At 44.9% G+C, this 123948-nt stretch overlaps 1 protein-coding gene across 3 annotated transcripts; it reads right to left on the reverse strand.

Annotated features, from left to right (window-relative positions):
* Positions 1–2676: 2676 nt before the first annotated feature.
* Positions 2677–106482, reverse strand: LOC147114789 (copine-3-like). Of its 3 annotated transcripts, none has more exons than XM_085992730.1 (17): positions 106104–106481; positions 82955–83061; positions 72294–72430; positions 63336–63515; positions 62122–62196; positions 60807–60878; positions 60585–60668; positions 58445–58534; positions 57386–57484; positions 46488–46574; positions 41433–41492; positions 38583–38716; positions 33411–33465; positions 33263–33314; positions 20630–20763; positions 17776–18012; positions 2677–9125 (listed from the first exon to the last, which is right to left on the reverse strand). In XM_085992730.1, the coding sequence occupies exons 3-17, from the start codon at positions 72420–72422 to the stop codon at positions 9018–9020; spliced, it is 1596 nt and encodes a 531-aa protein (XP_085848856.1). In that variant the 5' UTR covers positions 72423–72430; positions 82955–83061; positions 106104–106481; the 3' UTR covers positions 2677–9017. The 3 variants fall into 3 exon arrangements, with proteins under 3 accessions (XP_085848856.1, XP_085848857.1, XP_085848858.1); XM_085992731.1 differs by lacking the exon at positions 106104–106481 and adding an exon at positions 105833–105968; XM_085992732.1 differs by lacking the exon at positions 82955–83061 and having other exon boundaries at positions 106104–106482.
* Between the last annotated feature and the right edge of the window lie 17466 nt (positions 106483–123948).

Below are 123948 nucleotides of genomic sequence, written 5' to 3' on the forward strand. Positions count from 1 at the left end.
AGTGCCATACATGCTAAGCTCACAGAATCACAGAAACCCCACAGTGCAGATAGAGGCCATTTCGGCCCATAGAGGCCATTTCGGCCCATCGAGCCTGCACCGACACATATCCCACCCAATCCCCGTAACCCCCACACCAACACATATCCCACCCTATCCCTGTAACCCCATGTATTTAATCCCCCTAACACTAAGGGTCAATTTATCATAGCCAATCAACCTAACCCGCACATCTTTGGACTGTGGGAGGAAACCAGAGCACCCGGAGAAAACCCACGCAAACACGGGGAGAATGTGCAAACTCCACAGACAGTCGCCCGAGGTCGGATTCGAACCCGGGTCTCTGGCGCTGTGAGGCAACAGTGCTAACCACTATGCCACCGTGCTGCCCTCACTGGGGGATAAATTGGGTTGGTTTACATCTCCCTTTAGCGCCCCAGGCTAACAGGGTGTAAAGCACCTAACGCCTGGGCGTGGCGCCGCTAACGCCTCCTGCGAACTTTAGCAGGTTGGCGGTGGTGGTAGCCGGTAGCGCTCCATGGCACTGCTCCTTCGGCGAAAGTCATTGCCGTGCGCAACGCCCCGCTCGCAAACTTCAGTCGCATTCCCTGACCTACCACCGGACGATATGTCCGACAGGGTCAGGGTGGTGCTTTTGCAGCCGGAGCGGCGCTAATTAAAGGGCAGGTGCCGGGCGGCCATTTTTTGGGGCCAGCTGCCAGCACCTGCCCCCTCCCGCTTCTTCATGTAGGGTGCCAGCCGCGATCGGTCAGCCCGGCACTCAGAGTACCGGGCTGTTTTCCTGGCACCCAGCACCCCGTTTCCCGATGCGCTAGGTGCCTCCACTTTTAACAGGGGAGGGAGGCCTCGAATATCGCGATTCTATGTGCCGGCGCTCGTGGCGTTGTTGCACGTAGCACCTCAATATTGAATGTTAACGCCCCAGGAAGGAGGGGGAGCACTTCCAGTAGCACCCCGCACCCTGCTTGTGGCACTACCACTCAATTTATGGCACGGGGTGTCTACTTTTAGCGCCCTGGCGAAGTTAGCACCCCAAAGGGGGCGTGACCCAATTTTTCCTCCACTGGAAGTAAATGTGGGTTCACCTATCCTGCCCGACCTGGTAGGATCATTAAAATACTTCTGAATTGCCGGATGGTTCTCAGAGTGTTCACATTGTGCAGCTGACGCTGTGGTTCATCCTGAACACAGCCTTCTCCTGTGCCCCATAAAGGCTGCCCTTTAAGCTGCTGCAAGAGCATTTGATTTTCCTCCCCATCTCCTATACACAATTGAAAAGCTCACCATCACAGTATGTGCAATGCATGTAAGCTGGGGCAGTTCAGGACGAGCGCTTGTCTCACCTTTAGTTAGTTGACCTTGCTTGTATTTGAGGGTCAGCCACATTAATACAATGGATATTAATGAGGTTGACCCTGGAATATAAGAAGATTCAGCAAATTAAAAAGGTCAGACAAGTGCTCTGCACTGGCTTCCATGTGCTCAGAAAGTCTAGGCTAATATGTTTATAGGGGAAGTGTATTCTGATGAATTACCCTACAATAGCTGAAAACTATAAAGGAAGATATCTGCATGCTTGCTAGTGCCTTTCACTCACTCCTTGGTACCATGCTTTATGTATTTCAACTGAATGTCTATCAGTGGTTCACCTGAATCAAGCACCTGATTTAGGGATAAAATCTATAGGTGAAGTAACATCCTTAAGTGGAAGGAGTTAAGAGTAAGTTGCAAACAAATTCAACAACACAATCATGTTGACTCAACAGTGTAGGCATGGCAGTGTTCTATTGAGACATACAGATTATGCAGTCACAAGTGCCTTCAGGAAAGGAGAGGACAAAATGGGGATATAGGGTGAGGAAATCCCCTTCTTCGTTGGGCAATATCCTTTATTAAGAGCCTGACATTCTCAATCTTCCACTGAACCTTTGTTTAAACAAATTAACACTGAAATGTGACTTTCTACCTCGCTCTCCTCCTTTAGGTCACTCCTTAAAATCTACCTCTTTGACCAAGCTTTTGGTCACCTGTCCTAATACTTTGTTATGTGGCTCGGTGTTAACGTTTGTCTGATAATGCTCCTGTGAAGCGCCTCAAGAAGTTTTTACTAAATTAAAAGGTGCTATATAAATGCACGTTGTTGTTACTGTATCCTCAACGGTAGAGGCAAGAGTCCATACAAGCCTGTAATGCAGTTACAGAAGGCAACATTAACGTGTCTGAAAAGCTACAGAAACTTTTCTTTCCTACCTCCTTGCACGAATTGCCATGGTGATAGACACAAGGGTTGACTAGCAACTTCCAGGGCAACCTTCTAGAAAAGCATTGGTATAAAGGATAGAGTTTAATATAAACTAGCCTATGTTTTACCAATGACATTCCAGATGTCGCACCTCAAGGGTGAAGTTTTGAGCATCACAGCTGTATATATGCAAACATGTCACACTTACACCTGATTGGCACATTTCATATTTATAAAACAGAAACAAATCATATTTGAAAAGGAACATAGCAATGAAAGTTGCAAGAAGTGATTTTGTCTATAATTAATGCCACAGGAAATCAAAGATTAATAAATATAGTTACAAAATTACAACACAAATTAAGTGGTGTCTTGTTTAAATTAATTAATTGAAGAGTAACTGGATACTGTAGTTTTAAGGGCTGGATAGGTTTATTGAAGAGATCTTGTTAAATTGTTTAACAGCGCTTTTTTTTGTTGCTTTTTCATGAGTTTTAATTTTGAGATCAAGTAGACATGAATACAGAATAACAGTACAAATGACTATAATACAAGATTCTTTCTATAAAACAATGCATGATAATATTATACTTTACCAGGGTGTTTTACATGATGGAGCAGTGTTAGATGATGAGGATAAACACAGACACCGCTTACCAATAGTACTTATTAAATGGGGGAATCTAACCGAAATATGCACGAGCAGTCATAATAAAAAAGAAAAATAATGAATCTTGAAATAAAAATTGAAAATGCTGGAAATGCACTGTAGCTTCTAGAAAGGAAAAAGATAATGGCCCCCCAACAGGTAGGAAAGGGTAGGACGAAGGGTTACAATCTTGTTAATCGAAACCCTGCCACCAACCCGGCACGTTCCCGGCTGCCATAATATTGACGGCAGCAATTCAGGCCATCAACGAGGCTCCTGCTAAAAGCAGGCGGGGGTGTACTTAAGCTGCAAAAGTCACGGCCCAATGACATCACCGACAACACAAGGCATGGGGAGGGGAGTCTCGCACTAGAATCATGGCCAAAAGAGGCCAAGGTAAGTTTTTAAAATGTCTCTCTCTTTGAACTCCTTGTGGGTCAGGAGAAACAGGAGTGCTACCCCCAGGCCCCACAAGGAGTCCTTAGGCCTCCCCATCCCTTCTGTGGCCAAATTTCCATTCCCGCCTGCTGGCAAGGTATTAAATCTAGTTGGGCATCATGCGGGACTCCGGGAAGTTTAATTTAACCGACCTCTCCAGGTGGGCCACAATTCACAAGCCCTGTAAAAATCAAGGCCAATGTATCAGACGTGACCCTTTATCTATTCTGAAGACAGATCTCACCCAGATGGTAACTGTCCTGCATACATTTCCAACATCATCTGTTTTTAGACTTGATTATATTCAGTGGTTATCCAGCACATTTTTTTTATTTATAAGAGACACAAAATTTTAAAAGTGGAAAAAAATTACAAATGTCGATCAATATGGCCAAAGTTAAATCTTCTACATCACCAGTTTTAAAAACTGCATCATATACAGTACATAGAATATCATGGGTTGGATAATGTAGTCCACAGTATAATTACTTTTAGCTTTACTTCCAATTTTATTCTTCAATTATTCCAAAATATAAATGATTAGTACAATACACTTACTTGGTGCCATAATGATGATACAGGACATGTAAATCATTCTCAATTTCATAATTAAGCAATTATACTATATATGCTGTATACTTTGGTGCCAGATACAGGCATATAATCCAAAAGTTGAATTATCATTCATAACAGTATAAAAACTGGAGAAGGCATTGGAGGCTAACAAAAAATTGCTTCTTTAAGCATTACTAAAAAAAAGTTATCAAAGGCAAATAAACAAATTTACACTGATAACAATTGGTAAATGATTATGATACTGTAGGAGTCTCTGCACTCCTAACAAAGAATCTATAACTTACTGGAAGTTAGCAAACTGAATTTATTGTCTAAGAACTTTACAAAACAAGAAACTACAGGGGAAGCTCAAAACAGGTCTTTTCTCTTTCAATCCGCACGAGGACTGGCTGGTCCCGCCCTCTACCTCGGACGTCATGATGTCATCACGTTTCCCGCCGAAGGGGACGTCACATGACCCGCGTGATGACGTCATCGCGTCAGATCACGATGTTGTCGATCTAGCTCTGTTTAACTAGAGCCAACTTGAAAGGTAATAACATTGGTTACAGACAATTAATGCTAGAGGTAATAACATTGGTTACAGACAATTATGTAAGTCACTTAGTGGTTTTGCCACATACGCCCCCCCAGAATTGTCTTTAACGAAAAGAGTCAATCGCTGAGGAGGTCGGACAAGTCTGTTGGACCGACTCCAAAATTCCCGGAGGGGAAAACGCTGAGCAGGCGGTGAACTGGTAGGCGGTACGGTGGTGTCAGGTGTGGTAGTGGCCGGCCGCAGCGCGGAGGCTGCGCCAGCTCGATCGGTCGTTCGAGGTCCAGGTGCGCAGGCTTGAGGCGATCAACAGAGATGTGATCCGGTTTGCCCCCGACGTCAATCACAAAACTCTTGTCCCCTGCCTGCAAAACCTTGAAGGGTCCGGCATACGGCGGTGCGAGCGGGGTACGATGGCCGTCCTGGCGCACAAACACGAACTTGGCTTTCGACAACTCCCCTGGGACGTTGGACGAAAGCAAACCGTGCCGTGAGGTCGGAACTGGGCGGAAACAGCGGGCCGCATCCCGGAGGGTCTCTTTTTGTGTGGCCGCGGACCATGGTCGCGTAGGTAACGGCAGGAATTCACCTGGGACTCGAAGTGGTTGCCCGTAAACAATCTCCGCCGCCGCCGACTGGAGATCTTCCTTCGGCGCCGTGCGGAGTCCTAACATCACCCACGGTAGTTTGTCGACCCAGGATGCATCCAGCAGGCTGGCCCTGAGCAACGCCTTCAAGGAGCGGTGGAACCGCTCGCACAAGCCGTTCGCCTGTGGGTGATAGGCCGTAGTGCGGTGGAGTTTAACGCCCAACACGGAAATCACCTCGTTCCACAGTTTGGACGAAATTTGCGGCCCCCGATCCAACGAAATGTCCGCAGGGACACCAAAACGGGCTACCCAGGACGAAACGAAAGCTCGAGCAACGTCCGCAGATGTGGTGGACGTCAGGGGAACTGCCTCCGGCCACCTCGTGGTGCGATCCACCATCGTCAAAAGGTACGTAAAGCCCTGGGAAGGTGGGAGTGGTCCCACTAAGTCGATGTGAATATGATCAAATCGCCATTCCGGGACCTCGAAGGTGGCGAGCGGGGCTCTGACATGGTGCTGCACCTTGGACCGTTGGCAAACAACACAAGTGTTCGCCCAGTCCCTGACGTCCTTGCGTATTCCCCTCCATACGAATTTGGAGACCAACAGTTTTTGCGATGCCCGCACCCCAGGGTGCGATAGGCCGTGTAAGGCATTGAAAATCGTACGGCGCCATTTAGACGGGACGATCGGACGGGATGCACCCAGCGAAACGTCGCAGAGCAGAGTGGTACCTGTGGAATGGAAAGGCACATCCCTCGGCTGGAGGCTGTTTGGAACCGAACGAAAACCCTGGGTCTCCGGGTCGTCCGCTTGGTCAACCGCCATCTGTGCGTAGTCAATGCCCAATTGGACGGCGGCGCGGAATAGGCAATCGGCGACGACGTTGTCCTTACTGGCAACATGTCGGATGTCGGTGGTGAACTCAGATATGTGCGTCAGCTGCCGTTGCTGCCGAGCCGACCATGGTTCTGCAGACTTGGCCATTGCGAACAGCAATGGCTTGTGGTCGACAAACGCGATGAAGCGTCGTCCTTCGAGGAGGAAACGGAAATGGCGGATGGCCAAAAACAAAGCCAACAGCCCTCGATCGAAAGTACTGTACCGGCGTTCATGCCGTTGTAGCTGGCGGCTAAAAAAGGCCAGGGGTTGCCACGCGCCATCGTCCCACTGCTCCTGGACGGCCCCCACTGCGTAGTCTGACGCGTCCGTCGTGAGAGCGATGGTGGCTCCCGGCAGGGGGTGTGCTAACATGGTCGCATTGGCGAGTGCGGCTTTCGTCTCCTCGAAAGCACGATCCATGTCCTGTGACCATACCACAGGGTCCTTTCCCGTCGAGCCTCTGAGGGCCTCCTATAGAGGACGCATGAGCTGTGCAGCCCTGGGGATGAAACGATGATAGAAGTTAACCATCCCCAGGAACTCCTGTAAAGCTTTCACGGATTTTGGTTTCGGGAACGCCGCAATTGCTTCCACCTTGACCCGAAGTGGCGCTGCCCCCGTGGGGGTTATGCGGTGGCCCAGGAAATCCAGTTGCGATAGGCCGAAACGGCATTTGTCCGAGTTAACGATGAGGCCGTGCTGCTGAAGCCGTCTGAAAAGGACCCGAAGGTGCTCGAGGTGTTCCTCCTTGGAGGTGCTGGCAACCAGAATATCGTCCAAATAAACAAACAGAAAGTCAAGGTCCCGCAGGACTGAATCCATGAGGCGCTGAAACGCCTGTGCCGCATTCTTAAGCCCAAAGGGCATTCGCAGGAATACAAAGAGTCCAAAGGGGGTAATTACCGCTGTCTTTTCGACATCCTGAGGGTGCACCGGCACCTGATGGTAACCACGGACAAGGTCGATTTTGGAGAAGATGGATGTCCCCGCCAAATGTGCCGAGAAGTCCTGTATATGGGGAATGGGGTAGCGGTCGGGCGTCGTTATGGTGGCGATAATCCCCACAGGGCCGCCATCCCCCGCCGGGCTTGGGGACGATGTGGAGCGGGGAGGACCAGGGGCTACTGGACCGACGGATGATCCCCATTTTTTCCATCACGGCGAACTCCGCCTTTGCTGCCGCTAGCTTACTGGGCTCTAAACGTCGCGTCCTGGCGTAAACGGGCGAGCCGGTAGTCAAAATATGGTGCTCCACCCTATGCTTGACGGTCGGAGCCGAAAAGTTGGGCTTCGTCAGCTCGGGGAAATCCTCGAGGAGCCGGGCGAAATCGTTGGGCTGCGGCTGCGCACATGAAATCGTGTGAGACGCAGCTGTGCTGCGCATCCCCGAAATATCGTCGAGCGTGGCGGCGCGAACGAGGCGTCGATTTTTCACGTCCACCAACAGGCCGTTAGCGCCTAAAAAGTCAGCACCCAACAGGGCCTGTGAGATTTGAGCAGTGATGAAATTCCAGCCGAAAAACTGTCCACCGAAACATACTCGGACGAGGCGCTTCCCGCAAGTGCGGATCGAACCCCCGTTGGCCGCTTGCATAGGGGGACCATGGCTGCCGGAGCGAAGGTCTATGACCGAGGCGGGCAGTATGCTGCATTGCGCCCCCGTGTCGCATAGAAAACGACGGCCGGAGATGGAGTCGGTTACGTAGGTGAGATTCCCGGAAGCACCGATCGCCATCGCGGCAGTGGGGGAAGTACCGGGACCGGCGTGCATGACTCGCGGCAGTCTGGTAATGAAAGTGCACGGCGAGCGGCAGCAGCGGGCCTTCGGGCTGAAACGAGCGTGGTAGTAGCAGAAACTGGTCGCCCAAGGCGCCTTTGTCGGAGCCGGGGCCGGGCTCTTCGTGGCGGGGCATTGCGCAAGGGCGCAGTATTGTTGCCGGACGGCGTAAATCTTATCCGCCTCTTCGGCGAGCGCGACGCAGTCTGCGGTTTCTGCTCGGGCGAGGGACACCTGTACTTGCTCAGGAAGTTGAGTAAGGAACAGTTCGCGAAACAGAAAGCACTGGGGCTCGGACCCCAGGAGAGTCAGCATATGACTCATCATTTCCGAGGGTTTGGAGTCTCCTAACCCTGGTAGAGCCAGTAAACGGCGAGCGCGCTCCGCTTTGGTGAGACCAAATACCTGCAGCAATCGTGTCTTGATGGCTTATCAGCAGTCGGAGGACTCTCCAGCAGGCTGATGATTCTCGACGCTGTCGAGCGCTCGAGGGCGGAGACCACGTGGAGATATCTGGTCTGATCCTGAACGATGTTGCGGAGCTCAAATTACGCCTCGGCTTGCACAAACCAAGAGGCTGCCTGTTGTTCCCAGAATTGGGGGAGCTTCAAGGCCACTGCGTTGGCCTCCATCACTGGCCTGTGTTCGGCGTTCACCGCGAAAAACGATCGCGAGGAATCGGGGTCATCAATGTAGGAGTCTCTGCACTCCTACCAAAGAATCTATAACTTACTGGAAGTTAAACTGAATTTATTGTCTAAGAACTTTACAAAACAAGAAACTACAGGGGAAGCTCAAAACACGTCTTTTCTCTTTCAATCCACACGAGGACTGGCTGGTCCCGCCCTCTACCTCTGACGTCATCACGTTTCCCGCCGAAGGGGACGTCACGTGACCCACGTGATGACGTCATCGCGTCAGATCGCGATGTTGTCGATCTAGCTCTGTTTAACCAGAGCCAACTTGAAAGGTAATAACATTGGTTACAGACAATTAATGCTAGAGGTAATAACATTGGTTACAGACAATTATGTAAGTCACTTAGTGGTTTTGCCACAATACAATTTGATCTCACTGAATTTTATTGGATTACTTCAACTACTTGTTAAAAAAGAGTAATTGTCTTAAATTCACATACAAAATATTTATAATGCAACAAACTATTTTAAATAATTTTAAAACTATGGAAAATTACAGATGTAATATATAATACATTGTTAATACATGCATTTCTAAAATTTAGAACAAAAATTATAGATTTATTTGGCATAGTGTATTACAAACATTTGGCTATGAATTTAGAGTACTTAAGGATTTGGCTCATTAGGAGGACGGAGTTTGCGTGTGTTGAAGTAGCACACCACCTGCTGAGGTAATTCAGCCAGTACACTTTGTGCAAGTGCTTCTTTTGTTGCCTGCAGAGATACAAATGTTAATCTAGTTTAACATAGACAAGTCAATTTAAGCTGAAATCTGACTTAATTCTATTTTTGAAATTTGTTTAAATGAAAATCCCATGTGCAACAAAAATACACAGTACATCAAATGCATACAAATTAGGCATTCAAATAGTCTATACAACATTTATAATTATTGAGGGATAAAATTTCCAAATTATTAGACACGGAGGATAGAATTTTTCATTCCTTGAAAAATCTAGTTGCGGATTTCTGTCAATACCTCAACAGCACTTCCTGCAAATTTTCATCGACAAAAAATGTAAAACCAGAAAGAAATGACTCGCTACAAAAGGATACAAATGTGACAGGCAAACTAATGCATAGTCAGAATAACTTTTGTTGTATAATTGTTTTGTCAGAAGCAGAAGCTAAAATGGGCACAATTAACAGGACTGTACTAAGGTTGGAGGAGACCACCACCTACTGGTCAGACCACTGAATCGTGATGGAACGAATCGTGGCGTTTATTTCCATAACACAGAGCAATGTAAATACTCCAACTCTGATATGTGCCACTTTACAGTTTGGTTATAATGCATGAATATGACAAGATACCAGTAAACCAGGAAGAGGGGTGCATAGAATGAAGAGTCAGTGAGTAACTCCCCTAGAGCTAATTGGACATTATGAAGCATTTATTTCAGAATATCCTCTGATACAGGAGTGTGCAAGAGGACTGGAGAATTGCAAATGTAACATCCTTGTTCAAAAAAGGGTGCAAGGATAAACCCAGCAACTATAGGCCAGTCAGTTTAACCTCCGTAGTGGGGAAGCTTTTAGAAATGATAATCCGGGACAAAATTAACAGTCACTTGGACAAGTATGGATTAATTAAGGAAAGCTAGTATGGATTTGTTAAAGGCAAATCGTGTTTAACTAACTTGATCGCGTTTTTTGATGAGGTAATAGAGGGGGTTGATGAGGACAATGCGGTTGACGTGGTGTACACACTTCCAAAAGGCATTTGATAAAGTGCCACATAATGGCCCAGTAATTCCGGGCCCAACGCATGAGTACGGACGAGGTACTCACGCGTGTGCCCGGAAGAATTGCCGGTTTTCAGCACGCACAGCGCATGCGCTGAAAACCGGCATTTCCTGTCCTCTGACCCAAGGGGTTAAGAGGCTGAACGCGTGTGCGGTATCGGGCAGCGCGTGCGACTTGGATTTCCTCTATTTTTAGAGAGTTGCGCGTGTGTAAAGGCCTCCGGTATTTACGCATTGAAAAACCACACGTAAGTACTTTGTTTTTCAGGTAAGTGGTCTATTAATACAATTGAGAATTTTTTTTTTTCCCCCACAGGTTTGTTATTTTTAAAGAATTTACAGTAAGCTAAGTTTAGTTTTAGCCCCGATTTTTTATATAATTTTTTTTTTCAAATTTTAAAATTATTGTTTAAAATAGTTTTTCAGAGCTCTTTATGGTTCATTTAAGTAGTGCAATGTTTTTTTAAATTTTCTTTCAGGTTTAAGTAGTGTTTTGGGGCCAGGAGTTTTCATGAGTTTGACAGCTCTTACCGTCAAACTCATGAATTAACTTTTGCAACCTCCCATTGGTTGCCCTGTGCTCACGTGATCCCAGCCGGCTCATCACACTAAGTACGCCGCTGGGTCACGCACGCACAGCGCAGCAGGACCACAAGCGGGCCAGCGAGAGGAAATGCAATGCAGGCCAGAATTAAAACGTCAGCGCGCCGGGTAAGTGAACATCGGGGGCTTGCATGCGCGGCAAGCTCCCGATCCTAATTTCAGGGCCAATAAGTTTGCCAGCAAAGTTGAATATGGAATAAAAGGGACAGTGGCAGCATGGCTAAGTGACAGGAAACAGTAGTGGTGAACGGCTGTTTTTCGGACTGGAGGATCTTATACAGTGGTGTTCCCCAGGGGTCAGTACTAAGACCACTGCTTTTCATGATATATATTAATGACTTGGATTGGGTGTACAGGGCACAATTTCAAAATTTGCAGATGACACAAAACTTGGAAGTATAGTGAACAGTGAGGAGGAGAGTGATAGACAGGCTGGTGAAATGGGCAGACACATGGCAGATGAAATTTAACACAGAAAAGTGCGAAATTATACATTTTGGTAGGAAGAATGAGGAGAGGCAATATAAACTAAATGGCACAATTCTAAAAGGGGTGCATGAACAGAGAGACCTGGGGTTATATGTGCACAAATCGTCGACTATGTCAGGGCAGGTTGAGAAAGCAGTTAAAAAAGCATACGGGATCCTGGGCTTCATAAATAGAAGCATAGAGTACAAAAGCAAGGAAGTTATGATGAACCTTTATAAAACACTGGTTCGGCCTCAACTGCAGTATTGTGTCCAATTCTGGGCACTGCACTTTAGGAAGGATGTGAAGGCCTTAGAGAGGGTGCAGAAAAGATTTATGGGAATGGGTTCCAGGGATGAGGGACTTCAGTTACATGAATAGACTAGAGAAGCTGGGGGTTTTCTCCTTGGAGGAGATCTGATAGAGGTGATCAAAATCATGATGGGTCTAGACAGTAGATAGAGAGAAACTGTTCCCATTGGCGGAAGGGTCGAGAACCAGAGGGAACAGATTTAAGGTGATTGGCAAAAGATCCAAAGTCAACATGAGAAAAAAAACAATGCAGCAATGATTCATTCTATGATTAAGTGGTTAGGATCTGGAATGCACTGCCTGAAAGGGTGGTGGAGGCAGACTCAATCGTGGCTTTCAAAAGGGAATTTGATAAGTACCTGAAAAAATTTTTGCAGGGCTACGGGGAAAGGGCGGGAGAGTGGGACTAGCTGAAGTGCTCTTGCAGAGAGCCGGCACAGGCTCGATGGGCTGAATGGCCTCCTTCTGTGCTGTAACCATTCTATGATTAAGAGGTTATCGAACAATGTTGTGGATTCTACAGAAATTATGAAATGGATTTACTTAGATTTTTTGCAGGATAGTGTGACTTTTGAAATGAAGGTGGCTGGAAAAGGGCAGAATATTCAATAAAGGGGATCAAGGGTCTTTCCAGGTATGATGTCTAGGGTGTCAGATGTCTATACTCAACTTTGAATCACACCATTTTAATTTAACTACCATGAGATTATGGATATAAAAAATGTGCATATTGAGTATGTTAAATTGGCTTGCTCAATGTAGTGAGATGTTAGATAACCAAGCACCCAAAAATTATAATTTTTCAGAGTATGTATGAATGAATGAAGACTGCACGAACATAGGGCCACTGTCACTCAAACCTCTTCACATTTCACTTTTGTATTTTATTCAGTAGCCTCAAAGTAGCTAACAATAATGCCTTTCCTCGCCTCAGAGTCAGAAGGTTGTGGGTTCAAGTTCCACTCCAGAGACTTGAGCACGAAAATCTAAGCTGACACTCCAGTGCAGTACTGAGGGAGTGCTGCACTGTCAGCAGTGCCGTCCTTCGGAAGACAGGTTAAACCGAGGCCCCGTCTGCTCTTTCAGGTGGACATAAAAGATCCCATGGCATTATTTCAAAGAAAAGCAGGGGAGTTATCCCCAGTGTCCTGGCCAATATTTATCCCTCAATCAATGTAACAAAAACAGATTATCACATTGCTGTTTGAGAGAGCTTGGTGTGCGCAATTAGGTGTCGTGTTTCCTACATTACAACGGTGACTACACTTCAAAAGTGCTTCATTGGCTGTAAAGCACTTTGGGATGTCCAGAGGTCGTGAAAGGCATTATGTAAATGCAAGTCTTTCTTTCTTCAGCCTAGGAAATGAGTTTAATTTTCAGAGCCTTCTCGAAAGCCGACAAATGGGCCCAATTAGCGGAAACTCAGCATGCTGATTAATTCTATGAGGGTGTGGCCAGCTTTCAGCGCAATGTTTCTTAAACCAACTCAAAAGATCGCAGAAATTCAATTTGCCCTGGATGTAACTTGGGCTTGAAATTCCTTGATCTTTTACGCTGGTTTGGCTGATTTCAGGTGAATTGCATAAGTAAAACCCAGTCAAATTTAAAAATATTTTTCTTAATTTTCCTTCCTGTCTTTTTTCTCTCTTAATCCAATCTTTCATTCCCACTCTCTCTTTCTGTACCTAATTTGACATTGAATTCATTCACTCGAATTTACACTTCCTTCTCAGCTCTTTACAAAGTATTTACAGCACAGAAACAGACCATTCGACTGAACAGCTCCAGCCCAGTGTTTATGCTCCACACGAGCCTCCTCCCACCTCACTTCATCTAACCCTAACATCGTATCCTTCTATTCCATTCTCCCTCATGTGCTTATCTAGCTTCCCCTTAAATGCATCTATCCTATTCGCCTTAACTACTCCTTGTGGTAACAAGTTCAACATTCTAACCACTTTCTGGGTAAAGTTTCTCCTGAATTTCCTATTGGATTTATTAGTGACTATTTTATATTTATAGACCCTAGTTCTGGTCTCGCCCACAAGTGGAAACATTTTCTCTACATCTACCCTATCAAACCCTTTCATTAAGTCCTCGATCAGGTCACCCTTCAGTCTTCTCTTTTGTACAGAATGTGCCCCAAGCCTGCTCAATCTTTCAATTCCAGTATCATTCTAGTAAATCTTTTTTGCACCTCCTCCCGTGCCTCTATATCCTTTTTATAACATGGAGACCAGAACTGTTCACAGTACTCCAAGTGTGATCTAACCAAGGTTCTTTACAATTTAACAAAACGTAAGTTTACAAGTTTGACATAAGTTCTTGTGCTGTTAATTTCACAATCCTTCAATCCGATTGGTTAAGGAGATACAGAGTTCCTTGCCCTGATCACTCAGGTCCCAGATGCCTGGTTTCCCTCGCTGTGACGTGATCAGCTCGCACTTTCAGCAACTTGCCACAGAAAAAATGTAAAAACCTAAATGTGCCAGCAGATGCTGTTAGATGCCCTGCTACAACAATATTTGGCCAATTGTCTTTGGTCCCCGCCACAATCTCTATTCCCTAACCAGTGTCTGAGGCGGAACAAGATTGTTTGAAAACTTGGCATCCTATTTGACCCGGAGCTGAACTTCCAACCCCATGTCCTCTCCATCACCAAGACTGCCTTCTTCCATCCCCATAACATCACCACCACTGCCTCAGCTCACCTGCTGCTGAAACAATCATCTATGCCTCTAGACTCGACTATTCCAATACTCACCTGGCCGGCCTCCCACCTTGCACCCACTGTAAACTTGAGCCCATCCAAACTTTTGCTGCCCATGTACTAACTCGCACCAAGTCCCGTTCACCCATCACTCGTGCTCGCTGACCTACATTGACTCCGGGTCCGGCAACGCCTCAATTTTAAAATTCTCATCCTTGTTTTCAAATCCTACTATGGCCACGCCACTCTCCATCTCTGTAACCTCCTCCAGCCCTACAACCCTCCGAACTCTCTGCGCTCCACCAATTCTGGCCTCTTGCACCTCCAATTTCCATTGCTCCACCATTAGCAGCCATCCCTTCAGCTGCCTAGGCCCCAAGCTCTGGAAATCCCTTCCTAAACCTCTCCACCTCACTGTCCTCCTTTAAGATGCTCCTTAAAACCCAACTCTCCTGTACTAATATTTCTTTAGGTGGCTTGGTGTCAAATTCTGTTTGATAACGCTCCTGTGAGGCGCCTTGGGATGTTTTACTACATTAAAGATATTGGGGCAGTAATTCCTCCCCAAACGCGTGAGTACGGAAGGGGTACTCACGCGTCTGGCCGGAGGAAATGCCGGTTTTCAGCATGCACAGCGCATGCGCTGAAAACCGGCATTTCCTCTCCTCTAACCCAAGAGGTGAAGAGGCTAGCGCGTGCGTCTTGGATTTCCTCTCTTTTGGGGGATTTGCGCATGTGTAAAGGCCTCCGGTCTTTACGCTTGTAAAAAGCACACGTAAGTATTTATTTTTACAGGTAAGTGGTGTTTTAGTGCAATTTAGACATTTTTTTTCCCCCCACAGGTTTATTATTTTAAAGAATCTACAATAAGGTAAGTTTAGTTTTAGACCCTTTTTATTAAAAATTTATTTTTTTCAAAAAAAAAATTGTTTAAACTATTTTTTTTAAACTTATTTATACTTAATTTAATGATTGGGATGTTTTTAAAATTTTTATTTAAAGTTTAAATAGTGTTTTGGGCCCCCGTAGTTTTCATGAGTTTGACAGCTCTTACTGTCAAACTCATGAATGAGTTTCCCCTCCCCTGATTGGCTGCACAGTGCTCACCTGATCCCAGCCGGCACATCGCACTAACTACGCCGCTGGATCAGGTTAGCACAGCGCGCCGACATCTGAACCGGGCCAGTGACAGGAAATGCAAGCAGGCCCGGGCTTCAGATGTCGGCGCGCAGGGCGAGTGCAGATCGGGGGCTTGCACCCGCGGCAAGCCCCCGATCTAATTTCAGGGCCGTTATATAAATGCAAGTTGTTGTTGTTGCACTTGTGTAAAACTAGAGAATGTCTCCGAATTATGTAAGTGGCCCCAGTATAAATCCATTCTAATTGCAGTTGTTTTCAGATGTTTAACTAAATATGCTCAGCTCCAATAATCTGGGGGTACATCACTGGAATGCTCCTTGCAGCTGTTTCATGCAGCATCACCATTTAATGAACAGGATATTATGATGCTGCACTGCTCCATCACTTGCACATAGACTCCATTTCTTGTATTCCACTGGTTTTTGCCCACTTATTTTGGCCCACAGCACCTTTGTACAGGCTTTGGTACTTTGGTTGGGACCCCTAATCCCAGCCAAGAGTTTGCAGAGCATAATGGTTTAGTGCTGGCCTTGGCAGATTCGGCAGGGATGGCTGTTTCTATTTTAGAAAAGTGAAAAGCTTTCAGTGCACCGGTCTCTGAGCTCGAGTGCTGGGGCTGTAAAATTTATCCCTATATGTAATTTGTTTATACTCTACTATTAGTATTAGTTGAATCTGTGCTTCATAGAGACAAAAACAGAGGGCTAGTAGTACAAGAGAGTTCGGGGCATGTGACCAAATGCATGGTTCAAAGATGTAGGTTTTGGTGGTGCTTTTGAAGGTTGGAAAGATAAATCAAGACAGAAGAGTTTAGGGAGAGTGTGCAAATGTGGGGCAAAGATCACTAAAGATTCTGCCACCAAAGGTGGAGCAGAAATATGGTGATGTAAAGGATGTCACAGTCAAAAGAGCAGATAGCATAGTGGCTGGAGAAGCTTGCAGAGATAGGGATGGGGGAAGGCCATGGAGGGATTTGTAGATGAGAATTTTAAATTCAATACATTGGAGGATGGGGAACCAATAGAAGTTGGCGAGTACAGGGGTAGTAAGAGTACAGGACTTGGTTAAGGACATGGTCCCTGTGCTGGGATTTTAGTTTATGTAGGGTGGGGCTTTGGAGGCCAGGAAGAATACAGAGGTCGAGCCTAGAAATGAACATGTGGGTTAGGGTTTCAGGAGTAGGAGAGAAATAAGGGGGGAGACAGGAGACATGCATGCAGGTACAGCAAGCAATAAGGAAGGCAAATGGCATGTTGGCCTTTATTGCAAGGGGGTTGGAGTATAAGAGTAAGGAAGTCTTACTACAATTCTACAGGGCTTTGGCGAGACCACACCTGGAGTACCGCTCACAGTTTTGGTCTCCTTATCGGAGAAAAGGTGGTGCAACGAAGGTTCACTGGATTGATCCCTGGGATGAGAGGGTTGTCCTATGATGAGAGATTGTGTAGAATGGGCCTATGCTCTCTGGAGTTTAGAAAAATGAAAGGTGATCTCATTGAAACATGTAAGATTCTGAGGGGGCTTGACAGGGTAGATGCTGAGAGAATGTTTCCCCTGGCTGGAGAGTCTAGAACCAGGGGGCATAGTCTCAGGATAAGGGGTCAGCTATTTAAAGCTGAGATGAGGAGGAATTTCTTCACTCAGAGGGTTGTGAATTTTGGAATTCTCTACCCCAAAGGGCTGTGGATGCTGAATCATTGAGTATATTCAAGGCTGAGATAAATAGATTTTTGGACTCATGGGGAATCAAGGGATATGGGGATCGGGCGGGAAAATGGAGTGGAGGTTGAAGATCAGCAGGCCTACTCCTGCTCCTAATTCTTATGTTCTTGCATGCAGGATTTTGTTGATAGATAGGATATGGGGTTTGAACTTCAACTTGAGAATACCAAGTTATGCATCAAATTCAGCTTGAGTAAGCAGCCGAGGCTTGGGTGCAGAGTTTTGAACAAGAGCCAAACAAAATGCCTTCAACCCTGGCAATATGCAATTGGACAAAATTCCGGCTCATCCATAATTTGATGTCAGACAAGCAGTCAGACAGCTCAGTGCTGGTCATGGTGTCAAGTGTGTTGGAGGAGGGGCAGAGCTGGGTATCAATCAGTATACACATGGAAACTGACCCCATGCTAACCAGAGATGTCACTGAGGGCAGCATGCAGATAAACAATAGGACTGGGCAGGATAGAAGCTATTGTAGTAAATGTTAGGACAGGTAGGATTGGAACCATGCCAAAAATCCTAATAATGTATTCTCCTGAAAATACTGTGCATAAAACTGTACAATTAAATCAGTTTTCAGAGTAATGATTTTCAGAACACAATTTACAATAAAATCTTGAAACACTGATGCCATCACGTAACACTGTGACCATGCAAAACTTACGTTATGAAATTTTCTAAAAGGTACAAACTGGACAATATCTCGGATTGCTATTTCCCCAGTGGGTGATCTCAGAACACATTCATCACCATCCAGAAATTCCATGGCACTGAAATCTGCTCCGCCAACACCAACAATGATGATGGACATCGGCAACTTAGCAGCATTCACAATGGCCTGTCTTGTGTCATCTAAATCTGTTATCACGCCATCTGTGATGATCAGCAGGATGAAATATTGCTGTTAAAGGAAAAAAATCACCTTTGATGCAATTCAATAGGCTGCAAATGCATTTTATATCAAGCACAGTAAATACATAATTATTTAATGGATGCATAGTTTGTTTGAGCTATACATTAAAGCTGCAGCCACAGTACAGATGTAGTAACACTGCAAGATGATTTTGCTTCACATTGCTGCTAACACCCACCAGGAGTTTAAATCGTGGCTGAAATCTTAAGATTGAGGATGAAGGAATGATGCAGATACTAAATGGGTGCAGCAGGAGAGTGGGAAACCTTCGTAGAAATTCTACCGCACTATGTCCAATTTTGGGTACACTACTTTAGGAATTACGTCAAGGCCATGGAGAGGATACATGAGATTTACTAAAATTATGTCAAGGATGAGAGGCTTTAGTTAGGAGGACAGAGTCGGGAAATTGGAACTTAAAAAAAGATAAATATTTGATAAAGAAAATATTAAAAAGGTATGGGGAAAAGCAGAAGAATAGGACTAAGTGGATAGCTCTTTCAGAGCCAACACAAGCATGATGGGCTGAATGGCCTTTCGTGCTATAAATTCTGTGAATTTATGATGATTACAATAATAAAATAATTAATTTCTAAGACGTACTTTAAACAGTTCCAAAGCAATAAAAGTCAAAGGAGGGGACATTCACCTCTGTAATCCCAACCAAAATCAGGTGACATCGCAGCAGAGAATGTTGTAAAATTCAGGTGGAGAGACCAACACTTCACAGTGCTGACTGGGATTGTCCTCCCCAGCCCCCACTGGGACTGCTGCTGCTCCTCCCCTGCCCACTGTATGCAAATGACCCGAGTCCTCAACAGATTTCCATCCCAGTAACTGCTGCTTCCTGGGGCTGCCATGTGGAAGGTGGCAATAAGCCACAGAAGCAACAAAGGCCCCCTTGTAGAGGCCTCCTCTCCTTTCAGTTGGCCCCTATTACCTGCCAAGGCTTCAATCTTGGCCCAGGCCTTCAGTGGTTGCCTTCATTCTGATCTTGAGAGCGCTTCTGCCCCTTTAAGGAGTAAAGAAGTCTTACTCCAATTATATGGGGCCTTGGTGAGACCACACCTGGAGTACTGTGTACAATTTTGGTCTCCTTACCTAAGGAAGGATATACTTGCCATAGCGGGAGTACAACGAAGATTTACAAGATTGATTCCTGGGATGGCGGGACTGTCGTATGAGAAGAGATGGAGTAAACTAGGCCTGTATTCTCTTGAATTCAGAAGAATGAGAGATCTCATTGAAGCATACAAAATTAGTACAGGGCTTGATAGGGTGGATGCTGGGAGAATGTTTCCCTTGACTGGGGAGTCTAGAACCAGGGGCCACAGCCTCAGGATAAAGGGTAGGCCATTCAGGACTGAGACGAGAAGAAATTTCTTCAGAGGGTGGTGAATCTTTGGAATTCTCTACCCCAGAGGGCTGTGGAGGCTCAGTCATTGGGTATATTCAAAAACAGAAGTCGATAGATTACAGACTAGTAAGGACATCAAGGGATATGGCGATAGGGCCGGTGAATGGAGTTGAGGCAGAAGATCAGCCATGATCTCATTGAATGACGGAGCAGGCTCGAAGGGCCGAATGGTCTACTCCTGCTCTTATGTTATGTTCATTGCCGGAAGTTCCTCACTTGCATTAACGGGCTCCTTATTGCTATCTAGGAGCCTGTCATGTATATGCAATGAGCCCCAATCCAGGAAAATGGGTCAAGGTTGAGGCAGGCATAAATCTGCCCTCCTGGAACTCTGCCTCAAAGAGGAGACTCCACCTCCAGATGGCTTACCACCTTAATAATCCTCAAGTAATTTTGGACTATCTGTCCATGAAGAAGTGTTTTACATGAGAGATGAACCCCACATCCCTTCCACCAGCCTCCAGCTCATGTCGCAGTACAGTGAGAGCAGAATTAGCCAGCAACGACTCCATGTGATTATCTTTCTCCCCTTTAATGCAAGCTGGCACAAAAGCAAGATAAAAGTATTGTTCACAATTTTTCAAGGCTAACTCACTGTGAAACACTTTTTACACAAACAAAAAGCATCCAGTTTGAACCATTATCTGGGATGCCTTGTCTCAACAAAGGTCCTGTTTATCACATGTTCAGGTGAAAATCTCCAACTCTGATATCCAAGAGGCCACCTTGTTTCTTCAAGCGAAAACTACTTATAGATTCCCTCTTAACCTTCTGTGCTCTAGTGAATACTAGTTTTCCAAGTTTCTCATTGCAACGATGGCATCATGCCATTCAATCTATAATGCACCTTTTCCATGGCTAAAATACTCGAAACTGCACACAGTAAGATTTCGCTTCTTCAAGCATTTATCAGAATCCCCCTTAAAATGTATATATGCTGAATGCATGGAGTTAGTTTGTTTGTACTATTTTATTCAGTGTGCACAAACATATTAGCACAAATTATATTGTTTTAAAAAGAATGAAACATTTCATTTTTGTAACAGATGTAGCTTCCGGAGGTAAACCTCATCAGAAATATAGGGGGGGGGGGGGGGGAGGAGAAAACTAATGATGCCTTTTTAGTTTTTGATTTTTTCTCTGCACTCTATGGAGGGGAGTCTCATATGCGCATGTAGAAATACTCACTGAAGCTGTTGGCTGCTGCGCTGCTGCAGCTGCAAATCTTGCCACATGGTTTATTATGGGAGAGAAGTTTGTGGGCCCATGTAGCTTGACTTGAGGCAGACAGTTTTGGTAGGCATCAGCTATCCCTTGTACTCCTAAGAAACACAATCATAATGAAAAAATCAAGTTTCATGCAAGAGAACTTATTGCCATCCTCACCACAATTTGTGGTCCTGCAAGTTTCACAATGATTTTACCCATTTTGCAGAACTCCTGTAAGATAACAATGTACTCAAAATGCGTTCCCATTGTTATGTTTCATAAAACACCTTGTACAGACATTTGGATAACAATAGAAGAAAAAGAAGAACCTGCATTTATATCGCGCCCTTCACAACCTCAGGACGTCCCAAAGCGCTTTACAGCGCAGTATTTTTGAAGTGTAGTTACTGTTGTAATGTAGCAAACTGGGCAGCCAGCTTGCGCACAGCAAGCTCCTACAAACAGCAATGTGATGATGATCATTTGATTTTTTTTTTTTTTTTTTAAATTAAAAGTGATGTTGGTTGAGGGATAAACATTGGCCAGGACACTGGGGAGAACTCCCCTGCTCTTCTTCAAAATAGTGCTGTGGGATCTTTTACAGCCACCTGAGGGGGCAGACGGGGCCTCGGATTAATGGCACTCTGACAGTGCAGCGCTCCCTCAGTACTGCACTGACGTGTCAGCCTAAATTTTGTGCTCAAGTCTCTGGAGCGGCACTTAAACGCTCTCGCCCACCCACAAGCAGTAACCAGTTTATTTTCCAGTAAAAAACTGTGAAATGGATTTTCAGGCAATTTTTTATTTGTAAATACATAGTGGGCTAAATTCGATAAGGCCCGAAAACTGACTTGGAGATAGTGATGTGTGATCTGCCTGCACCTGTTGAAAGTATTGCAGGCAGCACACACAATTTGTGCTGCTTGCTAATTAACCGGATTAAAATGCTGAGCCCAGTGCTGAACACGCAGCTGATTGCTCAGCGCTCAGTGGGGGGCCCAATTTCGTGGGAAGTGTGATCTCTGTTTAAAGGTAGCCTGTGGTTTTAAACGCAGTCTGCGCTTCTTAAAGGGGAGGTGCTTTCTGAAATGTGCACCTCATTGTAATTGTTGTAATGGAAAGTGGAAGGTAGCTATGGTTCAACAGGGCACCTAGGTTCTGAGACACAGCACTGGAGGCCTTCGTGCAGGAGGTCAAGAGGAGGAGCCAGGTCCTCTACCTGCAGGGAGCCAAGAGGCCTTCTAGACTGACGGTAAGGCGGCAGTGAGGGAAGATTGCTGAAGCAGTCAGTGCCACCAGTCTTTCCACCTGAACTGGGTCCAGTGCCGAAAGAAGTTTAATGATCTCACACAAGTAGTCATGGTCAGTGAATGCATCTTCAAATGCCATATCCTACCATCCACACCACAAGCTTCTCACACTGCTCAATGCACCACACCCCCATCACTCACCTATCAACAATCTCTAGCAATCATGACTCATACCTCACAATCATAGCCTCACCTCACCCTCACACACTTGCTACTGTTGCAAGCCTCCCACTCACATCTCAGACCTTGCACACACTGGCAGCTATTCAACCATGACAGGCACATCACTCAAACACACAGCACCACACTCACTGACACACTTCCCTTTCTCTTGCAGGCCAAGGTGGCGCATAACCAGCACCAGCAGCAGCTAACAGGTGGGGGGCAGGCACAGCTGCATAACCTGACCGAGCTGGAGAAGTCAGTGCTAGACATCATTGGAGGGGCAGTCACTGAGGCTGTGGCGATCGACAAGGCTGAAAGCATTGATGATGACGGTATGCTCATACCTAATTCTCCTTCTCACATCCCACTTCGCCCTCATCCCACAATCTCTTCTCACTTACAAGCTGCTGATGGTGTAAGCATGCACATCTTGTTTTCAACCGCTCTCCTCACCACAACCCTACCCTTGTGCCTTTCTCCTTTCAGATACCCAAGAACTCCAACCAGCCCATCCAGTGCAGGAAGAACAAGAGGAGGAGTGTGATGGAGAAGAGACACTCATTCGATCTGACACTCGCAGGCACCAGCTCAGAAAATGGCACAGCGCTTACTTTAGAGGGTAGTAGAGAGGGGGGATCTGCAAGTGGTGAGTCAGCTGGCACGAGTGGCCTGCAACCAGGGCAGGGGATAAGGGTAGTGCAGATGCCAGCTCCCTGAAGGGCAAGGTCACATACGAGTTCTGCTGCAGAGGACTCATATGAGGGCTTCGATCGTGCAGCCTTCAGAAGAAGGGTGATGGGCGTGCACACAGAAATGCTTGGTACATTGGCAGGCCTGCCAGAGAGTCTGCTGTCACTGTCAAGAAGCATGGAGGAGTCCGGCTCCAACTTTGCACAGGGCTTTGCACAGAGCTTGGAGCGTAAGATTTCCAGGATGGAAGTGATGGGCAACTCCATTGGTGCACTAATGGACCCAACCACGATGCAAGGTCCGATGGGCAATGTCTCAGCTTCCATTGCACCACAAGCAGAAGCAACCCAATGTCTGAGTGCTGCAGTGGAAGCTCAGACTTCTGTCATTCAAGCTCAGACTGCTGCCATCGTGGCTGCATTTACTAGTAGGGAAAGGGGCTTGCAGACAATGTTCCCTTTAAGCTGTGCGGTCACGCAGCTCTCTGGACCTTCCGTGCAGTTGGCTTTTCAATGGTAATAACCGCACATGTGCGGCATTTTGAATGAGCTGCGCAGGTCCTTAAAGGGGCATGCGCCCAAAAGAATTAACAGGAACATTGCTTGCAGGATCTCACAGCAGTCCAGCAATCTGTCTGCCAACAGATTACTAGGATTGCTGAGGCGCCGCCCTGGGGGAGTGCCAATGGCTCTGTGGAGCACGAACGTGTTGTCCTCTCTCAGGATGACAGCATTTGCATTACTGCTACTCCACCAGTGCCCTTGCTGTTGCCCGTCAGCCAGCCAGCCCAGACTGCTGCCGTCGATGCAGAGATGGTACAGTCTACAGCCGGGCCTTCTAGGCCCAGAGCTGCTCGAGGTCATCCTGCAAGACCATCTGCAGTCTCGCCCATTGTAAGGCAGCAGCCTTCCACCAGCCATGCTGCAGCTACTGAGGTAGCACTTCGTAGGAGCACCAGGATAGGCAAAAGCACACAAAAGACAGGCATTAAGGGTGACTAGTTGACTTTGTTATGTAGTTTTGGAATGAATCATTTATAAATTATGTTTGGAATGTTTGTTTCGTGGTGGCTTTCATTTCAGCATTTGGCCAAGAGGACACTGATATTCTGTGACACAGGGATGGTAAGGTGAGGTAGTGCTGAGCAACAGGGATCTGGGGTTTCATTCAGGGTCTGAGGAGGAAGGGAGCAGGCAGCCTGCAAATCCACATTCACAGACGGCTCGTCCGGAATGTAGATTTGTAGGCTGCCTCCTCCCTTCATCCCCCTCCTCCTGAGGTGGTCGTGGAACCCGTGGTGAAAGGGCTGCACCCTCATGATGGCCAAGTTGTGGAGGATGCAGCAGACCACCATGAATTGGGACAGCTGCTCTGCCGAGTACTGGAGGGCTCGTCCCGAGCAGTCAAGGCAGTGGAACCGTTGCTTCAGCACTCCGATGGTCTGCTCGATGATGTTCCTCGTGGCAGCAAGGCTGTCATTATACGAGTGCTGGCAATGAGTGGTGGGTAGTCATCAGCTATGTGTAGAGCGGTTAGCCCTCGTCATCTAGCAGCCACCCATGGGTTAGACGCGGTGGCTGGAAGATTGCTGGCACAGTAGACTGGCGCAGGATGAAGGCATAAAAACTGCTGCCAGGATACCGGGCATTCACCATCATGCTGTGTTGGGCGTGGTCGCACACCAACTGCACATGAAGTGAGTGGTATCCTCTGCGGTTACGGAACATCTCACCATTGATGTGCGGCACCCGCAAAGCCACGTGTGTGCAGTTGATGGCACCCTGCACCATGGGGATGTCCAATATCCTGCCAAACCCACATGCACAGTCCTCCTGCTCCTCTCTGTTTGGAGAGAAGAAATTAAGTTCCCTCTCCTAGAGTACAGATCCTCTGTGGCCTCCCGAATGCGACCAACAGCGAACTGAGAGATGTTTGCTACGTTGCCTGTTCCAGCCTGGAAGGATCCTCAAAAATTGAGGGCGAAGGTCACCTTGAGGGCCACTGGCAGAGCCGTCGTCGCCCTGTCCGGAGGCTGCAGGTCTGGTTCCAAGAGGTGGCAGAATTTTGTAACCACCACCTTGGTGAAGCGGAGCCGCCGAACACGCTGCTCCTGGCTTAGGTGCAAGTAGAAGGGCTCCCTGAAGACCCTAGGTGGATGGTTGCCCTGGCCCTGAACTCGCATCTTTCTCCAGTTTCTCTCCGATCTCCCCTCTTGCCCTCGCCACGCTCATCCTGTCCATGAAACCCACTTCCTGCTCCCTTGACCCTATCCCCACTAAACTGCTGACCACCCAACTTTCTTTTCTGGCTCCCATGTTAGCCGACATGGTTAACAGTTCGCTATCCTCGGGTACCGTCCCACTCTCCTTCAAATCTGCAGTCATCACCCCTCTCCGCAAAAAAAAACAACCCCTCCATCCTTGCAAACTACCGCCCCATCTCCAACCTCCCTTTCCTCTCCAAAGTCCTTGAACATGTTGTCGCCTCCCAAATCCGTGCCCATCTTTCCCGGAACTCCATGTTTGAATCCCTCCAATCCGGTTTCTGCCCTTGCCACAGTACCGAAATGGCTCTTGTGGTAAACCACTGTTTGTATTCCACTGTGTACATGCCTGTACATGTCTCGGCTGACTCCTCCCACGAGTCCAGGTATAAAGGTGACTGCTCCACAGTCCCTCTGTATTCTGGACCGGTCGACCACTCGAGGCACACCTTCATTCTCTTGTTAATAAAAGCCTGTTAGTTACTCGCTTAATCTCAGTCTTTTGAGTTATTGATAGTGCATCAATTTTATTAACAAGATTTTTATAATGGAGAAGATCCTCACACCAGCATGCCTGGACTTAGATCATTGGGAGGCGGACTCATCCACCAAGTTTACTCACTGGCTTAGGTGTTTTGAAAAATTCCTGATCGCCTCCGCTGAAACGGTCAAATCGGACGAGGACAAACTGGATGTCCTGACCTCCAAAGTGAACCACCGAGTGTACTCGGTCATCCAGGACGCGACCTCATACGCGGATGCTATCAAGCTCCTCAAGGACCAGTACACGCGCCCAGTGAATGAGGTGTACGCTAGGCACCTCCTGGGGAGTCGTAAACAACAACCTGGGGAATCGACCGAGGAATACCTTCAGGCACTGTCTGTGCTTGGCCGGGCCTGTGGTTGTAAGGATGTAAAGGCCGCCGTGTACAGAGGAACTTATCCGGGACGCTTTTGTAGCGGGCCACAGGTCCAATTACACCCGACAGCGACTGTTGGAGCAGAGTGACCTCGATCTCAACAAGGCCTCTGAACTTGCACTATCATTGGACGCAGCCTACCGGGGCATGGACGCCTACTCCTCTGCACCGTGGACGCCGCGGGGAACGACAGCCTGGGACACGGTAGGACCATCTCATAGCGCCGTGCCACCACAGCCACATCCCAGCAACGGCCCAACTACCGCAGCAGTGTCCCAAGGCCAGACAGCAGTGCCCCAAGGCCAGAAATGCTACTTCTGTGGCCAGGCCAAACACCCCAGAGCGCGCTGCCCGGCGAAAAATGCGATCTGCTCGGGCTGCGGGAAGAAAGGACACTACGCCAGCGTCTGCAAGGCCAAAGCCACCCCAAACCCCAGCAGCGCCGCGTGTGGGCCGCCATCTTGGGCCTCCCCAGCCATGTGCGAACCACCGGAACAGCAGCCATTTTGGGCGCCTCCAGCCACATGGGGATCATGGACGCCGCCATCTTGGACGACAGCCGGGACGCAGCAGGCCCCCAACACCGCCTCATCGGATACCCGCAGCGACACACCGACCCCTACGCTGGCCTCCGTTACGCTGGACCAAGCGAGACCGCACCAGCTGGCCCGGTCCACAATGGACATTAAGGTAAATGGTCACGAAACAATCTGCCTTTTTGACTCTGGGAGCACGGAGAGCTTCATCCACCCCGACACGGTGCGGCGTTGCTCTCTCCCAGTCCTGCCTGCGCACCAGTGGATTTCTATGGCCTCCGAGTCCCAGTCGGCGGACATTGGCGGCTACTGCGTGGGGACACTCGTAGTAGACGGGACTGTGTACGATAATTTTAAACTTCTGGTCCTGCCCCACCTCTGCGCTGCCGTTCTACTGGGGTTAGATTTTCAGTGCCACCTTAAAAGTGTTACGATGGCGTACGGTGGACCCCTCCCCCCACTCACAGTCCGCAGCCAGCAGCTTCCAAATTGCCCGCCGCGCACCAGGTGCAACCTCTCCACACTCAGAGTCACCCCCCCTATTTGCTAACCTCACCCCCGACTAAGCCCATCGCCACAAAGAGCAGGCGATACAGTACCGGGGACAGGGTTTTCATTAAAACCGAAGTGGAGCGGCTCCTGAAGGAGGGGATTATTGAGGGCAGCACCAGCCCCTGGCGAGCCCAGGTTGTGGTCGTTAAGACCGGCGAGAAGCAGCACCTGGTCATCGACTACAGCCAGACAATAAATCGCTACACCCTGCTGGACGCTTACCCACTCCCCCGTATAGCTGATATGGTCAACCAGATCGCGCAGTACCGCGTCTTCTCGACCATTGACCTGAAATCAGCGTACCACCAGCTCCCTATCCGCCCTGAGGACCGCCAGTATACTGCCTTTGAGGCAAACGGCCGCCTCTATCACTTCCTTAGGGTTCCCTTTGGCGTCACCAATGGGGTCTCCGTCTTCCAAAGGGAGATGGACCGGGTGGTCGATCAAAATGCGTTGCAGGCCACTTTCCCATATCTGGACAATGTGACCATCTGCGGCCATGACTTGCAGGACCATGACGCAAACCTCGAAAAATTCCTCTGCACCGCCCAACTCCTGAACCTGACGTATAACAAGGAGAAGTGCATATTCCGCACAACCCGCCTCGCCATCCTTGGCTGTGTTGTGGAACACGGAGTCATCGGTCCCGACCCCGACCGGATGCGTCCCCTTATGGAACTCCCACTGCCCCAAAGAGGTGCCTAGGGTTTTTCTCCTATTACGCCCAGTGGGTCCCCTACTATGCGGACAAGGCCCGTCCGCTGATCAAGTCCACCTCTTTTCCCTTGATGGCAGAGGCCCGCTTAGCCTTCCACCGTATCAAAGAAGACATTGCCAAAGCCACCATGCACGCAGTGGACGAATCCATCCCCTTCCAGGTGGAAAGCGACGCGTCCGACTTTGCCCTGGCCGCTACCCTTAATCAGGCGGGGAGACCCGTGGCCTTCTTTTCACGAACCCTCCAGGGCCCGGAGACCAGACACTCCGCTGTTGAGAAGGAGGCCCAGGCTGTTGTGGAGGCTGTGCGTCATTGGAGGCACTACCTGGCCGGAAAACGATTTACCCTGCTCACTGACCGGCGTTCAGTTGCTTTTATGTTTAACAACAAGCAGAGGGGCAAAATCAAAAACGACAAGATCTTGAGGTGGAGAATCGAACTTTCCACCTACAATTACGAGATCTTGTACCGGCCCGGGAAGCTCAATGAACCCCCGGATGCTCTATCGCGTGGCACCTGCGCCAGCGCGCAGATCGATAGACTGCGGGCCCTCCACAATGACCTCTGCCACCCGGGGGTTACCAGGTTCTTCCACTTCATCAAGGCCCGCAACCTGCCTTACTCCATTGAGGAGGTCAGGACCATGACCAGGAACTGCCAAGTCTGCGCTGAGTGCAAACCGCACTTTTATCGACCAGACAGGGCTCACCTGATAAAAGCCACTCGCCCCTTCGAGCGCGTGAGCGTTGATTTTAAAGGGCCTCTCCCCTCCTCCAACCGCAATGTGTACTTCCTCAACATTATTGATGAGTACTCCCGTTTCCCGTTCGCTATCCCCTGCCCGGACATGACCAGTGCCACGGTCATTAAATGTCTGAACGACCTCTTCACCCTGTTCGGCTTCCCCAGCTATATCCATAGCGACCGGGGCTCATCGTTTATGAGCGACGAACTCCGCCAGTACCTGCTCGCTAGGGGTATTGCCACAAGCAGGACCACCAGTTACAACCCCCGGGGGAACGGACAGGTGGAAAGAGAGAATGCGACAGTTTGGAAGGCCGCCCTGCTAGCCTTAAAGTCTAGGGGCCTTCCGACCTCCCGCTGGCAGGATGTGCTCCACTCTATTCGGTCACTGCTCTGCACTGCCACTAACGCCACCCCTCATGAGAAAATGTTTGTCTTCCCAAGGAAGTCCACATCGGGGACATCGCTACCGCCATGGCTGATGTCCCCAGGGCCGGTCCTACTGAGAAGACACGTGAGGACTCAAAACGGACCCCCTGGTCGAGAGGTTCGACCTCCTCCACGCCAACCCCCAGTATGCTTACATTGCGTACCCGGACGGGCGGGAGGACACGGTCTCGTACAGCTCTCAAAGTCACAAATAACATCCTTTGTGACTGTCACAAAGATAAACTATCCCTGCTCGTCCTATCGGTTTTTTTTACATTTTTTATGGGATCTGGGCGTCGCTGGCAAGGCCAGCATTTATTGCCCATCCCTAATTGCCCTTGAGAAGGTGGTGGTGAGCTGCCTTCTTGAACCGCTGCAGTCCGTGTGGTGAAGGTACTCCCACAGTGCTGTTAGGGAGGGAGTTCCAGGATTTTGATCCAGCGACGAAGGAGGATCGGCGATATACTAAGTCAGGATGGTGTGTGACTTGGAGGGGAACTTGGAGGTGGTGGTGTTCCCATGCGTCTGCTGCCCTTGTCCTTCTAGGTGGAAGAGGTCGTGGGTTTGGGAGGTGCTGCCGAAGAAGCCTTGGCGAGTTGCTGCAGTGCATCTTGTAGATGGTACACACTGCAGCCACGGTGCGTCGGTGGTGGAGGGAGTGAATGTTTAAGGTGGTGGATGGGGTGCCAATCAAGTGGGCTGCTTTGTCCTGGGTGGTGTCGAGCTTCTTGAGTGTTGTTGGAGCCGCACTCAACCAGGCAAGTGGAGAGCATTCCATCACACTCCTTACTTGTGCCTTGTAGATGATGGAAAGGCTTTGGGGAGTCAGGAGGTGAGACACTCGCCGCAGAATACCTAGCCTGACCTGCTCTTGTTGCCACAGTATTTATGCGGCTGGTCCAGTTAAGTTTCTCGTCAATGGTGACCCCCCAGGATGTTGACGGTGGGGGATTCGGCAATTGTAATGCCGCTGAATGTCATGGGGAGGTGGTTAGACTCCCACTTGTTGGAGATAGTCATTGTCTGCAGCCTTTGACACAGCTGGCCACTCCATTTTCCTCCAACGCCTCGCTGCCATCGTCCAGCTGGGTGGGACTGCAATCGCCTGGTTCCATTCTTATCTATCTAATCATAGCCAGAAAATTACCTGCAATGGCTTCTCTTCCCACTCCTGCATCGTTACCTCTATGGTCCCCCAAGGATCTATTCTTGGCCCCCTCCTATTTCTCATCTATATGCTGCCCCTTGGCAAACTCATCCGAAAACACGGCATCAGTTTCCAGTGTACAACAGACAACATCCAGCTCTACCTCAGCACCACTTCTCTTTACCCCTCCATGGTCTCTAAATTGACACACTGCTTGTCCGACATCCAGTACTAGAGGAGCAGAAATTCTCTCAAATTAAATATTGGGAAGACCGAAGCCATTGTCTTCGGTCCCCACCACAAATTCCGTTCCCTAGCATCTATCTGAGGCTGAACCATACTGTTCGCAACCTTGGCGTCATATCCGATCCTGAAATGAGCTTCCGACCACATATCCGTGACATAATTAAGGCTGCCTACTTCCACCTCCGTAACATCACCCGTCTCCACCCCTGCATCAGCTCATCTGCTGCTAAAACCCTCATCCATGACTTTGTTACCTCTAGACTTGACTATTGCAACGCATTCCTGGCTGGCCTCCCACATTCTACTCTACGTAAACTTGAGGTCATCCAAAACTCGGCTGCCCGTATCCGAACTCGCACCAAGTTCCGTTCACCCATCACCCCTGAGCTTGCTGACGTACATTGGCTCCCAGTTAAGCAACGCCTTGATTTCAAAATTCTCATCTTTGTTTTCAAACCCCTCTAAATCTCTAATCTCCTTCGGCCCCATAACCCTACCCCCACCGTATCTGCGCTCCTCAAATTCTGCCCTCTTGAGCATCCCTGATTATAATCGTTCAACCATAGGTGGCCAGGCCTTCAGCTGCTTAGGCCCTAAGCTCTGGAACTCCCTCCCTGAACCCCTCTGGCTCTCTACCTCTCTTTCGTCCTTTAAGACGCTCCTTAAAACCTACCTCGTTCTGCCCTAACTTCTCCTTATGTGGCTCGGTGTCAATTATTTGTCTTCTAACACTCCTGTGAAGCGCCTTGGGACATTTTACTATGTTAAAAGAGCTATATAAATACACGTTGTTGTTGTTGTAAGGTCTCCTGCCGAGAGCCCTCCTCCCCCTCCCTGTGAGCAGCTTGTCTTCTTTGCTACCTCTGCTCCATCTACTTGCCATGCTGCAGCACGAGGGGACTGCAACTAGAGGCCCCATGACTGGGAGCAAGTGGTGTAGTCAGAGGCCTTCCAGTAGCAGCCAACGCCTTCCCAACATCCAGCAGCACTCCCTGCTCACTAACAACGTTTTAAAAGTCTTCCAGCAAGCCAGTACTCCTACAAACTCTGCAAGAGCCAGTACAAGAGAAATAATCAACTTAGCTGCAAGTTGGATGTTTCCCTTTAAATAGTGCTGGTGAGGGGTCCCTCGTTCAGCTCTGCATGTTTAGCAGAGGGCGTTGAATGGAGCGGTGACCTCAAAAACAGCAGGTTGTGCGTCAAATCAGCGTTACACGCTGAATTGTCACGATCTGCCTACTCTGCATACTGCCGGCGCACACACATACTGCCATTTTTTTTTTTTTTCTAAAACAGGCGTAACTATCGACACTAAGGTGCCGAATTTCGTAGACATATTTTGAGCAAGTTTACTATACACCAGAACTGAAGTGATGACATATGAGACTGGTATGTTGTGGGGGTGTTCCTCCTTAAAAACCATACTGAAAGCAGATGCTGTTTATATAGCCAATGAGAAAACTAAGACTGAGTACGATAGCTGCTCAAACTCATTACCTGGGAAGCGTTTGTGTCTCAGATCATTCGGTGCTGGGTGTTCAACCTTTGCACTGACCCAACATCAGCCTCATCTATCACAACTACAAGAGCTGTTTGGGGCATGAAATGCTTTGCTAGAGGAAATGGTTGAGGCAGAGACCATTGTATCTTTTATGGGAAAATTAGATGCATTTTTGAAGTATATAAAGATACAAGTATATGAGGAAATGGGGCAGTGGGATTAGTTTTGGATTTTTCTAGCAAAGAGCCATCACAGATACAATAGTCGAAATGGCATTCTCTGTCCTGTAAAATTCTATAGTTCTAGCAACATCATGTACTACTACAACAACTTCCATTTCTACAGTGCTTTTAACATAGAAAAATATCCTAAGGTGGTTTACGGAGGCATAAATCGGACAAAAACAGATGCCAAGGCAAAGAATGAGATATTAGATGGGGTGGCCAAAAGCTTGGTCAGAGGTAGATTTTAAGGAGGGTCTTAAAAGGAGTTATGATTGGAATTACCTCACATCTTAATTTGAATTTTTACAAACTAATTTTACTAAACTGAAAGCACACTTATACAAATTGAACCATAACCTATTTAAATAAATAGAAACAGGAAAAGGTAGGAAGAAATGGGCCTAGTTACTGGAGTATACTATGCTCACAATGGTTAATTGTTACAGGCTGGTATAGTGGAGAGACCATAATCATACCAAGCTTAAAACTGAAACGTTTGAAGGTTTCAAACTGGATGCAAATTACGCTGTTCCATTGAGATAATTGAATGAATTTCACATTACCGACTCCACAATATGTAACTTATAAACCAGATTCTAAATATTTTGTAAACAAACTACTTTCAAATATTACTCCCAAAAACAAAGCCAGTATCTGACCTGATTTTAGGCAAGCAGCAAATGTTATCACTAGAGCAGAATCATTATCATTTTACATGATGATATGTTATATTAATTAGTATAACACTGAGCACTGAAATTAAAATTTGTTCTAGCATATATATATGCCAACTTTTCACAGTACAGTATATTTTATCTCTTACTCGCTATCTTTTGTACTCACAAAACATAATACAAATAGTTCAAAGAACTCGTTCCATTAAGAAACCCTTTTATGTTTATTAAAAAATGAAATATGACACAACTTTCCAAACAATGTAGAACAAAAGTATATGCAGAGGATTTTCTGAAGACTTTGCATTGTTTGTGTTTTGTAATCAATTATATTTTACCTTCCCCCACGCTGAGTAGTTGAGCATGAAACCTCAGTGCTGCAAAATATCTCAATCACACACAAACAGTGTTAAGCACCAATTCATTGCAAAAGTACTTTAGTACTGTCACTAATTTTAAAACGGGTTAAAAAAAAAAAAAGTGAATGCCATACCTGCACAGAATGGATTAGTAGGGTTGAAATTAAGTGGAAATTCATGCGAGACCTGGAGGGAGGAAAAAGCCATTGAAAGTATAAAAATTGTACACAAAATATAAAATCATATATTAGTAATATCTTTCATTAATTGATCCATATTTACCTGCCAATTAGGGGGTATCTGTGCACCAAATCCAAATGCCGGGAACAATTTGTCTCTAAAATAAAATAATCATAATCAGACACTTGCCGGCAAATTGAAAGGCATGAAAGCATACATCATAACCAACAGTGAGATACAACACATTTTCTGCACAAGCAAGACTAATAGGATATCTCCATCAATGTCCCCAAATTCTAGGGTGCATTTATTTTGCTGACCAAACGGTTCCAGCCAGACAGTAGCTTGTTTATAATGCCTAGCTCAGATTAAAATTTGTCGCCGCCAAAAAAATAGCCTTGCACATGTATGCTCACAGGCATGCTTCTAGCTCCCCTTTGGTAAATTTGTAAAAGGTGTTCAGGAGATCCAATGGAAATCAGACTTAGTATTCCTGACCGCGAAAAAGTTTTAAACTTTCAAGTTCCTAGACTCATGGGACTGATCAAGCCAGGCTCTTTTCAATAGAGACAGGCTGTAGAGTAGGTCTTGATTACACAAGGAAAACAACAGAATGTTCAAATCAAATAGTGTTCAAGCATGTTATATTAGAATTAGAAATAATGGAGGAAGAGAATGAGAAAGAGGTGTATGGCTGATAAGCTCCCTTTCTTTATATGCATAAGATTACTGCAGTGAAGTGACAAAAGATGAGGCAGAAGGTGAAGTATCTATAATTTGTTTAGGCCTAACCATGTAACTAATCTGGCAAAAATTGTGTTTTCTTTGGAAGATTAGTCCAGCCAATAAGTACTTAGTAAAGGAGTGACCAATATTTCACATAGCTGCATTACATAGAATGCTCACATAATATGGCCACAGCTTCTTCAGTTGTATCCGGTTACACTTCATGTGGTAGGTACTAACCTGTCTATATGGAACAAAGATGTACATTTACATGGCACAGTAATCTAGAATTCTAAAAACATCTTGCAGCAAAACCTCTGAGACACATATCAGTGAAAGTAATTTTGGTAGTTTAATCCTGAGGAAACAACGAGCTAATTTTAGGTTATCTCCAGTGGAGTGGTCTAGAAATAACCTGATTCAAGGTACAAGTAAAAGGTACATCTATTCTGAGAGACTGGTATATTATGCTTCCAGAGGAGCCGGTAACTAACCATGCAACAGAGAGGCATACAAGCCAACAAAAACTATTACTGGCCTCTGAAATAGTTTCTCCAGATTAACAGCTCACCAGATATACCACAAGAGGACAGCCTCTCAAATTCATGGCTAGGGCGACTGCTCTAACTTCATGTTGGACACAGAGAAATTAACCCATTGCAGCATCGCGAGATTGAAAGTTTCAAATATTGATGGATCTGCTCGGCAGCTAAACTGCAAGTTTTTACTCACTATGGTCAAGCAGCAAAAATATGACCTGTTGATGGAGACAGTTGTGGAAGAGAAGAAACCAATCCACCAGATTAGGTTTTACAAGCCCACATTATTTACAAATCCATTTCAGCCCCCCAAAACAGCATAATTTTAACAAGTGGATTATGGGATCTGCATAAATCTATAGCTCCGTGGCTCAACATGAATCAAAATTAAAACTCTTGCTAAAATTTGCATATTTTGTGTTTCATACACCCCTCACACTACACATAAAAACACTTGATTAAATCACTTCCATTTGGAACACAATGAATAATACAGATGTTTTATTTCTATAAAATTGAGAAGCTAAAAGGCACTTAAAAATGTTCATACCCATCATCAAGATAGTCTACCAAGTACAGATCAACTCTGATTGACTTAGACAATTTATTTGAGAGCTGTCAGAGCTTCATGAAATTTAGAACATGAAAATTTGACAGGTTTTCTCTGAAGCCAGATTGGTGACTAAAGAGCAGGTTGGGATCGATTTTTTTGCAACAGCTTCTCAATCACTGTAGTGCCCATGAGCTTTGACAAGACTGGTAGTGGGGACATTGCTCTGCAGTTATCTCAACCACTGGTTAGAGGAGAAATTTAAAGAAAATTATGCTGGAAAACTAAATTTAAAAATAGATATTGTTGGAATTGCACAATGGGTTGATCACTGTTTGAGAAAATACAGATTAATATTTCAGATGCAATAGTTCACGAGAACTTTTGAGGTTGTAACTAGCAGGGTAGATAATGGGGAACCAGTGGATGTAGTGTATTTGGATTTTCAGAAAGCATTCAATAAAGGTGCCACACAAGAGCTTATTACACAAAATTAGGGCTCATGTGATTGGCTGCATGGATTGAGGATTGGTTAACGGACAGAATACAGAAAGTAGGAATAAACATGTCATTTTAAGGTTGGCAGGCTGTAACTAGTGGGGCACCGCAAGGGCTTGGGCCTCAGCTATTTACAATCTATATCAATGACATACATGAGGGGACTGTGTGTAATGTATCCAACTTTGCTGACGATACAAAGCTAGGTGGGACAGTAAGTTATGAGAAGGATGTGAAGAGACTGTAAAGGGATATGGACCAGTAAGTGAGTGGGCAAATATAATGTGGAGAAATGTGAAGTTAGCAACTTTGGTAGGAAAATAGAAAAGCAGAATATACTTTAAATGGTGAGGCTGGGAAATGTTGGTATTCAGAAGGGCCTGGGTGTCTTTGAAAGAAAAAAGACTTGCATTTATATAGCGCCTTTCACGACCACCAGGTGTCTCAAAGCACTTTACAGCCAATGAAGTATTTTTGAAGTGGAGTCACTGTTGTAATGTGGGAAACGCAGCAGCCAATTTGCACACAGCAAGGTGCTAATGGCCAGATAATCTATTTTTGTTGTTATGTTGGTTGAGGGATAACTCCCCTGCTCTTCTTCGAAATAGTGCCATGGGATCTTTTATGTCCACCTAAGAGAGCAGACAGGGCCTCGGTTTAACGTCTCATCTGAAAGACGGCATCTCCGACAGTGCAGCACTCCCTCAGTACTGCACTGGAGTGTCAGCCTAGCTTTATGTGCTCAAGTCCCTGGAGTGGGACTTGAACCCACAACTCAGAGGCGAGTGTGCTACCAACTGAGCCACAGCTGACATGTCTCACACGTACACGAATCACAGAAAGTTAACATGCAGGTACAGCAAGCAATTAGGAAAGCAAATGGTATGGTAGCCTTTCTTACAAAAGGATTGGAGTATAAAAGAGTAAAGTCATCTTACTGCAATTATATAGGGCCTTGGTGAGACCACACCTGGAGTAATGTGTACAGTTTTGGTATCCTAACCTAAGGAAGGTTATACTTGCCATAGGGTAGTGCAAAGGTTCCCTAGACTGATTCCTGGGACGGGGGGGGGGGGGGGGGGGGTGTGAGTGAGTGAGTGAGTGAGCGTGAGTGAGTGAGCGAGTGTGAGTGAGTGAGCGAGCGTGTGAGTGAGCGAGGAATTGTCTTAGGAGGAGAAATCGAGTAGACAAGGCCTATATGCCCTAGAGTTTAGAGGAATGAGAAGTGATCTCATTGAAACATTTAAAATTCATAAGGGGCTGGACAGGGTAGATGCTGGGAGAATGTTTCCCCTGGCTAGGGAGTCTAGAACTAGGGGGACACAGTCTCAAAATAAAAGGTCAGCTATTCAGGACTGAGAGGAGGAGAAATTTCTTCACTCGGAAGGTTGCGAATCTTTGGAATTCTCTACCCCAGAGGGCTGTGGATGCTCAGTCGTTGAGTATATTCAAGACAGAAATCGATGGATTTTTGGATACTAAGGGAATCAAGGGATATTGGATATAACAACAGAAAACGCTGGAAAAACTCAGCAGGCCAGGCAACATCCAGTCAATGTTTCAGGTCGAAACCCTTCTTCAGAGATAAAAGGCAGGAAATGAAACTGATTAAAAGGCAGTTCGGGGGCTGGGAAATGGGGGAGGGGATGAAAGAAGAGACATTAAGAGATATTCAAGGAATAGGACAGGTAAAGAAACAAACAATGGCTCTAGATGAAGTGTGAAATGTGCTGGCAGAGTGAAAGACAGCTGCCAAGGAATATTGGATAGTGTGGGAAGGTGGAGTTGAGATAGAAAATCAGCCATGATCTTATTGAATAGCGGCGCAGACTCGAAGGGCCAAATGGCCTACTCCTGCTCCTTTTTCTTATGTACATGAGCTTTAATGATCAGTCCCAATCAAAACCCTATTTTTTTCTCTGTCCAAATTAGTGCATTGCCAGCATTTTCTGTTAGCTATCACAAGTAAGGATGGTAATATGGGAGGGTCTGAGCAATTGGCGGGGAACTAAATCACTGGTAACTACAGTTGAATATAATTAAAGAATCATTCCTGCTCAAAAATGAAAGCTATCCAAACCCTTCTTGTACTTATATGGTACAAAACAGTTTCATTTTAAAGCACATTTGTAAAAAAAATTTCCTCAAGAAAAAAGGCTGAGGGGGTGACCTGCTAGAGGTCTTTACAATTATGAAAGTGTTTGATAGTGTAGACGTTGTAGGTTAGACCAGAACTAGGGGTCATAAATATAAGATAGTCATTAATAAATCCAATAGGGAATTCAGGAGAAACTTCTTTACCCAGGAGCAGTTAGAATGGGGAACTCACTATAAGGAGTAGTTGAGGTGAATAGCATAGATGCATTTAAAGGGAAGTTAGATAAGCACACGAGAGAAAAAGGAATAGAAGGATATGTTGATGGGGTCAGATGAAGAGGGGTGGGAGAAGGTTTGCGTGGAGCATAAACACCAGCATGGATTTATTGGGCTGAATGGTCTGTTTCTGCGCTGTAAATACTTTGTAATATAAATTTGCATTTCAAAAAATACACAAATAAAACAAACCCTAAAAATAAAGTCCACAGTGTTTCTCTTGCAGATTTGAAGGCTAAATTTCAAATGTGTAACGATAAAGAGATTGACTAAAAAACAGCAATAGTTCTACATCATCATTCACAATTCAGTATTTGCATCAGTAAATGATCAACATTAAAGCAATGCTACAAGGTTCACACACTCAAATGCAGCTGTGAAGAGCAGAAATGAGATTCCTATATAGAGGAAGAGAAGGCAAATTGCCTCAGTCTAATCTCACACTTTTTTTTTAAAGAAAAAAACATCAGGTCACCTATCCACCCTCTAGGCAAGGATATATGTCTAGCCCAAGGAGACCAAGAAAGGGGGCACATAATAAAAGGCAAGAAACCAGATTGATAAAATAAACAAACAGGAATGCATTACGTATCATAGTCTTGAATGATCATTCCAACAGACCAGATTGCCATCAGGTATTCATTAAATCCATTAGGACTTATATAATGTAGAGAGTCAGGTTTACGAGGGTCTCCATTTGAGCCTGTGAAATCAATACCAACCTGCAATTAAGAAGCAAGAAAACATTTGCTAGAAATCATTATAAAACAGAACACAGATCCTTAATGTAACCCCATCAATGCTGAATGAAGTCCATGTTAATTGTTGTATTAAGCGTGGAACTCCTCAGCTTTGTTCCTTAAGCATTACACTTTATTTGATTAAATATTGAAGCTCATTTTTGTTTACGTTCCCCGACCAACTAATATGCTTATCTATTAACAGAACAATTGAAACAGCTATTTGCTTTTATATCCAACAATAATGTGATTCCTAACTACAAATTCTTTTGGCACTACCATAATTTGTAAGGTGTGTTTCCGTGATACAGCGCCCAGTAAGGAATGCACTTCTGGTAATCCGAGGTGTGCAGTGTGCGATTTTTCCAAAAATATCATTTTAATCTACAGAAATCACAAGGTGCACGTCTGTAGTTTCTCAAGCTACGGTCGCTGAAAGTGCTGGATCAGAATCCCCTTTATGGCTCAACCTAGAAATCCCACAAGACACAGTACTATCCTTTTCAAAATTGAATGAATTACTTATTTATTTACTGTTCCATTTGACAACGAGAGCATAGAGATTCAAAATATATTTTCCACTAGTAAATATGCAAGTTCATTTAAAAAAAGGAAATATTGGAAATCTGATCAACTGTGCATGGTTCCACACCTTCACTAATTTTAAAGCTAGTCATAGTATGAACGTGTGGGAAGACTAATGTAACAACCACAAAAAATTGCATTTATATGGCGCCTTTAACATACTAAAACATCCCAAAGTGCTTCACAGGAGCATTATCAAACAAAATTTGACACTGAGCCACATAAGGAGATATTAGGACAGGTAACCAATAGCTTGGCCAAAAAGGTAGGTTTTAAGGAGAAGGAGGAGAGAGGTGGAGGTGTTTAGAGACGGAATTCCAGAGCTTAGGGCAAAGGCAGCTGAATGCACGGCCGCCAATGGCGGAGCGATTAAAATCGAGAATGTGCAAGAGGCCAGAATTGGAGGAGCACAGAGCTCTTGGAGGGTTGTAGGGCTGGAGGTGGTTATAGAGATATAGTGGGGCGAGGCTAAGGAGGGATTTGAAAACAAGGATGTGAATTTTAAAATCGAGATGCTGCCAGATTGGGAGCCAATTTAGGTCAGCAAGCAGAGAGGTGAGGGGTGAACAGAACTTGGTGCAAGTTAAGACACGGGCAGCAGATTTTTATTAGCTCAAGTTTACAGAGGGTACAAGGTCGGAGGCCAGCCAGGGCTGCATTGGAATGGTTGAGTCTAGCGGCAACAAAGGCATGGATGAGGGTTGCAGCAGCAGATGAGATGAGGCAGGGGCAGAGTTGAGCGATGTTACACAGGTGGAAGTAGGCAGTCTTGGTGATGGAGAGGATATGGGATTGGAAGCTCAGCTCAAGGTCAAATAGGACACCAAGGTTGCAAATGGTCTGGTTCAGCCTGAGACACCTCTATGGAGTGAAGTAGAGGTTTAATTTCCCCACAGTAGCCAACCAGCAAATGCCTCAGAACTGGTCATGGTAGATGCTGCCACCTTCTCCATAGATGGAAGATTAAAGCATTCCCATCATGCGACTGTGGAGCGCCTAATCAGGCCCTGAAGCATATCACCGAGCACTGCCCTCAGAGGAAATTTGCAGGCAGCCTACAAGATATCCATGCTGTTACACCGGAAGCTTTGGCCTGGATATCGGACTTAGATACTGACATTTGATTTGCTACTACCATACGAAAGGAGGAGAATTTCCCCACGCCACTGATTTCCTGATCTCAGTCATGTCTTTGTGGGGAGATGCTGCGCTGAAGAAAGAATTGCTTCCAGGCTGCTGTCATGCATCTATTAGTGACCATTTCACACTAGCAGAAGTGTAGAGCAGATGGCTCACTCGGTCACATATGACACGCGGTATAACAAAAGAAAATAATGGGAGTATGTCATAGGATATACGACACAGACACAGGCCATTCGGCCTAACCAGTCCATGCCCTTCATGAAAAAAATTCCACATAGGATGCTTATTATTTTTCCAGCATTTAGGTGAATGAAGTTGTTATAGAGTGAACATATAAAAGACTAAAAGGTACATATATTACACAAGCATGCATACACGCTCATAAGGGCTGGTGCAACAACACAATGCAGTACAGCGATGACACAGATGAATGCTGCAGTTAGCTGAACATTGGGAGGTATCAACTAGAGGTCAAGCACTACCAATCCATGGGTAAGGAGAAATAATTGGGACCGACACACAATCCATCACTCAGTAGGAAATCAGTTTTCTTGCCTTGGTATGTGATGTGGGATAAAATAAAGCGCAGAACAAACCAATAAAAGCAAATCAAGTGGTTTGTATTAATACAACCAGGTCACTTGTCTGGTTAATATTAATGTAAACTTCATTTCTAGGGCCCAGTTTGTTCACTGTTCCCAATTTAGACCACTGCTTCCAAGAAAGTAAAATGGCAAGAAAACAAAATGGGGAGAGAGAGTAACAATGAGAAAACTGAAGGTGGTTAAGGATGAAAGTAAACTCCCAAGGATTGGAACTAATGAGGCCAAGATCATTAATTGGTTGCAGAAACTGTATTAATTTTAACTCATTAAAAAAAAAAATCACCTACATTCTCATTCCCAAAAACAGACTGCAAACATCGGTCAACATTCTTCGTCAGTTTTACAAACTTGAACAATTTACTCACAATGAAGTTCATCTGACAGCCACCCATAATGTAGTCCAAGAAAGAGTACTCTTTCACAATCTGCAAAAATATTTAGAATTTAAAAATCAGCATGTCAGATAATACATTGATGATCTATTAATCAGTCATTATAGCACAGAAGGCGGCCATTCGCCCATCGAGTCTGTGCCGGCTCTCTGGAGAGCAATCCAGTCAGTCCCATTCCCCCGCTCTATCCCCGTAGCCCTGCAAGTTTATTTCCCTCAAGTGCCTATCCAGTCTCCCCTTGAAAACATTGAGTGTCTCCGCTTCCACCACTTCTGTCGGCAGCGAGTTCCAGGTCCTCACCACTCACTGCGTAAATTTTTTTTTTCCCCAATCACATCCCCCCCATATCTCTTGTCCGAAACCTTAAATCTGCGTCCCCTAGTCCTTATACCATCAACTAGTGGGAACAGCCTTTCCCCGTCTAGCCTATCCAAACCCGTCATAATCTTGTACACCTCTATCAAATCACCTCTCAACCTCCTTTGATCTAATTAAAACAAATCCAGCTTCTCCAACCTGTCCTTGCAGCGAAGATCCCCCATCCCCAGAACCATTCTGGTAAATCTCCTCTGCACCCTCTCAAGGGCCTTCACATCCTTCCTAAAGTGTGGTGACCAGAACTGGACGCAATACTCCAGTTGTGGCCGAACCAGCGCTTTATAAAGGTTCAGCATAACTTCTCTACTTTTGCACTTAATACCTCTATTTATGAAGCCCAAGATCCCATATGCTTTGCAAACCACTCTCTCAATATGTCCCGCCACCTTCAGGGACCTATGCACATTAACAGTTGCAACTCTGTTGGACGGAGTATTAATCAGGAAATAGTTGAGGCTTGCAATAAGGGAACAGCTATAATTATGGGGGATTTTAATTATCATATTAACTGGACAAATCAAATTGGGCAGAGCAGCCTTGAGGATGAGTTCATTGAGTGTATTAGGGATGGGTTTCTTGAGCAGTATGTAACTGAGCCGACCAGGGGGCAAGCAACCTTAGATTTGGTCCTGTGTAATGAGACAGGATTAATAAAAAATGTCCTAGTAAAGGATCCCCTTGGAATGAGTGACCATAACATGGTTGAATTCCATATTCAATTAGAGGGTGAGAAGGTTGGATCTCAAACAAGCGTGCTGAGCTTGAATAAAGGAGACTATGAAGGTATGAGAGCGGAATTGATTAGAGTGGACTGGGAAAATAGATTAAAGGGTAAGACGGTACATGATCAGTGGTGTACATTTAAGGAGTTACTTTACAACTTCCAAAAAATATATATTCCACTGAGGAAAAAAGGGTGTAAAAGAAAAGATAGCCATCCGTGGCTAAGTAAAGTAATTAAGGATAGTATCCGACTAAAAACAAGGGCATATAAGGTAGCCAAATCTAGTGGGAGGATGGAAGATTGGGAAGTCTTTAAAAGACAGCAAAAAATAACTAAAAGATTGATTAAGAAAGGGAAGATAGATTATGAAAGTAAATTAGCAAAAAATATAAAAACAGACAGCAAAAGTTTCTATAGTTATATAAAAAGAAAAAGGGTGGCTAAAGTAAATGTTGGTCCCTTAGAGGATAAGACCGGGAAATTAATGGTGGGAAACATGGAGATGGCAAAAACGCTGAACAATTATTTTGTATCAGTCTTTACAGTAGAGGACACTAAGAATATCCCAACACTGGACAAACAGGGGGCTCTAGGGGGGGGGGGGGGGGGGGGGGGGAAGGAACTAAATACGATTAAAATCACTAAGGAAGTGGTACTTGGTAAAATAATGGGACTCAAGGTGGAGAAATCCCCTGGACCTGATGGCTTGCATCCTAGGGTCTTGAGGGAAGTGGCGGTAGGGATTGTGGGTGCATTGGTAATAATTTTCCAAAACTCCCTGGACTCAGCAAAGGTCCCGGCAGATTGGAAAACTGCTAATGTAAAACCCTTATTTAAAAAGGGTAGTAGGCAGAAGGCTGGAAACTATAGACCCGTTAGCCTAACATCTGTGGTTGGTAAAATGTTAGAGTCCATTATTAAGGAGACAGTAACGGGACATTTGGATAAACATAATTTAATAGGACAAACTCAGCATGGTTTCATGAAGGGGAAATCATGTTTGACAAATTTGCTTGAGTTTTTTGAGGAAGTAACATACAGGGTGGATAAAGGGGAACCAGTGGATGTAGTGTATTTAGACTTCCAAAAGGCATTTGACAAGAGCAATAATCTTTTGTATGGCACCAAGATATAAAATCACGGGATTGGGGGTAATATTCTGGCGTGGGTGGAGGATTGGCTCTCTAACAGAAAGCAGAGAGTTGGGATAAATGGTTCGTTCTCAGATTGGCAACCAGTAACTAGTGGTGTTCCGCAGGGGTCAGTGCTGGGTCCCCAACTCTTTACAATCTATATTAACAATTTGGAGGAGGGGACCGAGTGTAACATATCAAAGTTTGCAGATGATACAAAGATGGGACGGAAAGTAGTGAGTGAGGAGGACATAAAAAACCTACAAAGGGACATAGACAGGCTAAGTAAGTGGGCAGAGATTTGGCAGATGGAATACAATACTGGAAAGTGTGAGGTTATGCACTTTGGCAGGAAAAATCATAGAGCAAGTTATTATCTTAATGGCAAGAAACTGGAAAGTACTGGAGTACAAAGGGATCTGGGGGTCCTGGTGCACGAAACTCAAAAAGTTAGTATGCAGGTGCAGCAAGTGATCAAGAAGGCCAATGGAATGTTGGCTTTTATTGCTAGGGGGATGGAATATAAAAACAGGGAGGTATTGCTGCAGTTGTACAAGGTATTGGTGAGACCGCACCTGGAATACTGCATACAGTTTTGGTGTCCATACTTAAGAAAAGACATACTTGCTCTCGAGTCAGTACAAAGAAGGTTCACTCGGTTAATCCCGGGGATGAGGGGGTGGTCATATGAGGAGAGGTTGAGTAGATTGGGACTCTACTCATTGGAGTTCAGAAGAATGAGAAGCGATCTTATTGAAACATAAAAGATTGTGAAGGGGCTTGATCGGGTGGATACGGTGAGGATGTTCCCAATGATGGGTGAAACTAGAACTAGGGGGCATAATCTTAGAATAAGGGGCTGCTCTTTCAAAACTGAGATGAGGAGAAACTTCTTCACTCAGAGGGTGGTAGGTTTGTGGGATTTGCTGCCCCAGAAAGCTGTGGAAGCTACATCATTAAATAAATTTAAAACAGAAATAGATAGAAGTAAAGGGAATTAAGGGTTACGGGGAGCGGGCAGGAAATTGGACATGAGTCTAGGTTCGGAATGGTCATGGCCCTGTGGGTAGTGGAGTGGGCCCAGGGGCCGTGTAGCCTGGTTCTGCTCCTACTGTGTTCTAATTCTGTGTTAGATTTCAGGAGATGGTTTTATTCCTGTTCCTGGCTGGGATGGAGATCGCCTTTACAGAAGGTAAGTACTGTAGAAAATATAGGGACAGAGTGATCTCCTGGAAGAATTTCGATCACCTAGATGGGTCGGAGAGGAAATTCCCAGATTTTTTTCTCCCAAATTGGCCATTGGGTCTTTTATCTGGTTTTTCGCCTCTCCCGGGAGATCACATGGGTTCGGGTGGATGGAGAGTGATAGAAGATTTGAGGTTAGGATCAGATCAGCCATGATCTTATTGAATGGTGGAGCAGGCTCGAGGGGCCGATTGGCCTACTCCTGCTCCTATTTCTTATGTTCTTATGTTCTAACTCCCAGGTCCCTCTGTCGCTGCACACTCTTTAAAACTGTGCCATTAAGTGTATATTGCCTCTCCCTGTTCCTTCTGCCAAAATGCATCACCCCTCACTGCTCTGTATTAAATTCCATCTGCTACTTGTCTGCCCATTCTGCTAGCCTTTTTATGTCCTGTTGCAGTCGATTGGCATCATCCTCACTGTTTGCCACATCCACAAGTTTGGTGTCATCGGCAAATTTAGAAATTCTACTCTGTATTCCAATATGCAGGTCATTTATCAATATCAAAAAAAGCAGTGGTCCCAGCACTGACCCTTGGGGAACACCACTATCTACCATCTTCCAGTCTGAAAAACAGCCATTTACAGGAAACTGTGTGATATCCGGCACCGACGTGTTGCCGATCTATCAAAACTGCCAGACATACAAAGTTAATGTTGAAGCATACGGAGATTTTCATCTCCGTATCTGACAACAAACACTGTTGCTTAGCAACAGCTTCTAAAGAGTCAGCTGCAGCTGCAAGCGTTTCTAGCTGAAGCTGTTGCTATAGCTACAGACCTTGCAGTGCCTGACTGGGGAAAAAAAAAACGAGAACTAAAAAAACTTATAGAAAACGGCTCCTGATTTTTGCCGTTAGATCAAGTATTCCGGACATACAACCTCCGGATAAACCAAAGTTTCCTGTACCACAACTCGCTGTTTTCTGTCCTTAAGCCAATTCCTTATCCAAGCTGCCACTGATCCATCTATTCCATGAGCCTCAATTTTGTTAACCAGCCTTCTATGTGGTACTTTGTCAAATGCCTTCCTAAAATCCATGTAAACAACATCCATTGCATTCCCTTCATCAATCATCCCTGTTACTTCATCAAAAAATTCAGATTAGTCAAACACAATCTGCCTTTTATAAATCTGTGTTGGCTCTCCTTAATTAGCTTAAACCTCTCCAAGTGCCCATTAATTTTTTTCTTGATTATTGTTTCTAAAACTTTACCCACCACTGATGTTAAACTGATCGGTCTATAGTTACTAGGATTGTCCTTACAACCTTTCGTGAACAATGGGGTCACATATCTGCAGAAAATAACTATTTTTCATTGTGCTGCAAATAATAAAAATTTAAACATTTACATTCTGCCAAATATATTTAGTGTCATTGAGGGAAAATAAGATACAGCCCTGCACAGTTATGTTGATAAACTGGATGGGGTCGGAAGAGTCTGGATGGGTTCATGAAGCATATTAGAGGTGGGACTATATAAACTGTTGAACGGATTTACAAAAACATGTCTATTCTTAGAAAGATAAACTACAATAATACTTACCTGGCACAATTTAAAACTCACTATTCCAGAGTTCTTGTAACTTCTCTTTTTCTGTTTCTTCTTTGGATTAATACACTCAAACTCTGCCTGCAAGAGAAACACAGTGAGAAATGTTGTGGCAGATCATGAGAAATGGATTCAGCACCATCACTAAGCTGATTCATGGTATTCAGTATGAAAACAGATACCACAGAGAATGAAAGGAACGCTATTAGTATTGACTAATCCAACAGCATTTTTCCATGCAGATTATTTTTATATTTGGAATTACTCCTATATTAAGTTTGCCAAGAATGCTTCAAAGCTTCTTTGAAACACCAGTCCCAGTTCACTGGCAGGTTGCTGTGGGTGAAATGCAATCAGACACAAGTTCATTCCCAAAATGTGGCTGCCTGTAATGCTGGGGAGGGGAGTTTGGTCACACCAGTGGCCTAAAATAGAGTGCTATTATCAGAGGCTTGGTTTCAGATTGAATACCCGCCCTCTCAGCCAGGAATAGTACCTTGCTGCAGATGAAGTGGAAAAAATGGTGCAAACAGAGAAGGAGAAAACATGATTCAGTGTCGGTAATGTTTTGGTTTTGACTAAATAAATTATACATGGTAACTCCACGTCAATCAAGGCCAGGATTTGATCCTAAAAACCTCTGGTCAGAGTCCAAAACTACAGGATAGCACATTTCTTCTAACGTAACAACTGCACAGAGCCAATTTCATAGTTTTTAAACCCCCAGTCATTTACTTTAAAATGACATGTGACAAGCAATGCTAACTTGGAAAGATTTCTTGCATGAATATTTTTTAAGTCTGATTTCTACTGGAATACAATTTAAAAACATTATTTAAAATAACACTGTCACCCTTGTTGCACATTATTTTACTAGGGCCTTGAATTTACGGGATTGCAATTACGCAGAAATGCCAAGAGTTACACCAGTTTCCCCATCGATTTGTCAACGGAAATTCACACAGAAATTTCTTGGGGAGTACACTTACCTTCACCGAAACATAAAAACTAGTGTGAATGGGCACAAGTTCAGCGTCAATGTGTGTTACAAGTCTATGCGCCATTTTTAAAATGATGCCTTCGTTTCAGAAAATAAAGATTTACTGCAAGTGTCTGTATTCTTGTCTAGTGGATTTTTTTTTTTTTTTTTTGAATCAGGTAACTTGATGGAAAATCCCCATCAAATGCCAGGAATCTCCATTATGCTGAAATCAGGTGACTCTGGGTTATGCTGTACCTAAATATTTGGGTGTAGATCTATGCTACCGCATTATTGCGTAAATCCAGGAAACTCCCATGAGTTGGTATTTTGCCTTGGGGATAGAGCTATGTGAATGAGTGGCAGAGGGTTTCGGTGGCTACATCTTGGAAGCGGCACAAATGATCGAGGTAATTCGCACATACCAATGTCTTAGCATTTTATGCCTGCATAAATCAGTTACCCAAAAATTCCCTTGGAAAATAAAAGACAGAATATCACCCCCCTACGCTAAAAATTTCCAGGAAACTCCGGGCCTAGTTATTTGTAAACTGAAATCCAATGATAATCGCATAACTAATCACTCCTGTCCCCAAGTAGGCAGTCACGGTGTAGGCCTCATTGGAGTGATCGACTGAAACACTTTTAAGATATTGAACCCTAATGCAGTACATGTGCCTTTCCTCTCTCTAGATACTTTAAACTATATACATATTTGCCTACTATCTATAATAAATTAAAAATTTCGCACCTTTTGTGAACATCTTGTCAAAATTTTCTGTCGTGCTAATGTTTTCTATTGATTTACTGATCTGAGGCCACCAAGCTTGGACTCCAGCTTAGGTGACACTGTGGGAACGAATATCTCAGTTTTCAGACCTTTTAGTAAGTTTATCTTTTAAATGTAATTATTTGAAATTTAGACAATGTTCTTTTAACGGGGGCCCCCATTCATGTTGGCACTGCTGTTTGGGCAATCACTCCCACCGCTAATGTCACCCACTCCTTTGCCATCTCATTCTCTTCTCACCTCTGCCTCGACTGTTGTTCCCACACCCTCAGCCTTCTCCCTGCGGTCTTTAGCTTTAGACCTTGGCTGCTGTTGCCCACTCCTGGCATACTCCCTACTGCCTTGGGGTTCAGGCTTGGCCATTGTGCTTCCCATCCCCTCACTTGTTCCTTCCTCTTCACTGGTTTCCTAGCACTAAATTGATTTACCAGCAATTTTTTGTCAGGTGTTTAATTGCATGATTAGTCAATCTCCCATAACATTGTACTTAGGGAAACAAGACCAAGTGAAATCGTCAGGTGAAGTGGATATTTGGATTACGGCATGCAGACATAATTCAATCTCTAATTTTAAAGTCATACATTGTCATTTTTATATGAAACTTTGATGGCAATTTGCATTGGAGTGAGGGTGGCCCAATCACAGTGTGGGATTGGTGGCAGCAGCTCAGTGGGGATTGATGGCAGTCACTTGGGGGGGAAGGTTTACCTGTAAGAATTCTCAGCAATGATCTTGGGAGCATATTTTGTTTAAAATAAATACTCAGCTGCATTCTAAATAATGCAGATTTCCCCAAGTCACTACTCAGGAAACCTTTCCTCCCACCTGCTGCCAGAACCAGACTGCTCCCATCCCCTCCGGTGTCATGCCCCCAGACTTTGAAAATTCCTCCCACTGCTGGTCTACTCCCTCAGAAAATGAGCAACTGCCCTCCCATTGCTCCTACACCCAGCAGTCCCCACCCATCCCCAATGCTCCCACACTTTTCCATCCCAGCATTCCAACACCCCTTTCACTTTCGCACTATTACCATAATCAGCACCTCTCTGCCATTCATTCAAGTCCCACGATGCCCTCTAGTACTACCATGCTGTGACGTACCTGTCTATCTACCCGTCCCTGGGGATTCCATTCTCAGTGCTCCAAAACACCTGGGGGTGAAATTCGACTTCAGCGGTAACACAACAGTCAATAACGAAATGGCAGCCTATTTTACACCCCATTCAATTTTCTTATCCATTGAAGTCCATGGAAAAAAAAATTGGGCAGTGTGTAAAACAGGCTGCCAATTTGCTATCACCAGTTTTGAGTTACCGTCAAAGTCAAATTTCACCTCACTCTTGACTGTCTTTTCTTGTGCTCTCACATCCCTCAACTCAAACTTTTTCCTGGTTCTATCAGACCCTTCCAACAGTACCAACCAAACAATCACTCCAACTCCCCACTACTGCTACATACAGTTCCTGCAATCTACCGCCTACCTACCTGCAACCTGGAATATCTTCCCTACCATCTTCCTTGGTATCCTGGGCTTTAGAAAAAGGTAAGAGGTAAAATTCAAGTACAAAAATATCACTAAAATTCCTACCATATTTTGTAATAAAAGTACAAGTTGACTTATTCAATCACCATAAATGAGTGGCCATATAATGTATTATACAATACACAGCATGAAACAATATATCCTTTGATTTACCACAGCAACACAAGAGATCTGCTGGTAATATTTTTTTTAATTTTGCATAATACACATTTCCTTTAAGTTACACATTTACTTCCTATAACACCATTCCAATACATCATTTCTGTCACGCTATATAACTTAACTGGCAGATTAAGCATAATAATACTTATGAGTCCTCCCAGTTGAACCTCTAAGGCAGGTGGTGATATGGCCCTGGTCGCTACAGTGTTTCCTGTTGCAGATCTACCGATATGAACTAGTCACACAGTGATTCCTGTCCTGCTGTCTCTCCCAATGCACTAACAAAACTCTGAGCTGCCCTTCCCCTCCCCATGCCCTGCTCCATTCCATGTCCGTTGCCCTTGGACTCGGCCGGCAATTGCTTCCTCCCACCCTGGTCCCATCCCCTAGCCCACCAAGCCAAATTGCCCTAAGGTTCCCCCCCCTGCCCTAGCCCTGAACTCGCATCTTTCTCTAATTTCTCTCCTATATCTCCACATACCCTCTCCGAGCTCATCTTGAACATGCTGCTCCCTCGACCCTATTCTCACCAAATTGCTGTCCACCCAACTTCCTTCCTGGCTCCCACGTTAGTGGATATTGTTAATGTTTCCTTCTCCTCAGGTATTGTCCCCCTCCACTTCAAATCTGCCTCATCACTCATCTCCTCAAAATAAACACCCTTAAATGTGTTGTCACCTCCCAAATCTGTGCCCATCTTTCCTGCAACTCTATGTTTGAACCCCTCCAATCAGATATACGCCCCTGCCACAGCAGTGAAACGGCCCTCAAAGTCATAAATTACATCCTATGTGACTGCGACCATGGTAAACTATCCCTCCTCATCCTTCTCATTCTGTCTGCCGCCTTTGGCGTGGTTGACGATACCATCCTCCTCCAATGGCGCCCCTCCATCATCTAGTTGGGTGGGACTGCCCTCGCATGGTTCCTTTCTTATCTATCCAGTCGTAGTCAGAGAATCATCTGCAATGGCTTCTTTTCCCACTCCTACACCATTACCTCTGGAGACCCTGAGGATCTAATCTTGGCTCCCTGTTGTTTTTCATCGACTCATCAAAGGTAGTAATCTCAGGATTGCTACCAGTGCCACGTGCTAGTCAGAGTAGAAATAGAAGGATATTTCAGATGAATACGTGGCTAGATGAATGGTGCAAGGGGGAAGGATTCAAATTCCTGGGACATTAGAACCGGTTCTGGGGGAGGTGGGACCGGTACAAACTGCACGGTTTGCACCTGGGCAGGACCGGGACCGATGTCCTAGGGGGAGTGTTTGCTAGTGCTGCTAGGGAGGGTTTAAAATAAAATGGCAGGGGGTTGGGAACCTGTGCAGAGAGATAGAGGAAAGGGAAGCAAGGATAGAAGCAAAAGACAGGAAGGAGAAAAGCAAAAGTGGAAGTCAGAGAAATCAAGGGTGTAAATCAAACATGGCTGCAGTAAACAATAATTTTGAGTGTTAAAAAAACAAGCCTGAAGGCTTTGTGTCTTAATGCGAGGAGCATTCATAATAAGGTGGATGAATTAGCTGTGCAAATAGATGTAAATGGATATGATATAATTGGGATTACAGAGACATGGATCCAGGGTGACCAAGGCTGGGAATTCAACATCCAGGGGTATCCAATATTCAGGAAGGACAGGCAAAAAGGATGAGGCGGTGGGGTAGCATTGCTGGTTAAAGAGATTAACACAATAGTAAGGAAGGATATTAGCTCTGATGATGTGGAATCTGTATGGGCAGAGCTCAGAAATACCAAGGGGCAGAAAATGTTACTGGGAGTTGTATACAGACCCCCAAACAGTAATGCTGAGGTTGGGGATGGCATTAGATGGGAAATTAGAGATGCGTGCAATAAGGGCACAGCAGTTATCATGGGTGACTTTAATCTACATATAGATTGGTCTAACCAAATTAGTAACAATACTGTGGAAGAGGAATTCCTAGAGTGTATACGGGATGGTTTCCTGGACCAATATGTTGAGGAACCAACTGGAGATCAGGCCATCGTAGACTGGGTATTATGTAATGAGAAAGGATTAATTAGCAACCTTGTTGTGCGAGGCCCCTTGGGGAGGAGCGATCATAAAATGATCGAATTCTTCATTAAGATGGAGAGTGAAGTAGTTGATTCAGAGACTTGGGTACTGAATTTAAATAAAGGAAACTACGAAGGTATGAGGTGCAAGTTGGCTAGGATAGATTGGGGAATGTTACTTAAAGGGTTGATGGTGGATAGGCAATGGCAAACATTTAAAGATCGCATGGATGAACTACAGAATTTGTTCATCCCTGTTTGGCATAAAAATAAAACAAAAAAGGTGACTCAACCGTGGCTAACAAGGGAAATTAGGGATAGCATAAGATCCAAGGAGAGGACATATAATTTGGCCAGAAAAAGCAGCAAACTTGAGGATTGGGAGCAGTTTAAAATTCAGCAAAGGAGGACAAAGGGATTAATTAAGAGGGGGAAAATAGAGTATGAGAGTAAGCTTGCAGGGAACATAAAAACGGACTGTAAAAGCTTCTATAGATATGTGAAGAGAAAAAGATTGGTAAAGTCAAGTGTAGGTCCCTTGCAGTCAGAAGCAGGGGAATTTATAATGGGGAACAAAGACATGGCAGAGCAATTAAATACATGCCTTGGTTCTGTCTTCACAAAGGAGGACACAAATAAACTCCCAGAGATGTCGGGGAACATAGGGTCTAATGAGAGGGAGGAACTGAATGAAATCAGTACTTGTAGGGAAGTGGTGTTAGGGAAATTGACGGGATTGAAGGCCGATAAATCCCCAGGGCCTGATAATCTACATCCTAGGGTACTTAAGGAAGTGGCCCTACAAATAGTAGATGCATTGCTGGTCATCTTCCAAAATTCTATAATTCCCAGTTTTTTCTCTACCACCTTTTTTTAAATAGTGGGGTTACATAAGCTACCCTCCAATCCATGGGAACTGTTCCAGAGTCTATAGAATTTTGGAGTTTATTCGTGTCCTCCTTTGTGAAGACAGAACCAAAGTATGTATTTAATTGGTCTGCCATGTCTTTGTTCCCCATTATAAATTCTATAGAAGCTTTTACAGGTTTTCTGCTTTTTCTGGCCAATTTATATGTCCTCTCCTTGGATCTTATGCTATCCTTAATTTCCCTTGTTAGCCAATATTGAGTCACCTTTTTTGCTTTATTTTTATGCCAAACAGGGATGAACAAATTCTGTAGTTCATCCATGCGATCTTTATGTTTGTCATTGCCTATTCACCGTCAACCCTTTAAGTAACATTCCCCAATCCATCCTAGCCAACTCGTGCCTCATACCATCGTAGTTTCCTTTATTTACATTCAGGATCCTAGTCTCTGAGTCAACTACTTCACTCTCTATTTTAATGAAGAATTCTATCATATTATGATCGCTCCTCCCCAAGGGGCCTCGCACAACAAGATTGCTAATTAATCCTCTCTCATTACATAATACCCAGTCTAAGATGGCCTGATCTCTAGTTGGTTCCTCGACATATTGGTCCAGGAAACCATCCCATATACACTCTAGGAATTCCTCCTCCACAGTATTGTTACTAATTTGGTTAGCTCAATCTATATGTAGATTAAAGTCACCCATGATAACTGCTGTGCCCTTATTGCATGCGTCTCTTAATTTCCCATTTAATGCCATCCCCAACCTCAGCATTACTGTTTGGGGGTCTGTATACAACTCCCACTAACATTTTCTGCCCCATGGTATTTCTCAGCTCTGCCCATACAGATTCCACATCATCAGAGGTAATAGCCTTCTTTACTATTGTGTTAATCTCCTCTTTAACCAGCAATGCTACCCCACCTCCTTTTCCTTTTTCCTGTCCTTCCTGAATATTGAATACCCCTGGATGTTGAATTCCCAGTCTTGGTCACCCTGGAGCCATGTCTCCATAATCCCAATTATATCATATCCGTTTACATCTATTTGCGCAGCTAATTCATCCACCTTATTACGAATGCTCCTCGCATTAAGACACAAAGCCTTCAGGCTTGATTTTTTAACACTCTTAGTCCTTTTAGAATTATTTCCTGTGGCCCTGTTTGATTTACACCGTTGCTTTCTCTGCCTTCCACCAGATTGTTCAAAACCTTGGCGTCCTATTTGACCCCGAGATGAGCTGCCAACCACATATCTGCTCCATCACTAAGACCGCCTACTTCCACCTCCGTAACATCGTCCATCTCTATCCCGCCTCAGCTCCTCTGCTACGGATGCCCTCATCTGTGCCTTTGTTGCCTTTAAACTGGACTATTCCAATGCTCTCCTGGCTGGCCGCCCAGCTTCCACCCTCCATAAATGTGAACTCATCCAAAATGCTGCTGCCCGTATCCTAACTCACACCAAGTCCCGTTCACCCATCACCCCTGTACTCACTGATCTATATTGGCTCCCGGTCCAGCAACACCTCAATTTTAAAACTCTCAATCTTGTTTTCAAATCCTTCCATGGCCTTGCCCTTCCCTATCTCCGTAACTTGCTGTAATTGGGTACAGTAGGAGTGGTTATGTTACTGGACTAGTAATCCAGAGGCCGGGACGAATGATCCAGAGACATGAGTTCAATTCCCACCACGGCAGCAGTCCTTATTTCAAGATCTTCATTCGCATTATCAAGTTTCGCCAGCCATATGACCCAACCTACACCCTTTGTTCCTCTGACTTTCTCATACTAATTATTCCCCACATCCTCTGTTCACATCATAGACCAAGATGCTCTTCTCTCTGGAATTCTTTTCCAAAACCAATTGGCCTTACTTGGTTTGCACAGAGTGGTCTTAAACGAAGTGCTTCTAAACAGAGTATTAAAGTTGGGAATTTGGAGAGAGTGGGAATTCGGAGCAGAGGGGGAAAGAGGTGCTGCTTTTTGCCTCCAATTCTTGTAGTGCTTTGTGTTACTGGTAACTATTTAATTTAATCTACCGCTAACAAACTACATCAAGCGATTAGTTAAAAAACTATAAACTAAGTTAATTACATACAAAAATTCTTAATTAATTAGATAAATAAAACAAGGTTATATAGGGATGGCAGTGCAGGTGGTGTGCCGCACTGCAGCAGGTGGGAGTTTGTGGAGAGCACTGTGATCCCAGATGACCATGTCTGCAGCAAGTGTCTGCATCTCGAGCAACTTCAGCTTACAGACATTGGGGGACATCAGGGAGGGAAAAGAGTTACCTGAACACTTTGAGCCAGAAGGTAGGCAGTCACACCCCATAGGTTAGGTAGTGGTACAGGTCTGGTTAGTGGTCAGGGACAGGAGTGTGTGAGTAAGACTCAGGCAGGTAAGGGGGCCCCAGGTGCAGTGCTGGAGGATCATCGGCCTTTGTCCTTATCCAACAGCTATGAGGTTCTTGCTGCCTGTTTGGATGAGGGCAGAGTCTGCAGGGTGGGTGAGCAAACTGCCCACTGTGGGAGGCCATTCAAGTGGGGGGAGTGAAGAGGAATGTTGTAGTGGTAGGGGACAGTATAGTCAGGGACTAAAAGCCGACAAATCCACTGGACAAGTTGGCCTACATGCTAGGGTTCTAAAACAGGTGGCTGCAAAGATAGTGGTTGTGATCTTCCAAAATTCTCGAGATTCTTGAACAGTCCCAATGGATTGGAAGGTAGCAAATGTAACCCCGCTATTCAAGAAAGGAGGGAGAGGGGAAACAGGTTAGCCTGACATCAGTCATCGGGAAAATGCTGGAATCCATTATTCGGAAGTGGTAACAGGGCACATAGAAAATCATAACATGATTACGCAGAACCAACATGGCTTTATGCAAGGGAAATTGTGTTTAACAAATTTATTAGAGTTTTTTGAGGATGTATCTAACAAGGTAGATAAAGGGGAACCAATGGATGTTGCATATTTGGATTTCCAAAAGCCATTTGATAAGGTGCCACATTAAATGTTGTTACACAAGATAAGGGCTCATGGGGTTGGGGGCAATATATTAACATGGATAGAGGATTGGTTAACAGCCAGAAAACAGGGATACAGGTAATTTTCAGGTTGGCAGGCAGTAACTAGTGGGGTGCCGCACGGATCAGTACTTGGGCCTCAGCTACTTACAATATATATTAATGACTTAGATAAAGGGACCGAATGTAATGTATCCAAGTTTGCTGACGATACAAGGCCAGGTGGGAAAGTAAGCTGTGAGGAGGACACAAAGAGCCTGCAAAGGGATATAGACAGATTAAGTGAGTGGGCAATAAGGTGGCAGGTGGAGTATAAAGTGGGGAAATGTGAGGTTATTCACTTTGGCAGGAATAGAAAAGCAGATTATTTTAAATGGTGAGAAACTATTAAATGTTTGCGTTCAGAGAGATTTAGGTGTCTTTATACAGGAAACACAGATTTAGCATGCAGGTACTGCAAGCAATTAGGGAGGCAAATGGCATGTTGGCCTTTATTGCAAAGGGGTTGGAGTACAAGAGTAAGCAAGTCTTGCTACAATTGTACGGGGCTTTGGTGAGACCACACGTGGAGTACTGTGCACAGTTTTGGTCTCCTTATCTGAGGAAGGATATACAGTACTTGCCTTAGAGGCAGTGCCACAAAGGTTCACTAGATTGATTCCTGAGATGAAAGGGTTGTCCTATGAGGAGTGATTGAATAGATTAGGCCTATACCCTCTGGATTTAGAAGGATGAGAGGTGATCTCATTGAAGCATATGAGATTCTGAGGGGGATTGACCGGGTAGATGCTGAGAGGTTGTTTCCCCTGGCTGGAGAGTCTAAAACTAGGGGGCATAGTCTCAGGATAAGGGTTCAGCCATTTAAGAGTGAGAAGAGGAGGAATTTCTTCACTCTCTACCCCAAAGGCTGTGAATGCTGAATCGTTGAGTATATTCAAGGCCGAGATAGATTCCTGGACTCTAAGCGAATCAAGCGATATGGAGATCAGGCGGGAAAGTGGAGTTGAGGTTGAAGATCAGCAATGATCTTATTGAATGGCGGGGCAGGCTAGAGAGGCCATATGGCCTACTCCTGCTCCTAATTCTTATGCGCTTATGTTCCATTCTTCTGGCACTACTGCTTTTCTAATTCACCATGTAACAAGATGCCAAATGACGAGCAGAATGCTCCCTACAAAAAAAGGGGTAGAAAAGTGAAAACGTGAAATAAACGCAAATACAAAAGTGCAAGTCACCCTGGATCACCCTCGCCCACCTTTTCACAGCTAGCTGAAAAATGGCATTGGCCTAGATATAATGCCGCTCACCATTCTGTCAGTCGGTGCACAGCGGGGACATAAGATGAGAAATAATGTTTTTTTAAATAACTAACGATAACTTACTATAATTGAATTTTCTTTGATTCTCTTTTACATAAAGCAGAATAAATTAGCTGAATCCTTCTGTTGCATTAAACAGGAGCATTAAGACAACACAAACTTACTGGTGAACTCTGCGATGCCAATTGCAGTCTCTCCATGTTGGTCTCAAATGTCCCTATTAGATCGTGTGACCCATCGTTATCATAATCATAGCAGGTTACCTGAAAAAAAATCTTTCATTGAGTAGGTTGAAGTGTAGAAGAGCCAATTTATTAAAGAGCTTACATTTGTATAGTACTTTATTACTTCCCAAAGTACATCATAACCAACAAAATACTTTTGAAGCTCAGTAACTGTTGGTTATAGGCAAAATTTCTACGCAAAATCTAAAATTTATCCAAAAGTATTGTGCATCACATATTTCTGCACTCAGCCAATGCATATGCTGCATAGCTGAGCCAAAATGTATCAGAAACAGAGTTACCAAAAACATTTCTCACATACCCTTAGTGCTTAAACAAGGCAGTCATTTAAAGAGAACTTTTGGGCGTTTTCATTCAATCTTTCTTTGAGCAGTAAAGGCAGCACCATCACCATTCAAACATTACCACAAACATTATATTCCAGTGTATGACCTTTTCAAATACTTAACTGGATTTAACAAAACTGATACATATACAGCACTCATAAATGCAAGTAAATACTATGCTTAATAAAAAGGCAGCAGTAAATGAGTGTTGTTAAACAGATTTAAAATTCGACAAAAGACCTATAAAGTTGATACATCTGCTTACAGATAGTCACAGGCTACAAGATCGTTTTTTTCACAGGCTACAAGATCGTTTTTTCAGACGACAAAATAAAAGCTGCTATTTGCTAGACTGATAAGTCAGTTTTATAACAGGAGAGCATGTGAAAGAGAGAATGAAAAAGCTCAAAAGAGCATGATTACGAGTTGGAGAGTTTCCACTTCAAACTCCTAGATTGTAGAATCCTGTTCAATCTAATCAATCCTCGATCACTGATGCGGATACAAGTTTTCAGTAAGCGGCTTTGTTTAATACTCATTTTAATAATTAAGCTACTAAGTAAATATTCCTTAGCTATTCAGTAATGAGAATGGAAGCTCAGAAAAATGTGTCAAAAGCATATTTTCTCTGGCAGGTATAAATGAAAAATACCTTGATTGGCTTCTGTAAGTCACTATTGCACAGGGACTGCAAAGGAATTTTATATGGTTTCCAAGTGGGGTTTAAATTTCTTTTTATTACCTGAAAATGACAAAAGAAAAAAATCAATACACTGAAATGCCACAAAAAGTATTTGATGTTTTGTATCTTTTTTCATTATAATAACGGCGTTAATGTTCAGTTCAGTTACCTAACTGGAGGTGCGTGACATGTAGTTTAGGAATTGGAAACGTCACACGTTTGTTTAAGGATGGGGTTTGGATAGTGCAGCTTCTATATACCATCATCGTTTGGTTGGTGGGCGGAGGGGAAGGAAAGATGTCCATTACATTGGACTTGTAGAATAAATTTCCTGGGACTACTTTATTCCACTATTTGGGTTTAAATGGCTCTCAATAGAGACTTTGCTCATGGCTAGTTCAAATACCTAATTTTCCAGTTCCCGAGTCTTATGTTGCAAATGTCAATCTGAATATTTTCTAGATAGGAAAGAGGTTACCATTGTGTTCTCCTGGCCATCTTCCTATCCTCCACCCTCCATAAACTACACCTCATCCAAAGCTCTGCTGCCCATTTTCGATCCCACACCAAGTCCCGCTCAACCATCACCCCAGTATTTGGAGACCTACCTTGGTTCCCGGTCCCCCTTTGCCTCAAATTTAAAATTCTCATCCGGCTACCTAAATCCCTTGCCCCATCCTACCTATGTAACCACTTCCAGCCTTGCAACCCTTCGAAAGCTCCATGTTCCTATGGCTCTGGCCTCGTGCTTCCCCCACTCTCTTCATCCTACCATAAGCGGCTGTCTTTTCAGTCGTCTAGGCCCTACACGCTGGAATTCCTTCTCTAAACCATTGTGTCTCTCCACCTCCCTTTCCTCCTTTAAGGCACTGTTAAAATCCATCCCTTTGACCAAGCTTTTAGCCATCCCTCCTAATATTGTTTTCTTTGGCTCAGCGTCCACTTTTATCTGATGACACCTCTATGAAGCAACATGAGACGCTTCTCCCCATTAAAGGTGCTATATAAATTCACGCTGTTGTTATTTTTATTGTGGGTTCCACCAGGGCAGTAGGATGTGAGTTCGGTTATGCTGATACTCTAGTGCAATACTGAAGGAATGCTACATTGTTGAAGTTTAGAACTAGAATTTAAAAACTTGTTTTATTGGAATGATGTGCAATGTAATGTAATTAATTGATGTCTCTCTCTTTCACTGGAACAGCACAAATTGCAAAGGAATAAAGTACTGAAGTTAGGCCATACGAAAGTGTTCGAACAACACAGGAGCAGTACTGTAGTCACGTACAAAACTAGAAAGATTAAGACCAATTGTCTCTGTTTTATGTCTGGAGAATGCTCATTTCCTGGGAGAAAGCCAGAGAAGACCAAAATAAAAGTTTTTTTCCTCTCCCAAATGCAGCACAGGATCTTTGTGGCTGAATGCATTCTGCCTGGCTGTTGTTTTTGGACAGCAGGCATTTCCACTATTGTAGATCTCTCAGTCAGCAGTTGATTTTTCTTCCCTGCTTCTGAGCAGGCCCTTGCCAGGGGAAAACCTTCACTGGGGGGAAACCAGGCATATGCAGATAATCTGATCCCAGAAATACATGTGAATCAGGTAAGGCAGAGTGCACTTCAGGTGTGCTCCGTCCAAGCTATGCGCAGCAAGGCTTGGGGGGCGGGGGAAAGTGAGAATATAAATTAATCTTTTTAGATCAGTGATCTGGATACCACATACCTATTTAATCCTTTTAGATTAAGAGCCTAGAGTCTGTGGAAATCAATTTAAAATACTAGTAATATGTTTTAACTGGCTAATGAAAAATTAAGCTTCAACACCCACAACATTTTTTGTGGCTAGGTTCCGCTATAATGTTAAGCAGTAATAACCTAATTTCTTTCATCAGCTACAACATGCACTTTGATTAAAAACCTTGGCCTGCAACCCTGACATTGCCTCATAACCTTATAATAAACTGATCAATTAGATACAATTGTGTTTGAGAAAAAAGACTGTTACCTTATTATTTATTTATATAGAATCAGAACATTGTATAAAGCAGAGGGAGCATTAATATTGATTATGGAATTTCTACAATCAGTAAATCTGTCAGAAAATCTCTCTCACCTCTGTCCTATGCACCATTTGCCATTTTCCATCATGTGTCTGTTTGCAGAATTCCAAATAAGGATCCGATTTCCCCCAAAAATCCTAGTCATCACAAGTAATAAAAGTCAAACACTGTAGGTTATTTCTAGAGATAAAAAATGTAACACTGTAAACTAATAACTGCCAAAAAACAAACTTGGTACATCAGGAATGATTTCTTAAAAAAAAAATGCACACTACCTTTTTATCTAGCTTGCGTGCTTGAACTTCAAAGTTTACCACTCTGTTGTCTTTTACTTCTTCTGCAAAAATCTAGAGTAGATAAAGCCAATAGAGAAAATTTACTAAAAGATACATTATCTTCCAATCTACCTATTTCTCTTTTCCATTAATCATCTTTTCGGACCACAGGCCACCTGCATGTTAGAGTTAGCACAGCTTACTTGCTCCCAGGCAACCAGCTATGCTGCCTCTCACCTGGTTAACTGAGAGGCACATACAGGCATGGCCCACAAACAACTCTCCCACCTTATAGGAAAACCACTTCTATTCAGCCCTTCCTCACAGCAAAGTAGTTGTGGTCAGATACTCAAAAGAATAGGGGAGAGAAAAGCATATTAATGCTTGTGCCACAATGCTTCTCTGAAGATCAAGTACACTGCCATATTTGCATAACTGCAAAGGACTTTCTGGTCTGCAATAATGTAAAGTGACTTTGTATATCTGGAACCAGGTCCTGGTCTGACAACACAAGTGGTAGAGAGCTCCCTACCCCCTGGAATAACAGTCACACACTGCATGGAGCACAACTGCAGAGCAGTGTCAGACCTGGTTTAAGGAAGGTCCTTCAAAACTTCTGTGCACTAAATAGACTTAAAGGGTTGACTTAAACATCTTGAGAAAGTAGGCACCTTTGGCAGAGCTCTCAATATCAGTCAGTATCAAGTGAAGCTCTGTTCATGCTTATGAACATTAATGTACAGAGCGGTTTCCTGGCCATAAATATAAACAAGGGACTGCCTGGCCGGGAGCTAAAGCATAAATAAATTCTCAGAATAGGTTTAAAACACACAAATCTGGCATCTAGTTCTGATAAACCTTATAATTATTGACACTTAACATTATACTGATCACCCCACTGCGATTCTTCTTCCTCATTGCTAACTTGCTTCCTTAAAAGACTGTCACAATGAAACATTGTTTGAAGCCCTAATGCCCTTCTCATTTAAATTACCTTTGACGAGTTTGTTGATTTGCCTGGCCGTCACCAGTAAGGTGCAATAAATAAATAATGTCACTTAAATCAACCAAGTTACACACTTCACACAGAACTACCCCTCCACCCAACTGGGATTGGCATCCCAGCTGCCCTGAAACAGCGTGGGCACCTTCTCAAAATATGGTGATTACCCTGACCCTGAGATTTCCCAAGGAGTCAGCATTAGGGCCAGTCAGTGTGCAGAACTTCCAGTGCTGCAACAGACCATCAGGAATTTCAGGGTTCATTTAACCACCATCAAGCTCTAGCAAATAAATGAGACGTTTGGGTCTGTACCGTGATCGTTCCTTTTCCTGCCGCTTTCCCATTTTGCAGCACAAGGGGTCTGGTCAATTTCTTGCTGGAGACAATCTGTCAAAATAATTCAAACTTATATTATTAGTTTATCATAAAAATAATTAGCATGGAAACAAAAACTAAGAGTCTGTGCTAACCAATTAGTGTTAAAGATCTTATTTTTCTCAAACATAAAATACAAGCACGATACATTATGAACTTCAAAACAGTTCAATGTTAGCCTTGAAGATGACAAAAGCAGACCAGTACTGATAGGAGGACACAGGTTATGGTTACCATGTACATTAGAGCCTCAGTTTATAATGTTTTGCTTCGTTAAACTTTACATTTTCTACGCCAAACTGCACCTGGCACCTCTACAATAGCAAAATACTGCGGATGCTGGAAATCTGAAATAACAGAAAACGCTGGAAACACTCAGCAGGCCAGGCAGCATCCGTGGAAAGAGAAACAGAGTTAGCGTTTCAGGTCTGGGACCCTTCATCAGAACTGGAAAAAGCTGGAGATGTAACAGATATTAAGCAGGTGCAGAGACCCGGCGGGGAGGGGGGAGGAAGGAATTGAAGGAATATACTGTGCTTATGTAAGAGGAGGCAGGAAAGATAAAATGTTGCAAATGGGAATGGCAAAATCATACAGCATGAAAAATGGGGGCAGGGGTTATAGTTCAAAATTGTTGAACTCAATGTTGAGTTCAGAAGGCTGTAAAGTGCCTAATCGAAAGATGAGGTGCTGTTCCTGTCTGCCCACCCCATTAACCTATTTATGTTCTCCTGCAAACTTCCTCAGTTTGTTGTGCCGCTAACTTGATATCATTAGCAAACTTTGATATCAGCCAACAAGGAAAAGCCTCATCAACTTCAGCAATGTATAGCAGAAGATGGATATGAACATAAAAATACTTTTCAAAATTCTTCATACAGAAACGTCATAATGATGTATTGCTTTCCGTGGGCAGAGAGGGACTTTACAATAAAATCCAACACATTGCTATCATATCTTGAAAAATTTTCACTATGAAAGTTACAAAAAGAGTAATTCATGAAAATTACTGCAGTGCATAATAATTACTGCAGTACAAGAAAAAGTTCTTTTTTGACTTGAGCTATAAAATACAAATTAAACAGCTTTGTAGAATCTACCTGGAGTATTCAGTGGCTTAAGAAGCAAAAGAATGAAATATTTGTATTTACCTGCCCCAGAGTACATTCAAATTCTCCCAGGAAATCATCATCACCCAGGTCAAAAGTTTCATTATCAATATCATAAACTCCAAATTTCAGTTTCTGAACTTGCTCAAAGTAATAATCGATCAGAAATTTTTTTGAAAATTTTGGGTCGAGGCAGTTTTTAACCATTTCTGTACGGCCAATCTAGGAAAGATAAAGGACAATGAGCCTCCAATATAATAATCTCCACAATTAGTACTTACTAATACCAATCAGAATAAAGGAACCAAAATCCAACCGATAGAGATAATACAATGTAATGTTACAGAAATTCTAAACTGACTAATTTGTCACTCATGCTGCTTTCATCTGTAACAAAATATTTAGGAAAGCAGCAGTCACTAAGTTTGGCCAATCTCAAACCAGTTCTTAGCAGGTATCAGTTCACAGCATGAACTACCTATCATTTGGCATTAACTGACAGTCTCAGTCAAAGCTGTTGTAAAAAATATTACGGAGTGACTCCTGCCAATGGCCGGAAGCTGTGCAGAAGCGTACTGCACATTAATCCGGAACCAGAAGCTTCTTTCTTTTTCCTAGAGCATTTTTCCTCACAGCCTGCTCCCTCCCGGCATTTTTCCTCACATGAGAACATAAGACATAGGAGCAGGAGTAGGTCATTTGGCCACCCAAGCTTGCTATTCAAGAAGGAGTTAGATATATTTCTTAAGGCTAAAGGGATCAAGGGATATGGGAAGAAAGCAGGGACAGGGTACTGAATTTGGATGATCAGCCATGATCTCATTAAATGGCGGAGCAGGCTCGAGGGGCCGAATGGCCTACTCCTATCTTCTAGGTTACTATGCTCCACCATTCAATAAGATCGCAGCTGATCTGATCTTGGCCTCAACTCCACTTCCCTGCCGGCTCCCCATAACCCTCGACTCCCTTATCGTTCAAAAATCTGTCTATCTCCACCTTAAATATATTCAATGACCCAGCCACCACAGCTCTCTGGGGAAGAGAATTCCAAAGATTCACGATCCTCAGAGAAGAAATTCCTCCTCATTTCCGATTTAAAAGGGTGCCCCCTTATTCTGAAATTATGCCCCCTAGTTCTAGATTCCCCCACGAGGGGAAACATCCTCGCTGCATCTACCCAGTCAAGTCCCCTCAGAATCATATATGTTTCAATAAGATCCCCTCTCATTCTTCTAAACGCCAATGAGTATAGGCCCAACCTGCTCAACCTTTCTTCATAAGACAACCCCTTCATCTCCGGAATCAACCTCGTGAACCTTCTCTGAACTGCCTCCAATGCAAGTATATCCTTCCTTAAATAAGGAGATCAAAACTGCACGCAGTACTCCAGGTGTGGTCTCACCAACACCCTGTACAGTTGTAACAGGACTTCCCTACTTTTATACTCCATTCCATTTGCCTTTTTGATTACTTGCTGCACCTGCATTCTAACTTTTTGTGATTCATGTACAAGGGCCCCCAGATCCTTCTGTACCTCAGCATTTTGTAATCTCTCCCCAGTTAAATAATAATTTGCTTTTTTTTTTCCCCCCTACCAAAGTGGATAACCTCACATTTTCCCACATTGTACTCCATCTGCCAGATTTTTGCCCACTCACTTAGCCTATCTATATCCTTTTGGAGATTCCTTGCATCCTCCACACAATTTGCTTTCCCACCTATCTTTGTAGCATCAGTAAATTTGGCTACATTACACTCAGTCCCTTCATTCAAGTCATTAACATAGATTGTAAATAGTTGAGGCCCCAGCACTGATCCCTGCAGCACCCCACGAGTTAGTTTGCCAACCTGAAAATGACCCATTTATCCCAACTCTGTTTTCTGTTCTATCCATGCTAATATATTACCCCCAACCCAGTGAGCTCTTATCTTGTGAAGTAACCTTTTATGTGGCACCTTATTGAATGCCTTCTGGAAATCCAAATACACAACATCTGCTGGTTCCCCTTTATCCACCCTGCTCGTTACATCCTCAAAGAATTCCAGCAAATTTATCAAGCATGATTTCCCTTTCATAAAACCATGCTGACGCTGCTTGACTATATTATGATTTTCTAAACGTCCTGCTACCACTTCCTTAATGATGGACTCCAGCATTTTCCCAATTACCGATGTTAGGCTAACTGGTCGATAGTTGCCTGCTTTCTGTCTCCCTCCTTTCTTAAATAGGGGCGTTACATTTGCGGTTTTCCAGTCCGCTGGGACCTCTCCAGAATCCAGGGAATTTTGGTAGATTACAACCAATGCATCCACTATCTCTGCAGCCACTTCTTTTAAGACTCTAGGATGCACACCATCGGGTCCAGGGGACTTGTCCACCTTTAGTTCCATTAGTTTGCCTAGTACTTTTTCTCTAGTGATAGTGACTGTTTTAAGTTCCCCCCCCCCCCCCCACCCCAATAGCTCCTGATTATCCATTATTGGGATGCTTTTAGTGACTGCTACCATGAAGACCGATACAAAATATTTGTTCAAAGTCTCTGCCATTTCCCTGTTTCCCATTATGAATTCCCCAGACTCATCCTCTAGGGGACCAAAGTTTACTTTAGCTACTCTCTTCCTTTTTATATACCTGTAGAAGCTCTTACTGTCTGTTTTTATATTTATTGCTAGCTTACTCTCATAAGCGATCTTCTCTATCATTTTTTTTTAGTCGTCCTCTGCTGGTTTAAAAAAATTTCCCAATCCTCTGACCTTCCACTATTCTTCGCAACATTGTATGCCTTTGTTTTCAATTTGATACCATTCTTTACTTCCTTAGTTTGCCACGGATGGTTCATCCTTCTCTTAGAGTCTATCTTTCTCACTGGAATATGTCTTTGCTGAGAGTTATGAAATATCTCCTTAAATGTTTGCCACTGCTTTTCTACAGTCTTACCCTGTAATATATTTCCCCAGTCCACTTTAACCAAATCTGCCTTTAGTTAAGTTCAGGACACTAGTTTGAGACCTAGCTTTCTCACCCTCAAACTGAATTTGAAATTCTACCATGCTATGATCACTCTTCCCAAGAGGATCCTTAACTTCAAGATCATTAATTAGTCCAGCCTTGTTACACATTACCAGATCTAAAATAGTCTACTCCCTGGTTGGTTCCACAACATATTGTTCCAAGAAACCATCCCGTATACACACTACAAACTCTTCCTCAAGTCTACTTTTGCCAGTTTGCTTTGTCCAATCACTATGAAGATTAAAATCTCCCATAATTATAGCCGTACCTTTCTTACAAGCCTGTAGTATTTCTTGATTTATACTCTGTCCTACATTGGCTACTGTTTGCGGCCTATCGACCAGTGACTTCTTACTCTTATTTCTTATCTCCACTCAAACTGATTCTACATCTTGATCTTCTAAGCAAACATAATTTCTCACTACTGCACTGATCTCATCCCTTAACAGAACTACACCACCTCCTTTTCTTTTCTGCCTATCCTTACGAAATGGCAAATACCCCCGAATATTCAGTTCCCAGCTTTGGTCACCATGCAACCACGTCTCTGTCATGGCAATCAGTTCATACCCATTTATTTCTATTTGTGCTGTCAACTCATCTACCTTGTTACGAATGCTGCATGCGTTCAGATATAGAGCTTTTAATTTTGTCTTTTTACCATTTTTCCATACTCTGACCCCTCTTTCTGATGCACTCTTATGTGCATCCGGAGGAGGCAGAACTGTGCGGGAGCGGCAGTGGGACCTGAGAGAAGGCAGATCAGCCATAAAGGAGCGCTGCAGAGGAGGCCCGACACCGGAGTGCTGCGAGTTGGGAAAGAGTCCGAGAGTGGGAGCAGTCAAACAACAACAACAACTGTGAAACCGATTGGTAAGTAGGACCCGGTGAGTATTTCTACAGTCCAGTCGTTGAAGTAAAAGTAAGGTCTCTAGTTTAGAGTCTAGTTTTAAATCCACATCAGAGCAGTGGGAGTCTTTCAGAAAGGAAATAGAGGGAGTACAACGCCAACATGTTCCCATAAAGGACAAGGGTGGGACCAACAAACCCAGGGAACCCTGGATGTCAAAGGATATACAAGAATAGATTAGGAAAAAAAAAGGGAGGCTTTTGGCAGATACAAAGGATTAAAAACAGTGGAAGCCCGAAGGGAGTATAGAAAGTGCAGGGGGGTACTTAAAAAAAGAAATTAGGAGAGCAAAGAGGGGCATGAAAAAACACTGGCAGGCAAAATAAAGGAAAATCACACGGTGTTTTATAAGTATATTAAAGGCAAGAGGATAACCAGGGAAAGTGTAGGGCTCATTAGGGACCAAAGTGGCAATCTGTGTGTAGAGTCAGAAGATGTGGGTGAGGTTTTAAATGAATATTTTGCATCTGTGTTCACTATGGAGAAGGACGATGTAGACATAGAAATCAGGCAGGGGGATTGTGATATACTTGAACAAATTAGTATTGAGGGGGAGGAGGTACTAGTGGTTTTAATGGGCTTAGAAGTGGATAAATCCCCAGGCCCAGACGAGATGTATCCCAGGCTGCTGTGCGAGGCAAGGGAGGAGATTGCAGGGGCTCGGACACAAATTTTCAGAACCTCTCTGGCTACAGGGGAGGTGCCAGGGGACTGGAGGCCTGCTAACATAGTACCATTATTCAAGAAGGGTAGTAGGGATAAACCAGGGAATTACAGGCCAGTGAGCCTAACATCAGTGGCAGGGAAATTACTGGAAAAAATTCTGAGGGACAGAATTATTCTCCACTTGGAGAGGCAAGGATTAATCAAGGATAGTCAGCATGGCTTCGTCAGGGGGAGATCATGTCTAACCAATGTGATTGAATTTTGAGAGGGGTGACTAGGTGTGTGGATGAGGGTAGTGCAGTTGATGTAGTCTACATGGACTTCAGTAAGGCTTTTGACAAAGTCCCGCATGGGAGACTGGTCAAGAAGGTAAGAGCCCATGGGATCCAGGGCAATTTGGCACATTGGATCCAAAATTGGCTTAGTGGCAGGAGGCAGAAGGTGATGGTCGAAGGTTGTTTTTGTGACTGGAAGCCTGTGTCCAGTGGTGTACCGCAGGGATCGGTGCTGGGTCCTTTGATGTTTGTAGTGTACATTAATGATTTAGATATGAATGTAGGAGGTATGATCAGTAAGTTCGCAGATGACCGAAAATTGGTGGAGTGGTAAATAGCGAGGAGGGAAGCCTCGGGCTACAGGACGATATAGACGGGTTGGTCAGATGGGCAGAACAGTGGCAAATGAAATTTAACCATGAAAAGTGTGAGGTGATGCATTTTGGGAGGACTAACAAGGCAAGGGAATACACAATGAATGGTAAGATCCTAGGAAGGACAGAGGATCAGAGGGACCTTGGTGTGCATGTACATAGGTCCCTGAAGGCAGCAAGACAGGTAGATAAGGTGGTTAAAAAGGCATATGGGATACTTATATTCTATGCCTCGGCTAATGAAGGAAAGAGCAGGGAGGTTATGATGGAGCTGTACAAAACACTAGTTAGGCCACAGCTGGAATGCTGTGTGCAGTTCTGGTCGCCACACTATAGGAAGGATGTGATTGCATTGGAGAGGGTGCAGAGGAGATTCAGCAGGATGTTACCTGGGCTGGAGCGCTTCAGCTATGAAGAGAGACTGGACAGGCTGGGGTTGTTTTCTTTGGAGCAGAGAAGGCTGGGGGGGGGGGGGGGGGGGGGAAGAGCCTGATTGAGGTATACAAAATTATGAGGGGCATAGATAGGGTAGATAGAAAGGAACTTTTCCCCTTAGTAGAGGGGTCAATAACCAGGGGGCATAGTTTCCAAGGTAAGGGGCAGGAGGTTTAGAGGGGATTTGAGGAAAAACTTTTTCACCCGTGGTTGGAATCTGGAACTCACTGCCTGAAAGGGTGGTAGAGGCAGGAACCCTCAACATTTAAGGAGCATTTAGATGAGCACTTGAAACGCCATAGCATACAAGGCTATGGACCAATTGCTGGAAAATGGGATTAAGATAGGGCTTGATGGCCGGTGTGAACATGATGGGCCGAAGGGCCTCTTTCTGTGCTGTATAACTCTATGTGACTATGTATACGCTCTGTCCCTTCCTGTCTCACTCTAGTTATCATTACCCCTATCGCTACCCTGCACTTTTGCCTTCTCATTTTTCTTTGACTTTTTTTTTTTAATTTCTGTTCAGCGGATCCCTCCCCCCCACTATTTAGTTTAAAGCCCTAGCTACAGCCCTAGTTATTCGATTCGCCAGGACACTGGTTCCAGCCTGGTTCCCTCTTACCCCAGTACTGGTGCCAGTGCCCCAAGAACCGAAACCCATTTCTCTCACGCCAAGTCGAGTGTGGCATCAAGGAGCCCTAGCAAAACTGAAGTCAATGGGAATCAAGGGGAAAACTCTCCATTGGTTGGAATCATACCTAGCACAAAGGAAGTTGGCTGTGGTTGTTGGAGGTCATTCATCTCAATCACATGACATCACTGCAGGAGTCCCTCAGGGCAGTGTCCTAGGCCCAACCATCTTCAGCTGTTTCATCAATGACCTTCCCTCCATCATAAGGTCTAAAGTGGGGATGTTCGCCGATGATTGCACACTGTTCAGCACCATTCGAGACTCGTCAGATACTGACGCAGTCCGTGTCCATATGCAGCAAGACCTGGACAACATTCAGACTTGGGCTGACAAGTGGCAAGTAACATTCGCACCACAAAAGTGCCAGGCAATGACCATCTCCAACAAGCGAAACTCTAACCATCTCCCCTTGACATTCAATGGCATTACCATCGCTGAATCCCCCACTATCAACATCCTGGGGGTTACCATTGATCAGAAACTGAACTGGACCAGCCATATAAATACTGTGGCTACAAGAGCAGGCTAGAGGCTGGGAATTCTGCGGCGAGTGTCTCACCTCCTAACTCCCCAAAGCCTTTCCACCATCTACAAGGCACAAGTCAGGAGTGTGATGGAATACTCTCCACTTGCCTGGATGAGTGCAGCTCCAACAACACTCAAGAAGCTCGACACCATTCAGGATAAAGCAGCCCACTTGATTGGCACTCCATCCACCACCTTCAACATCACTCCCTCCACCACCAGTGCACTGTGGCTGCAGTGTGTACCATCTACAAGATGCACTGCAGCAACTTGCCAAAGCTCCTTCAACAGCACCTTCCAAACCCGTGACCTCTACCACTTAGAAGGACAAGGGCAGCAGACGCATGGGAACATCACCACCTACAAGTTCCCCTCCAAGCCACACACCATCCTGACTTGGACCTGTATCACCGATCCTTCACTGTCGCTGGGCCAAAATCCTGGAACTCCCTTCCTAACAGCATTGTGGGTGTACCTACACCATATGGACTGCAGCGGTTCAAGGCGGCGGCTCACCACCATCTTCTCAAGGGCAATTAGGGATGGGCACTAAATGCAGGCCTAGCCAGCGACGCCCACATCCCATCAATGAATTAAAAAAAATTTTTTTTAATCTTTGAGCCACTCGTTCATCTCTCTGATTTTATTTACCCTATGCCAATTTGCACGTGACTCAGGTAGTAATCCAGAGATTATTACCTTTGTGGTTCTGCTTTTTAATTTAGCCCCTAGCTGCTCATACTTCCTCAGCAGAACCTCTTTCTTTGTCCTAACTATGTCGTTGGTACCTACATGGGCCATGACAACTGGATTTTTCCCCTCCCACTCGAAGTTCCTCTCCAGCCCAGAGGAGATGTCCTTTACCCTGGCACCGGGCAGACAACACAGCCTTCGGGACTCACGCTCTTGGCTGCAGAGAGAAGTGTCTATCCCCCTAACTATACTGTCCCCTGCCACGACCACATTTCTTTTTGCTCCCCCCACTTGAATGGCTGTGGTCAGTTTGCTCATCCTCACTGCAGTCCCTGCTCTCACCCACACAGAGAGTAAAAACCTCGTAACTGTTGGACAAGAGCAAGGCTGAGGCTCCTCCACCACTACCTCCTGGGTCCCCATACCTGCCTTACTCGTAGTCACATCCACCTGTCCCTGACCACGGACCAAATTGGAATTAATTAATCTAAGGGGTGTGACTGCCTCCTGGAACATAGTGCCCAGGTAACTCTCCCCCCCTCCCTGATGTGTCGCGTTTGAAGCTCGGACTCCAGCTCATCAACACGGAGCCGAAGTTCCTCAAGCAACCAACACTTACTGCAAATGTGGTCGCCGTGGACCTCAATGGTGTCCACCAGCTCCCACATGTTGCAGCAGCAACACATCGCCTGCCCTACCATTTCTAATGTATTTAATTAAGTGTTTAAGTTTTGAACATTTCGTTTTTAATCCAGGCTCTTAATTTAAATCAATGCCCAAGAAAAAGAGTGAACTACTGGCCAACCAATCGCTTCCCTGCTTTCCTGTGACGTCGCACTTTGAATCTTTCTACTTCTTACCCTCCTAGGTCGGTTAGCGCTGCTCCGGGCTCGCTCTCACAGCCTGCTCCCTCCTGCCATTTTTCCTCACAGTCCGCTCTCTCCCGACGTTTTTCCTCATAGCCCACTCCCTCCCAGCATTTTTCCTCGCAGCCCACTACCCCCCGGCATTTTTTTGACGAACCGGCAGCGCGCATGCGCAGTCCGCTTCCAGTTCGTTGGCAGCAGTCGCGTCCAAAATATTAATCTATACTGGTACAAGTGGGAAGTCACTCCACTAAAGCTCGAGTTGTGGCACTATTCTTTCAGTTGAATGGCATGAAAATGAGAATGTATAAAATGAAGTAATAAAAAAGCCATCTAAAAATGCAGATACAAAACATAAACATGGTATCTTTCAACATGTTCCATAGTATTGGTTACTGAATTGACTGTAGGGCTAAAAATCAAGAGCGGTATCAATTTTGTCCAGTTAGCAGTCCACCTCCATGCCAAGAAACTGCTACCATGATAAATGCTAATGGTTTTCACTTGTATATATGCTGCCTCAGTAAGATGTTTAAAGATATTCCTTACCTCAACCCATTGATTTCCACCAGTATTTAGAAGGAGTGCACACAGTGGATCAGATTTAGAAAAAACATCTTTATCCAGTAAATTTTCACAGGAGATGCTTAGTTCCACCTTACTCACACAATCTGCCATCTGCTAACCTGCAAAGCACATTATAATACATGCAATATTATAAACCAATATTTAAGCTTTTTAATAAGATTATTTTTATTTATTAAAAGAACTAAAAACAGGCTGTATATAGAACATGGCAATGCCTATTAAACTTAACTGGAACTCAGTTTGATATCAATAAAACTTACTGTACTTCACTGTTCTTATTGGTCACAAGATTAACAGATGGAACACAGTTTGCAACAGAAAATATTAAATTCTACTGGACAGGATCAAAAAGGTCCCATGTTCAATTTCTAGTCTGTGTTGGGTTTTTGTTCTTAGCCAAGTGGCAGTAGAGGTACTACAATTGTCATCAATGTCCCTGAATTAGAGAGTGGAAAATTAGCCAAAGTGTCTCTTTCAGGTACATGGATGTCAGGTGAGGAAAGGATTGCACTCATTTAGGATGTGTTATTTGAATAGACTGGCAAGATGTTTAATTTTATTCGTTCCTGGGATGAGGGCATCGCTGGCAAGGCCAGCATTTACTGCCCATCCCTAATTGCCCTCGAGAAGGTGGTGGTGAGCTGCCTTCTTGAACCACTGCAGTCCGTGTGGTGAAGGTACTCCCATATTGCTGTTAGGGAGGAAGTTCCAGGATTTTGACCCAGCAACCATGAAGGAACGGCGATATATTTCCAAGTCAGGATGGTGTGCAACTTGGAGGTGGTGTGTTCCCATGCCCCTGCTGCCCTTGTCCTTCTAGGTGGAAGAGGTCGCGGGTTTGGGAGGTGCTGCTGAAGAAACCTTGGCGAGTTGATGTAGTGCATCTTGTAGACGGTATACACTGCAGCCACAGTGCACTGGTGGTGGAGGGAGTGAATGTTTGAGGTGGTGGATGGGGTGACAATCAAGTGGGCTACTTTGTCCTGAATGGTGTCGAGCCTCTTGAGTGTTGTTGGAGCTGCACTCATCCAGGCAAGTGGAGAGTATTCCATCACACGCCTGACCGATGCCTTGTAGCTAGTGGAAAGGCTTTGGGGAGTCAGGAGGTGAGACACTCGCCGCAGAATACCCAGCCTCTGACCTGCTCTTGTTGCCACAGTATTTATGTGGCTGATCCAGTTAAGTTTCTGGTCAATGTTGACCCCCAGGATGTTGATGGTGGAGGATTCGGCGATGGTAAAGTACTGTCAATGCTCACTTGGGTGGCCATGGAACTGTACCCAGCAGCGATACACATGTCTTCAAGAGAGGAGAAAGTGATATGAAACTCTGGCAACAAAAAATGCAAAAAAAAAGTGTCTTGCGAATCTAAAAACTGGTAATTTTTAAAAGCCACTCTGACTTCTCTTCGCCTCCACTTTGCTTTTCCTTCAATCAGCAAATTCTGGCCAATAACCAACAATGATGTTATGACTGCATATAGTCTGTTTGCTGTACAATCATGTTTTTTTGAGGAAAAAAAGACCATCACAGCACTGTTTGTTTTCAGTCATTTGTAGATCAAACATTAAGAGTGAAATTTCTGTCACCGGACACGTGTCAATGTCATCAACAAACAAGCCCATGAATTTGAAGAATAAAATCCCCTTTTCAGGTCATTACAAGTTCATTATCTATAAAATCTCCACAATTCTTGCTGCACTTCACATTTAAAAAAAATTTTTTATAAAGTAACTGTCCTTGGATGTGGGTGATGCAGGCAAGGCCACATTTACTGCCCATTCTTGTTTGCCTGAGGTGGTGGTGGTGGGCCTTCTGCTGAATCCTTGCACTCCTTATGGTGATGGTGCTCCCACAATGGCATTACATAGGCAATGCTAAGATTCTGACCCAGTAATGGTGAACGAATAGTGTTGTATGTCCAAGTCGGTATAATGTGTGACTTGGAGAGGAACTTGGATGTGATGGTGACACCATTGCAGCTTTTGTTCTTCTTGGGTGGTAGAGGTCGCATGGGAGGGAGGTTTTGTCAAAGTAACCTTGGGGAGTTGCTGCAGTACATCCTATAGATCGTACATACTGCAGCCACAGTGCACTGGTAGATATTGAATTCATTGGCAGGGGCAAAAATCAAGCAAACTGCTCTGTCCTGGATGGCGTCAAACTTCTGGATTATTGTTGCAGCTGTACCCATCCGCGCAAGAGGTAAGCATTCCATCATACTCCTGACATGCCTTGTAAAAAGTAATCGCCAGGATGATGATACTGGGGGACTTGGGGCTTGTGGTGCCATTGAAAGTCCAGGTGGCATTGGCTGGACTTTGTTGTTACAGATGGTCATTGCCTGGCTCTTGTGTGGAGAGAGTATTACCTACCATGTGTCAGCCAGGCCTGAATGTTATCCAGGTCCTGTTGTAAGGTGACAAGGGCTGCTTCATTATTGGCGGAGTTTTAAATAGTGATGAACATTGTAGAATCATGAGTTAACAGTGTGACTCCTGACCTTATGACTGAGGGAATACCTGATAAAAAGATAATTTTGTAGGAATAAAATAACAAGTTAACAAAGGAAATAGCAACTACTGGCAAAAATCGTGACAAAAAATTCAGGAGGAGATTGAAACTACATAAAAACAAATAATTTTCAAGTGAGTTGATACACCAAAATATGGTTCCAAAGATCTGAACTAAAATAATTTTATTCCCCATCCAATCTCTCACTCCCACAGTTGTCAGACTATGAGCTCAGTCTAATTTGCGAGCCATTATACACAGAAACATTAAAGAGCATCCTTATTATAAAGGCTGGTATGAAAATGCAAATGTAAAAGTTATTTTAATTTTTGTATTTAATTCACATGTAGTGTAAATTAACAACAGGAAAGTGAAATACTCAGTTTATATGACTAATGAATTTGATATTTGAGTTTTCATTTGGTTTCACTGTTGGTTACTGTGTATATATTTTTGGCCTTTTTATAATACAACATCAAGGGCTGGTATATAAATGCAAGTTCTTTCTTTGGCAATCACGTCATTTTAATATGTTGGTAGATCTGCATGGTGTTACTCACAGGTAGTTCAGGGCGTGAGCAGGGAAGAAAGCAGAGCGGTCAGGCAGGGAATGGAGCAGTTGGGTGAAGTGGGAGCTGTAGCAGACACCGTGCATTAAAGCAGGGATGCAGTGGAATCAGTTTCCTGTCATTTGGAAACTGGGAGTAACAAAGTTCAAGACATGTAGTGGTGTTCCTGGGGCTAGGGTTAGTCACGGATTGCAGGATCAGTTCTTTACAGCATCTTGCATTATTATTGTTCATTATACATTACAATCCATTGCATGTAATTAATTGTATTTCTTTTTCCCCGTCACTTATCTCACAATTCAGGTTCATGTTTTACTTAGTTTGGTTCTTTTGAAAGGCACTTCTATTTTCCAAGTATTCACTGGTGCAATAATGACTTCCCAAGATTTTAGTGATTTCAGTCCTTTTCCATCATTGCACAGCAAGTCCACTCGTCCAGGCATACTCCATGAATGGAAGTCTAGGTGCCAGTCCTAAAGTGTGCTATGCATGACCTGCTCCAAGATTTGGTTGTGCTCAGAAGAAAGGCAAGTAGCCCGATAGTTGTCGTTTAAGTGTCTGTGTAGTGACGCTGGTGCATTCTGGGAGTTGTCTTGCCACATGCTTGAGCCTCTTCATTAGAGAAGCTGATGGCTGACATTGGGTAACTACGAGTATCCTTTTAATCTCAAAGAGGAGGAAAGAGTTCGCCAAGCCAACATTTATCCCTCACCAAAACCAATTAACTGGCCATTTATCTCACTGCTGTTTGACTGACAAGGAACCTTGCTGTTAACATACAAATTGCCTGTAATATTTGCTTGCACAATAATGGTGATTACATGTCAAACTAATTATATTTGGCTGTGAATCACTTTGGGACATCTCAAGAAAATGACTCTGAAAAAGGACCAACAGTCTCAAAATGATTTGCTATTCTGGTCCCAGAAAACAGTTAAAAGTATCCAGGAGAGTTAGGTACTGTATTACTATTTATCCGATTTAACTTGCTTCTGCATATATTTATTTCTTGAAATAAACAATTCGTATTTTAGCCACTTTTGGGTGTCCGGCCGCCTGTTCCAGCATTGAAGAGGTCGCCACAATATTGAGGACCCGGCCTCATTTAAACTTGGCAGGCAAACTGTGGTGCACCAAACAGGCATCTGATTCAGCTCGCCTGATTGAGGCCTCAAGATTGGGCTGGGGCGGTTGCCACCATTGGAAGTTATGGAGTGAGGGACGCGATCAGAGGGGAGGGATCTCGGGATATAGCAGCCCAGATTATTTTTGTGGGCCCCGACGCCTGCAGGGATACAAAAATAATTCAACACTTACATTTGGCAGGCTTCCTCGGTTCCGACCAGTTCCAACCAAAAATGGTATTCGGGGTTCTATTTACATCACAGGATCCGGATTTCTGTATTAAAAGAGGCCTATTGCATGAAATAGGTGAGCGCTTTGGACACCCACTGGTAGGCCCCTTTTAAAATGGAGTCAGCCACATCGCCGCCATTAACCGGGCGGTAAGGCTACCGACCCCATTGAGGTTACTGCCCGACTAACGCCAGCCGAAGGCAGTGAAAATGGACCCTGCTCTGTCAGTGTGATCGGTTTCTACCTATCAGAGATCAGGAATGCTCCATTGTTGGAGGTAGTTGTAATGTATGTACCTTTGAAGGGAGAACTACTTTTTACATCTCCTGTATACTGTAGTACCGGCAGTGACCACACCTGTATATAAACCCTGAGTAGTGATCTGTACATTAGTTTTGGAGTAATCCTCCTTCAGTAAACACCTGTTGATCGTTCCCTGCAGTCTTTTGTCTGAATATTGAAGGACACAACAACAAGATACACGGATCTAACATTGGCGACGACGCAGATTAGAACCTACCTGCAACTCTGCATCACCTCCCAGGGATTCGCTCCTGGAGAACAGTGGCAGGAGGTCGAGTCCAGAAGCACGGGCGTCGACCACGGGCAACCGCCCAGTCATCCAGCGGAGATTTGAGCATCACAGGGGAGGCTGCCGAGAGCCAGGCTTGGCTTTCCAGTCATGTTGGTCCAGCGAAACGGGCTGTCAACAGGTACTGCGCAGACTCTTCCCGGACAGCGGCGGCTAGAGCCGACCGAGCGGCACAGAAAAAGGCCGAGCAGCGTCGACGGGGGAGAGGGGAGAGCGCAGAGCGCAGCCGGTGTTCAAGGGCCGAGCAGCGTCAACAGCAGGGGGGGGGGGGGGGGGGAAAGAGGCGCGCAGGAAAACGCGAGGCGCTGCCATTGCCACAAGGACCACAGAGAGCGGCATTGGCAGCAGCGCAAGAGCAGCGCACGAAACCCACAGGGCGTCGCCATTTGCCACGAGGACCGCCGAGAGCGGCGTTGGCAGCAGCGCGGGAGACGCCATTTTAAGCCGCAGCGGGGAAGAAAGGAAAGCACGGGAGACACCATTTTAAGCCAGTCTAACCACACCCAAAAATGCCGAAGAGTGGCAGTATCACAACGTTCGACAATGAAGTCGAAGATTGGACGACATATGTCGAACGCATAGAAGTATACTGCAAGGCGAATGAAGTGCCAGATGACAAGAAAGCGCTGGTATTGTTGAATTCAATGGGTGCAAAAACATATGGCTTACAACGAAACCTAGTAACCCCAGAAAAGCCAGTAGAAAAGGATTTTGAAAACATAGTGTCAATCCTACAGGACCACTTAAACCCCACACCGCTGCTGATAGCAGAAAGATTTAAGTTACACAAAAGGAACCAGCATAAAGATGAAAGTAATGCTGAGTATTTAACGGAACTGCGCAAGCTATCGAAACACTGCCAGTTTGGAACGGGACTAGCAGATACTTTAAGGGACAAGTTTGTGTGTGGGCTTCAAAGTGAAGGAACCCAGAAGCGGCTTCTATCAGAAAAGGATCTTACACTGGACAAGGCTTTCAGCATTGCAGTATCACACGAAGCAGCCGCGCGGGGCGCTGCAGAGATACAACGGAGACCGCAAGAATATGGCACAAATGAAATGTCATACAGAAGTGAAGTGCTATCGCTGCGGCAGAACAACACACGACCATAATGATTGCTGGTTCAATGACAAAGTGTGCAGACAGTGTGGAAAAGTAGGACACATAGCAAGAGTTTGCAGGTCGGGAAAGAAAACCAGCAGCAAGAAATCTCCACAGGAGAAGTACAAGGTGGTACATAAGGTGACGGAGAGTAGATCAGACGAACAGAAAAGTGATACAGATTCCAGAAGCAAGGAGCTGGGTTGTCTGAAACTACATAATGTGATCAAAACGGAGGATCACCAAACTATCTGGGTCATGCTCAAGATAGCAGGAGTCCAAGTGAAAATGGAATTGGACACAGGATCAGCCCTAACAGTCATAAACCGAAGGGACTACAAGCGGCTATTCTCACATATACCCTTGAGAGATACAAAGATTGTCTTGAAGACGTACACGGGGCAAAAAGTCTACCCCAAAGGAAAAATAAGGGTGAACGTTATATATAACGGCAAGGAAACACCAAAAATGGACCTATATGTATTGCCAGATGGAGGACCACCACTACTAGGACGTGAATGGATCCGGAAGATACAGCTAGATTGGCATTCCATACAAGCACTGACTGTAGATGCCAAAAAGGATGACGACGTCACACCTGGACGACTGTCAAAAATGCTAACTGACGCACAAGAAGTGTTCCAGCAGGGACTCGGAACACAAAGGCATAACAGCAATGATCAAAATAGAGGAAAATGCAAGCCCAAAGTTTTTTTTAAGGCCAGACTGGTACCTTATGCGATCCGCCCAGCCGTCGAAGCAGAGCTGGAAGGTTTGGAACGTTCAGGAGTACTGTCCAAAGTGGACTGGAGCGAGTGGGCTACACCCATCGTTCCTGTAATGAAGAGGTCGTTCAGTATTACACCTGGGGAACCAAAGAAGGTTCGCATCTGTGGGGACTTTAAGGTGACAGTGAACCCAGTCCTTCACACTGTACACTATCCGCTTCCGCGGATTGAAGATATTTTCGCCTCGCTATCTGGAGGGAAACGCTTCACTAAGATTGATCTGGCCCAGGCGTACCTGCAAATGGAGGTAGAAGAAGCCTCGAAATAGTACCTCACGATCAGCACTCAAAGATCTCTACCAATATAACCGGCTGGTGTTCGGGGTAGCATCAGCTCCGGCTTTTTGGCAAAGGGCAATGGATCAAGTCCTGCAAGGGATTCCAGGGACCCAGTGTTATTTGGACGACATCCTGGTCACGGGCGAAAATGACACTGATCACCTCGCCAACCTGGAGCAGGTGCTCACTAGATTGAAGGAATATGGGCTCCGAGCTAATCGCCACAAATGCAAGTTTTTCCAGAAGCAGGTCTCGTATTGTGGCCACGTTATTGATGAAGAGAGGTTACATAAGTCCCCTGAAAAGATTGAGGCAGTAGTCAAGGCTCCAGCACTGGAAAATGTGTCACAACTGAGGTCGTTCCTCGGGCTGGTGAACTACTACCATAAGTTCTTGCCGAATTTGTCTACCGTACTACACCCACTGAACACCCTACTGCAAACGGGGGTATCATGGAAATGGAGTGACGAATGTAAACGAGCTTTCCAGAAGAGCAAAGCATTGATCACATCAAAAGAGGTGTTGGCTCATTTCAACCCAGCACTACCAATTCGGTTGGCATGCGAAGCATCACCCTATGGCATTGGAGCGGTGCTGTCGCACAAATTCCCGGACGGCTCGGAGAAGCCAGTAGCCTTTGCGTCTCAGTCACTAACCTCAGCCGAGCATAACTACGCCCAGATTGACAGGGAGGCCCTCAGCCTAGTGTGGGGAGTGAAAAAGTTCAATCACTATCTGCACGGGCAGAAGTTCACCTTGCTGACTGACCACCAACCACTTGTCTCCATCTTTAATCCAAAGAAGGGCGTTCCGGTGATAACTGCGCAACGGCTACAAAGATGGTCCCTTTTTCTAGAGGCGCACCAATATGAAATCGAGTATAAGGGCACGAAACAGCATGGAAACGCTGATGGGCTATCATGCCTGCCACTGCCTACTGCGGAGGAAGCACCAGCAGTGGATCCGGCCGAAATATTTCATTCGACTATAATTGAATGCTTGCCAGTAACTAGCGCTGGTATAGAGAAGGAGACCCGAAATGACCCGACGCTGTCTCAGGTATATGATTTGACGGTGAAGGGATGGCCAGCACATGGCGACTCACTGTTGCCAGCATTCTCATCCAGAAGAGAACAGCTGTCAGTATGCCAGGGGACCTTGATGTGTGGATCCCGAGTGGTAATTCCACCCAAGTTAAGGGAGAGAGTGCTCAATGAGCTTCACGAAGGTCATCTGGGAGGGGTGAAAATGAAAAGCCTTGCTAGGGCTTGTGTGTGGTGGCCGAGGATCGATCAGCAAATCGAGGACCTGACAAAGAGCTGCTCAGGATGCCAGAAGGTCCAAAATGCACCACCACATGCCCCTCTACACCCATGGGAGTGGCCCTCATCTCCATGGCAACGGGTGCATATTGATTTTGCTGGTCCATTCATGGACTCAATGTTTTTAATAGCCGTGGATGCGCACTCGAAATGGCCTGAGGTGATCAAACTGTCCTCCACCACCACGGAGAAAACTATTGCAGTCCTACGGACCATTTTTGCCAGGAACGGCTTGCCAGAGCAGATTTGCTCTGATAACGGACCACAGTTTGTGTCCGAAGATTTATGAAAAGGAATGGGGTAAGGCATTACACAGCCGCCCCGTATCAAGCCACAAATGGATTGGCTGAGGTTCGTACAAACCTTTAAAAAAGCAGTAAAGGCCATGTGCGATGACGACATTCCACTGCAGCATAAGGTGGACAATTTCCAGTTAGCCTACAGAAATGCGACACATGCAGTCACCAACCAGGCCCCGGCCATGATGTTCTTTAACCAAAGGTTGAGATCTCGTCTGGATTTGCTCAGACCAAATGTACGAAGAGATGTTGAGTGTAAGCAATTCCAGCACATCAATGAGAAGCCGACAAGGAGCTTCAATGTAGGGCAACCAGTCTTGGCCCGCGACTACCGAACAGAGAAATGGCAGCCAGGAACGATATGCACACGGCAGGGGCCACTAATGTACACAGTGGATGTTGGGGAGAACATTGAGAGATGCCATGCTGACCAGATCCTAGAGTCACAGGAACGAGTCAACCCCATGTCTCGGCCATACGTACCTGGTGAGGAACCTGACGTACAGGTCACATCTACCTTAGAAACAGTAGCATCGGAAGCTGATGAACCAACCAACAACAGGGGGCCAGAATCGCCTCCGCACCAAGAGCAAGACACTCGGGAAAGGCGCTATCCAGAAAGGATCAGGAAGCCTCCCCAAAGACTGAATTTATAAATAGACTATTTTCAGCTAATGTTGCATGTTAAAAGTGTTAATTGTAATTAGTTTGATATTTAATTGTTAAATGAGTGTTATAGTACTGTTAATCTAAAAGGGGAGGAATTGTAATGTATGTACCTTTAAGGGGAGAACTACTTTTTACAGCTCCTGTATACTGTAGTACCGGCAGTGACCACACCTGTATATAAACCCTGAGTAGTGATCTGTACGGTTAGTTCTAGAGTAACCCTCCTTCAGTAAACACCTGTTGATCGTTCCCTGCAGTCTTTTGTCTGAATATTGAAGGACACAACATTAAGATACACGGATCTAACAGTAGTGTCTTCAGAGGAGATATTAAACCAACATCCCGTTGGCCTGTGTAGGTGGATGTAAAAGATCCCTGGGCACAATTTGAAAAGGTGCAGTGGTTCTCGGTATCCTGGCCAATAGTCATTCCTCATCCAACACCAACAACAATGGATTAGCTAGTCATTCGTGTAATTTGCTGTACATAGGATCTTGCTGTGTGCCATTTGGCTGCCACATTTGCCTACATAACAACAATGATTACAATGCAAAAATAATGTGTTGGCTTGGAAGTGATTTGGGACATTGATGAATGTGAAAGACACTATATAAAGTTCTTCCTTCTCTACGGCGGACACCTCATATTATTTACAGTGCAACCTTAGCAGTAAAAGCATACTCCATTAGCCCCGAGGCATATTACATCATATTCAGTACACAAATTAGATTTATAGGAGCCTTAATAAAGCTACCTTTCACGGTGAGCACAAGAGTTGCATTTGTTGGTTTTTAAACAGTATATATTTCCATGGTTCAATGTCAATAGCCTTGTGTCCCTACAAACCAGAGTGTTGTTGCATACCCAATATCTAGGTAAATATAGTAATACCCAGGGGTCAAACAAAGAACTCATCACTGTACTCCATTTACTGGTCTTCAGGGAGGTGGAAGAATATACACTCATTCAAAACACTGAACAAATGTTTGAATATTAAACCAGAAAATGAACAGTACTCAGTAGAAACTGTATTATAATTGTGAACCTTACAATTCTCTGAAATGTCAAAAACACATATGCTTCTCCTGCGTTAATCCTCAAAATTAAACTGAAACTTGAAGCAAGAGCACTTACTTATGTGGCAATTCGTACCACGGAACTTTCCAACTGGATCAATCGCGGTTTGCTTCAGACTGACTGCTGTTTTCTTACAATGCCATGCAAGATGTGGCTCCAAGTTCCTTTGAAGAAATCCCAGAACAAAGGGGCATTAAAAACTGCATCTCTCAACTAGATTAAGTGGTGATGTGGCCCCGATCACCAAATCAGACCTTGGTCTCTCTCTCCCCCCTACTCCTCTAAGCACTTCAACTTCTCACCTCCTTTAAAATCCTTACTGTCCACTAATCCTCCAAACCCAGTCACAAGATTCTCCCCAATATATCCTCCTTTAGCCTCTAAACTGAACAACCCCCACATCCTTGGTTATTTCAATCTCCATCTTAGCTTCCCTTGCCCTCTCTCTCTTCTTCACTCCCCTCCTGTGCTCTCTAAATCTCTTCCTCTATGTAAACTCTCCTATCCATGGCCACCTTCCTGATTTACCATATCCCAAGATCTTTCTATTCCCATGGTCTTGATCACTGACTAGGCCATCTCTGACAACTTTCTTGTATCCCTCATCACCCACATCCCCCTACCCACTTCCCTCAGCATCCTAGAATACATCCCATCCGATCTTGGTGACTTATCTACTTTAAGTACAGTCTAGTACTCATCTTTATCAATTTTTATCCCATCCAGTATCTCAACTATCTTCTCTTTCACTATGATTTTGACAGCATCTTCTTCCTTGGTAAAGACAGATGCAAAGTACTCATTAAGTACTTCAGCCATGCCCTCTGCCTCCATGCGTAGGTCTCCATTTTGGTCCCTAATCGGCCCCACCCGTAATTTGTGGTCTAGCCACGAAAGCTGCTGGATTGTCATAAAAACCCAACTAGTTCACCGAAATCCTTCAGGAACCTGCCATCCCTACCTGGACTCGGGCTACTTGTAACTCCAGTCTCTCACTATATGGTTGACTCTCAATCCCTTCAGGACACCAAAGGATGGGCAATAAATGCCATCTTTTGAAGGTTGCCCACATCCCCAAGAATGAATTTAAAAATTCAGTATATATTCCATCATAGATAAAAATGCTTCCTATCTGTCACAAGTAGTGTTAGGTGATGGCCCAAATCATAACTGTTGTATGTGTAATGGTATCTTTAAGAGAGTGAGATGTACATAGATATTTTGCCAGTGACCCTTAGTTACCTTCACCCTCCATACAAGCACTACACTTAACCAGTTGCAACTCGTTAGAGTCACCTACTGTGTATATATCAGAGCTTTTTTTAAACAATAAACTGGATCCATCAGATTTTAACATACTTCAAATCAGTCACTGGAACTTGTTAAAGGCTGTGAGGACTAGTATTGTTCACTCCAAGGATAATAGTTAGTGCCTAATTTGTGTAGCTGAACATAACTGAGTAACCAGCATTTCTTTCCTTCATCTACTGCAAACAGTTAAAATAAGCTTTTGCTTAATTGATAAGTTATAAAACATTATGATATTGCATTTTGCTTAACTAACCACTGGTTGTACCAGCAGCACACTAACATTGTAGCTGTACTTTTACCTATGGCTCTTATACTCAGAATGCTTTCTCTTTACACAAATGGAACTTCTGTTTTGTGTACAACACAATCTATGTTACAATAGGATGATGCAAATTTACACAACAGGTGCCCCGATAACATTAGTATATCTCAATCATCACATTCCAGTGACACAAAATGTATCACATGAAAGAAAAGACTTGCATTTATATAGCGCCTTTCACGACCACCGGACGTCTCAAAGTGCTTTACAGCCAATGAAGTACTTTTTTTTGAAGTGGAGTTGTAATATGGGAAATGCGGCAGCCAATTTGCACACAGCAAGGTCCCACGAACAGCAATGTGATAATGACCAGATAATCTGTTTTAGTGATGTTGGTTGAGGGATAAGTATTGGCCAGGACACCGGGGAGAACTCCCCTACTCTTCTTCAAAATAGTGCCATGGGATCTTTTACGTCCACCCGAGAGCAGACGGGGCCTCTGTTTAACATCTCATCCAAAAGACGGCACCTCCGACCAGTGCAGCACTCCCTCAGTACTGCACTGGAGTGTCAGCCTAGCTTTATGTGCTCAAGTCCCTGGAGTGGGACTTGAACCGAACCTTCTGACTCAGAGGCGAGTGTGCTACCAACTGAGCCACAGCTGACATGGTGCGATAACATCAATATCTGAACTAATTCTCCATCTCGGATTACTACAAACTTGCTACACCACTTGAACAGAACTAAAACAGCATGGGCGCTGTTTCTTTCTCTATAGTTATTGAGGAAAACTATTCCAATTTTTTGATTTCTATATGAAGGCACACACCAGCTCAATGAATTACTCTTACTACCAAATGATTGAATACTTCGTTCCTCGCCAAAGGTATTTTCCCTGATCATATTCAGTTTTCTAAGAAAAAGAGAAGCAGCTCACATGACACAGATTATACTATGCTTTGGTGCTTATAATTAGAATCTGCATTAAAACTAAAAATAGTTAACTCTGCTAGTTGAATAAGAAAAATATTAATTGGATACAGTAATAATAGTTGGACTTAAGGGAGGAGGGGAGGGGGATGTAGAAATGAACACAGGTGGCACACCATTAGGTTTAATCTGAGCAAGCAATCAGGGAGATGGATGGAATCAGGAGTTATGAAGCAACGCTTGGAAGCCAAATAGGATGGCTCTGGTCCTGCCAACGTTAAACTGAGAAAGTTCTGGCTCATCTAAAACTTGATAGCAGGCAATTAGTTAGACAGTACAGTAACGGTCGTGTAGTTGGTGGTAAAGAAGTAAATCATAAAGGATGTAAAGTTGGATGTCAGAGATATAAATAATGACCTGCAGTTTATTGCACCATATTATGTCCCCAGGGTATCCCAAAGCACTTTACAACCAATGGATTACTTTTGAAGTGCTGTCACTATTATTAGGTTATTAGAAACTGAAAAATCAAAATAGTTTTACAGTTTTCCTGAACTGAGCTTTCGACCCCATATCCTCCCCATCACCAAGACCATCTACTTCCACCCCCGTAACATCACCCAACCCCACCCCTGGCTCACCCCAACTGCTGCGGAATCCCTCATACATGCTTGTTACTCCAGACTCGACTATTCCAATGCTACCCTGGCCGGCCTCCTGTCTTCCACCCTCAGTAAATTTCAGCTCATCCAAAACTCTAACTCGCACTAAGTACCGTTCACCCATCACCCCTGTGCTCACTAATCTACATTGGCTCCCAGACTAGCAATACCTCAAATTTAAAATTCTCATTCGTGTTCAAATTCCTCCATGGCTTTTCTCCTCCCTAGCTCTGTAACCTCCCGAGAGCTCCGCATTCATCCAATTCTGCCTTTGCCCTACCATTGGCGTGTGCCTTCAACGGTCATGGCCCTAAGCTCTGAAATTCTGTCTGTAAACTTCTCCGCCTCTCTACCTTTCTCTCCTCCTTTAGGGTGCTCCTTAAATATACTTCTGACCAAGCTTTTGGTTACCTAGCCTAATATCTGGCTCAGTGTCACATTTTCTATGATAACGCTCCAATGAAGTGTCTTGGGATGTTTTACTACGTTTAAAAGCTGCTATATAAATGCAAGTTGTTGTCGTAGGTAGACAAACAGGGCAGCCAATCTACACACAGCAAAGTCCCACAGATAGAAAATGAATGAATGATTGGATAATCTGTTTATGGTTCTATAATGGTAAAGGAAGAACACCAGGAGAACTGCTTTTTTCTGAAAGTGCCACGGGATCTTTCACTTCCACTTGAGCAGGCACATGGGATCTGTAACTAAATTGTCAACCTAGAATATGTGCTTATGTCCATTGCGTGACATGTGTACATATGAAAGTCCCCAACACCAAGGGGTAGCATGTCAACTAGCAATAGGAAAGGGCCAAGGATTGAAGCATGTCAGAGATGACTGGAGAAGCCTCTACAGATGTGACAACCGTGTAGGGACAGGTAAAAGTGGAACCATGAGAGGGTAAATCCACAGGTGTTCACTAGCGAGGAGAGGTGGTGGAGTACAGAGTATACGTCGTATCAAAGGGCAGAGAGGTTAAGAATAAGGAAGGATAACATGCCGAGGTTGCAATCACAAAGGTGACTTTGTACAGAAAAATCTCTTGTGGTGGGGTTGGCAGGAAGAGAACAGAAACTAGACGACTGCAATTCAAAAAGGGAGTGGTAGGAAAGGGGAATCATAGGAAATGGATGCACAGAGCTAGGTGGTAATGACAAGTCGAGGACCCAAGAGAAAAAAGTGAATTGGCAGGGGGGTTGTTAATTGAAGGGAACAGAGGGATCACAGAGTTGGACTATTTAAAGTAGGGGATGATAGTAGTTTTGAATGATCGCAAATTCAAAAGGAAGAGTTTACAATATCAGCAAGCACTGGGCCCAGGAGAACTAATTAAGTGGTCAGGAGATGACAGAAAAGAGTTGTGGGGTTGGAGCAGGAAAGGCAGTGGGAGACTGTGGGTATATACTCCAATTGGCAGGATGTGACTAGTGTTGCCCCTCCAGGGATCTGTACTGGGGCCTCAGCTTTTTACTATAATTATAAATGACTTAGATGAAGGAATAGAGAGCCATATATCCAAGTTTGTTAATGACACCAAGTTAGTTGGCACAGTAGTGTAGATGGGAGCAGAAAGTTGCAGATTAAGTGAGTGGGAAAAACTGTGACAGATGGAGTTCAATGTGGGGAAGTGTGAGGTCATCCATTTTGGACCCAAGAAAGATAGATCAGAGTATTTTCTAAATGTGAGGAGCGAGGAACTGTGGAGGAGCAGAGAGATTTAGGGGTCCAAGTACAGAAATTACTAAAAGCTAGTGGACAGGTACACAAAATAATTTAAAAAGGTTAATGGAAAGTTGGTCTTTATCACAAAGGTGCTGGATTATAAAGGGGTGGAAGTAATGTTACAGTTATATAAAGCTCTGGTTAATCCCCATTTAGAGTACTGCCTTCAGTTCTGGGCACCGCATCTCATTGGCCTTTGATAGGGTGTAGTGCAGGTTCACCAGAATGTTACCGGGGCTAAAGGGGTTGCTAGACTAGGCTTGTAGTCCCTTGAGTATAAAAGATTAAGGTGTGAACTAAATGAGGTGTTTAAAAATGATTAAAGGAATTGCTAGGGTAGATAAAAAGAAACTATTTCCTCTGGTGGGAGCAGTCCAGAACAATGGAGCATAACCTTAACATTAGAGCTAGGCCATTCAGGGATAATGTCAGAAAGCATTTCTTCACACAAGGGTAGTGGAAATCTGGAACTCCCTCACCCCAAAAGCTGTTGAGGATAGGTCAATTGAAAATTTCAAAACTGAGATTGATAGATTTGTGCTAGACAAGGGTATTAAGGGTTACACAACCAAGGCAGGTCATTGGAGTTAAGATACAGATCAGCCATGATCTAATTGAATGGCAAAACAAGCACAAGGGACTGAATAGCCTACTCCTGTTCCCGTGTTTCTATCCCACTTGGCTACTATAAATTGGCTATGGCAGCCAAGGAGGATAACCTCAATTTAGTGGCAAAAAAACAGCTCTTCATTTCACTTGTGAATAAGAATCAATAACTCTGGGTGTTCCCCTCACACATTTACTTGAACATAAAGAATTTAGGCCAAAAAAGCCCATCAGTACCTAGCCGCCATCTCACCATATCCCCCAACTCTTTCTTCAAAAATGAATCCAACAGTAATTATTTTTGCTATGAGTGTTGAGATATTTATAAAAGGTTTGAATGAGTGGACAGAAACATTGGCCCCACTCTATACCATCTATTTATCAAGCATGATTTAGAGGATATAGCTAATCCATTCTAAACAATATCCATGGCACAGACAGGAGTAGAAGAAATAGAAATATTAGAAGAAAACAGCTTACTTAAAAAGTACCATATGCTTTTTTCAAACAAAAAAATTCCCTTAAGCTGGGACTATTCCTCTTAGAAGTACTGCAGCGCATAATGGAAATGGACATTTTCCCTAAAGTATTAAGAACCCCAGTTAATTCATGGGAAGGCTTAAAATGGAGTGTGTTTCCTACAGACCAATCTCATTAAATTGCAACACAATAATTCAAACTAAAATTCCAGCACTCTGGCTAACATTTGGTCCTAAAGCAGAACCACTGGATTTACTTGTGGGAAGCACTCAAAGACAGACACTTTTGAATATTGAAAACAAAGTTATGAGGAAAGATCTTCGACCTGAAATATCAACTAACTTATTTCTGTTTCCAGCTCGGTTTTTGTTTTCAGATTTCCAGCATCTGCAGTATTTTACTTACCAATGTGTCAGGTAGCAAGCAAAAACCAGCCTCCGTGCACTCATTAGATAGCCAAAGCAAGTCCCAGGGTTCTAGGAACAGGAGTAGGTCATTTAGCCCCTCAAGCCATTCAATGTGATCATGGCTGATCTGTAACCTAACTCCATATACCTGCCTTTGCCCCATATCCCATAATACCTATGGGCAACAAAAATCTATCAATCTCAGAATTAAAATTTACAATTGACCTAGCATCAATTACCATTTGCGGAAGAGTATTCCAAACTTCTACCACCATTTGCATGTAGAAGTGTTTCCTAACTTCACTCCTGAAAGGCCTGGCTCTACTTTTTAGGCTATGTCCCCTAATCCTAGACTCCCCAACCAGTGGGAATAGTTCCCCTCTATCGCCCCTATCAGTTCCCTTTAATATCTTGAAAACTTTGATCATATCATCCCTTAACCTTCTAAATTCCAGGTAATACAACCAACCTTCTCAGCGTTCTGGTGGTCTCGCGCAGCCTAGGACCGGCTTTTTCACTCTTAAATTTCATGCAACTGTGAATGGGCCGCGCACCAAAAAATAATTCGGGTGAACATTGAATATAGCCCTAGTTTGTGTAATCTCTCCTCGTAATTGAACTATTGGAGTCCAGGAATCATTCTTGTAAATCTACACTGCACTCCCTCCAAGGCCAATATATTCTTCCTCGGGTGTGGTGCCCAGAACTGAACACAGTACTCCAGGTGTGGTCTAACTAGGGCTTTGTATAGCTGTGCATTACTTCTACCCCCTTGTATTCAGTCCTCTAGATATAAAACCCAGCATTTTATTAGCCTTTTTGATTATTTTCTGTACCTGTCCATGATATTTTAATGATCCAAGTACATGGACCCCTAAATCTCTTTGGACTTCCAGTTTCTAGCTTTACACCATTTAGAAAGTACAATGATCTATCCTTTTTAGGTCCAAAGCGGATGACCTCACACTTGCCAACATTGAAATCCATTTGCTACTGTTGCGCACATTCACTTAATCTATTAATATCTTTGCAATTTTATGCTTCCATCTACACTGCTTACAATGCCGCCTATCTTTGTGTCATTGGCAAACTTGGATATGTGGCTCTCTATCCCGTCATCCAAATCATTAGTAAATACAGTGAATAGTTGAGTCCCCAACACAGATCCTGTGGGACACAACTAGTCACATCCTGCCAATTTGAGTACCTTCCCATTCTCCCTACTCTCTGTCTCCTGCCAGTCAGCCAATTTCCTAACCAGGTCAATAATTTTCCCTCAATTCCATGAGCTTCAACAGTCTTTTAAGAGGGACTTTATCAAATGCCAGAACTCTGAAAATGGAAGTTCTAGGAACATGGGATCAGGCCCTGGAATCTAGGAATCACTGGGAGATGGCTTCTGGGACCAAGTGGCATTAAAGAGGGAGGTCTCAAGGTCTGGGAGCACTAGGGAATGCAGCCTAGCCATTTGTGAACACTGGGAGGGAGTTCCAAGATCTGGAAGTGGGGAGCAGGGGTGAAGTCTAGGAAAGAGGGAGTCCTCAGGTCCAGCAGGAATGAGAAGAGGGTTTTGCAGCATAGGGGTAGAGTCAAGTAGTATTGCAGGTTATTAGGATGTGGCAGTATTGAGAAAGCAAAGTCTAACAACCTTTGAGGGTGGTGCCTAGGAGAATCTTCCATTGATGTATTTTAAGCCATGGATTTGCAACTGGGGACCGCAACCCCCAAAGGGTCTATCCTTCATACTGCCACCCAGCAGCGCCTCGGTCAATAGCGTTGCTGCATTAGAGAGCGCAAGAAACAATGTATGTGTGGGTGAAAAACCACTTGAACAACAGAGCAATAGGCAGGGGCACTGGGGAAAATTTCCACAGAACTTTATCTCCCTTCATCAAAATCATCTTGCTCCATTCACAATTCGCCATTCGTTGACACATCCAACTCCTATCTGATGCAGCTAGTGCTTCACTCTGCGATCAGATTCTTCTGCACGCTGCAGGTAGGAATTCTTAGGGGGAAAAATTCAGTATCGCCCTGTTTGGGGCGTGATTATCGGGCGTGCGCAAAGTTTAGCGCCTGGCGCTAATTAGCGCCTCCAACTGCAAACTTGGCTTTTATCGCCCCTGGAGTTGATTGGAGCGCTAAATCAGGCGCTACACACCTCTCAAGGCGCAAAGGCCGAGGAGCGAGGCGCTACCTCAGAGCGCTGGCGAAGCTCATGTGATGTCAGTCAGCAATGGATCACAGGCACAATGGCGCCAGCCAGTTCTTAAAGGGGAGGGTCGATCTTGCTCTCCATCCACATCCTGCTCATTGCAACCTTGAATCTCGGCCTGGAGAGACCTGTACATCAAATCTGCTGGAAAGAACAATGGAGAGGCCCAAGGAAAGAGCTCAGAGTGCAGCCCCCCCAGTCTCTTCTAAATTGATACAAGGGCAAATCAAAATGAACCTGCAAAGTGCTGCTCAGTACACAAAACTCCTTCACACAGCGTTGAATCTCTCCAGAAGTCTCTCTCTCTCTCGGAATGCATGATGCAAAAATGTCACCAACAAAAAAATGCAGGAAGCGGTCGCCTTTAAATAGCACTCCCCCAGTCCCTTCCTGACTGCAAAACGCTCCCCTCAACCTGTTGTTGCTAGCGGCAGGCGGTAAGGCAGGGAGCGCCACTCAATATCCGGTCCGGGGCATTGCACACTCGACTGACGTCACGATCTGCCGGCGCAGGAGATCGTGGCGGTAGTGTTTAGCGCCGCCACAAAATGTCTAGTTAATTTCGTGAGCGGCGCAAACATCGCCGCACACGGGCGCTAGTTGCTTTGCGCCCCATTAGCGCCCTCCCTCTTAAGGCACTAATGGGAGGTGCAAACCAACTGAATTGTTCCCCCATAATCTCTTGAAATGCCAGATCAAAAGTCCAATGTGCAAGGCTCAGGAATTCCCATCCTCAAGGCTTGGCAAAGTCCGATCCTGGAGCGAAGCAGCAGTATCGAGTAGGAGCTTGGTGTAGCAGCATTAACGAGCCAGGACACAAGGAGTGCCTCCATCAACTCAGGAGGGAGGGTGAAAGCATGCCTCCGTGAACTGGGAGAAGGAAAAAGATTGGCAGGGAATGAAAGAAAATACACAAAATGTTGCCATAATCTGCAATGTTCCAGTGACCCTGGTTGTGATCGAGTTCTAAACTCCCGCAAGAATGTGCTCCTATTATATTATTATACAATAAAACTAGCTGAATTGTAACAAGTTCTTATAAACCCTGAACATACAATATATTCTACATGCTCCTAACCTATAAACAATTTAAGACTGGGAGGTTAATTTTGAATAACATTCGAGTATGGCTGTACGGTTGAAACTCTCTGTTACCCTGGTCAAGTGGTCATTCTTCTTGGACAGCAGGTGAAGCCAAATACAAATTTGTTTGTTTTTTTTTTACAAAAAAATACTTGTCCATGGAATTTTTAACACAGGAAGAGGCCTTAGAAGCAAAAAGGTTTGAGAACCCCTGTTTTATGCCATCTGACCCCACCTCCCATTTTCCTACCCGTCAACTTCCTGACCAATCCGCAGCCCCTTCTGTTCCCTCAGGTTCTTCATCCCACCAACATCACTACTATCATCATTGTCAGCTGCTCCCTGGCTTCATGCTCCTGCCATAAAGAATTTTAACATAACTTTCTACTAAAATTAATGGATGGTAAATCACAGGCTGGGGATGTGTAAATTCCTGCTATGTTCTTCCTGCAGGTGGCAGTAGTGCAGGGGTTGGTGTAATTTAGTGCGTGATTAGCGAGTTTCCTAACAATCTTCAATAAATTCAAATCTCCATAAGCAAACAAAATTTATCCCATAAATTGTATTTTATGGGTTTTGAATATATTAATTCCTTAAAACTTATAAATGGCTGAGAGATTTTTTATAAACTGAATTTTTACTGCAATATATAATAATCTAGTCTCTATAAGCAAACCGGTTTTCTTTTCTAACCAGAAAGTATCAAAGAAACCAGTATCGCAGCCAATGCTCTTCATAAAAGGTACTACTATTCACAGGTGCTAATACATTTAAATAATCATCAGCCTTACCTAACATAAATGGGTTGAGAATTCAATCGCTGCTTATTCCAAATGATTTGGAAAGAAAGTGAAGAAACTCTCAAATCCTCACAGTCTAAGGAGACACACCCTTCTAACTGGAAACTCCTGTTGATGCACAGATCGCATGCTGAGAAATTCTGTAAACTGTATATGCTTAGAGTGCACAGATGTAGTTGAAAGCTCTTTGGAGTTGGAGTAAAAATATGCAGCCAGAGCCAAGGCATTTGATAAAAGTCAAGGCTTTGCAGTAAAACTTTTAATGATGGTATTAAAAGATACAAGACAATTTAATGGTCAAATTTACTTGTGTTATTGTAATATTTTTAAGTTTACTTTGAACATTATAAATTTCAGTAACTGATAAAAAATGACAGGCAAAAATGTTTTTAAAAAGCTTTTTGAGTGATCCAATTGGTTCATCAACAGTGACAGACTACTGTCTGCATAGGAAACTTAATTATCAATGTTTCTATTGGGATTTTCTATATTAAATATTGACCTAAAAATAAGACAAAAATAGTGACTACAAGGAAGTGAAATTTGTGAACTGGAAGTGTTTGTGCTCTCTGGGTTGAGTTAGAATCTACATTCTGTAAGTGTGGCTAGAAATGACCTCAGTTGGTTTATAAGGGGAGAGGACACCAACACCTTTTGAAGTCCACTTTGATAGACAGTACTATAGCTCAATTATGAAGAATAAAGGGGGGGAAAAACCCTTGTTCGGCTCACCAGTTTTGCCTTGTATTATAGTATTACAGCTTATGTGGAAGGGTTCTTGTGGAGCGCCATGGGCTATTTTGAACACCTATGTACAAGAGTTACAGTACAATTGTTAACCCAGATGAGTATCAGAGTTAGCAAAGTGTCATGTCTTGTACCGGAGATGACAGTAAAAGTTAAAAGTTCTATGAATCATTAATTACATACGGAAAGCATAAAATAAATAGTTTTGTAAACATATGTATAAAAGTTTCATAAAATATGTGAAAGTGTGGCGGTTCCACCGGGTGTCCCTTACTATGTATATACATAATTCCCTTTAACTTACCTGTTTGGGCCATTGCCCCTTTAAGAACGCGACGTAACGCACTGACGTCACGTCGCGCGACACACCGAGATGCGAGCCGACCCAGCTCGGCCTTACACTCTCCCGACGGTCGCCGGCACAACTCGGCCTCCCGCTCCTGCGGTGGCCGCCGGCCTGGTTCGGCCGCCCGCTCTCGCGACTTTGGCCGCAACGGCCAGCCACAGCTACGCGCCAACGCAAGTCACGTGATCGCCCAAGCGCGGGCAAACGCGCTAACGTCACGACGCGGTCACGTGACCACCTAAGCGCGGGAAAACACGACCGAGCATGATGACGTCATCACGCTCTCCACAGGACTGCGGAGTCAGTCCTCGTGGCGTTCCTGCTGGGTTAAGACGTACCTTCTGGCTCTCCTGCATCCAACTCCATTGTCTGCTGTAGAACATCTGTTTCTTGCATTAAATAACTTATTGATTGTTCGCCTGAAGTCAAACTTGATTATTTAGTAGTCATTCGTCCAATACCTACCTAGGTGAACATGAACTGCTACATTGGTGACCGAACGACGTGAGTGTGGGGGCTCATCAATACCTACATTGGTGACCCCGTATCCGTGAATGTTTTTCACGGACGAAACGCACAGCCTGACCCTCGTCTGCACAGAAGACAACCGATGAACAATCGCCGACGAACACCAGTTCCTACATTGGCGACCCAGTCTTTGCGAACGTATTCGCAAAGGAAGCGCAGCCAACTACACCTACATTGGAGACCGAGTTTACAGAGGTAGAGCACGACCAACGGCACCCGTCGAACACAAACGCCAACGCCTACAACTGGTGAGTTTTGTGATCGTCTTTCAAAAAAGCAGCATGCTATGGAAGCTTCAGCCGTTTCGCTGTCGCTACCGCCATTCAGGGAGCTGCAACCACCCTCGTGCTTTCTAAAAAGGTAGAAGCCCCGTCTGCTGGGGACATCGATGCGGCACAGACCACGCACGTGCTTACGGTTTCCGTATTCGATGTTTCTACCGCCACACGATTTGTCCGCCTCTACGACATCTCCCAACGCAACAGCAAGCATGAATCCCTCCAAGCGCGGGGTCCGCAGGTTTTCGAGCCCGCAAGATCGGAGCGCACCCCCGCAGAGATGCCACGAGGACTCGCTCCTCTCGAAACACGAGGACTCGCTCCTCCCGAAACACGAGGACCCATCCCTCGCGAACCACGAGGACCCATCCCTCGTGAAACACGAAGACTCATTCCCCGCCAACGACGCACCAGCCCGTCAGCCTGCTGGTTGTTTTACCTACTACGCTTTTCGGCGAGACAAGAAGCGCTGCCGCCTTCTTGGCAGTTTTTCCACTAAAGTCAACTACAACTAAAAGCGTTGCCGCCCTCCAGGCAGTTTACCCCTACCGAAATTAACAACCCAGACCGTTGCCGCCCTTTCTCCAGTTTTCTCCTTAACTAACGCAAACATCTACTGATGCTGCAAACATCGAGGACGGGTCCAACGGGCATCCCGCGGCCGCGATCAGCCACGTGAAAGTTGCTGTCCTCACCGATCACTGATCAACGCAGCAACTTTTCACCCTCCGTTGTGTTATCGTCGTAGCACTATGGCACGAACCATTCCATGCGTTCCAGCCTCCCGAAGGTTTCGCTCACCTGTCGGCGAGTTCACCAACCTCGCCTGTCAAGTCCTTCTGGATCGCTCGTTCGGCGTTCCTGTAGTTCGTCGGAACAAGGACTTGTTTCAACATCAACGGAGACATCGCCCGCATCCGCCCAACCTGCCAGTCACTCTGACAAGGCCTGCTGTTTCGCACGTCTCCACGGTCCTTCGCCTGATGGATACGTTTTATTCGCCACGACGTGCGTAAGGATCTGCTTACGAACAGCATCTTCAGACCTGGCCCGCCAAGTCGAGACAGCACGCCCGCCGAGACCACTAGCTCGTCAGACCATCATATCTTTGGACTTTCGTTAAAGCGAACTCTGGGGGGGGGGGGGGGGGGGGGGCGCATGTGGCGGTTCCACCGGGTGTCCCTTACTATGTATATACATAATTCCCTTTAACTTACTTTTGTATGTGCATAACTTACCTGTTTGGGCCGTTGCCCCTTTAAGAACGCAACGTAATGCACTGACGTCACGTCGTGCGTCACGTAACACACCGAGATGCGAGCCGATCCAGCTCGGCCTTACACTCTCCCGACGGTCGCTGGCACAACTCGGCCTCCCGCTCCTGCTGTGGCCGCCGGCCCGGTTCAGCCTCCCGTGCTGGCCGCTGGCCCAGTTCGGCCGCCCGCTCTCGCGACTTCGGCCGCAACGGCCAGCCACAGCTACGCGCCAACGCAGGTCATGTGATCGCCCAAGCGCGGGCAAACGCGGTCACGTGACCACCTAAGCGCGGGAAAACGTGACCGAGCGTGATGACCTCATCATGCTCTCCACAGGACTGCAGAGTCAGTCCTCGTGGCATCCCCGCTGGGTTAAGACGTACCTTCTGGCTCTCCTGCATCCAACTCCATTGTCTGCTGTATAACATCTGTTTCCTACATTAAATAACTTATTGATTGTTCTCCTGAAGTCGAACTTGATTATTTAGTAGTCATTCGTCCAATACCTACCTAGGTGAACACGAACTGCTACAAAAGTACATTCAGGAACCCAATAAAGAAAAGTTCTGTGAAAATATAGTGCAAGCTGTTACATTGTCTCTTGCTTTGGCTTACTTTTAATAAAGTTGCACCAGTCTAACAGAATGTTTATTTTTCCACTTTCCCAAGTCCAGGAGGTCACAAGAGGACTTGCGCCATATCTAGTACGCTAAATACAGTAGCATAGTAAGTGTTTCCGTTCGACCCCAAAGCTACATTAACAAATATTAAGCAGCACTAACTAATACAAAGGTTTGCTTAGGGCAATGTTTCTTGGAGCAGCGCACAAGTATCTAGGTAAAAGCCAAAAGTGTTACTGTCCTCTGATTCTAGCCTTCGTTGTATCCTCCCTTTCTTCTGCTCCACCACTGGTGGCACTGCCTTCAATCATTAGCCATCTCTGCCTTATTCTCTAGGACTTGCTCCCTAAACTCCGCCAACTCTCACACTACCTTGAAAAGCTTTCTCAAAGCCTACCTCTTCAACAAACCTTTTGGTCACCTTGCCCATAGCAGCTATTCCTTGCTTTCTTTGTGAAGCACCATTGATGTTTTCCTACATTAAAAGGTGGAATATAAACACAAATTGAAAAAAAATTGTCTTTCAGTAGCACTGGGGATGAGATAAGGATGGAAGAATTCTGCAACGGCAAACATAAGTTAATGTTCAAAAGAGGCCGGCAATAAGGAAACAGACTCAGGTAAAATTAGGATTGGAGTAAGGAAAAGGACTAGGTCACAGGTTTTCAAACTGAAACCCTTGTACCCTAGTATATCCCCAATGAGTTCCTAAGGGCTCTGCAACGGCTGAAGATTTTTCTCAATCTCCACTCTTCTGTATTTGTTGATTTGCTATTATGAAAGGGATTCATGAAAGTATGTCAAAATTTGCTGGAGCTCCCTGGGAGCAGTGTCAATGCAGGAATTACCCCACATACAGGAGTTTGTGAAGTACAGGAAACTTCGCTATATCCGGCACCGACGGGACCGATGTGATGCCGATCTATGAAAACTTCCGGACAGACCAGCGCTAATGTTGAAGGATACGGAGGTTTTAATCTCCATATCTGACAACAAACACTGTTGCTTAGCAACAGCTTGTAAACAGTCGGCCCATACCTTGGAAGCATCTCTGTAGCTTAGCAACAGCTTCAGAGAGGCTTTCCAGAGACTGACTTTTTTTCTTCTAGCATTTTTTTTTTAAACAAAGAAAAAAAACAGCTGCTGATTTCTGCCGTTAGATCGAGGTTTCCGGCCATACAACCTCCGGATAAACCTAAGTTTCCTGTACTGGTCTGGATTTGCTGAGTGGCCAGGTCGATCAAGAACAAGTGTAGGCTGATTGAGGAGTTGTTTGGGGTTCCTCAGCAGGCCAGAGTGAAATCAGGTAGAACTTTTTACATAAAGGGTATTGGAAATGTGGAATTCTCTGCCCCAAAAGGCTATGGATGCTGGGTCAATTGAAATTTCCAAGATGGTGATTGACAGATTTTTATGAGTTAAGGGTACCAAGAGATATGGAGCAGAGGCGGGTAAATGGAGTTTAATTGCATGGCAGAGCAGGCATGAGGGGCTAAAGGGCCGACTCCTGTTCCTATGTAGAGGACTCAGCATTGTATAGGACTCGGCATAGTGGAAGAGGGAAAGCAGAACAAGTCCTGATGCTTGAACATTAAAGTCAACAAGAATAGTGATTTCACCAGAGGGGAAGTTAGATTTAATTGATGGGAGTTTACTCGACAATAAGTTTAAAGTTCTAGAGTTATAAAGGTTCACAACAGCAATGGAGATAGCAAATGAATTTAGTGAAGTGAGGGTGAAGTACTTTTAGCCAGAGCAGATCAAAGTCCAAACAGCAATGGAGATAGCAAATGAATTTAGTGAAGTGAGGGTGAAGTACTTTTAGCCAGAGCAGATCAAAGTCCAATGATTCAAGGGAGCTAAGGGGAGCAGCTGAGGCATCAGAATTAATTATAAGTCTATGTACCACCTTTTGATCAGAAGTTGAAAATAAAACATGAGGACAAATTGAAGTGGGGGGGGGGGGTGGAAAAGGTGAAACTTGGTTTTCAGTGAGGAAAGCATGCAGAACAAAGAACATAGAGGATACTGTATGACTATACAGGGAGCAGCACTTTATAACAATGTTGTCCTTGGCCTAAAAATTGCATAGAAATATAGAAGATAGGAGCAGGAGTAGGCCATTCGGCCCCTCGAGCCTGCTCCGCCATTCAATGAGATCGTGGCTGATCATCCAAACTCAGTACCCCGTACCTGCCTTCTCCCCATATCCCTTGATACCTTTAGCTCTAAGAAATATATCTAACTCCTTCTTGAATATATTTAAAGACTTGGCCTCAACCGCCTTCTGTGGTAGAGAATTCCACAGGTTCACCACTCTCTGGGTGAAGAAATTCTTCCTCAACTCAGTCCTAAATGGCTTACCCCTTATCCTTAGACTATAACCCCTGGTTCTGGACTCTCCGACCATCGGGAACATTCTACCTGCATCTAGTTTGTCCAGAACTGTCAGAATTTTATAAGTTTCAATGAGATCCCCTCTCATTCTTCTAAACTCCAGCGAGTATAAGCCCAATCGACCCAATCTCTCCTCATACGTCATTCCTGCCATCCCAGGGATCAGCCTTGTGAATCTTCGCTGAACTCCTTCCATGGCAAGAACATCCTTCCTCAGATAAGGTGACCAAAACTGCACACAGTACTCAAGGTGTGGTCTCACCAAGGCCCTGTACAACTGCAGCAAGACATCCTTGCTCCTGTACTCAAACCCTTTTGCTATGAAGGCCAACATACCATTTGCCTTCTTCACCGCCTGCTGCACCTGCATGCTTACCTTCAGCGACTGGTGCACAAGGACACCCAGGTCTCGTTGCACTTCCCCTTCTCCCAATCTATTGCCATTCAGATAATAGTCTGCCTTTCTGTTTTTGACACCAAAGTGGATAACCTCGCATTTATCCACGTTATATTGCATCTGCCACGCTTCTGCCCAATCACCCAACCTGTCCAAATCATCCTGGAGTTTCTCGGCATCCTCCTCGCAGCACACACGCCCACCCAGCTTTGTGTCGCCTGCAAACTTGGAGATATTACATCTAGTTCCCTTATCTAGATCATTAATGTATATTGTGAATAGCTGGGATCCAAGGACCGATCCCTGCGGTACCCCACTAGTCACTGCCTGCCACTCAGAAAAAGGCCCGTTAATTCCTACTCTCTGCTTTCTGTCCGCCAACCAGTTCTCTATCCAAGTCAATACCTTGCCCCCAATCCCATATGCCTTAACTTTACACGCTAATCTCTTATGCGGGACCTTATCGAAAGCCTTTTGAAAGTCCAAATACACCACATCTACTGGTTCTCCCTTATCTATTTTACCAGTTACATCCTCAAAAAATTCCAGTAGATTAGTCAAGCACGATTTACCTTTTGTAAATCCATGTTGACTTTGTCCGATCCTGTCACTGTTTTCCAAGTGCTCTGCTATTACATCCTTTATAATGGACTCTAGCATTTTCCCCACTACCGATGTCAGACGTCCCGGTCTGTAATTCCCCGCTTTCTCTCTACCACCCTTTTTGAATAGTGGGGTAACATTAGCTACCCTCCAATCCATGGGTACAGTTCCAAAATTCGCTGGAATCTGGAAGATGATCAGCAATGCATCTACTATTTCTAGGGCCACTTCCTTAAGTACCCTAGGATGTAGATTATCAGGCCCTGGGGATTTATCGGCCTTCAATCCCATCAATTTCCCCAACACCATTTCCCTACAAATACTGATTTCTTTCAGTTCCTCCCTCTCATCAGACGCTATGCTCTTCAACATCTGAGGTTATTTGTGTCCTCCTTTGTGAAGACAGAACCAAAATATGCATTTAATTGGTCTGCCATTTCTTTGTTCCCCATTATAACTTCCCCTGCTTCTGACTGCAAGGGACCTACACTTGATTTCACTAATCTTTTTCTCTTCACATATCTATAAAAGCTCTTACAGTCAGTTTTTATGTTCCCTGCAAGCTTACTTTCATATTCTATTTTCCCCTTCTTAATTAATCCCTTTGGCCTCCTTTGTTGAATCCTAAACTGCTCCCAATCCTCAGGGTTACTGCTTTTTCTGGCCAATTTATATGCCCTCTCCTTGGATCTTATGCTATCCCTAATTTCCCTTGTTAGCCACAGTTGAGTCACCCTTTTATTCTTATCCCAAACTGGGATGAACAACTTCTGTAGTTCATCCATGCAGTCTTTGAATGTTTGCCATTGCCTATCCACCGTCAACCCTTTGAGTGACGTTCCCCAATCAATCCTACCCAATTCGCGCCTCATATCATCGTAGTTTCCTTTATTTACATTCAGGACCCTAGTCTCCGAGTCAACTACTTCATTCTCCATCCTAATGAAGAATTCTATCATATTATGATCGCTCTGGCCCAAGGGGCCTCATACAACAAGATTGCTAATTAATCCTCTCTCATTACATAATACCCAGTCTAAGATGGCCTGATCTCTGGTTGGTTCCTCGACATATTGTTCCAGAAAACCATCCCGTAAACATTCTAGGAATTCCTCCTCCACAGTATTTTTACTAATTTGGTTAGCCCAATCTATATGTAAATTAAAGTCACCCATGATGACTGCTGTGCCCTTATTGCATGCGTCTCTAATTTCCCGTTTAATGCCATCCCCAACCTCCGTATTACTGTTTGGAGGTCTATATACCACTCCCACTAACGTTTTCTGCCCCTTGATATTTCTCAGTTCTACCCATACAGATTCCGCATCATCAGAGTTAATATCCTTCCTTTCAATTGTGTTAATCCCCTCTTTAACCAGCAATGCTACCCCACCTCCCTTTCTTTTTTGCCTATCCTTCCTAAATATTGAATACCCCTGGATGTTGAGTTCCCAGCCTTAGCCATCCTGGAGCCATGTTTCTGTAATCCCAATTAAATCATATTCGTTTACTTCTATTTGCGCAGCTAATTCATCCACCTTGTTCCGAATGCTCCTTGCATTAAGACACAAAGCCTTCAGGCTTGTTTTTTTAACGCCCTCAGACCTACATGAATTATTATTTACTGTGACCATGTTTGATTTAAACCGTTGAGTTCTTTGCCTTCTAATTTTGTTTTTCTCCTTCCTGTCGGAGGCGCACCTCCGGAGTACAACACTGACCCGTGAAACAATTCAAAAGTACCTCCTGGCGATCAGGCTGCGAAGAGTTACAGTCTCAGGCTCCAGGTGGAGGGCAGCATAAAGGCCCACGGATCTCAGGGATGCAGGTGGTTTGGAGACGTCCCTGGGATCACGTGGGCCCGGTCTTCCGATGACGAAGGAGAATTCCATTGCAATCATTTACGAAGGGAATCCCCTAATGAGATGCAATGGAATCCCCAAATAATTACAGAATGTACTGAATTGCAATTTTATTCATAAGTTCTTTCATTGCACCAACCTCAAAAATTTTAATTTTGATAAATAATTTTAAACATCTTAATCCGCATTCATTTAAAGTGTATGTGCATAACTTTAAATGTGGGCAATTGCTGGGCAAATAGCCCAACTCTGTGCCAGCAATACTCATTTTTCAGGCGGTTTGAATGATATCAGGGCTTACCTTGACAGATCGCAAGTTCCGGATTTCAGGCATGCGCAAACACATACGGAAATCCAGAACTTGCGGGGCCTTTCAAAGGGAATACGATGGCGGACTCAGTACGCGGTCACAGACACCACAATTTCAGTGCCACTAGCCACAGGTGGCGACACCGCTATAGCCACATGCACTAATTTTAACTCAAACAATACAGGTAAATGTACATCGCACATGTATGTTTACTTATCGGACATCTACCACTATTCAGTAGCCAAGGAAGTAAAGCACTCACAATGATCAATAAACACTCTCTCACTTTGCTGTTTTACTAACAAACAAAACGGTTAAAGTACACATGCATATGCCATGTGTACATGAGTATTAAGAGCATATGCCCAAGGATGGTATCTATTATTCATTTCTTACTTACTAATCAGTAATGCAATTAGCCACATCTTGATTCCCAATCAGTGACATGTGACTTGTAGCTAATGTACTGGACAATACTGCTCTATACCTCCATCTGCAAAAGGCTGGGGTAAGAAAGATCAAAACTACCTTCAACTGCAGTAGGCTAGAGGAAAGGGCTGTTGAAAAGTACCTTCATCTACACAGTAGATGGGGGAAGGGCTGGTGGTCAGATCAAAAGTAAACCACCGTATGTGTTATACACGTGGCCATCTCCATAGCCTGACTCCTCTTCTTAGGCAATCCCTCGGAACCGAGGATGACTTGCTTCCACATTAAAAATGAATTCGCAGGTGACCGATTAGTCCAATGCGGGACCTAGTCTCCGCCATAGGTGGGGCAGACGGTGGGGTGCTTGGGTTGACGTGCGTTCCTTGTGCTGCCTGCACTTGGCTTCCACTTGCTCCTGGCGAAGAGACTCGAGGGGTTCGGTGCCTTCCCGGGTGCTTCTCCTCCACTTTGTGCGGTCTTGGGCCAGGGATTCCCAGGTGTTGGTGGGGAGGTTACATTTTTTCAAGGAGGCTTTGAGGGTGTCCTTGAAGCGTTTCCTCTGCCCACCTGGGGCTCTCTTGCCGTGTCGGAGCTCCGAGTAGAGTGCTTGTTTTGGGAGTCTCGTATCGGGCATGCGGACAATGTGACCCATCCATCAGAGCTGATCGAGCGTGGTCAAAGTTTCGATGCTGGAGATGTTGGCCTGAGCAAGAACACTGACGTTGGTGCGCCTATCCTGCCAATGGATTTGCAGGATCTTGCGGAGGCAGCGTTGGTGGTACCTCTCCAGTGCTTTGAGGTGCGTGCTGTACATGGTCCATGTCTCCGAGGCATACAGCAGGGCAGGTATCACTGCTGCTCTGTAGACCATGAGCTTAGTGCCGGGTTTGAGGTCCTGGTCTTCAAACACTCTCTTCCTCAGGCGACCGAAGGCTGCACTGGCACACTGAAGGCGGTGTTGGACTTCGTTGTCGATGTCTGTCCTTGTTGACAGTAGGCTCCCGAGGTATGGAAAGTGGTCCACGTTGTCCAAGGCCTTGTTGTGGATTTTGATAATCGGGGGGGGCAGTACGGTGTAGCGGGGGCAGGTTGGTAGAGGACCTTTGTCTTACGGATGTTTAGTGCAAGGCCTATGCTCTCGTATGCTTTGGTGAAGGTGTTGACGATGGTTTGGAGTTCGACCTCCGAGTGAGCGCAGACGCAAGCATCGTCTGCATACTGTAATTCGACAACAGAGGATGGGACGACCTTGGATCTGGACTGGGGGCGACGGAGGTTGAACAGTTTCCCATTTGTTCTGTAAATTAGCTCCACTCCAGTGGGGAGCTTACTGAGGGCGAGATGGAGCATTGCAGCAAGGAAGATCGAGAAGAGCGTTGGTGCGATGACACAGCCTTGCTTGACCCCGGTTCGTACGTGAACCCAACAACAAGCTGGAAGAACTAGAATCAAAGCGTGACATTTTATTTATATTACAGTTGCCGACCCATAATATATCCGAAATAATACTTGGGCAAAATCTTAAATGAAGTACTCAAATCGAAGCGGACCGAGACTTCAGGTATTGTCTGTTTAGTCTAGCCTGATAAACAAGCAACCTGCCTGCAACCGACTGATTTATCTTACTGCACTGGGATCTGAGCAATACGTCTTCATAGTTTAACCTAAGGCACACACAGCTCCACTGCAGCACATTCTAGACAGCATTATCATGTAGCCCCTATGTTCCAACTGTATTAAGCTCATATCAATACAATACTTATGCTTAAAAGATGCTGGGAGCTAGCAATGAGGGAACCTGAGCCCTAAAGCGCCAAGAAAACCAATGCAACCAGAAATTAAACTAAATAGAATACAATGAAACTAAATAATAAAATCAGGATATCAAATAACAAATTAGGCAACCCTCATAAGACAAGAGACAGAATTAAAAGTTGCAATAACTGTGCAAATGGCATACCAAAATAAAATTCTAAAAATTTACAAAAACACAAATAGAATCAAAAATATTCATTCAAAAATAATAGTGCGAAAGCAATACTGCAATGTAACCACGAAATGATGTGATTTCACTATCACTACTGTATGCTACTGTAATTTAATTCAGCCTCGAAATAGACCATACCACTTCAAAATAGCAGTTACAAAACTACTAATGCAATATATAAATACACAAGTAGAAAAACTAAAGATGCCGTGTGGGCTCTCAAATACGTGAACAGAAGTAGTTTAAAACTGGATTCTTAAAGAGCTCTTCCCTCTGTACTCAGGGGGAACGATTACTCACTCCCTACCCCCACAATTTATGCAGACGACACAGCTTTGAGTAATGGACAAAGTCTACAGTAGCGTCCAACCCCTTCACTCCCACCATTACAACTTGTGTGTGATTTGCCACCCATTGGCGATGGATGAGCGACATCTCTCGCCCTCATTTCTCTTTGGGGAGTGCGGAAAGAAAAAAACATGTTTGCAGACGTTCGTTTACTCTAAAGTTCCCGTTCCTTTCCCAGTCTCCTTCGCTTGTTTACCTCCCCGTGTCCACACCAAACGTTGCAATCCTCAGACTCTAGTTTTCATTTTGTGGTGTGGGGGGAGCTATTTAAGAGAACCGCGGAATTGTTACAGCACAGAAACAGGCCGCTCGGCTAATTAAATCTGCACCAATATTTCCCGCCTACTTTTTACGAATGAAAAATGACCGTGTCTCTTCTTTGATTCCAACAAAAAAAACGAATTTTAACCAGCAGTGTGCTCCGCGAAATCCGCCACCGGGCAACTCGAAGCCCAGAGCAGCCTGACTTCTTGACACAGTCCCCACGTTTAACTGCAACCCAACACCTGACTACGCCCTCGGAAGTTTCAACACTGGCAATTAAACGTACATCTTAGTATCAGAGGTCGCATTTTTAGTCTGAAAACAAAACATTTAATATGAATATATAAAATTACCTGAAAAGTGACCGAAACTCCCGAAATAATTCCTTTCGGTCTGGACAGATTATTAGCAGAACCAGAGGAAAGAAAGTTGGGAAGAGAAAAGAAATGCGTCGACACTAATTGGCGTTGCTAGCCAAATCTTTGCTGTAAGAATATTTGTTACTCATCCAAACAGATAGCTAGAATAACAAATAAAAAGGCGACCGGCACTGCACTAACTTCAGACAGAGGAGCTATTGTGCCCTCTCAAGTCAAGTCGAGCTTTAGTGACAGTCACCACCTCAACTTCCCAGAGCCTGCCCACTGCAAGCACTGCGCATGCACCGATCAAAAATGGACGTAGACTTGACTCTTGCGATCAACAAGTTGCGGAAGAAAGCCCTTTGGCCCATCCTAATTAAAACCTGACGCCCCCCTATTGTAGCATCCGATTGTTTTAGCCTCCATTATTCTATCTGGAAGTTTATTCATAAATTAACTGCTCTCTGTTTGGACTAATTTTCTGATAACAGTCCTATAGTTTGAATCTGGGTCCCCTAGTTCTACTCCCACTTTTAATTTAATTTAAAGCCAGAAGGTTGTGTGTTCAAGTCCCACTCCAGGACTTGAGCACATGAAGCTAGGCTGACACTTTCAGATGGGACGTGAAACCGAGGCCCTGTCTGCTCCTTCAGGTCACAGAATCACAGAATCCTCACAGTGCAGATAGAGGCCATTTCGGCCCATCGAGCCTGCACCGACACATATCCCACCCTATCCCCGTAACCCCACGTATTTAATCCCCCAACACTAAGGGTCAATTTATCATAGCCAAATCAATCCAAATCAACCTAACCCGCACATCTTTGGACTGTGGGAGGAAACCGGAGCACCCGGAGGAAACCCACGCAAACACGGGGAGAATGTGCAAACTCCACACAGACAGTCGCCCGAGGCCAGATTTGAACCCGGGTCCCTGGCGCTGTGAGGCAACAGTGCTAACCACTATGCCACCGTGCCCCCGTGCCACCGTGGATGTAAAAGATCCCATGGCACTATTTCGAAGAAGAGCAGGGGACTGATCCCCGGTGTCCTGGCCAATATTTATCCCTCAACCAACATAACAAAAACAGATTATCTGGTCATTATCACATTGCTGTTTGTGGGAGCTTGCTGTGTGCAAATTGGCTGCCATGTTTCCCACATTACAACAGTAGCTCCACTTCAAAAAGTACATTGGCTGTAAAGTGCTTTGAGACGTCTGGTGGTTGTTGTTGTGTATGTACCTTTAAGAGAATAACTGGTCTCAGACTGCAGTACCGGCAGTGACCACCCCTGTATAAAAGGCGCTATTGAGCCTCTGTGTTTTTAGTTTCACTATTGACTTCCACCAGTAAAGACTTACTTTGTTCACTCCGGCTGTCCGTGTCTCAATTATTCACGGATGTAACACTGGCGACGAGTAAGAAACGAATTTACCTGCAACTCGGCAGCACCTCAGACAACGTTATTGAAGGTCGAAGCCAGAAGAAAAAAAAAATCCAAAGAAACTCGAGAAACGGGCGTCGACCATGGGCAACCGCCCTTCAAATCGTCGGATTGGAAACTTGCAGGAGAGACTGTCCAGAGCCAGGCTTGGTTCCTCGGTCTGTGGTTTCCCAGCTAATCAGGCTGGTGGCAGGTAGTGCACTGATCCTTCCTGGGCTGCGGCGGGCTGAAGCTCGATCGGGTGGCTTTTCAACGGGGCCGGGCAGCGAGTCGGGAAGCAAAGAGAGAGAGAGAGGGTGGAGCACACAGGGCGCGGCCGGTGCTTCGGAGCCGGGCAGCGTTCGGACCTAAGAAGAGGGAGGGAAGTGTCCCAGAGGGTCCGCTCCACGATGGGAAAATAATAAAAGAAAAAAAAAAAATCAGTATTAAACACGTAAGAAACCGTGGAAAGCAGCGCTAACAACAGCGGGGAAGAAGGCAAAGCGCGGGAGGCGCCATTTTGTTAAATCGGGGAAGAAGGCAAAGCGCGGGAGGCGCCATTTTAGATTTGCAAGATGCCGAAGACTGGCTGTATCACTGCTTTTGATAATACAATAGAGGACTGGACCACGTATGTGGAAAGAGTCGAGGTATATTTCAAGGCAAACGAAATAGCGGAGGGGAAAAAGGCATCGATATTGCTAAACTTAATGGGCGGTAGAACGTACGGCCTATTGCGGGACCTGATTACTCCAGCCAAACCGAAGGCGAAGAGTTTTAACGAAATTGTTGCTGTCCTACAGGAACACTTAAACCCTGCACCACTGTTGATAGCAGAAAGATTTACATTCCACAGGAGAACTCAGCACAAAGATGAGAGCAATGCTGAGTATCTTACGGAACTATGCAAGCTATCAAAGCACTGCCAGTTCGGAGCAGGACTGGCAGATACCCTACGGGACAAATTTGTCTGTGGACTCCTGAGTAAAGGAACACAGAAGAAGTCACTCTCAGAGAAAGAGCTGACGCTAGATAAGGCTTTCAGCGTGGCAGTATCATATGAAGCAGCAGCCAGGGGAGCTGCAGAAATTCAACAAAAACCACAGGAATACGGCACCCACGAAATGACACGGGGATTTGCAAAATGTTATCGCTGCGGCAGAACTAACCATGACCAGAAGGACTGCTGGTCCAAAGACAAAATATGCAGGCAATGCGGGAAGATGGGACACATTGCACGAGTTTGCAGGTCTGGGAAGAAGACCAGCGACAACAAAAAGGCTACTAAGGAACCGTACAAGAAAATACCAAAGATGACGGACAGTAGTTCCGAAGACCAGATGAGCGATAGTGAATCCGGGAACAGGAGACTAAGCTGTCTCAAACTTCACAATGTAATCGCAAAAGAGGATCACCGAACTATTTGGGTCACCCTCACGATAGCAGGGTCCCAAGTTAAAATGGAATTGGATACAGGATCAGCGCTAACCGTCATGAATCGACGAGACTACGAGTGGCTATTTTCACACATACCCTTGAGAGAGACATCCATCGTCTTGACGACGTATACGGGGCAAAAAGTATACCCCAGAGGAAAAATAAGGGTGCCTGTCGAATACAACGGCAAGAAAATACGGAAATTGTATCTCTACATACTGCCAAATGGTGGACAACCGTTATTGGGACGGGAATGGATCAGGAAGATAAACTTAGATTGGCACTCCATTCATGCAATGACGGTGGACGGTAAAAAAGATGAAGACGTCACTCCTGGTCGATTGTCAACAATCTTAGCTTACGCCAAAGAGGTATTTCAACAAGAACTGGGCATGCTTAAAGGCGTAACCACCTCGATAAAAATAGAAGAGAATGCAGTTCCCAAGTTTTTCAAAGCAAGACCGGTACCATATGCAATTCGCCCAGCCGTCGAGGCAGAGCTGGAGAATCTGGAGAAGGCGGGCGTGTTGTCTAAGGTCGACTGGAGCGAGTGGGCGACACCCATCGTTCCTGTCATGAAGAAAACGTTAAGCAATAAGTCTGGGGAGCCAATGAAGATTCGCATCTGTGGGGATTTCAAGGTGACGGTGAACCCGGTCCTTCACACAGTACAATATCCTCTTCCAAGGATAGAAGATATATTCGCCTCACTGTCTGGAGGGAAGCGTTTTACAAAAATTGACCTAGCACAAGCATATTTGCAGATGGAGGTTGAGGAGTCCTCTAGGAAGTATCTCACGATAAACACTCACAAAGGTCTTTACCAGTATCATCGATTGGTATTCGGAGTAGCATCGGCTCCGGCGATATGGCAAAGAGCGATGGAACAAGTCCTGCAAGGGATTCCGGGGACTCAGTGTTACTTGGACGACATCCTTGTAACAGGTGAAGATGACAGTGAACACCTTAACAACCTAGAACAGGTGCTCACTAGACTACGGGAACATGGGCTGTGAGCCAACCGCCCCAAGTGCGAATTTTTAAAGAAACAGGTATCGTATTGTGGCCACGTGATTGATGAAGAGGGGTTACATAAATCCCCTGACAAAATTGAAGCGGTTGTTAAGGCCCCAGCGCCTGAAAATGTGTCGCAACTGAGGTCATTCCTCGGATTGGTGAATTACTATCATAAGTTTTTGCCGAATTTGTCGACAATTCTGCACCCACTGAACGCCCTGCTACGAACGGGGGTAGCATGGAAATGGAGCGATGATTGTAAGCGTGCTTTTCAGAAGAGTAAGGACTTAATCACTTCAAGCGAAGTTTTGGCTCACTACAACCCAGCACTGCCAATCAGGCTGGCGTGTGATGCGTCTCCCTACGGCATTGGGGCGGTACTGTCACATAAATTCCTTGATGGTTTAGAGAGGCCGATAGCTTTTGCGTCACGCTCGTTAACTTCTGCCGAGCATAACTACGCCCAGATTGACAGAGAGGCCCTCAGCCTAGTGTGGGGGGTGAAGAAGTTCAATCACTACCTACACGGTCAAAAATTTACTCTACTAACCGATCATCAACCTCTTGTCTCCATTTTCAACCCTCAGAAGGGCGTACCGATAATGACAGCACAACGGCTGCAGAGATGGTCCCTTTTCCTAGGGGCACACCAATATGACATCGAGTACAAAGGAACTAAACAGCATGGAAATGCTGATGGATTGTCACGTCTACCGTTGCCGACGGTGGAAGAAGAAGACCTTGCAGTGGATCCAATGGAGTTATTCCACTCGACCATAGTCGAATGTCTCCCTGTGACGAATGCAAACATAGAAAAGGAAACACGGAATGACCCGACACTATCACGGGTCTATGATTTAACGGTGAAGGGATGGCCAGCACATGGCGAACCACTGCTACCAGCCTTCTCGCCGAGAAGAGAACAGCTGTCAGTGTGCAGTGGAACCTTGATGTGTGGATCCAGAGTAGTAATTCCACCTAAGTTGACGGATAGAGTGCTCAATGAGCTTCATGAGGGTCATCTGGGTGGGGTAAAAATGAAGAGCTTAGCCAGAGCGTTTGTGTGGTGGCCGGGAATCGATAGAGAAATTGAAGAGATGACCAAGAGCTGTGCAGGATGCCAGAAGGTCCAAAACGCCCCACCACAAGCTCCTCTGCATCCATGGGAGTGGCCCTCATCTCCATGGCAAAGGGTGCACATTGATTTTGCTGGTCCCTTCATGGACTCGATGTGTTTAATTGCGGTGGATGCACATTCAAAGAGGCCAGAAGTAATAAAAATGTCCTCAACCACCACGGAAAAAACTATCACAGTTTTACGAACCATATTCGCCAGGAATGGGCTGCCTGAACAGATTTGCTCTGACAATGGACCACAGTTTGTGTCTGAAGAGTTCTGGAGGTTCTTGAAGAACAATGGTGTTAAGCATTACACATCTGCCCCATATCATCCAGCCACTAATGGATTGGCCGAGAGGTTTGTCCAAACATTCAAGAAGGCTATCAAGGCAATGTGTAATGAAGATATACCCCTACAACACAAGGTGGACAACTTCTTGTTTGCCTACCGGAATGCGACACATGCGGTTACCAACCAAACTCCAGCCATGATGTTCTTCAATCGAAGACTACGATGCCGCTTGGATTTGGTTAAGCCAAACGTCCGAAGAGATGTGGAGAACAGGCAGTTTCAGAATATGAATGAAAGGCCGACCAGGAGTTTTAAGATAGGTCAACCAGTTTTGGCCCGGGACTACCGCACTGAGAAATGGCAGCCAGGAACGATTTGTACACGACAAGGACCTCTCATGTATACCATGGACGTTGGGGAGAGCATTGTAAGACGCCATGCTGACCAGATTCTAGAGTCACGGGAAAACGTCAACTCCACACCACGATCTGATACACCTGGTAATGAAATCGACGTTCCAATTGCAGCTACCGCAGAACCGGTAATATTGGAAGCAGATGAACCACACAACGACATTGATCCCGACTCAACATTGCCAGAAGAACCTGATACCCCAAAGAGGCGTTATCCAGACAGAATCAGGAAGCCTCCTCAAAGACTGAACTTATAATTGCTTAAACTTAACCAATGTATCTAGCAACAGTAATTGTGATTGTAACTAGTTATCATTTAGTTGTTAAATGAATGTTATGTACTGTTTATCTAAAAGGGGAGGAATTGTTGTGTATGTACCTTTAAGAGAATAACTGGTCTCAGACTGCAGTACCGGCAGTGACCACCCTGTATAAAAGGCGCTATTGAGCCTCTGTGTTTTTAGTTTCACTATTGACTTCCACCAGTAAAGACTTACTTTGTTCACTCCTGCTGTCCGTGTCTCAATTATTCACGGATGTAACAGTTGTGAAAGGTGCTATATAAATGCAAGTCTTTAATAACTTTTTCTATGCTTTTAAAATTTTATATATCTCTATAACATCATCTCTGGGATGCCTCCTTTCAAGACTGAAAAGCTCTGGTCTGTCCAGTCTTTGCCTTTGGGGATCAGCCTTGTGGCTCTTCTCTGCACTAACTCCAGCGCTTGAATGTCTTGTTTCTTATCAATGAGAACTGGCTACAGTATTCGAGGTGTGGTCTTAACAGTACACTATGAAGTTTGGTTACTAATTCATCTTGACTTGTATCCTGTTTGTTTTATTGATGGCTGCTCTGCATTGGTTTAACATACTTAGCGTTCAATCTATTAAAATTCCACGGTCTCTTTCAGCCTCATACTTAGCTATTTCAAACTAATCATGGGTTATGCGCATTGTCTATATTTTCTTCCTATGTGAAGACAAGTTATTGGTGAATGAATAACTAGAGGAGCAGAAAATTCCTCCAACTAAATATTGGGAAGACCGAAGTGTTGGGGTAGATTTTCCCAAACCTGTCAGGAAGAAGGTGGGACTTCCCCTTTTGGGTTTTTGACCTGCCTACTTCGCCGTCCGGCCAATCAGCGCGATTTTCCCTTGATTGACCTTGTTAAGCCTGCCCAGCGGGCTCAGCAGGCCAATTAAGGGCCACCCGGCAACAGGTGACGTCACAGACTGCAATTTCATCTGTCAAGAGTTCTTGACAGATGAAATATCAGTGTTTTACAGCTGTTTGAAGCTGTGAAACACTGACAGTCTGAGTTCTACCATAAGTCATTCTGCACAGACTCAGTTAGAACTCTCACCAGCACTCAAAGCTGAAGGCTGTCACTTTTGACAGATCGCAGCCATTCAGCTTTAAGTTCCAGCTGAGTGATGGACTCCCGACGGCTACAGGAAGAAAGGCTGTTAAGGTAAGTACAGGTAAGTAAAAGTTCTTTACACACTTTAGACACACCAAACACACTTACCTTTACACTCATGCACCCATGACTCACCTGAGCACCGACATCGCGACCCCTCCAAGTCCTTCAACCCGATGGCCCGACTCCTCTAACCTGGCGTGGTTTGGAGCCGTCGGGAAACCCACACGAAACCCCTCAAAATAGGGATTAGGCTAAAAACTGCCTGTTAACTACCTGTTAACAGGCAGTTAATTGGCACTAATCCCTTCCCGCCTGGTTTCGGCGGGTCCCAGTGCGGGGCAGGTACCCGCCGCCCCTGAAACTTACATGGGGCTGGGTTTTGGGCGGGATGGTGTCGGGACCCCCGAATTCGGGATTTTCCCCCCCAACACGCCTGAAACCCCACCTGACGGCTCCACGAAAATCTAGCCCATTGTCTTCAGTCCCCGCCACGAAATCCGTTCCCTAGCCATCAACTCCATCCCTCTCCCTGGCAACTGTCTGAGCCTGAACCAGACCGTTCACAAACTTGGTGTCATATTTGACCCAGAAAGGAGCTTCTGACCACATATCTGTCTACTTCCACCTCTGTAACATTGCCCAACTCCGCCCCTGCCTAAGCCCATCTGCTGCTGAAAACCTCATCCATGCCTTTGTTACCACTGGACTTGACTATTCCAACACTCTCCTGGCTGGCCGACCATCTTCCTATATTACAACAGTGACTACACTTCAAAAAGTACTTAGAATCATAGAATGGTTAGAGCACAGAAGGAGGCCATTTGGCCCGCCGAGCCCGTGCCTGCTCTCTGCAAGAGCACTTCAGCTAGTCCCACTCCCCCGCCCTTTCCCCATAGCCCTGAAATTGTTTTCCATTCCGTTTTGAAAACCACAATTGAGTCTGCCTCCACCACCCCTTCAAGCAGTGCATTCCAGATCTTAACCAATCGCTGAGTAAAAGAGTGTTTCCTTATGTTGCCTTTGGTTCTTTTGCCAATCACCTTAAATCTGTGTCCTCTGGTTCTCAACCCTTTCACCAATGGGAACAGTTTCTCATTGTCTAGCCCCATCATGATTTTCAACACCTCTATCAAATCTCCTCTCAAACTTCTCTGCTCTAAGGAGAACAACCCCAGCTTCTTTAGTCTATCCACATAACTGAAGTCCCTCATCCCTGGAATCATTCTCGTAAATCTTTTTTAACCCTCTCTAAGGCCATCACATCCTTCCTAAAGTGCGGTGCCCAGAATTAGACACAATACTCCAGTTGAGGCCGAACCAGTGTTTTATAAAGGTTCATCATAACATCCTTGCTTTTGTATGCTATGCCTCTATTTATGAAGCCCAGTATCCCGTATGCTTTTTTAACTGGTTTCTCAACCTGCCCTGCCACCTTCAACTATTTGTGCAAATATACCCCCAGGTCTCGCTGTTCATGCACCCCTCTTTAGGATTGTACCATTTAATTTACATTGCCTCTCCTCATTCTTCCTACCAAAATGTATCACTTCACACTTTTCCGTGTTAAATTTCATCTGCCACGTGTTCGCCCATTTCACCAGCCTGTCTATGTCTTCTTGAAGTCTATTACTATCCTCTTCACTGTTCACTATTACTTCCAACTTTTGTGCCATCTACACATTTTGAAATTGTGCCCTGTACTCCTAAGTCCAAGTCATTAATAGATATCAAGAAAAGCAGTGGTCCTAGTACCAACCCCATGGGGAACACCACTGTGTACCTTCCTCCAGTCCGAAAATCAACCGTTCACCAAATTAGTCAAATTTTATGTCTTATAATACTCCTGTGAAGTGCCTTGGGATGTTTTATTGCGTTATATAAATACAAGTTGTTGTTGTTGTTTGGTGAAGACAGATGCAAAGTATTCATTTAGTACCTCAGCTATGCCCTCTGCCTCCATGTGTAGGTCTCATTTTTGGTCCCTAATCAGCCCCACCCCTCCTCTTACTACCCGTTTATTATTTATATTCCTTTAGAAGACTTTTGAATTACCTTTTATGTTAGCTGCAAATCTATTCTTATAATCTCTCCCTTTGCCCCTCTTATTTTCTTTTTCACTTCCCCTCTGAACTTTCTATATTCAGCCTGATTATCGCTTGTATTCTCAACATGACATCTGTCATACATGCCCTTTTTCTGCTTCATCTTACTCTTTATCTCCTTCGTCATCCAGGGAGCTCTGGCTTTTGATTCCCTATCTTTCCCCCTCATGGGAATGTACCTCAACTGTACCTGAACCATTGATTACAGCTTTGCCTGCCAATCTTTGATTCCAATTTACCCGGGCCAGATCCGTTCTCAACTCACTGAAATTGGCCTTCCTCCAATTAAGTATTTCTACTCTAGATTGCTCCCTATCCTTTTCCATAGCTAATCTAAACCTTATTAAAGTATGATCACTGTTCCCTAAATGTTCGCCTACTGACACTTGCTCCACTTGAGCCACCTCATTCCCCAGAACCAGATCCAGCAATGTTTCTTTCCTCGTTGGGCTGGAAACCTACTGATCTGGAAAGTTCTCCTGAACACACTTCAGAAATTCTTCCCCCTCTCTGCCCTTTACACTATTACTATCCCAGTCTATATTAGGATAATTGAAGTCCCCCATTATTACTACTGTATAGTGCTTGCACCTCTGTAATTTCCCTGCAAATTTGCTCCTCTATATCTTTCCCACTAGTTGGTGGCCTGTAGAATACACCTAGTAGTGTAATAGCACCTCTATTATTTCTTAACTCTAACCAACTGGATTCTGTTCTTGACCCCTCCAGGACATCCTCTCTCTCCCCAACACTAACATTCTCCTTAATCAATACTGCCACCCCACCTCCTTTCTTTCCTTCCCTCTCTTTCCTGAACACCTTATATCCAGGAATATTTAAAACCTAGTCCTGCCATTTTTTGAGCCAGGTCTCCATTATCGCCATGAAACCATATTTGCATGTGGTTATTTGCGCCTGCAGCTCACCAACCTTATTTACCACACTTTGTGGGTTTACACACATGCACTGTAAACCTGGCTTAGACTTTCTTGTATTCTCTCTTAGTCTGACCTCACCTAATAACTTACTAATTCTTACTCTAGTGCTATTTGTCTCTCCCAATCCTTTGTGCACTTTGTTTCTCCTTTCTATTGCTACATCCTGGTGCCCATCCCCCTGCCAAATTAGTTTAACCCCTCCCCAACTGCACTAGCAAACCCCACCGCGGGGACATTGGTCCCGGCTCTGTTGAGGTGCAACCCATCCGGCCTGTACAGGTCCCACCTCTCCCAGAACCAGTCCCAATGTCCCAGGGATCTGAAGCCCTTCTTCCTGCACCATCTCTCCAGCCACACATTCATCTGCTCTATCCTCCTATTTCTATACTCACTAGCTTGTGGCACAGGGAGTAATCCAAAGATTACTACCAAAGTGGTTCATTGGCTGTAAAGTGCTTTGGAACGTCCGGTGGTTGTGAAAGGCGCTATATAAATGCAAGTCTTTCTTTTCTTTCCACCATTCATAAACTTGAGCTCATCCAAAACTCTGCTGCTGATATCCTAACTCGCACCAAATCCCATTCACCCATCACTAGTGCTTGCTGACCTACATTGGCTCCCCGTCCGGCAACACCTCAATTTTAAAATTCTTATCCTTGTTTTCAAACCCCTCAATGGCGTCACCCATCCCTATCTCTGCAACCTCCTCCAGTCCTACGACCCTCTGAGATCTCTGCAGTCCTCCAATTCTGGCCTCTTGTACATCCCCTATTTTAATCACTCCACCATTAGTAGCTAGCTTTCAGCTGCCTAGGCCCTAAACTCTGGAATTCCTTCCTTAAACCTCTCTCTCCTCCTTTAAGATGCTCCTTAAAAGCTATCTCTTTGACCAAGCTTTTGGTCATGTCCTAATACCTTATGTGGCTCGGTGTCAAATTCTGTTTGATAACACTCCTGCAAAGCACCTTGGGATGTTTTACTATGTTAAAGGCACTATATAAATGCACGTAGTTGTTCCTGTTGTTGTATAGTCTTGGGAGATGCTTATTTAGCGGAATTTAATTTCCTTATTTCTTTTATTTAAACTGTTGTGGAATTTAAATCATGCACATTATAATGGTGACAGCTTTGTGCACTACAAAATGCATACAAAAACTAAATAGGAAAATGGAAAATATTTTAAGAATTATGTTAACTCATCATTTATTGATTTTACTCTACAGCCCTTTTATTTGTTACAGCCCCTCCAGAATGTCCGTTCACTTGTGAACAAGGTCCTTGCCATCCATAAGCTTATTGTGGATAACTGCATTGATATCATGGCCCTGACAGAAACTTGGTTGAGGGGTGATAACACCTTACCCTTAAATGAAGCCTCCCCACCTGGCTATACCTTCCACCACTTGCCCCGCTCCGACCGCCCTGGTGGCAGTGTGGCTCTCATTACCAAATCACACCTTGGTCTGTCCCCCTATTCCTCTGGCAGTTTCTTCTCCTTTGAGCATCTCACCTTATTTCACTTCTCTCACCTCTCATTTAAAATTCTTGTTCTCTACCACCCAAGTGCCATAAAAATGTTATTACTGAGATATCTTCACTGTTCTCCTCCCTCAGCCTCTGCACCGAATGACTTCTCATCCTCAGTGATTTCAACCTCCACCTCAATTCATTATGCTCTCTCTCCTCTGAGTTCTCTAGCCTCCTATCCTCCCTTAATCTCTCCCTCCATGTAAACTCCCCAACCCATATTCATGGCCACCCCCTCGACCTTGCCATCTCTCGTGGCCTCGCTACTCCCATCGTGTCAATCGCAGATAAGGCCATCTCTGACCATTTCCTCGTATCGCTCTCCACCCACATCCCCGTTCCACCCACCCCACCCCAACCCTACTTCCTTCTGTGTCCGCCCCTTGAGAAAACTCTCTTACAACTGCACTTATGAAATCCCAACTGTCCAGCCTCTGGCCCTCCATTCACCATGACATTTCTGCAGCTACTGATCTGCTCAACCACAACCACACCCTTATCTTTGATGCCCTAGTCCCTAATAAGTCAATTTCTCTCACCCTAGCTGTTCCTCCTGGTACGGCTTTCATATTCGTTCCCTTAAGTCCAAGACTCAAAGGGATATGGCAGACAACTGATTTAGCCATTCACTGCCAGATCTGGCTGGACGACATAAAGCACTATTGGGCCCTGCTTTCATCTGCCAAAATTGCTCATTATTCCAGAATCATCTGGAATGCAAAGATAAACCCCGGCTCCTATTCTCTACTGCTAACCATCTTCTTAAACCCCTCTGCCGTCTCCTCCACCCTCACCTCCGATAACAAATGTGAGAAGCTCATGGACTTCTTTGTCTCCAAGATTGAGATCATCCGTTCAGCTGCCTCTGCCACTTCCCTTCCTTTCCCTAACCCACTGGGCCAAATTTCCTCTAAGGCTGCCCCCTGCCCTAGCCTTGAACTCGCATCTTTCTCCAGTTTCACTCCGATCTCCCCTCATGACCTCTCTGCACTCATCTTGTCTATGAAACCCACCTCCTGCTCCCTCAACCCTATTTCCACCAAACTGCTAACCACCCAACTTCCTTTTCTGGCTCCCATGTTAGCCGATATTGTTAACGGTTCTCTCCCCTCAAATCTGCCGTTATTACTCCTCTCAAAAAAACAAACCTTGATCCCTCTGTCCTTGCAAACTACCGCCCCATCTCCAACCTCCCTTTCCTCTCCAAAGTTATTGAACGTGTTGTTGCCTCCCAAATCCGTGCCCATCTTTCCCGCAATTCTATGTTAAATCCCTCCAATCGGATTTCTGCCCTTGCTACAGTACCGAAACGGCTCTCATCAAAGTCACAAATGACATCCTTTGTGACTGTGACAAAGGTAAACTATCCCTCCTCATCCTTGACTTGTCTGCAGCCTTTGACATGGTTGACCACTCCATCCTTCTCCAACACCTCTCCACTGTCGTCCAGCTAGGTGGGACTGCACTTGCCTGGTTCCATTCTTATCTATCCAATCGTAACCAGAGAATCACCTGCAACAGCATCTCTTCCCACTCCCGCATCATTACCTCTGGTGTCCCCCAAGGATCTATCCTTGGCCCCCTCCTATTTCTCATCTACATATTGCCCCTTGGCAACATCATCCGAAAACACAGCGTCAGTTTCCACATGTACGCTGACGACAACCAGCTCTACCTCACTACTTCTTCTCTCGACCCCTCCATAGTCTCTAAATTGTCAGACTGCTTGTCCGACATACAGTTCTGGATGAGCAAAACCTTTCTCCAATTAAATATTGGGAAAACCGAAGCCATTGTTTTCGGTCACCGCCACAAACTCCGTTCCCTAGCCACTGACTCCATTTGTCTCCCTAACATCTGTCTGAGGCTGAACCACACTGTTCGCAACCTTCCGACGACATACCCACAGCATAACAAAGACCGCCTATTTCCCCCTCCGTAACATCGCCCGTCTCCGCCCTTGCCTCAGCTCATCCGCTGCTGAAACCCTCATCCATGCCTTTGTTACCTCTAGACTTGACTATACCAACACACTCCTGGCTGGCCTCTCACATTCCATCCTACATAAACTTGGTCATCCAAAACTCAGCTGCCCGTGTCCTAACTCGCACCAAGTCCCATTCGCCCATCACCCCTATGCTCATTGACCTACATTGGCTCCCAGTTAAGCAGCGCCTCGATTTCAATATTTTCACCCGTTTTCCAATCCCTCCATGGCCTCACCCCTTCCTATCTCAGTAATCTCCTTCAGCCGCACAACCCCCCCCCCCCCCGAGATATCTGCGCTCCTCCAATTCTGCCCTCTTGAGGATCCCCGATTATAATCGCTCAACCTTTGGTGACTATGCCTTCTATTGCCTAGGCCCTAAGCTCTGGAATTCCCTGCCTAAACCTGTCCACCTCGCTACCTCTCTTTCCTCCTTTAAGACGCTCCTTAAAACTTACCTCTTTGGCCAAGCTTTTGGTCACCTGCCCTAATTTATCCTTATGTGGATCGGTGTCAAATTTGTTGTCTTAAAATGCTCTTATGCAGCGCCTTGGGACGTTTTACTACGTTAAAGACGCTATATAAATACAAGTTGCTGTTGTTGTTAGTAGATTCCTTGCTTTTATTTGCATTTTGCTTTTTCATCATTATTTTTGTTCTTGCAGTTTTTCCTTTCTCGTATTTTCATTAGTTTGCCAGACTTCATGAACATCAAATGTCCAATAAAGTTCAAAAAATTAATGTATGCATGACAGAAGGTATATTTAAGTCAGTTTGACCTTAATTGCATTATGCCACAGTAACTCTTAGCACATTCAAATTATTCATTCCCTCAGCATTTTATTCAGAAGCATTAATAGTTTATTTTAATTTCCTATTAATTGTTAAATTATATGAACATACTATGCATTCATCTGCTAGTATCCCACAGCATAATTTTAAGGCCATAGAGAATAGATAACCAGAATTCATTAGATGATACATTTCAGTAAGGAAGGCAATGATGCAATGTTAGATTGGCTTACTTGGTAGTGCTTTTGCTTCTGACTCAAAGTTGAGAGTTTAAATCTCATCAGTATTTGATCTTATAATCTCTAGTGCAATTGCATTGTTTAAGATACTATCCTTCAAATAAGTTGGTGATAAGGATTGACCATTTGAAGGAAGGTAGAGTTCTCTCAATGCCCTCACCAACATTAATCCCTCACTTCAGTACCAAAAGAAATGAATACATTGCTGATGTAGGATTGCTGTCATGTTTGCTCATACTGCCCCCTAAAAGCAATTAATTGTGCAAAGCAAATAGACATTTTGACAAAAGGATTAGGCGCTGCATTAATGTAATTATTTCTGATTCTTTAATAAACTGTAAGAGCAAATCTCAGCCAGATTACTGCCACCATATAAATCTCAAAATAGACAGTGATTGTATAATATAAACATGCTGGAGATAATTTACTATATAATAAATTACATTCTAAATGCAAGAGATATTTATTTACACTGTCTATTTCCATGCTGATTGAAGGGTGCTATCTTTGAGCCACTCTTTCCAGAACATCCCCGGTCTTCAGTTATTGAATCTGTTGAGCATTAAATCTTTCATAAATGATGCTTGTATTTGTACTGGACTAACATTCTGGTTGAAATTTTAAAACCTGCATTAAAAGAGGGTATGGATCTGTAGTTGGGACTCAGAGCCCTTTTCTGGTTTGGCATTTTCTAACTTCATAGCAACAGGGAACCATCCGAACTCCCTCAATACAGTGGTCAAGGGATACCGAAGTGTGACAGAACCTTGAACTCGTACCATTTCCCATCTCACCAATTAGACAGCTCAGTTACAATTAATATCCAAATGTAAAATGTCAGCTGGGCTACAAATACAGCTCTTCTAGGCCATGGCACAACACATCAATACACTGCAACACCAGACTGCCAGACAACTAACACTCCCCATCTAAATAGTGTTGTGTGCATTGAATCACAACACACATATGTAACTAGCTATCATAAATATGTGATGTCAAAAAGCCTTGACACTACACTATTACCTTTTAAACAGTCATTTGCAGAAAAAGTATAAAAGTCACTTTTTTTTTTAATAATGATTCACTCAAACTAATTGGTGGTAAACTATTGCTCAATATCTCAACCCATTGCCATAGCAATGTCAAATTTATATCGTTTTATTTTACCCAGGATGTTATTTCTGACAATTAGGTTTACAAGAAAAAGTCACATGATAATTTTAGGCAGTCACTGATTCAATGGCCCCGATTTTCTGGCTGCCGTCGGACAGCTTTCCATGCGGCCGGAGGCCAAAAATCGGCGAAAAAGCAGGTCGAGACCCCCCCCCGCCGCCTGATTCCCCGCCCCGTCCAACTTTCGGACTGCCGTTTCCACGCGCCCCGCTTCAGTCCCTGCCGCCGCTAGCTGGACTGGTCGTCGGAGCACTAACAAGCAATTATCTGCTTGTTGAAGTGGATTTTCCCGTGCCGTTGCGACTTTGGAGCTTTCCCCACCTGAACCCCGCCGCTGAGAGCTGGCGTGAAAACAGCTGGCTTGCTTGCTTGCAGCAGCAGGTCGAGGGCTGAAGAGATTTAAAGAGGCAGCATTTGCAGGCTGCAGGACCTTGTTAATCAAGGCTGGGGGGAACTTTTTGAAGCCTTAGGAGCAGCTGTAGAAAGTTGGAGCCTCACACACTTCTCCAGTGTGAGCTCCTGGGAAGCCCCTTTCACCACTCTAACTCAGCACCTCCTCAACGGAGGCATCTGCCAGAAGCATGGGAGGCCTTTGGTACATTCCTTCCTGGCATTAGAGGATCTCCAACAGCAGAGGCAGCAGCAGCAGAACCAGGAACAGCAGGATGAGCACCAGGCTGCTGCTCACTCACCTGAAGCTGCACAGGCCAGAAGGGGCCAGCACTTGGAAGTGGCTTGAGAGCACCTTGCTGCGCTTTAGGGGGCCAGTGGGACCCGTTTCTGCACTGGCAGTCCTACACAGGACTTCCATGAAGATCTGGTTTCTCTGTTCAACAGATGGCCAACGCTCAAGAGATGTCATTCTCTTATGAGCACTCACCATGTTTTCCGTACCCTGGCGCGTTATCTCCTGCATGGAGGTTGCCAACCTTTCCATGGTGATGCGTTCATGCACCAATGACTCTGCTCATGGTCGCTATGGACTCCTCCATTCGCTCCACACTCGCAGCGACCCTGGAGACAAAACCTGCCAGAGACTCCTGCATCTGTGCATGGAGATCCATCACCTCTTCTCTTGCGGATGGACCCAGAGGCAGAGGGTCGATATGCAGCACAGCTGAGCTGAGCTGGCAGAGTCCTGCGCCCTCCGACGAAGACTCTCCACTGCTGTCCCTGTCTCCAGAATCTGCTGAGGCTCACTTGTGAGCTGTGAAACACCAGGTGACAACACTACTCTATGTCCCGAAGGTCCCCCCGCGGTGTGTGTGTCTGCGCTGGTGCTGGGTGCGCTTACTTCTGCTGATGCTGCGCCCTCAGAGGTTGGAGCTTCCTCTGAGGAGTCTGGCTGCACAGCCTCTTCCTCCTCCACAGTGAGGACGGGGGCTCTGGATGGTACTGTGGGGGAGTAAAGGAAGGAGATAGAGATGTAATGCCAAGGTTCTTCTGGTGACTCCCAGCGAGTTGGCATCTGCTGACACCTGCATCCATGCAGCATTGGTCTCAGTGGGAGGCCTCTTCCTCCCTGACCTAGGGAAGAGGACCTCCCTGTGGGCCCTAACCCCATCCAATAATGCCTGCAGTGAAGCCTCGTCGAATTTGAAGGCAGCTTGGCCTCTGCTGCTGGCAGCAGCTGGTGCAGGCTCCTCTGCCATTGTGCAAGAGTGGTTGAGAAGCCTACAGAGGTGGAGAAGCTTGCTGGACACTTTGAAAGCACCACGAATGATGACATCATAGTATGGGGATTTCTGACTCAAATTGGACAATTAGCAAGGCTTCCCACATGCTGGGAATTAATTGGCCACTTGAGGGAAAATTGCGTGGAGCTGGCTGACACTTTTTTTTAATGTGTGTCAGAAACCCCATATTCAGGGAAATCCGACCATTCCCCACACAAGCCGAACATCGGGGCCAATGTATCTCAGCATGATGTGCATAAATAAAAAACATTTCA

The sequence above is a fragment of the Somniosus microcephalus genome, chromosome 7, assembly GCF_052327205.1.
Source record: "Somniosus microcephalus isolate GS21.2 chromosome 7, FLI_Smic_1.0, whole genome shotgun sequence".
Classification (NCBI taxonomy): Eukaryota; Metazoa; Chordata; class Chondrichthyes; order Squaliformes; family Somniosidae; genus Somniosus; species Somniosus microcephalus.

Bases quoted from the DNA above. Each gene is read 5' to 3' on its own strand.
- LOC147114789 (XM_085992732.1), bottom strand. From the start codon at position 72,422: ATGGCAGATTGTGTGAGTAAGGTGGAACTAAGCATCTCCTGTGAAAAT. The intron at 46,575-57,385 runs GTAAGTTTGTGT...TTTCTCTTGCAG, and splicing joins TGGCATCGCAGAGTTCACCA to GCAGAGTTTGAGTGTATTAA. The intron at 9,126-17,775 runs GTAAGTTTTGCA...GTATCTCTGCAG, and splicing joins CTTTTAGAAAATTTCATAAC to GCAACAAAAGAAGCACTTGC.